Source organism: Piliocolobus tephrosceles, chromosome 7 (assembly GCF_002776525.5).
Source record: "Piliocolobus tephrosceles isolate RC106 chromosome 7, ASM277652v3, whole genome shotgun sequence".
Taxonomy (NCBI): domain Eukaryota; kingdom Metazoa; phylum Chordata; class Mammalia; order Primates; family Cercopithecidae; genus Piliocolobus; species Piliocolobus tephrosceles.
In genome coordinates this window covers 107,899,649-108,043,827 of record NC_045440.1, presented here as the reverse complement: position 1 = coordinate 108,043,827, position 144,179 = coordinate 107,899,649, and the positions used below count along the sequence as shown (strand labels likewise).

Genomic DNA, 144,179 nt, shown 5'->3' with positions numbered 1-144,179 from the left:
TCTAAATGCTTGACTGTTCCATGGTTTCTGTTTTTTAAGGAGAGCTGACCATGTGACCTTACTACTCTGACCACAGTTAACTGGACCAGGGATGGGTGCTTGACTCAAGGCTGGCCAGTAACCTGTGAAATGGCATGAGACCTCTGCCAACAGGGCTACTGTACTTGGGAAAGTGACCAACTAAGCAAATTAGGTTATCTTTCTTGGAGAGTTTAAATGCAGGACATAGGTACCATTAGAGGAAGGTAGGAGAAAAATAAGGAAAACATAGAATATGTTGTTTTTAACTATATAATTTGAGATATATAAAACACAGTTTTATCTCTTCTATAATCCTGAAAATATTAAAGTTATTCATGAGGATAGAAATCAAAATCATATAAAAACCATGAGCATTATCTTGTGCAAAGATCTACTAATCTGTGGTTTAAAACCAACTTATGCTCTAACTTCTACCCAGACAACAGCAAACCCATCTGCTGGGTGGAAAAGCCAAGCGGTCAGAAATCCAGAAAAAGGCAGGAGGCCCAAGCCATGAGGCAGGAGAATCTGCAAGGTGAGAGAAACCACAATACGCAGAAATCAGGACGTAGCAAGTAGGAGAGTAGACTATGGTAGTTTCATGAGTTCAAAGGTTGTGACTGAAAATTAAAAAGCAGTGTCATTACACTGATCGCATATTAAGATAAGTAACAACAGCATTAAAGAGATAAAACCCATTGCCAGAAACACTGAATCACAAAGTCCTTAAGTTTTCTGTGAGACCAGCTTGTTTGGCTGTTGTGTTTCTTAGTCTTCCTCACAATAAACATTTGGTATAGATAACAATCACCTAGGATGTGAATTAAAAATCTACTACCTGAAGCCCTGAAGAGGTTCTGATCCAGAGGATGTGGGCCATGACCCAGGAATCTTCATTTTACATATCTGAGCCTGATAGTCCAATAAATCAGCCCTTAAGAAACACAAATCTAAGCTATCCTGAGGTTGTATATATTCCTTGAAACCAGAAAGAAAAAAATCTATCTAATATCTAATCTAAATATCTAATATAGAAAAAAATCTATCTAATCCATCTATGATTTCAATTTTGCAGGCGTAGCCCAGAGTTGGAGCATCTAGGACACATCGCTGTATTGGTTTTATAATTATCTTTGCATTAAATAAAAGTCACTTCTAGAAATGCTACATTTTAAGTATTTTAAAATAAAAGGTTCTCCCTGTCTTCATCCCAAAGGACTGTACAAGGCTTGTATTCCTCTCTTCCCCTGAAGAACTCTGCTCTACCCAAACTCATTGATTCCCAAACATGGGCCAAATTCTGTTCATGTCTGAGCCAATGCATATACTCACCCACCCCATCCCTACTTAGAGAATAGTGAGGAGGGAGCTCACAAGCTCAACTAAGGTTAACTTGTGTAGAATATTGGGTGAGGACACTGTTGAGTCCTACAGGACCGGGTCTGGGTGTTGGAATGGAAACTAGAATTTCCCCCTACAGATAATCCAGCTGGGAATCAAGACAATAGTCAAGACAAAGTCCACTAGTGAACACCAAGTTTTAAGACTGAAGACACTAGGTTCAAAGACCAATGCAAAAGCTGGAGGCAGGGTCAGGTGCAGTGGCTCACGCCTGTATTCCCAGCACTTTGGGAGGCCGAGGCGCGCAGATCACGAGGTCAGGAGATTGAGACTATCCTGGCTAACATGGTGAAACCCCATCTTTTACCAAAAATACAAAAAATTAGAGGCAGGAGAATGGCGTGAACCCAGGAGGCAGAGCTTGCAGTGAGCCGAGATAGCGCCATTGCAGTCTGGCCTGGGCGAAAGAGCGAGACTCTGCCAAAAAAAAAAAAAAAAGAAAAGCTGGATGCAGGAATCAAGGCAGAGGTCTCAGAGCTCGAAGGACAGAGCAGGCAGAAATAGAGTCCACATAAAGTCTACCACTCTAGACTATCTAGACTAAGTGGTACCAATGCCACTGAATGGTTGCAGCTGAAATTCATGAGTTGATGGAGATGTATACCGGCTTAAAGCCCTTGTGAATCAACCTGTCTTCTAACAACTCTTCTTCAATTCTCAGGACTAAAAGTTTGCCAAGACAGCCTTTGCCCAGATGCTGGTACCATTTGTGGGCACAACTTTCTTACGCTTTTTGACAGGTTAGTACCATCTATTTGTGGACTGATGTCTCAATATTCTTATCTATAAAATGGGAATTATAATAGTACCTAACCTATAAATTCTTCTTAGTTAGAAGAATTAATACATGAAATAAGAAAATATATAAATGCCTGGCACTTAGAAAACACTAAAAAATTGTTGATTGGGGATGAAGGTGAACAAAATGATATAAATGTATTTATTGCCACTGAACTGTACACTTAAAAATGGTAAAGATGGTAAATTAAAAAAAAAAAATACTTCTTCATTGCTGCTGCCACCATTGTTGCTGCTGTTTGCCAGTGTTACTATAATTAACAATTTCTTATGAACAACCAATTATTTTGACACCTTTCTCCTTTATGTTGGTTTTTTTTTTTTTTTTTTTTTTTGAGACAAGGTCTTATTCTATCACCCAGGTTGGAGTGCAGTGGCATGATCACGGCTCACCACAGTCTTAAACTCCCAGACTCAAACAATCCTCCCACCTCAGCCTCCTGAGTAGCTGGGACCACAGGCATATGCCACCATACAGCTAATTTGTTTGTAGAGATGGGGTCTCACTATGTTGCCTGGGCTGGTCTCAAACATGGGCTCAAGCAGTCCTCCTACCTCAGCCTCCCAAAGTGCTGGATTATAGGAATGAGCTACCATGCAGCAAACTGTATGCTGAATCTCTTGATACTGACTTCTTGCCTAGGTCATGACACATGTTGTTGGCTGTTTGTTTCCTTCTAGGTACTATATTTCAGACAGAATTCCCTCCTGAAAATTAGTCTGTTTGATACCACCGCCTACCACTTCCTGATAGTGTTACCTATCTTACCAGGTAACAGGTCATTTCCATCATGCCCGCAAATAACACAAATTTCTTCTTCCTTACCAGATATTCCTGAAGACCTATCTCAAATACTTTCTTCTTCATAAACTTTACGTAACCTGAAGGGTTCTCCCAGCTCTCTGGAGTGCCTACTATATGTTAAGTTGAATAATTAATCTACCAATTAATCATTTGCTGCTTCATAAAATCTTTTCTGTAAGTCCCTCAAATTGTTATTTAAATCATGTATTATTATTTAACTTATCATACATCCGTCTTGTGCACCCAGTAAGATAATACCCTCCTCAATGATAGCAACTGTTATTCATCTTTGTATGCCCCACAGCTAAGCACCATGCTTTTCACAGAGATCAACAAATATGAGATTTGATTTGAAATGCTTAGTTAGAATACCATAAAAGACTACCCATTCCACATTCACAGGAAGTCATTAAGATTTAAAGAGGCCATTAAGGACGAATCCAGTAACTTAGAAGAGAGTAAATAGCTTACTTTCAGGCAGATGTGCTAACTTTCTAGGCCACTAAGGTTCTATTTAAGCAATGTACTATGAGTAAATTATCAAATGGATCCAGGTAGCTCAAAAAGGCTAATACCTGCTACTTCCTACCAAGAGGTAAGCTATGCCTTCTTTGCCCGCTCTGAGCAATGCTAGCCAAAACCATCTATTGCTTATAATGTACTGAGAATTATATTTAAACAGAGTAACCATTTGGACTGAACTTACATAGCTGAAGAAAGCAGTTCTGTAAACTGTAAGATTACACTGCACTGCTGGTACCCAGATGCTACTGACTTGCCCTAATATTGACATCACTCTTCTCTTCTTCCTACCCCATATTCTAAAATGCTCATATGTAACATGAAAAAAAAGGAAGAATAATTAATTCAGTTGCATTCACTGTTTTGTTTGTTTGTTTTAGAGATGAGGTCTTGCTCTGTCACCTAGGCTGGAGTGCAGTGGCACAATCTCAGCTCACTGAAACCTCTGCCTTCCGGGTTCAAGCGATTCTCCTGCCTCAGCCTCCCAAGTAGCTGGGATTACAGGCGTGTGCCACCATGCCTAGCTAATTTTTGTATTTTTAGTAGAGACGGGGTTTCACCATGTTGGCCAACCTGGTCTCGAACTCCTGACCTCAGGCGATCCACCCACCTCAGCCTCCCAAAGTGCTGGGACTACAGGCGTGAGCCACAGTGCCTGCCTGTATTCACTGTTAATTGTTGCAGAAATTGCACTCAATAGTAAAGATACAAAGGGATTTAAAACCTGAAAACATGATATCTGTTTCACAAAACTGCCATTCTAGTTGGAAGTAAAGTGGTGGAAAGGGAAGTGAGATAGGAAACACATAAACAATCATGAAACAATGTGGTGCATACTACAATAATGATATCTGCAAAGTGTTCTGGTGAGGAGTGGGGAGTCCTAACAGCTTTGGGGGAGGAGTTAAGAGAAGCAGATGTTGAGCTGTGCCTTAAGGGGGCATCAGGAGTTCTCCAAGGGAGACAAGAGGAGAAAAGGCAAACACAGAGAGATCCATGAACAAAGAAATGGTTTTGGCAAAAAGCAATCTTAGAGGTACTTTTGTCCAAGCCCTGAATATTATAGACCAAAGAAAACCAAAAATAAGACCGAGGGATGTGAGGTGACACATAGTCACAACTGGAAATGAAAAAACAAACCTTGAACCTGCATCCGTCTGACCTATGTCAAATCTGGTGCTTAGCCTGATTTGATAAATTGCATATTTAATGGAATTTCAATGTAAAAAGGAGTCTTGGTAAGTAAATCCTGCTCAATTGGAAGTTCATTTTTACACTCACTCATTCAATCACTCAACAAGTACTTACTGGCATCAGCTAGGTGCCAGGTACTCTATTAAGAGATAGGAAACTAAGATGCAAAAATAACCAAGACAGACATAAATCATGATCTCACAGAACTAACAAATTAGTAGAGGATATGAATAAATAAGTTGGCAGTTAGAGATGAGTGTAAGGGTTGTGACGGGAAAGTACAGAGTGCCATGGGGGCAGGCTTGGGAGAAGCTTTACTGCATAGAGAAGCATCACCCTGCAGGCTAAAACCTGAGGAATAAGAAGGAGTTAGCAAGGTGTTGCATGAAGGGATAACAGCACCTGTAAAGGCACCAAGGAACAAAGATCCAAAAATAAGAGAGTGCATTATGTATAAGAATTCAAATTTCAGTGTGAGTGGTGGTCTTCCTCCCTATGCTATCCCTTAGCCAGCTCCTACTTATCATTTAAATTGCAAATGGCATATAATAGCCTCCCTTTCAAAACACTCTAAAAATCAGGTTCCCTTAATGTCTTTGTTGTGAAATGCAATTACTGATTTATCATCTGGCTTCCCCACCAAACAGTAAGCTCTTTGAGGGCAGGTATGATGTCCTTGATTCTAATCTCTTGAACTGCAAATGTTACCTTATTGGGGGAAAAGGGTTCTCTGTAGATGTGATTCAGTTAAGGATCTTGAGATGGGAAGATTATCCTGGATTATCCAGATGGACCCTAAATGCAATTACAAGCATCCTTCTAAGAGAGAAGTAGGGGGAGACTTGACTACAGGCAGAACAGAAGAAAACCACAAGACCACAGAGGTAGAGATTGGAATGATGCAGCCACAAGCCAGAGAATACCAGGAGCCACCAGAAGTTGGAAGATTCTAGATTCTCCCCACTGCAGACTCCAGAGGGACCAAAGCCCTGCCAAACCTTGATTTTAGCCCAGCGATATTGATTTCTTTCTTCTTTTCTTTTCTTTTTTTTTTTTTGAATTGGAGTCTCTCTCTGTCACCCAGGCTGAAGTACAGTGATGCGATCTCAGTTCACTGCAAACTCCACCCACCAGGTTCAAGATATTCTTGTGCCCCAGCCTCCCGAGTAGCTGGGATTGCAGGCGCGTGCCATCATGCCCTGCTAATTTTTGTACTTTTAGTAGAGATAGGCTTTTGCCATGTTGGCCAGGCTGGTCTCAAACTCCTGACCTCAAATGATTCGCCAACCTTGGCCTCCCAAAGTGCTGGGATTAGAAGACGTGAGCCACCACGCCTGGCCCCAGTGTTACTGATTTTGGATTTTTTGACCCCAAAATTGTGAGAGAATAAATTTCTGTTGTTTTAAGCCACCAAGTTTATGATAATTCATTACAGTGGCCACAGAAAACCAATACAAACACTGATACACATCTTTTCCCATAATAATTATTTTGGTGTTTTAGCGTTAATTCCTTTGGACAGATTCTTAAAAGTAGAGTTGTGAATCAAAGTGTATGACCCTTATTTTAGGTATAATGAAGATTACTAAATAAGTTTCATAAAACAATTTCTATAAACACCAATAATGTAAGAGTGTTTCTATTCACCACACCATCTTCATCACTAAATATTTTCATTAATTTGAATGTGTGCTATTTTGATATGCAAAAATAGTTTTTCAATATTGTTTTAATTTATATTTCTTTGCTTGCTAATGAAAATATTTTCCCATGTTTACTTATTAGCCTTATTTCTTTTGTATATGTGCAAAGTTTTTTTTTTTTTTTTTTTTGAGACGGAGTCTGGCTCTGTCGCCCAGGGGGAGTGCAGTGGCCAGATCTCAGCTCACTACAAGCTCCGCCTCCCAGATTTACGCCATTCTCCTGCCTCAGCCTCCCAAGTAGCTGGGACTACAGGCGCCCGCCACCTCACCCGGCTAGTTTTTTGTATTTTTTAGTAGAGACGGGGTTTCACCGTGTTGGCCAGAATGGTCTCGATCTCCTGACCTCGTGATCCGCCCGTTTCGGCCTCCCAAAGTGCTGGGATTACAGGCTTGAGCCACGGCGCCCGGCCTAAGTTTTTTTTTTTAGAGAGAGTTGTATGTATTTCCCCTGGAGCAACGACATCACACTTTTGTTTCTTAAATTTGCTTAAAATGCTTTATCTTACTCTATTGTTTGCCAGTTTATTTAGGTTGGATTTAGGTTTCTGTCTTTTTAAAGGGGCTGTGCAAAACTTTCATCTATACAAATAAGACAAAGTACTGATCCTTTCCTTGGTGCTCCTTTTGTTTCTAAACTTAGAAAGCCTCCCACTCCCCTTCCAGAAGAACACTATAAAGAGTAAATTCTAGCTTCTTTTAGATTATTTGTGGCTTGACTTTATATATAACCCTTTTCTATCTGAAATGTACTTTTGCTGTGTATAGGGCAAGCTGAAGAACAAACTGTTTTCATAATGCAACAATACCAATTGTTGCACCATTTATTGAATAATCAATTTTTTCTCCACTGCTTTATAACACTTCTTTCATTATGTATTAAATTCTCATATACAATGGTATCTGTCTCTATATACTGTGTTTCTCTAATCCAGTTGCCTATGATATGTAAGTATTATATAGTTTTCAATATTGCATTTTAAAATTTGTTTCCAAATATGGTAGGCTTGCCTCATCACCATTTATATTACTTTTTTGAAGTGTCTCTTTGTATTTTTAATGCTTCCGTAAGTTTGCAAAAGTCGTTTAAAATTTTGTATGCTTTTATGGGAAATTTATCTAGTTCCCTCCACAACAGAAGGTATAGTGGCAGATCTATGATAAGCACTTATAAATTGTAGTGATTATTGCTAAATAATAACTTCTAAAAACACATTTTTTTGTCTAGTTGATTTCTGAGCGATGTGATTTTTCATTTTACCAATTATGAAACAACCAAGTCCAGGAATTTTAGCCAATCATCTTTTTTGTTATTGTTTTTCAAATTTTATTATAGGTTCAGAGGGCACATGTGCAGGTTTGTTACAAAGGCATACTGCAGAATACCGAGGTTTGGAGTACGAATGAATCTGTCTCCCAAGCAGTGAGGATAGTACACAATAGTTTTGTTTTTGAGCCCTTCTCTCACTCCTTCCTTTCCCTCTCTTGTATTCCCCAGCGTCTATTATTCTCATCTTTATGTCCCTGTGTACTCGAGGTTTAGCTTCCTTTATTTATTTATTTATTTATTTATTTATTTATTTATTTATTTATTGAGATGGAGTCTCTCTCTGTTGCCCAGGCTGGAGAGCAGTGGCACAATCTTGGCTCACTATAAACTCCGCCTCCCGGCTTCAAGTGATTCTCCTGCATCAGCCTCCCAAGTAACTGGAACTACAAGTGTGTGCCACCATACCTGGCTAATTTTTGTATTTTTAATAGAGATAGGGTTTCACTATGTTTGCCAAGCTGGTTTCGAACTCCTGAACTCAGGTGATCCGCCCCCCTCGCCCTCCCAAAGTGCTGGGATTACAGGTGTGAGCCTCCATGCCCAGCTAGCTTTCATTTATAAGTGAGAACATGCAATATTTGATTTTCTGTTTCTGCGTTAGTTTGCTTAGGACAATGGTCTCCAGCATCCATGTTGCTGCAAAGGACAATATTTTATTCTTTTTTATGACTGTATAGTATAACCCCACAAAAAGATGGGCAACGGACATGAACAGACACTTCTCAAAAGAAGACATACAAGCAGCCAAATATAAAATGATTCTAGGTTTCTTACTATCCTCCTTTTTTTTAATCACACATTTATCTCCTTTATATGTTGTAAATAATTTTATAAACAATATAACATTGCCAATTTCTTCTCGCATACCCTCATCATTTCTTGCTTTTATTGTGACCAGTATTATTAGTCAATTTATATAGTTCCCAGTTCGGTCAACATTTTTTGCGTGTTTATATGAAAAAATGCTCATCATCACTAATCATCAGAGAAATATACATCAAAACCACAATCAGATACCAGCTCATAACAGTCATGAAGACCTTTGTTTTAAAAAGTCCAAAACATCTAAAAACAGCAGATGTTAGTGAGGCTGTAGATAAAGGCAAATTCTTATACAGTGTTTGTGAGAATTTAAATTAGTCCAGCCACTGTTGGAAGCAGTTTGGAGATTTCCCAAAGAGATAAGAGTTGAACTACCATTCAATCCAGCAATCCCATTACTAGATATATACCCAAAGGAAAATAAGTCATTCTACCAAAAGACACATGAACCCATTTGTTCATCACAGTGCAATTCTCAGTAGCAGAGACATGGAATCAATCCAGGTGCCCATCAGTTCTGAAATGGATAAAGAAAATATGGTGCATATACACCAGGAATACTACACAGCCAGTCTTCTTTTGGTGAATAAAAGCTTTGCTAAAATTCAGCCCTCACCAACACACACACACGCACACACATACACACACATTTTAAGTGGTATCTGTTTTAAAAGACCTTAAAACATATGATTAAGAGAATGATTATTCCCATGGTAAGCTGAACAGACACAGTCTTTTACAGGACTCTTCTTCAAGTCTTTAAAACTGCTGAGCTATATTTGACTCATGAGCCCTAAAACCACACGTGCTCTTCAGCAAAACTAGGTCAATAGTGAAATTTGCCTAGTGTGAGAAACCATCACTTCCCCATATTATTAGACACCTTGTTGTATCTTTCAGAATACAACTGCACAACAATGCTTATTAGAATTCATTGATCTACTTGCCTCCTTTTTATCCCTTGCCATGCACGAACAAAGCTAATCTTTAGGGATCACCTATGTATTCATTTAAATGTTATTTATTCTACATCTATTTGTGTCTTCTATGAGCTAAGTACTGGGAATACAAAAACTAATAAAACACTGACCCTGCCATTAAGAAGCTCAGATATATATTGCAAGGGAAGTATACAAATAAACAACTGCAATGGGACCCTGAGATAATGACTTGCTTCCTTCAAATGGGGTTAGCAAAGTTTTTATCTTAAGAGTAAGGCAGAGTAGAAACCACAGGAATCCCTCCCCCAACCCTGTTTTTCTTACTTTAAAATAGCAACTGGTATCTCCCGTAATGACAACACAACCAGATGAAAATTGCAACAATATACTATGGGAGATGTCAACTGCACCCTAAAGAATAAGATGGAAAAATGATGGAGGGCATTTCAGGAAAAGGTAACATGAGGGTGTGAGAAAACATAAAATGTTCTGGGAAAAAAAACTACTCCAGCATAGCAAAAGTATAGAATTTCAGCTATATACAAATATAGAAAATTTAAGATACAGAGCAGGGAATCAAGTCTTGAAAAATAAATTGGAGATAGAGTATAAAACTAAAATGCATTTGGTCTCTATATCAGGTTCTAAAGACGTAGAATAAGACAATTCACCAACCCAGTCCTTGTGGCTCTCATTGCTACCACTTCACTAAAACTATACTTGTCAAGGTCAAACATAGTCTCCATGTTGCACATTAGTGTTTTTAAAACATAACGTTGGTGACTATATAGAAAGCTGATTGGAGAGGGTTAAGACTTGTGGTAGTAGTACGAGTTGGGAGATTGCTGCCACAATTAAAGCAAGAAATCATGAGGGTATAAAAGAAGAAATTGGCAATGTTATATTGCTTTATTGAATTATTTACAACAGAGAAAGGGAGAAACCTGTGATTTGTAATAAGCAGAGCACAGTGAGAAATCTAGGATCATTTTCTAGTTCCTAGTTTGGTCAATTGCATGAGAAAGATGAGCAATTGGGGGAATCACATAATAATTTCCATGGTAGACTGTGTTGAATTGGAGTTGATTCTGGGTCATTCAGGCAGGGGGTTCAAGGTAGAAGTATGGGTCTGATACATCTAAGAGTAAGGGCTAGAGATATGGATTTCAATATCTTCTGAATTCACCCATACTAATCTTACATTCTACTTCTGTTCTCATGGAAACTTATATTTTAATCTGTATGTTCAAAGGGAAGATCACTCTACTTGATTTGTTATCACCAGCCAATATTATTAGTCAATTTAATTAAATCATTCATAAAATGTAACTAGTACTGAATTTGAATTTAGTGAAAAAGTTGAGAGCTAGTTGTAGTCAGAGAAGAGATCTATGTGAAAACCACAAGGACATTATTAGCTCCTAGGAATATTCCTAAAACAGTAAAATCATGTGTTTACATATTTGCGAGTTAGCTCTCATCATGATCTTTGAAAAGATAAATAAAATCTAAAATAAGGGTTATAGTGTTTATCAACCTACTCCAATATGGCTTCCATATTCCATGGAAACTATTTTTGTCAAGTTCATCAACAATCTTTGTGTTGAAAATTCAGTGGACATTTTCTGTCCTCATCTTAAGCAACTTCTCTTACCTTTCCACATAGAAAGGTACTTCTTTTTCTTGACACACTCTTCTTGCATGGCTTTGGCTTCGGTTCCTCCTGTCTCACTGACTATTTCTTTTCAGTCACCATCAGTATCTCCTTCTCCAATACTTGACCTCTAAATGTCCCAGAGCTTCTCTTCTCTTTTTTTATACAATTTCCCCCCAAGTCATTCCTGTGCCTTCAAATACTTTCTATTTTTTGTGACATCCAAATTTATATTTAAAAGGTCTAGGAACCAAACATATATATCCAACTGCTTATTTGATATCTCCATTTGGATGTTTTATAGGTATCTCAGATATAACAAATCCAGGACAAATCTTTTGCTTCTTCCCCATCTGCACCTCCCAAAAGTGTTCTTTTCCTGGTGTTCCCAATCATGGTAAAGGGCATTCAGTTTCACAAGCCAGAAACATACAAGTCAATCCTGATCCTTTCCTTACCCACATTCACAATCCTGCCTTCAGTCCATCAGTCAGTTCTACCTCCCAAATATACTTAGAATACTCTCCACTGTCTCTATCTCCTCTGCCACTACCCTGGTTTGAGCCACCATCATCTCTCACCTGGACTAATCCATTCCATATCTGACTGATCTCTCTGCTTCTTATGTGTCCCTCTCCAGTCTACTCTTCATCCAGCAGTCAAGTACTCTTTTTAAAGTATATGTAGATTTATATAACGTCCTATGTAAGAAAAAAATAATAATTTACTTCCCAGAGCATTTGGAATATAACCCAAAACTCTGCAAGGCCCTACAAAACCTTTTCTCTTAGCCTATTCAACCCCTTGCTCCCTGGGATGCAGCCACACTGGCCTCTCTATAATTCCTAGATCCGGCCAGACTTGTTCCCTTTTCTAAGAACACTCTTTCGTTATTCTTTGCATAGTTGCTTCTTCATCTTCTGTTTGGATAGTAAATGTTCCTTAGAGAAATATCCCCTGGCCACCTTATCTAAAGAAGCCTGACCCCTTACACATACCTCATTCTCTACCACAGAATTATCTTTATTTATTTTACAGCACTTTACAACACAAATTATAATCACTGTGTTTATATTTTGGGGTACTTATTTATTCTCCATCTCCTCCACTGGAATACAAGCTCCAAAAGGAACATGGCCATGTCTGGTGTTCCATTGCTATGTTTCCAGGGCCTGGTGCATGGTGGCACGGAATAAAATGCTGGGAGGAAGGAAGAAAAGTACGAGATGCAGGTAGGAAGGGAGAGAAAGAGGGAGAGAGGCAGGAAAGAAAGGAGAGACAGGCTGTAGGTAACCAGAAACTAAAGGTATTATTTTCAGGGAAACTTCAGAGGATATTACATAAGGAAAGTAGCTTCAGTTTTTGCAGTTCTTAAACACTGTGTCAGAAGAACTTCCATAAGCAAACATTTAGAATTTGCCTTGTGACATCAACATTCACACAACCGAGAGAATTAAAGCTGGTAATTAAGGCTGGCAATCAGGGTTTTTCAGCTCTTATGGATTTAATAACTCTTAATTTGCAAAGGCTTGTACCAGAAAGACTGCATCTTCAAAAAAATTAAAAACATGAAAACACAACTAATAAACAAGCACCCATGTTTGATTAAATATCAGAGGAAGAATGAAAACCTGAAGAAAACATTCAAATGATTTCATCTATCCTAATAAAACATAAGGAAGAGAATGTCTGAAGGATGTTTTTGGGGCATGCTTGGCAGAACTGTGGTTATGCCAAATGTCACCTCCTTCCACCAAGTTTCAAAGAAGTATCTTTCTTGTTCTAAGCTAGCCTCTCCCCCTGGGTTCCTGAATCCATTTCCTCCCATATCCTCAAATACTTTGCTTCAAATGTTATTTCTTCTTTCTCCTGTATTTCAACATCTTGCCCTCTCCATAGGCTCCTTCTCAAAAGTTTAAACAAGCTCAGTTTCCTATTTCAAAATACACACTCATTGGCTTTTAATTCTCCACTAGCTATCTCCATCTCTTCTCAGCAAGCTCCTCCAAAGACTAGTTTTTCTTCCGTTATTGCCTCTTCAGTGAACTGCCATCAAGATTCTGCTCTTGCCACTCTTGTGATACTGCTCTGGTAAAAGCCATCTTTGGCATCCTAATTTACCACTCTCTTTTTATTCAGAATCTTGGCTTCTCTGCATCAACTGACCATACTGTTATCTCTCTGCTTGGAATAATTCTTCCTTTGGCTAACAGAGAATGACTCTCTTCAGTCCCATGCTATTAACATTGCCACTCCTTCTACTTGCCAGATTCCCCTCCTCCCTAGTCCTTTAATGTTGGTAATTGCCAGGGATACTGTCTTTATTTCCAATATTAACATTCTCTGATGTTATCTTATCCATTTCTATATCTTCAGTTAATGCCTACATATCAGTATCACTCAAATTCATGACCCTAGGTCAGACCTCTCCTGTAATCTCAAAGTACCTATATTACTGCCTGGATTAAACACAGACATTTCAAACCCATCTCCAATCTCTACTCTATGTTTGCTCCTCTTCTGAACTTTCCTCATCTGAGTGAATGGCCCACTATCTACCCAGTTATCCCAGCTGAGAATCTGGGTATCATCTTAGACTCCTCCCTCTTCTTCATTCCAACTTACAACCAAGTCCTATTAACGCTGCCTTTTCAAAATAATTTTTCCAATTGATCTCCTTGTTTTCAACCTTGTGGCTATTGCCTCATTCAGTCTCATAGAAATCAGACTCTCAGGCTCTCTCCGCCTCCAGTCTAACATTCTTTTCATCCATCCACCATATTGTAAGAGTTCTTCTTTTTTCTCAAATTGCAGTTTTTTCTCTGTGCCCCATTTCTTATATTTTTGTGTCTGTTCATCTGCATTCTTTGGCCTGGAGTGTCTCAGTCCTTGTTTACTCAGACATTTACTCACTTTCCAGGCACATTTCAAGAATAACCTTCTCTGTGGAGATTTCTTAACCCTCCCAACCCCATAAAATCAATGAGTCATCCTTTAATCCCATGACATTCAGTACTGACATGCGTCATGCCATCCTAACAGTGTATTGCATCTAAAGATAATTCTACTATATTCTAAGTTCTGTTTGCTCTATTTTAGGGTTTCTTGATGTCAGGAACTGAAACTTACTTATCTTTCTCCTCCCAGCACAAACACAGTGTGCAGCACTTATGTGACAATAATGTCACTTGCTGAATGAGTGAATAGCCCTTACATTGTCAAAAGAATAAAAACACTATCATGAAAGACAGTCCTCTTGTCTAAAAATAATAATAGAGCACATTAAAAATTAACTACATCAACACTCATCTCTACATCAAAATCTGGTTCTGCCTTCAAACTGAAATCCTAACTATAACAATAATGAAGTATTAAATGTTCATTGAATAATATTTTCCAAGGCACATAGAAAGCATGGGTTTTCATGATTGCCTGGAGATTTGCTGTACAATCTAGTAAGACCATTCCATTAACCTCAGCTCCTCTGCTCCTGCCCCACATAGAAGCACTGTGCCTCTGCAGACTTCTGAATGTTTCTTCTGGCTACCGTTACACACCTGTGGATCCTGAGCCCTCTATATGCTACTGATGCATAAGAGTGCAGAGGTCAAAGAACAGGAACTGTGTTATTTTACATCTACACTCTGTACTTTAAATGATATCCTTGGTCTGGGACCAAGCACATGCTGGGCTCCTACTGAAGATGTTATCCAACACTCCTGACCTTGCCTTACTTAACTTTCTCTTCCTTCCTGAATTATCTGACTACCTGGATCTGACCCATTTTTTAAAATCGAACCTTTAGTTCCTTCTCATCATTAGTTCCTGGAGGACATGGAACACATCCTAGAAGCAATGGGAGACAGTACCTAGGTAAGAGGAAATTCACTAAAATTTAGTGAGAATAACAAGAACAGAGCCAGAACTGGGGTCCCCAGTACCAGAGGTCAGAGATCAAGATTTACAAGGAGCTATTTGTTGATGAGGTCCACTCTCAGATCTGGTTCCTTGAAATAAAAGATTACCTGATCCAAGGAGGTATATGCTGAGTAAAGCTTCAGAAGTAGAGATGGGAGAGTAGACCTGTCAGAATCAGAGGCAAGACATATCAAGATCTGGCCTAGCCCCCAAGAACAGGCAGTGGTGGAGTCACAACAATAACCCAGCTGTCAGACTCCAAAACTCTGTGCTTATGGACCGAGCACCCTGAACCTTCAAGAGTGTCAGTAAAGATTAGAGCTAAGGGGCATTAAACACCTGGCTCAGTGCCTGGCACACAGGATGTGGTTACTATTCATGCTACTATTATTATCTTACACTTGACCCTACAAAGTCATCAGCCACTTTTTTCTTTCCAGATATATTTTCACTGGTTCAACATTTCACCACTTGGAGAAGCTCTGTGTACTCTTCAAACTCAACAACTCCATTATGCTCACCTTCCTCAATACTTTTTTTAAAGATATTGGTGGATTACTGTTATGATTTTTTTTCCTAGGGAATTTCTTCCACTATGAATACTTCTCTGTGCAGAAGAGTTGCGGTATAATAATATCTCATCAGAGGTCTTAAATGTTATTATTTCTCTAATCACTAAATATCCAGAATGGACCAATTCCAACACCTTTCCTACTAACATGCCAATGCAATAGTAGCTAAGCTTTGTTTCCTATAAATGTACAACAAAAATCACTCATAAAATGTATGTTATCAGTGTATGCGAAAAAGAGGTGCATTTATAGGAGGAATAATCTTACTAAAAATTAATGTCCTGGGATAAGAAGCACATAAGGAAATAAAACATCTTTTGTATAAGTATAACAACATTATTTTGTTTTGTTTTTGAGACAGGGTCTCACTCGGTTGCTCAGGCTGAATACAGTGATGCTATCACGGCACACTGTAGCCTCAATCTCCTGGGCTCAGGCAATCCTCCTGCCTCAGTCTCCCAAGTAGCTACAACTACAGACATGTGCCATCATGCCCAGCTAATGTTTTAATTTTTTGTAGAGACAGTATCTCTCTATGGTGCCCAGGATGGTCTCAAACTCCTTGCCTCAAGTGATCCTCTGACTTGAGCCTCCCAAGGTGTTGGAATTAAAGTGTGAGCCACCATGCCTGGCTGACAGAACCTTAAAAGATATTTTTAAACACACCACTTAAAAGATATTTTAAAAGACATCAAGTTTGGAAAAGATCAACAGGAGGAATTTTGTTCATTTTTGTCATGTTTGTATTTTGAGTTCTAAATAATTGACTCCACACAGAAATTGAAGGATCAGAGATTTTTAAACATACTCCAGGCAGGGCAAGATGGCGGACTTGAAGCAGCTAATGTGCACCACTGTCATGGAGAGGAAACAAAAGGGCTAGTGATCACTGACCCCACAGGCCGATCATCTAAGAAACCACATAGATTCATCAAGGCAGCCAGGGGACATGCAGAGCAGAGAGGAATGAAACTGGGCACCAGCCTGTCTGGGCTCAGTGTGGAGCCAGGTGAACCTCTCCAACATGGGAAAGAGTGACTGAGTGACAGGCCCCAGGGAGATTCATTCTCTCCACAGGAACTATGCAAGACTGGGAATGGAAAAATTCCCTTGATCCCTCATGCACCATCCTACCATGCTTCTAGACTGACGCAGAAAGCCACCCGGACATTTTACAGGGGCACCTCTCAAGTTCAAGGGGACCTGTACAAGCCTTGGGTCCCTTAGCAGATCAGCATTGCCACCATGGCCCCAACAGAGGCTTTAGTTACAGTGCCTGGGAATAGTAAGTTTGCTCCACACCCCCTTGCTGGATGGGGCTTGGTGCCAGCTCCTTGGCCCAGGAGTCCCACCTTGTCCCAAATTCAGCTGGCCCCTGCACCCACCCCCACCACTGGTACAAACAATGCCTGCTAGAGCTTCTGGCCCAAAGGTATTGCTTCTCTGGCAATTCAATCAGTGGACGCAGCCTCCTGTTATCCTAAGAAGCATCTGGATGGCAGGGCAGATGTCCCCACTGACCCCCACTACTGATAGCCAGGAAAGCCATGCCTGCTAGAGCAGGGGTCCCCACGCCCGGGCCACTGACCAGTACTGGTTCATGGCCTGTTAGGAACCAGGCCATACAGCATGAGGTGAGCAGTAGGTGAGCGAACAGTTTCATCTGTATTTACAGCCAATCCCCATCACTCGCATTACTGCCTGAGCTCTGCCTCCTGTCTCCTGGATAAAAAGGCAGCATTAGACTCTCACAGGAGCACAACCCTATTGTGAACTGCACATGTGAGGGATCTAGGCTGTGTTCTCCTTATGAGAATCAAATGCCTGATGATCTGTCACTGTCTCCCATCATCCCCAGAAGGGACCATCTAGTTACAGGAAAAAAATCTCAGGATTCCCCCTGATTCTAAATTATGGTGAGTGTTACAATTATTTCATTATATGTTACAATGTAATAATAATAGAAATAAAGTGCACAATAAATGTAATGTGCTTTAAGCATCCTGTAACCATGCCCTGCCCTCCCCATTCCAATCTGTGCAAAACTTATCTTCCATGAAACTGGTCCCTGGTTCCAAAAAGGTTGGGGACTGCTGTGCTAGAGCTTCCAGATCAGTGGTCCTACTTCTGCCTGAATTTGCTGAGGGGCATATCCTCCTGTTGCCCTGGAAACACCCAAGTGGCAAGGTGGGCAACTGCACCTCCCCACCTCTCATAACCAGATGGGCCACACCCAGAGAGCTTCCAACCCAGTGGTCCTACTTCCACCTGAATTCTGCAGGCAGGTGCAACCCCAGGTTTCCCCAGGAAGCACAAGGACAGCAGACTAGGGTCAACCTGGCCAGGGTACAGCTTGTCTGCCAACTACAGCTCCTGCCTGAGGGAGCCCCACGGACCAGAACACCCAACAAAAGAAATGCAGGCATGGATATAGTATACAGACTCCTCCAAGACCCAATAGCTGACTAGAATTGAAGTCAGTCAATTGAACCCATCTAATATAATAATCAAGCCAAAAGGCATCAGAGAAGAAAAAAGAAAAAAAAATCATCCAAAGAAGAGCAACTGCAAAGACTGAAGGAACCCCACGCAAATGAGACAGAACTAGCGCAAGACATCTGGCAACTCAAAAGGCCAGAATGCCTTCTCTCCTCCAAATGACTGTACTAATTATTCAGCAAAGTTTCTTAACCAGGCTGAAATTGCTGAAATGACAGAACTGGAATTCAGAATATGGACAAGAACAAAGATCATCGAGATTCAGGAGAATGTTGAAACCCAATCCAAGGAAGCCAAGAATCAAAATAAAATAATACAAGAGTTGATAGATGAAATAGCCATTATAAAAGAGAACCAAACTGATCTGATAGAGCTGAAATACACACAATGAAAACTGCATAATGCAATTGCAAGTATTAACAGTAGAATAGACCAAACTGAGGAAAGAATATCCAAGCTCAAAGACCAGCTCTCTGAAATAAATCAGACAAAAATAAAGAAGAAAGAATGAAGAAAGCTTCCAAGAAATATGGGATTATGTAAAGAGGCCAAATCTATGACTCTCTGGTGTCCATGAAAGAGACAGGGAGAAAGCACGTAACTTGGAAAACATATATTAGGATGCTGTCCATGAGAACTTCCCCAACCTCACTAGAGAGGCCAACATTCAAATCCAGGAAATGCAGAGAATCCCTGTGAGATACTACACAAAAAGACCATCCCCAAGATACATAATAAACAGACTATCCAAGGTTGAAATGAAAGAGAAAAATGTTAAAGCCAACTAGTGAGAAGGGGCAGGTCACCTACAAAGAGAACCCCATCAGGCTAATAGCAGTTTTTCAACAGAAACCCTAAAAGCTAGAATAGATTTGGAGTCTGTATTCAGCATTCTTAAAGGAAAAAGTTTCCAAACAAGAATTTCATACCCAGCCAAACTAAGATTAACAAGTGAAGCAGAAATAAGATCCTTTTCAGACTAACAAATACTGAAGGAATTTATTACCATCTGACCTGTCTTACAAGAAGTCCTGAAAGGAGTGATAAATATGGAAAGGAAATACCATTATCAGCCACTACAAAAGCACACTTAAGCCCACAGACAAGTGACACTATAAGGAAACACACAAACAAGTCTGCATGATAGCCACACAATGAAAAGATCAAATCTGCACATATCAATACTAACCTTGAATGCAAACAGGCTAAATGCCCCAATTAAAAGACACGGAGTGGCAAGCTAGATAAAGAACCAATACCCAATAGTATGCTATCTTCAAGAGACTCATCTCATATGCAGTGGCATCCATAGGCTCAAAATATAGGGATGGAGAAAATCTACCAAGCAAAGGGAAAACAGAAAAAAGCAGGGGTTGTAATCCTTATTCCAGACAAAATGAACTTTAAACCAACAAAGATCATAAAGGACAAGAAAGGGCATGGTAAAGGGTTCAATTCAACAAGAAGATCTAACTGTCCTAACCATTTATGCACCCAACACAGGAGCACCCAGATTCATAAAGCAAGTTCTTAAGAGACCTACAAAGACACTTAGATTGTCACACAATAATAGTGGGAGATTTCAACATCCCACTGACAGTATTAGATTATTGAGGCAGAAAATTAACAAAGATATTCAGGACCTGAGCTCAGCACTTGACCAAATGGACTTAATAGACATCTACAGAACTCCCCACCCCAAAACAACAGAATATATATCCTTCTCGTCACATTGCAGTACTCCAAAATTGACCATATAATTCAAAATTTTAAAAATACTCAGAAAATTCCAAAAAACCCAAAATCATACCAACCACATTCTTGGACCACAGCACAATAAAAATAGAAATCAAGACTAGGAAAATCACTCAAAACCATACAATTGCATGAAAAATAAATGACCTGCTGCTCCTGAATGACTTTTGGGTAACAATAAAATTGAGGCAGAAATCAAGAAATTATTTGAACAAAGATATGTCATACCAGGATGTCTGGGATACAGCTAAGGCAGTAAGAGGGAAGTCTATCACACTAAATGTCCACATCCAAAAGTTAGAAAGATCTCAAATTAATAACCTAATATCACAACTAAAAGAACTAGAGAACCAAGAGCAAACCAATCCCAAACTAGCAGAAGACAAGTGATAACCAAAATCAGAGCTGAACTGAATGAAATTGAGGCATGAAAAGTAACACACACAAAAAAATCAGTGAATCCAGGACTTGGTTCTTTGAAAACATTAAAACGATAGATAGACTGCTAGCTAGACTAATAAAGAAAAGAAGAGAAAGAAGATGCAAATAAACACAATCAGAAATTATAAAGGGGACATTACCACTGACCTCACAGAAATTTAAAAAAAAAAAAAAACCATTAGAGACTATTTATGAACACCTCTATGAACCAAACTAGAAAATTTAGAAGAAATGGATAAATTCCTGGATGCATATGCTCTCCCAAGACTGAACTAGGAAGAAATTGAATCCCTGAACAGACCATAATGGAACATTTGGAATGCAATGAATTCCAAAATTGAGTCCATATTAAAAGCCTACCAACCAAAAAACAGCTCAGGACCAGATGAATTCAAAGCCTAATTCTACCAGATGTATAAGGAAGAACTGATGTCATTTCGATTGAAAGTATTCCAAAAAATTGAGGAGGAAGGACTCCTCCCCAACTCACTCTATGAGGCCACTTTATCCTGATACCAAAACCTGGCAGAAACACAACAAAAAAGGAAAATTTCAGGCCAATATTGCCTTGATGAACATAGATGCAAAAATCCTCAACAAAATACTAGCAAATCAAATCCAACAGCACATAAAAAGCTAATCCACCATAATCAAGTAGGCTTTATCCCTGGGATGTAAAATTAGTTCAACATACACAAATCAATAAATGTAACTCATCACATAAACAAAACCAAAAACAAAAACCACATGACAATCTAAATAAATGTGAAAAGGTTTTCAATAAAATTCTACATTCCTTCACGTAAAAAAAAAATCCTCCGTAAACTAGACACTGAAGAAACATACTTCAAAATAATAAGACCCATCCATGACAAACCCAGAGCCAACATCATAATCAATGGGCAAAAGCTGGAATCATTCCCCATTTAAAACTAGCACAAGACAAGGATGCCCTTTCTCACCACTCCTATTCATCACAGTATTGGACATCCTGGCCAGAGGAATCAGGCAAGAGGAAACAAAACAAAAAGAATCCTATTCACAATTGCCACAAAAAGAATAAAATACCCAGGAATACAGCTAACCAGGGAGGTGAAAGAGCTCTACAGCAAGAATTACAAAACACCACTCAAAGAAATCAGAAATGACACTTGTAACAAATGGTAAAACAGTTCATTTTAATGGATACAAATAATCAATATTGTTAAAATGGCCATACTGCCTGCCCAAAGCAATTTACAAATTTGATGCTTTTCCTATCAAACTACTGATGACATTCTTTACAGATTTAGAAAAATAAAAGTATTTAAAAATTTATATGGAGCCAAAAAAGAGCCCAAATAGCCAAGGCAATCCTAAGCAAAAAGAACAAAGCTGGAGGCATCACATTACCCAACTTCAAACTATACTATAGGGTTATACTAATTAAAACAGCATGGTACAGGTACAAAAACAGACACATAGACCAACTGAACATAATAGAGAGCCCAGAAATAAGGCTGCACACCCAACACCATCTGATCTTTGACAAAAAATTAATAGAAACAAGCAATGGAGAAAGGATTCAATAAATGGTGCTAGAATGACTGGGTAGCCATATACAGAAGATTGAAACTGGACTCATACCTTACACCACATACAAAATTCAACTCAAGATGGACTAAAGACCTAAATGTAAAACCTAAAACTATAAGAACCCTGGAAGATAACCTAGGAAACACCATTCTTAACACAGGAATTGGCAAAAATTTCATAATGAAGACACCAAAACCAACTGTAACAAAAGCAACAACTGACAAATGGGATCTAATTAAACTAAAGAGCTTCTGCAAAGCTCTTTAGTTTCAAGAAGGAAACTATCAACAGAGTAAACAGACAATATACAGGGTGAGAGAAAATACTTGCAATCTACACATCTGACAAAGACCTAATATCCAGACTATATAAGGAACTTAAACAAATTTACAACAAAAACCAAAAAACTTCATTAAAAAGTGGGCAAAGGGCCAAGTGCAGGGGCTCATGCCTGTAATCCCAGCACTTTGGGAGGCTGGAGGCTGAGGCAGGCAGATCACCTGAGCTCAGGAGTTCAAGGCCAGCCTGGGCAACAAACCAGTTGCCCAGTCTCGACAAAAAATAAAAAAATTAGCTGGGCACAGTGGCATGAGCCTGTAGTTCTAGCTACTTGGGAGGCTGAGGAAGGAAAATCTCTTAAGCCAGGGAGGCAGAGGTTGCAGTAAACCATGGTTGTGCCACTACACTCCAGGCTGTACGACAGAGCCAGACCCTGTCTCAAAAAAAAAGGGGGTAGGGGGCAAAGAGTATCAACAGACACATTTCAAGAAAGACATACAAGCAGAAACAAGCATATTTTAAGATGCTCAATATCATTAATCATTAGAGAAATGCAAATAAAAACCACAACGAGATATCACCTCTTACCAGTCAGGTGGCTATTACTAAAAAGTCAAAAGATAATAGATGCTGGTGAGGTTGCAAAGAAAAGCGAATGCTTATACATGCTGGTGGGATTGTAAATTAGCTCAGCTATTGTGGAAAGCAATGTGGCAATTCTTTGAAGAACTTAAAACAGAAATACCCTTCAACCCAGCAATCCCATTATTGGATATATACCCAAAGGAATATAAATTATTCTACCATAAAGACACATACATGTGTATGTTCATTGCAGCACTATTCACAATAGCAAAGACATAGAACCAATCTAAAGCCCGTCAACAGTAGACTGGATAAAGAAAATGTGGTACATATACCCCACAAATGCTGTGTAGCCATAAAGAAAGAACAAGATCATGTCCTTTGCAGCAACATGGATGGAGCTGAAGGCCATTATCCTAAGCAAAAAACACAGGAACAGAAAACCAAACATCATATGTTCTTATTGATAGGTGAGAACATATGGATTCTAGGAGGGGAACAACAAGCACTGGAGCCTACTTGAGGGTGGAAGGTTGAAGGAGGAAGAAGATCAGAAAAAATACCTATCGAGTACTATACTTATTACTCATTTGACAAAATTATCTGTACACCAGACCTACATGACATGCAGTTTACCTATGTATTAGTCTGTTCTCACACAGCTATAAGGACATACCCAAGACTGGGTAATTTATAAAGGAAAGAGATTTAATGGGCTCACAGTTCCACTTGACTGGGGAAGCCTTACAATGGTGGCGGAAGGTGAAGGAGCAGCAAAGGCACGTCTTACATGGCAGGAGGCAAGAGACCATGTGCAGGGGAACTGCCCTGTATAAAACCATCAAATCTCATGAGACTTATTCACCATCATGAGGACAGCATGGGAAAAATCCATCCCCATGATTCAATTACCACAATATGTGGGAATTATGGGAGCTATAATTCAAGATGAAATTTAGGTGGAGACACAGCCAAACCACATCATTCTGTCTCTGGCCCCTCCCAAATATCATGCCCTCACATTTCAAAACCATCCCTTCCCAACAGTCCCCCAAAGTCTTAACTCATTTCAGCATTAACTCAAAAGTCCACAGTCCAAAGTTTCATCTGAGACAAGGCAGGTCCCTCCTGCCTATGAGCCTGTAAAATCAAAAGCAAGTTAGTTACTTCCTAGATACGGTGGGGGTACAGGCATTGGGTAAACACACCCATTCCAAACGGGAGAAATTGGCCAAAATGAAGGGCTACAGGCCCCATGCAAGTTCAAAATCCAGTGGGGCAGTCAAATCTTAAAGCTCCAAAATGATCTCCTTTGATGCCATGTCTCACATCCAGGTCATGCTGATGCAAGAGGTGGGTTCCCATGGTCTTGGGCAGCTCTGCCCCTGTGGCTTTGCAGGATATAGCCCCCCTTCAGGCTGCTTTCACACTCTAGCACTGAGTGTCTGCAGCTGTACTAGGCACATGGTGCAAGCTACCAATCTGGGATCTGGAGGACAGTGACCTTCTTCTCACAGCTCCACTAGGTGGTGCCCCAGTAGGGACTCTGTGTGGGGCACTGACCCCATATTTCCTTCTGCCCTAGCATAGGTTCTCCATGAGGGCTCCACCCCTGCAGCAAACTTCTGCCTGGAAATCCAGGTGTTTCCATACATCCTCTGAATTCTGGGGAGAGGTTCCCACACCTCAATTTGCTTCTTCTCTGCACCTGCAGGACCAAACCATGTGGAAGCTGCCAAGGCTTGGGGCTTGTACCGTCTGAAGCCATGGCCCACTTGGGCCCCTCTGCCACAGCTGGAGCAGCTAGGACACAGGGCACCAAGTCCTAAGACTGCACACATCGGCAGGGGGGCCTGGACCCAGCCCAGGAAACCATTTTTCCCTCCTAGGCATCTGGGACTGTGATGGGAGGGGCTGCCGTGAAGGTCTATAACATACCCTGGAGACATTTTCCCCATTGTCTTGATGACAAATGTTCTGCTCCTCATTACTTATACAAATTTCTGCAGCTGGCTTGAATTTCCCCCTGGAAGATGGGGTTTTCTTTTCTATCACATCATCAGGCTGCAAATTTTCCAAATTTTTATGCTCTGCTTCCTCTTTAACACTTTGCTGCTTAGAGATTCCTTCTGCCAGATACCCCAAATCATCTCTCTCAAGTTCAAGATTCCACAGATCTCTAGGATAGAGGCAAAATGTTGCCAGTCTCTTTGCATAGCAAGAGTGACCTTTACTCCAGTTCCCAACAAGTTCCTCATCTCCATATGAGACCATCTCAGTCTGGACTTTACTGTCCATATCACTATCAGCATTTTGGTCAAAGTCATTCAACAAGTCTCTAGGAAGTGCAAACGTTCCCACATCTTCCCATCATCTTCTGAGCCCTCCAAACTGTTCTGACTTCTGCCTGTTACCCAGGTCCAAAGTCACTTCCACATTTTCATGTATCTTTACAGCAGCGCCCCACTCTCTGCAGTACCAATTTACTGAATTAGTCCATTTTCATACTGCTATGAAGAAACACTTGAGACTGGGTAATTTATAAAGAAAAAGAGGTTTAATGAACTCACAGTTCCATATGGCTGTGGAGGCCTTACAATCAAGGCGGAAGGTGAAGGAGAAGCAAAGGCACATCTTACATGGCAGCAGGCAAGAGACCATGTGCAGGGAAACTGCCCTTTATAAAACCATCAGATCTCATAATACTTACTATCATGAGAACAGCATGGGAAAAACCTGCCCCCATGATTCAGTTACCTCCAACCAGGTCCTTCCCATGACATGTGAGGATTATGGTAGCTACAATTCAAGATGAGATTTAGGCGGGGACATAGCCAAACCATATCAACCTATATGACAAAACCTGCACATATGCTTCTGAACCTCAAATAAAAATTTAAAAAATACACTCCATGCCACATAGAGTGATTCAGTAATGATATAAATTTAGTAACACAGATTCCTTCAGATGGGTAATTGCATTGTTTCACCTAACCTCCACTAGACTCATAATCCCCTCCATTTTATTGTTTATAATATTTAAAGTATTTTAAAATTAAAATATGACTTCCTATATGAGTATAAATTTCTGTGTTATTATTGTTCCTTTGTCTCAAATTTTGTTGTTGTTGTCCCATAGGACATGTGATTAAATGAGTGCAGAGTTTACCAGGCTGGAAAGTTTGACAAGTTTGCCATGACTACTAGAGATCGTAGCACATTACTCAGATAATCAGAACTGAGAACAAGTTCTGCCTAAATGAAAATTCATTTACTGCTGATACTTATTGATGGTAGTAAATAGTTATACTCACTCCTTAAAAGATAGGAGCGAGGAGGAATTTGGAGTATAGAAATTGATTCTTTCAGGGTCTCAAGTTTTGTTTTACAAACTTCACAGCATTATACTGATGAAGCCATGATTGCTTGCATTTCAAATGTTGAAAGAAGTGACCAAAGTTATTTGGCTATTAAACATGGTGAAAAGGGAAAAGAAAGATGTTGAGTTAAATGGTTATCCTTAATGCATAGATTTAAAAATATCTTTACAATTGCTAGTTACATCTGTTTCCGAAGAGTAATCTAATTTCTGATTTCTGCATGCTTGGTGGGGCTGTCTTTTATTACTTTTTCTCAATGACCCACAGTTATCCTTCATGGTGTGAAAGGGTTATTTAGTGCTTTTAGTGTGTTTCCTCTGTATTCCTAACTTGCGTTCACTTCATTTAAGATTTATGTACAGCAAATGCTTACAGTTCTCATTAAACAGCTCTTATATGTTTCAATATCCATTAAAAACTCTATTTTTAAAAAAAAATTTTTATACTACCCTTGTTAAAGCCATGAAATTTGGAACCAGAAGAGCAACAAGACTCAATTTTGCCACTTACCAGCTTTGTAAACATGAATCACTCATTGATCTCTCTGAATCTGTCTCTTCTTCTGTAAAATGGGAATCATAATGACTCTCCTTTACTTACCCAACCTCCACCAGTAACTAGTTATCTGATTTTGGCACGTTACTTATTCTTCCTGTGCCTCAATTTCTTCTTTTACAAAGGAAAGATAAGAGTCCCTACCTTGTAAGGCTATTTAAGGATTAAAGACATAATATATGTCAAATGTGTAAAACAGGTACATATTAAGTGTTCAAAAAATGTCAGCACTTGTTATTGCTAAAAAGACAAAATGAGCTACTGTATGCAGCATGACACAGTGGAAAGAAGAAGAACTTCAGAGTCTTAACAGACAGGTTCAAATCATTCCCTGCCATTTATTAGTTGTGACATCTTACATAAGTTACTCCATCTCTCTAAGCTTTGGTTACCTCAATTGTCAAAATCATGGATATTAACAATATTCACATGCATAAAGAGCAGTGTGGGTATTCAATAAATGGTGGTTATTATGAGTATTAGGCAAAAGTAACTTTGGTAAAAAATCACTGCTCAAATAATATTTATAAGGGAGTAGTAATCAAAGAAGCTCCTATCTCAAACCTGAGCAGGAGAAGCAAGAAGAAAGCATATTCGAAAGAAACAGGAAAACAACAAAAACAACAGTGAAATAGAACAAATATATGACCATAACAAAATCCTTTACTGATGAATTTGTCAGAAATTTCACAAAATGAAGAGAAAAGTCTTTGGATTCACAGTTGTACATTTCTGCTTGGAAGGTTTGTCAAATAGCAACCTCTGTTTGGTAGGTTTCTCAAATAGCAACTGTGTAATAGGAAATACACATATTTCCTTCTAAGAAAACCAGACTTAGTCAATGGGTGGTCTTCACCATAATCATAACAAAAATATTCACATATCTGGAGCTAAAAATGGGTAATGTATATGTAGCATAATGTAACACTAAAAATTGGGATGGTAACTTCTTGTTGGACTAGTTTGATATGCTAGGCTAGCATATCACAGATTATATAATGACATATTTAGTCCTATTTGCCGTAGTGAAGTTGGTAGAATATTAACATTTCTAGGATCTCATGCCTAGAAATGACACATGAATGAGTCCTTGAATGATATTCATGGTGACATGAGAAGACAGTTCATAATCATTACCAATGTTGCTATTATTAAAGTCAAATGCCCAGTACTCATTATCACATGATATTCTAGAACCATTTTTATAGTTTAAAAACAGGAAGTAGGGAAAATATAAAAATATATATTGAGTAAACATAAGCATAGAGAATACTTCTATGTTCTAACACGTGACAAATATCTCATGTAGTGTTTTACATGTGGTATTAGGAAAACAGGCAAAGTGTTATAACAATTAAGCAAGTATATTCAACACATATGGCTACAATGTCAATGATCTGATCTATCGCGCCCTAACTTGCTCTAACAACTGAAGACGTGTTACACCTATCTGGTTACTTTGTTTCCTGATTCAGGAGCCAATCTCATTCCTGTGTAACAGGACAATAAAACTCTCTAGCTAAGTAGCAAATTGACCCAGCATTAAGTCAGAATGGATATGGAGTACATGTCCCCTTGTTTCCCATTACTGCTTCCACACCATTCTTCCTTCCTTCTCCTTTCCATTCCCACTTAAGTTTGATTCTCATTTCTTCACATAATGCTACTGTGATGGTTAATTTTATGTGTCAACTTGGCTGGGCCATGGAATCTAGATATTTCGTCAAACACCAATCTAGATGTTGCTAGATTTTTTGAAGGTATTTCTTAGATGAGATTAACATTTAAATCAGTAGACTCTGAGTAAAGCAAATTAGCCTCCATAATGTATGTGAGCCTAATTCAATCAGTGAAAGGCCTTCGGAGCAAAAACTGAAGTTCCCCCAGGTAAAGAGAATTTTGCCTCCAGACTACCTTTGAATTTGAGCTTCAATACCAACTCTTCCCTGAGTCTCCAGCCTGCCAACTTGGCCTTCAGATTTCAGACTTGCTGACCCCCACAACTGCATGAGCCAATTCATCAAAATTTTTTTTCTTTCTCTCTCTTTCGTTCTCTCTGTCTCCTTCTTATTAGGAAGACAATGCTATGAGATGAAGTCAAAGGGGTAACCGGGGTCATAGAAGGAAGTTGCAGCTCAAGGGGTGGCTTGTACAACTTGAAAGGACTTTGGTTTCTCTCAGAGTGAGTTAGGAAGTCCTTGGACATTTTTGAGTAGGTTGACATGATTTGACATGTTTACAAAACTTCATTCTGGCTGTTGGTTGAGAATAAATCACTACTCACAATCATTTAATTTTTCTGTACCCAATTTGCAAAACCAGTAAGTGAGAATTGGAGATCCTTTTAGGTTACATTCAACTATTAAGACGTCATAAAAATATGGATGGAAAGGGAATTTTTAAATCCCTAGTTTAATTAAATGTTTTGTAATTGATGGCAAACAACAAATCAGTTGCTCAACTTGATACCACTTTTAAAATAAATGCCTGGCATAATTCATGATGATCTAAGCTACTCATCAAAGTGCCCTTCAAATTATCAGATTTTTCTATTTGCCATGGCCTTACGGTTATTTTCACATGTTCCCACTAAAACTTGGCTTAAAGAACTCCTGAAAGGAAAAATGGCAGAGATTCAGTAGATGCAGGATGTATTGTGATTCAAATTTAGATGAAACCAATCAAGTCTTGGCATGGGAAATTGAAGTACAATGTATCGAGATGTGTTGTTTTCCTGATAACACTTAAAAAAGAAATCCAAATGCTTCTGGCCTAACCAGACAAAGCTATTATACTTGTGATGTTGAAGATTTTTTTGCATTTGACTGATTTCCAGTGTGAAAACAGGCCACGTGCATGAGCCAGGGTTTTCCAGAGAAACAGAATCAAAAGGATAGATAAATAGATGATAAATATATAGATAGAGATTGATTTTAAGAAATTGTCTCACGTGATTGTAAAGATTGTCAAGTCTGAAATTTGTAGGACAAATCAGCAGCTGGAATTTCAGGCAAGAGTTGATGTTGCAGTCTTGAGTCCAAATTCCACAGGGCAGCAGGATGGAGGCTCACACAGTTTCTATGTTGTAGTACTGAGAATTCCTTTTTCAGGAAACCTTGGTCTTTGTTCTTAAGGCCTTTATTGGAAGAGGCCCATTCACATCATGGAGGGTAATCTGCTTTACTCAAAGTCTACTGATTTAAATGTTAATTATATATTTTTTTAAAATCCTTATAGTAACATTTACACTAGTGTCTGACCAAACAACTGGATACCACACAGCCTAGTCAGGTTGACATATAATATTAACCATCACACCATGTTAACCTTCAGTCCAAAGCTCCTTCACAGGGTAGGGTCTAAGCAAATGCTGAACTGAATAACATTAATTTTCAAAGAACACAGATTATTCCACTTATCTGAAATCTGGTATAGCATTCTAATTACATTTTCATTGATCTTCACTTTTCTCTTTTTGCTGGAAATAAAAGCAAGAGGCACTATTCAAAGTTCTGTTATTAAATTCATGCATGAGAACAAATAATATTATTAATGAGGAATGAAAGAACAAGCTTTCTTCTACTTCTTTATTCCTATGTTGCTAATACAAGTTATATTTGAGAACTGCTACAGTAAAATCCCTAGATTAGGTTCATCTATTGTCTTAGACTGAATGTTTGTGTCTCCTTCCCAACACCCAAGATTAATATGTTAAATTCTAACAACCATGTGATGGTATTTGGAGGTGGGGCCTGTAGGAGGTAATTAGCTCTTGAGAGAAGAGACCTCATAAATGGGATTACTGTCCTTATAAAACAGACCCCAGAGACCTCCTTCACTTCCTCCCACCATGTGAAGTTGCAGCAAAAAGACTGTGAATCAGGAAGCAATCCCTCACCAGATACTGAATCTGCCAGCATCTTAATCTTGGGCTTTGCAGCCTTCAGAACTGTGAGAAATAATTGTTTACTAGCCATTTAGTCTACAGTATTTTTATAGCAAATTGAATGGACTAAGACATTTATTAAATGTGAAAAATAACCTCAAAATGCACAAAAATTGCCTTAAACTAAGTTGAGTCCGGGATGTTAGTAGTGTCTAAATGTATTTTCATGGGATTTGAAGCTCTATTCTCACAGCTGGAACCACTGAATTTCCACATACTAGGGTGTCTTAGAGAAATCCTTCTCTTAAGAAGAATGCAGGGGCTTCTACCCTAGCATCTTGGAACTCACCATTTTTCTACTTTGTTTCTGTGAGTTCTGACCCTGTGACCCAGTACTAGGAATGTCTCTTGCTCCAAAGCTGCAATACTCACCTTGAACATCCAGTCTAATGATGCTGATTATCTATTTTTAACCTAATTGGCATCCCAGTCTTTCTGGGATTGAATCCTTGTCTTGCTCTTGTTAGACTTCCCTTCTTTCTAGGGTCAAGACATCTGCCTCTGGATTGAAGATAAATAACTAAGTCCTTAGCTACTTGCTCAGGGTTCACTACCTATCTGGATGTACCCGTGCCAACAGATTGGCCTCCCAGTAACAGCTATGGGCTAGCCATGCATTGGAATACTCCTGCCTTCTCAGCCCTTGATGAGCCATGCTCTTCTTTTTTTGGAGACAGAGTCTCACTCTGTTGCCCAGGCTGGAGTGCAGTGATGTGATCTCAGTTCACTGCAACCTCCACCTCCTGGGTTCAAGCGATTCTCCTGAGTCAGCCTCCCAAGTAGCTGGAGCTACAGGTGCCTGTCACCACACCCTGCTAATTTTTTATATTTTTAGTAGAGACAGCATTTTGCTATGTTGCCCAGGCTGGTTTCGAACTCCTGAGCTCAGGCAATCTGCCTGCCTCAGCCTCTCAAAGTACTAGGATTACAGGCATGAGCCACACTGCACCTGGCTGTGTGCCATGCTCTTTCCGGGAGTTTGGGTTTCGTTTCTGAAAACCAGTCTGTCTTTCCTTCCCCCACCTCTGCCCAAGGTCTACTTCTAGGACCCCATTTCCCCAAGAATGCCTGCCCCTCAACAGAATTCACAGGTATTATTACCCTTATAAAAATGGGCCTGGGTTTTCTCACCTGTAAAATTAGAAGATTGGACTAAAGATGACCCTTTCAGTTCTGACAGTCTTATGATTCTATAAATGCTTCTTCTGCTTAATGGTCCTTGACAACACCTCACAGAAAATACAATCACACCAGGTCCTGAGTAGATTATTTCTATTCCTACATTTCTGTGCCTAGCTCTCTTTTCTGATAATAAATTTCCCATTATTCGTTTGGAGTAATGCTTCTATTTCTTAGAGAGTACTTTTCTTTAAATACTGTAGTCATTATCAGTTCACCCAATCTATTCTAGTGAGACTATTAAGGGACATACTAAAGATTTTCCTTTGCATTTATTGCACAACACAAATTAAACTTAAACGGAAAGCATTGCTAATCCACTGCTTCCTGCCCATGAGGAGTGTTAAGACTGAGCATTCTGGCCAGGATGAGCTCGCTGGTCCACACATGCCTCTGATAATGGGCCTTTGATGGTTAGGATATCTTTGGGCTTGTACACTTTCTCCTCTCTTTTGGTGAAAGAATATTTTTACACAAGCATTTATTAGTAAACTTGTTCCCTGAGGCTGAAACGTTAACAAAAGATTAAGAGCATAAATAATTTACATGAGATAGAAATATATCCATGAAAGTATAACACCTTTTAAATGATACACTGAACAAAAGTTAACAGAGTTTTCCACTGCATATCAGAATAGGCAAATCCTCTTGTTATTTACCTTTACATTTAAAAACGAAGTTCATAACAGTAAAATTTTTCACTCACGGAACTATTATTTTTTTCCAATCAGAGAACTTCGGCAAAGACTGTTTTAGGAAACATGGTATCTATACTAACTGCACACAAAAAATTAATCTTAAAAACGATTAATGAGATTGTTTTCCCTTTCTAAACAAATGAATTAAAGTAAAAGCATGATCAAACTACTTGGCTGTACAGAAATCAGTTGTTAATACTGCTTAAAAAATGTAATAGGGAACAGCTGATTCAGTAGACACAGATATATTTGGCCTCTGTAGAGCTGAACTCGTCTGTCCCACATCACATTTGAAGTTATTCCAATAGTGTCAAGCAAAATAGCGACAGAGTAATTGGCATTAAACAAGATAAAGGATACGTATTCTTTGGCTATTATGTTAGCCAAACTATTTAGACACTGAAATACTATCAGCCAACAATATAATTTCCAAAAAGAACATTACTGATATAATAAATGTTTGTGACCTTTAAGTCTCCTAAAGGTGTTGCATGGTTCTAGGAGAAATAATTAGGCATTCTTGCACCAACTTGTCTTCTACCTCAGGGAAGGATTGCTGTGCAGTAAGGGGTCACCTTAGAAGGGAATTGAGGAAACATCCCTGACCGCAAATCTCTCCACCCTGACACTTCCAATAATGACCAATTAAATTATAAATACTCTAGAGGAGTAACCGTACTTGGCTTCAACATGGATTTGTTTATAAAGTTGTTTTTGTTTGTTTTTTGTTTTTTGCCAGAAATAATTTCTGATAGAGGAAGGGAGAGGGTGAGAAAGCATCAACAAATTGAGAGCCTGAAGTCAAAGGAAGAGAATGCAAGCAAGGCTGGGGAGAACAGAGGAGTAATAAAAAAGGAACCACTGGGTGGTGAAGACAAACTACATACTTCAATGTTGTATCCAGGGTCCACGCCAAATTTAGAAATCCCTAAGTTTAACTTCGAAATGGATAATGCTGTAACCTAACAGGCTGAGGTGAAAAAAAGAAAAAGGACAAAATTCTTGATGAAATCAGAAAAATAAATAAATAAAGATCACCAAGAATTCAGCTCTGATCTAAATCAAAGGCCAAAGAAGTTTCTGTAGAGGCCTCTGGATAACAGCATTAGACTTTCTTGTAGGCAATTCTGTTAGTTCCTCTTCACCTCTTGACCTTTTATTACTTGAGCTTTCTCTGGCACAGACACACTTTATCTTTCCTCTTTTTGTAAAAATGTCTTTACTTGGTGTCTATGATACCAGACTTTTCTTCATCTCTTCCCACCCACTGGCCATACCTTCTCTCTCTCCTCTTATTGTCAGTTCCTTTTCCTCTACCATCTCTGACCCCTTCAATACTGATGTCTTCCATATTCTCTAAGGGAAACTTCATCCTCTCCTAGAAGCAATCTTATCAATGCCAATCATTTTCTACCTTGAGCCCATTTTTCTCCTCTGAAATACACAGTATACCCAACCGCCTGTTGAATTTCTCTACCTGTGCTGGTTCTAAGTCATATTCATTTTCTCTATCCTCTTCTCCCACTTCACTCCATCTAGTTGCTCAAACTAGAAAGCTGAGAGTCTTAAATTCTATCTGCTACACAACCATTGACTGTGTTCTCTACTCTCCATTCCTACTGCTCCTGGGCACTCCTCAGTCCATCTCATCTCTTCGCTGCTGTCTGTAACCTCCTCCAGACTGCTCTCCACCTTTCTACTTCCTCCCTTGCTGGGCTCTATCAAAATGGAGCCTGACTCCTCTGCTCAAAATTCTTTCAAGGCTCCCCAAATCCTGCATCATACAAAATAAAACTACACTTATTTGCATGTCACTTTTAATCCTTGGTGATGTAATTCCTGATTATAGTTTGATTTCTTCACCTTCTTCTACACCTATTGAATCAGCAATACCAAACTACTTTATATTCACAGAACACACCCTGTTCTCTTCTCCTATCTCTACTTGATGTTCCTCTGCCTTCAAGGCTTTTGTATTACCCCTCGCAAATCTCCTTCTTTACTGGCCGTCTCCTACTCATTCTTCATTTCTCAAATCAAGTGTTTTTCCTGTGTGAAAACTTCTCTAATTCTCCCCTGCAGTTCTGGCGTTATCTGACACATATGTATCTCTACTGTTACCATGTTTGTTCACTGAACAGTCCCAGCACCTGGAACAATCACCAGCACATAGTAGGTGCTCAATAAATATTTACTGAATGAATGAGTATTGTGTATATTTATGGATATATATGTTTCCCCCACTAGATTATAAGCTCTGTTGTATCTATAAGGACTAGCCTGACAGAGTAGAACCACCAAGGTTTGGTGATTGAGTCTGGTAATGTGAACATCTACACTGTCTACAATCTTGAGCATATTTCAAGTATTCAAAAATATAGAGTGGATTATGAGTAAAATCTCAATAACATTCTAGTTAATTTTTAGAGAAATGATTTTATTTTGCTGAACCATCAATTTTAGCAAATACACATTGATGGATAGAAGACAATATTGGTAATAGCAAATGATGAATAATAAAGATAATTTATTTTGGAGTTTCACCAAGTTGGAAAGGGCTCTTTAAACTTATCATTCTCATATGTTGGTGACTGATGACCCAGAAATTCATAATGCATTGAACACATCTTGAATTCACACTGCAAAGGTCTGGTTATCTGGGTTCCCTTCTCTGCTCCCCGATCCTGACTTCACACTGGGCATTAATTTCGTCACCTCTTAGACTAATTCTAAGGAACAGTCTAACTTGATAGACAACAGAATTGGAATCTGTCTGCACATCTGAAGTAAAGTGTTAGCTCACAGCTTTCTGCAGAATGTTTTGAAAAGACTTCTTTTCTAAGGGCTTCTGCTGAGTTACAGAACAAAAGTCCTATTTATTTTAATAGTCAACAAAATAAGTAGTATCCAACTTATAGGTCATATAAGGCCAGCTGAGGCTATAAAAAGCCCACAACCTAGTATAGAGGAAATATTAACATTGACAGTAAGATAATAGAAAACTATGGCTTCAACACCAGATTTGTGTTTTGAAAAAACCTCATTAGGCAGTATCTTGAGTATCAGCACAAATATGTGGGTCTCATCCTGCAGTGATATTTATTGGCTGTTCCTAAGACCAGGCCTCCAAGATTCACTCCCTTTGTGCCTGGGCTCCAAACCTAGCACTTTTCACTGGAAGGCCACTCGGGCACTAATGTCCAGATAAGTATCTGTCATCTTTCTCTCTCTCTCTCTCTTCACTGTATTACCCCTGCCTAATAGCTTTGCTTCTCATTTTCCCCAAGAATCTATTTTATTCTTGAGCTTCTTTATTCATTCACTGAATAAATATTTACTGAGCATCTATTTGGTGACAGACCTTCTTTCAGGTGCTTCCAGTGAACAAAACACGAAAGTCCCTGTTGATCTGGAGCTTTCTTTCCTCCTCCCTTTCCTTATTTCTCTTCCTCAATGAAGACAGGAGAATTCGAATATTCTGATTCTACTCCCCATATCTGCAAATGCACCAATCAATAAGCTATAGATGGGATTAGTGAATTCAGAGTACATCTCTCATCTTCAGAGAGAGATCCATGTCTCAATTCTTAACACTATTTATTCAGAGTTACAAGTAGTGTCCATGAAATGCCTTGCCAGCAGGAGGAGGCTTGTGGGGAAATTGGTTAACTATTCTAATGAGTGTGGCCAACGCTGTGAGAACAGACTTCTTGAGAGACACCATCCACTGAACAGGAAGATCGGATGTGAGTGGGGAAGAGTAAGTGTGCATGGCAGGCAGCCTGGGTGACTGCTTCTGCCTGTCTGAGGCAATGAAAAAGCGCAGAATGTCCAGAGGAGCCTGGTGCCTATATATCCCGGTCTCTGAAGTGCTGAAGGTTAGAACTGCTGAGAAGCTAATCCAGAAGGAACACAGTCAGCACAGCTGCTCTGGGACTTGCCCTTTCCTCCCCACTCACAGACCAGCTGAGGCAACCTTCAAATAACAGATCTCTACCAGTTCATTGCCATTAATTGCCTTTAAGTCATGCATTTAAAAGCTGAAAGCATTTTGTGAAATTGTGTATATACGGGTATTGATAAATTGGATTTACCATCTGAGGAGTGTCTGTACTTACACAGAGCTACTAATTACATAGGAAAAAACGTTGTAGTGACTGGAGTTACGTGCACCGGTGACTAGAGCCAGCCAACATAATGTTCTAAAGTGCTTAACTTTTTTCACTTAATTCGCTTTATTGAGTACAAGAATAAAATTTTTATATTGAAATGCTTTTGACACAATGTCTTTCATGTCCTGTGCTGTGCAAGTGAGGCAGTGGACTCTGGGAATCGAAAGGCTTAGACTGTTCTTTTCCATCACAGCTGGTATGATTCAAAATGCAAACCAGCCTGGGTATTTCCAAGGAGAATATTCTTTTCATGATGAAGCTGGAGTAATCTATTCTTTGGTAGAAATGACCTGTGTTTTCATGGCCTGATAACTGAGCAGTTTCATATGATTTGATGTATTCTTTGAGATCAGAAAAAATCTGTCATAGATCTTTTCTGAAGATTAGGGCAATAAGCAACCTAGGGTTCTCTGATCTTCAAAGGAAACTATAAATACTGACTCCAAGGTCAACAAAAAAAATACTATAGGCAGCAAAAAGCCAGACTTATGGTTCATCTAATTTATATTCACTTGTTACTTTCAAAAATTCGAGGAAATAAAACTTTAAAAAATAAATCTAAAAGAGGCTTATGTCTATTCAGCTTAAACAGAATTCGAGTTAGTATGGGTTATTTCTGGGAAACAGAATAAGACAGAAAAATAACTACATAGATTTTATTTTAAATTGTATGATATGAGAAAATAGGATCATTTTGCTTATGTCATTTATATGTTTAATAACAGTAGCTGCTATTTACTGAATACCTCATAGGTGCCTGGTGATATATTAAGTGCTTTACATACAACTTGGTAAAATGATTTAAGAGAGCATGCTCTAGGATCAAATTGCCTGAGTCTAAATGCTGTCCATTTACTGTGATCTTGAGATAATTGCTGAGTATCTCTGTGCCTGTTTGTTCTTTTGAAAAATGGGGATAATCATAGTATCAAAATCATAGGATTGTTTGAGGACTGAATACATAGCATACCATAGGCATTCAATATATTTTAGCAATTATTATCTCAAAGGTATGTAGACGATCAAAGAAGCCCCCACTTTTTTCCTATTTTATAGGAGGAAATATGAGGTACAAGAAGTTAGGTTCTTTACTAAGGTTGAACACCTAAATCAAACCCAGCATGGTTAAACTCTTGAGGCTTATACCTTGTAATAGCTTGTTCTTCCATTGCTATAAAGAACTACTTGAGACTGGGTAATTTACAAAGAAAAGAGGTTTAATTGACTCCCAGTTCCACAGGCTGTACAGGAAGCATGGCAGGGGAGGCCTCAGGAAACTAACAATCATGGCAGAAGGCAAAGGGGAAGCAGACACATCCTAAATGGCTGGAGCAGGAGGAAGAGAGTAAAGGTGGAGATACTAAATGCTTTTAAACAACCAGATCTCATGAGAACTCACTATTGCGAGGACAGCAAGGGGGAAATCCACCCCAATGATCCAATCACCTTCCTCCAGGCCTCTCCTCCAACACTGGGGATTACAACTGGACATAAGGTTTGGGCGGGGTCATGAATCCAAACCATGTCAGCCTTTATCCACTACAGTATACTATATAGTTGACCCTTGAACAACACAGGTTTGAAGTGCTTGGATCCACTTATGTGGATGTTTTTTTCAACCAAACATAGATCAAATATTGATGGTGTGAAACCTGCATATAGGAAGGCTGCTGTTATATAGGTGGGTTCTGGTCCCATAGAGTCCACTGGACTTAAGTAAATATGGATTTTGCTATATGGGAGGGGGAGGTGTCCTGGAACCAATCCCCTGCATATACTAAGGGGTAACTATATTTGCCAAATATACTGGGGAACCTCAAATCTTTTTTTGGATTTAGGAAGAACAAAAACGAATAAGTTATATATGCCTGAAATTAGCAGTATTTCCCCATAAAGAACCTTTGGATTGCCATCACAGCTGCCAATTCATTTCTGATGGGCTCATGGGGAGACATGGAATGAGAGTTCATCCTACATACATTTCTAGCTCATATCCTTAGTCAATCACGAGAACTTAAACACAAAGTTATGTGCATTTTGAAACTTAGCAGTTAAACGACAACAAAAAAGTTCAGAGTATCTCTTTATATATACCAATGTCTGTAGTTAATGCTCCCTTTACTTCTTTTTTCTTGTTGAGGGCAATTGTTTTATATGTTTACAAGAGATAGATGTTATTACCACTGTAAGTTATTGCATGCTCTATGGTCTGGTTTTACAATTAAGTTGAGCTTGTGAGGGCAAAACTAAATCTATTTGGATTTGGATTATTTAATTTAGAGCCAGGATTACATCTTTGACTACTTGGTACAATGTTGGGTATGCTGTCACAGCCCAGAATATTTAACCACGATAAATGTGCTAGTGAACTGGCATAGAATTTACCTAGATTGATGGATCTCATTTGCTGGCCTATATTATTCAACTCCAGTGGAAATTAGAATTCATTTCTAAAGGGATCTCATTTATTTAACTTCAATCTTAAAAAACTGTCTTTCTTTTAGTTAGTTATATGTTTTTTTTCTCATTTTTCTTTTTTAAACACAATATTCCCTTGAGGGGGAGTTAACAGATTTAACTTTCTCTGGGAGCATGCCAAATAGAAAACCTACTATCATCAATTTTCTTTCCAATAAAAGATGATTCTCAGAGTGGGAGTGATAATGCTCCCCAGTCTAACCTCAGTGTTGATGAGATTTTCAAATGTTCCTAAATGAAGCAGAGTCTACATTGGGATGGAGCAAATTTTAATTGGTGACAAATAAAAATTAGACCACTATATGTGATGATAACCAAACAAGGAAAAAAGAGAAGTTTAAAATCAAACAAAAGGATTGATTATTTAAGGGCATGTTTCCATAAAGTGGACGATTGTAGCCCTTTTCAAAATATGTCAAGGGAAAAAGAAGCAGTCCCTGTACTGCTCCACTCCCAATTGCATGTACTTGAGGAGCTCCAGAACCACTTGGAAAAGGATCAAGCAGCAACTCAAACAGTTGCCTCATTCAGTTTTTCACAAACTTTTAAGAAAATGGTTGACACAATATTTTAAGAATGTGCTGAAAATAATGTCTTCTCTCTATAAAAGTAAATGAACATAAAATCTTCATGTAATTTCAGAAGGCTTAAGATTCACTGAAGCCCATCTGTGGATCCAGGGGACTCAGATTAAGAATGATATGGGTCTCAGGGACATGATTTATGCTTTAAATCATGCAGTCCAGAACACTGGCCAAGCAAAATCAACTAGTAGTACAACTGCAATGGAATTGTTACCAATATTAACCACCGCATAGCTATAGTTTTCTGGATTTCAAAGTGCTTTCTCACAGATGAACAATTTGAAGTATCAGCCCAGAGGGCCAGCTAGGTAGATCAGGTGAGAAAAAGGGAGTAACATTGAGTACCTATTCTGTGCTGTGATGCTTATTAACATCTGATATCCTACTAGAATTGTTTTCAATAAATAAAAATGTTCCATCATAAAATATAAATACCCTTCACTGGTGAATATTGAATACTTATTAGAGCCCTTCTAATAAAAACCAAAATACTTAGGTTTTGAAGGCATTAAGAAAGACACCTAGATCTACATTTCTGCAAGTTTTTCTGGTGGTGGTGGGGGTTAGTGGGGGTGTCACTAAGACTATTTCAGGAAAGTACATGAGGTTCTCCCTTTGCAAATTTATACATTGCATGAGTCTCGATTTTCTTCATATATTTCAACCAAAACAACATATTGCAACAGATTGGATGCAGAAGCAGATATGAGAATCCAGCTGTCTTCTATTAAACCAGCCATTAGGGAGATTTATAAAAGTGCAAAAACAATGCCACTTTTCTTACTAATTTTTTGTGTTTATTTTGGAAAGCAGAGTTATGTAAACTTGTAATGCATGTTTTATTTTAAATGAATTTACTTTTTTTCTATTTTAATTTCTAAATGGTAAATATCAATAGATATGACCCACATAAATAAAAGTTCTTTGGTGTCCTCACCAAATTGTGTTATGGGCGTCCAGATACCCAAAAGTTTGATAACCTGGCAAGTCTGAGAAGACATATTGGGGTGGATGAGCAAGGGTAGGGGTGGGAGGGGTGTGACAGGAACTGATGAGCGCACTGTGTGTCTCGTCTTTGGGACAGGGTTCCTTGAAAGGTACTAAAGGTGGACAGGGGAGGATGCAGTCCAGTCTACTTCATCACTTTGCTTGTGGCCTGTTCTTAACGCAGCTCTCATGGAAGCGCAATTTATACAAAGCGATCTTAAGAAACAAGAAAGTGGAGTTTAGACTCCTAAAATTAGGAAAGACAACTGCAATTTGTTTAGTGAAAAACACTGAAGTTGCCTCTTTCCAGAATGGAAAACATTTTCGGAGTGCTGGTCGCTTTTTTTGCCAGATGAGATTTTTGTAATACTTATTAATACATTTTTCTCTTATCTTTCGGGTTTTTTTTAAAAAAAAAAACTTAAAAGGGGGTAAACTGGCAGGAGATACAGGGAAAGCCTAAATGTATTCCCCAGAAAGTACGTTTTAAGTTTTAACATTTACTTACTGAGAGGTGAGACCAGCTGAACTTCCCGGGTTGAGCGCCCACTTGAGGAACTTTCCATCTTACAAGAGGATTTTAAAACACACCAATCAGTGCTCTGTGAAATGCACCAATCAGCGCTCTGTAAAACGCACCAATCAGCAGAATCCTAAAAGTAACCAATCGTGGGGAGGATTAAAAAAAGGGCACTCTGATAGGACAGAAACGGGCAACACGGGCAGGGACAACAAGGGAATAAAAGCTGGCCACCACCAAGCAGCAGCTGGGGTCCTCTTCCACATTATGGAAGCTTAGCCCTTTTGCTCCTCACAATAAACCTTGCTACCGCTTACTGTTTGGGTCCCTGCCATCTTTCAGAGCTGTAACACTCACCGGAAGGTCTGCAGCTTCATTCTTGAAGTCAGGGAGACCACGAACTCCCTGGCAGGCACCAATTCCGGACACATTACTAGACACTAAGCATTGTGCTAGAGAGTGTGCTGTGGTATAGGGGAAACATTCTTGACTTTGGAATGAGAAAAACTGTTTCAAACAACTTACTTGCCATGGGTAATTTATTCTCTCTTTTAGATAAAACATGGATAATATTTATCTCACAAGGATGTTTGGGATTAAAAAGTGATAACCTATGTCAATAGGACAGCATGGTGCAGTGTAGGTCTTCAATGAATAGCATGGAGAGTGCTTGCAAAGGCCAACGATAAAATCTAATAGAAATAAGACGTTGTAGACAAACACTTTAAAAACACGTGGCGTAAGGTATGATGTGCCAGCGTCACTACAGACGTACTTAGAAAAATGTTCTGGGGATCTATGTAAAGGAGGACTCCCATTTGTTGGGAGTGGGAGAAGTGCTTTAGGGAAACTACAGCGTGATGGGCGAACCCTCCTCTCAATATATCTACCCCGAAAGTCGGCTCCAGCACTGCTGAGCATCCTGGCCCAGCTGCACCCGACCCAGCGTGAGATGTTAAACGACCTCTTCGGGCTTCCACGCCAGACTGGAGGGGCTCTGCACAAGCCTTGCTCGACTCTTTCCGGGCACCTTGAGCGTGGGAGTCCACACTGCCCCCTGACCGACCAGCTGCCGGGTTGGCCGCACTAATTTGCGTCCGCCCGCACTCCAAGCTCGGCGCCGACCGCAAGTGCAGACGTGGGGGTACGAGACAGAGGAAGGAACTCATAAGTTCTCAGCTTCAGACCATCCACGCCTCCCCCAACATGGAAGCACCTTCAGCCTCCCAACTTGTAGCCACCCTACCCGCTGGGCCAGAGCCCAGGCCTCGGACAGCGACCGAGCTCCTCCACCCACCCCGCGCTCCAGCTCCTGCGCATCCAGCGGTCGGCGTTCGCACGCTCTCTCATCGATTGGCGCTGCCTTGCTCCTTGGGCTCCAGTCGCGGGGAAATCGGCCCCAGACTTGGAAAGTCCAGGGTAGCGCGGGGCGGGAACCGAGGCAGGCGGGCCAGGGGATTGCCGATCGCACGGATGGGCGCGCGCTCCGTCTGGCGAGTGGCGGCGCCGGCTAGCCCGAGCGGCGCGAAGCGAAAGTCCCGCGTCCGCCACCCCCTCGCCTCGCGCCGGCGCGCGAGCTCCTTGCCCTTGCCCCCAGGAAGTTCGCCCCGCGTGGGGCTCTCGCACCGTCCGGGGTGGGAGCAGGCGAGCCGGAGGGAGGAGGGAGAAGGGAGCGCGCGCGGGCGGCGGCGGCCCCTCCCCTCCCCCTCCCGCCGCCGCGGAGAGCGCAGGGAGCAGCCGGGGGCTCGGCGGCGGCGGCGGCGTCTACCCCCAGCTCCTCCTCCCTCCTCCTCCATCTCCTCCTCTCTCTCTCCATCTGCCGTGGTTATGGCCCGTCGCTGGAGCACAAAAGAGTCTCTGCGGTGGAGGTCTGCGTTGCTGTTGCTTTTCCTCGCTGGGGTGTACGGTAAGTGTCCGCGTCCCCGCGCCCCCGCGCCCCGCTGACCGAACAAAGCTGAGGCGACCGGGGCCCTCGAGGCCTCCAGGACGGGGGTTCCCCTGGAGACTTCAGCGGAGAGCCGGGCTGCCGACGGGACAAAGACCGGCGAGGGGGTGGATGTGGCGGAACGGGTGTCCCCACACGGAGATGCTTTCCTCCACTCGCCCACCTTCAGACTCTCGGGTGGTGGAGAGGGGCTGGGGTTCCCGGCCGGGAGGGCCCCGGCGGAGCGAGGGGGTGGCGGGAGGACTTCCCGACCTGCGCTGGAGGGCCCCCGCGGCCAGCTGCTCGAGGACCCGTAGCCCGGCACAATCCACACACAAAGATGTACGACTGTGAGAAAGCAGAGAAGGTCGCCCCCGCCGCTGCCGGGACGGTCCGCCCCCCACCCCGGGGTTAGGAAGTTCTCTTACCGGTGAGATTCCCACCGCACCAGCCCTTTTTCTACCCGAGTCCCTGAGAAGGCTCCCCGCTGACTTCTCCCCACCCCTCCACCTCGCGGGCAAGGGCTCTGCCGAATCCGGGCGTGCAGGATCCTGTTGGTTTCCCGGGAGCAGCACGCGGGAGAAGGCCAGAAAATAGTTTCCAGCCCCACCTCAGTCTCTCGCTCTTAGGGTGTCCTGGCTCCCAGTTCAATTGTAATTTCATCCATCATCGTCCGCCGCTGTGGTCACTATTACTTTATTCCAGTCGATGGATAGGGTTAAGAGAAGGCTGAAGACTGTGTGAGGACAGCTTTGTATTGCGTTGGGATCTGAGCAAGAGCTGAATGGAATTAACTGCAAAGAACATTTATCTCTTAAGATAATTGAGTTCCACTTCTGACTTCACCGTTCTTAGTTCATCAGTTAAACACATTGAATAGGTATTTCAGAGAGCTTAGTTTTAACCTTTCATTTTTGGAGTGTTGCTTTGATTTCTTCAGAAAAAGAATTAGAAGTTATCATTACTTCGGTAAATTTTACTTATAAAAAGTCAAAGTCATTTGCCACAAACACTAATTTGACTGGTATAATGGTGGTGGTGGTGAGGTTTAGTCAACAGCCAATTTGTCAGCAAGTATTATCTTTTGAACGCATTTATCTACGGAATTGAATGTGATGGTGGCTTTTGAAACCTGGCAAGTGACGCTAAATGAAGAATTAATGAACGTAATTGGGCATTTACTGACAGCCAAGAAATAGTAGTCTTTTTGGTACAATTCAGGATGCGTTCCTCCCGTACCTGATTAGCAGCATTTTTGTTTGTTTTGGTGAGGAGAGTGGTTTGGTCCATTTTTTATGTAGAGGTAATTGCCAAAAGTGTGCTTGTGTGGGACCAAAAACCCAGTGCACGACTTTTGATAGTTAGCTGCTTCAAGTGGCTGTGATCCCTGCTTGCCTGATGACTTGTGGGTTTGGGTCTACACCAGAGATCAATAAGCTATTATGTTATTTCTTCTGGCCTGAAGGTGGGTATAGTTCTGCTCTAGGTTTGGTGTAATGGCCCAGGAGAGAGAAGAAATTAAGAGGTATCTTTAATTTGGGGTGATTAGGATTGTCCAGCTTTGTCCTCTGCTATAAAAAGAATTGAATTTCTGTAATGTCTGATCAGAATAGATAAATAAATGGGCTCTTCTTTCATTAAAACCTGTGTCATCAGTGTTTGAACTACAAGTCTTTTGCCTCAAGGGATAAGAGGCTGTGAACCCCTTAATTTGTTTTGGTGCATTCTTTAGTACTTGTACACAAAGTGACTTTCTGGTGGGTGCTTATCAAAGCTTTATCTTTTTGGAATTTGTGTTCAGTGAGGAATTGTTAGTAAGCAAAGACTGAAACTCCTTTTTCCAACAGTATGGGCCCAGATTATAAAACCAGCAGGTGATTATGCCAAAGGTGGTTGTCTCAAGCCACAGCAAGTTTCAAAGTGTAAAAAAAAAAAAAAGAGGTAGTGAACCAGGCAGAACATTAAACTGTATCAGCAGAGATTAAAGGGAACCCTTCACCCTGGAACTGAGGAATCCTCTTTATAGCTGCATGTTTTTTGTCCTCTTCTGTCTCTGACCATATGTGGGTTTATAGTAGTGAAAAAGGGCTATAACAATTGTATGGGGGGATGTGGTTCTGTAACAATAGCGGGAAATGGGTAACTTAGAATATATAGTAGTTGTAATGGGTAGTGGATGCATCCTGAGAAATAGCTATCGTCTTGAACCTCTTAAAACAGATACTAATTCTAATTTGTGAAACTGTCCCCTATACAGTAAAAAGTGTGTGTGTGTGTTTTAAATGGCTTCAGAAACAATTAGCTCTATTAATGAAACTGAATATTCAGAATCGCTGTTAACAAAGAAAAGCAGGTTGATTGACCAATATATAGGGAATTCCAATATTAATTCTTCACAGAGTGACTCTTGAAAATGAAATGACTCTAAGGTGTGCTTCAGATTTTTGAAACATTTCACATACATAAAAACTTTTTTTTGTTGTTTATTTTGGTACTACTCTCCAGATGACGATTTTTATGGGCTGTGATATGTGGCTGTTATACTTCCAAATTAACTTGTCTGAATGCCACAGTCTTAACTCTAAATTGTAATCTAGAATATAATGTTTTCCAGAAGGAGTTGTTCAACGACCTGTAATTATCTTTCAGGGGCTACTGTATCTTAACTGCATTCAATGTGCCTAAGAGTAAGCAGGAGAGAGTAAAGGTTGACCTCTGCCACCTTTGGAAGTTTGAAGGGATAAAAACATCAGTGGTGACAACCACAAGCTTTGCTACACATTGTTCTAGGCTTACTGTAAGAGGAAAAAGTGCTTTGTCATTTTTCACATAGGGATGTCTGGCTTTTACAAATCTATGGGAGTTTCCAAAACCTCTGTCTCCTAGTCAGTAGAAGCTGTTAGTCTTGCTCACGTCCTAAACCACAAGTTGTTAATTCTGACAGTTCCATTGCTTTATCCTTTCCACTTCTGTTTGTCTCCCAGATTAGTGTTTCCTAACTTTTACTCAAACCCACCCTTAAAGTACACATTGCTTAGGGTACTATGACGTAGAGAAAAAAGTTAATGAAACCGTACTCTTACTACCTGTACACTCAGATGTTTTCTATTTATTCCTCCTCTTTCTCACCCTTCCCTTCTTCATTTACTGGTCTGGACTCATTATATTAATTTTGGATCCACTAATAAATTGCAGTCCTTAGCTTGAAAAACACTACCCAAGATGAAACCTTAAAATGTAGTTTAGAGGCCAGGCGTAGTGGCTCAGGCCTGTAATCCCAGCACTTGGGAGGCCGAGGCAGGTAGATCTCCTGAAGTCAGGAGTTTGAGACCAGCCTGGCCAACATGGCGAAACCGTCTCTATTAAAAATATAAAAATAAGCCAGGTGTGCTGGCGCATGCCTGTAATCCCAGCTACCCGGGAGGCTGAGGCAGGAGAACCTCTTGAACCCGGGAGGCGGAGGTTGCAGTGAGCGGAGGTTGCACGATTGTACTCCTGCCTGGGTGATGAGTGAAACTGTGTCTCAAAAAAAAAAAAAAAAAGTAATTTAGAGTGTTTGTTGTTTGTATGTCATTTTACAATAACCTTGAAGAGTTACAGATGGTTATTTTTTGGTTACTTGCTGCCAGAGCATTTGATAGCTGTAGAACTGTTCCTAGCATATACTGATTGACTTGTGATAAAATTCATTTTTAAACTGGTTTTCAGCTTATTACAGTAAATAGTCTTTACTGTTCTCAGTAGTATTCTAGATGTTGTGGTAGCCTAAAATAATCTTTTTACTCTTGCATATATGTAATGGATGAATCTTTTCCCATGAATTTTATGGAACATTCAGTAGCACTTAATAACTAGTTTAAGGGTAAACAAGAAATTCCAATTTTAGAAAGGTTATAGAAGTAACTGAAACATGAGGGAAAAATCTAAACCAGATACCAATTACTTCTTACAAAGTCAAGTTTGATTACATAAAATATGTTGAATAAAATTGAATTAATTGCTTAACATAAACCCTTCCTTGAGTTCAGAATCTAAATTATATCCATATCCTTGGGAGAATATGAAGGTAGGCAGCACATTCTACAAAATTTTAGGTGGTTATCAGGCAGAAAGTGTTAAACAAGCACTGTTAGCTGTATTCCAGATACAGTATGGAGGAGATTTGAATGATATATGGTAAATGATTTATAAGGTTCCTAGAAAGTAAAATTTCTTTTGAAGAACATAAAAGGGATTTTAGCCTGAAAAGTGAGCAGCAGTTAAAGAAAACATTAAGATTTACTTTTGTAGTTAGAAAATTTAAAGCTTATTAAATTATTAAGGGAGCAAGAGGGCCTTTTTGTGTTTCTGATATGAGATGTCTTTTTTTTTTTAATTTTTTCTCTACACTTTACCAGTGATACCACAATTTAAGGGGTGAAAGTTCAGTAAAAATATACGTGAGAATTATATAGATTTAAGTCAACATAGAATATTTTTATTTTAGGTGTTAATCCCGTTCTTGCTGCAAGTCTTTATAAGAAGAGGAAGGTTGTTCTAAATTTAGGAATTGGAAGTTGATGATCTCTAATTTCTAAGGTTACCTTTCTTTTCTGTTTTTCTTTTCTCCTTATCACTCCCCCTTTTGGAGAGAGTTAAGTGATAGTTGCACATTATTTAATTTCCATTTTCTAAAATTTAGGATTAGATCCTACAAATACAAATTACCAATGTATCTATTCAAATACATGTCATCAGAGTCTCTTCTTTTTAAGTATATATAAATATATTACTTCAATCCTGTATTAGCTTGGGGATTCTCACTGTCTTAAGTTATAGAAGGGAAGGAAGGAAACTAACATTTATTAAATTAACTTTGATAGCATTTATTTACTTACAAGTACTTAATACTTATATTGAAAGAGTCGTGATTAGTCTATTTATTGCAGTAGGCCTTATTTGGCAATCCTATCAGATACATACTCTTTCTTTTATTTTATGAAAGAGAACATTGAAACACAGAGATATTGTGACTTAACTGAAGTCAAACCACTATGAAGTAGTAGAGTCAGGATTGTAGCCTAACCCTGGCTGTCGCTTCACTCAGTTCATTTAGCAAATATTTATTGAGCCCTTGCTTATGTCTAGCACTGTGTTAGATAAAACCTGATGCACATAGTTTCTGCCCTCATGGAGCTTATAGTCTAATGAATAAGTTGTTGTAATAAGTGCTCTCACAGAAACAAACAAGGGGCAGAGATAGTGAGTAACAGGCACAGAGTAATTAGGGGAAGACTTTTTGATGAAGGGACATTTATGAGACCTAAAGGATAGCTGTAGTTAACTGTGTTATGGTTGGGTAAGAGAGCTTTGCATATGAGAACAGTGCACGAAAGGCCCGGGATCAGGAAAGAGCTGGTATGTTGCAGATAAATTAATAAAATTACTGTAACTGGAACATAATGGTTATAAGGGAGAGCGACAGGGTGAGATTAGAGCAACACTTAGAAACTCTGGGCTTTAGAATCCATGGTAAAGGGTTTAGGTTTTATTTTAAGTTTAACTATTCAAAGGATTTAAGTGACATCATGTGATTTATGTTTTGAAACAGTCACTTTTGCTACTATGTGGAGTATTGTTGTGAAGTGGGAAACAGTAGTAGAGATGGGATGATCAGTTAGAATTTGACTGTAATCCAAGTGAGAGATAACAGGAGCTTGGACCAAGGTAGTAGTAGTGGAGATAAAGGCGTATAGATCGCCCTTTTGATAGAGAAAAGGAGATTTTTCCCCTCTTGCCCTAAGAAGGAAAGAAGAAAATACTGGTGCAAGTGTGTTTAGGTCTGTAGGTTTTGGGGTGGGAAAGTGGACATTACATCTGATTGTTCTTATTTTTCAAAGTAATGTGACATGAGATCATCAGTGAAGAGGAGGAATGAGAATTTGAGGGTGATTTTTGTTCCCTTAATTCAGTAGAACAGTTTGGACCCTTAGCAAGTTAGATTTCTGTTACTTAATCTAGAATAGAGAAAGCTATGAACACTATGCATTAAGATATATTGCGAATAGTTGTACCACAGATGACAGAAAGAGATGGACTTAAATTACAAGGGGAGGAACCTTAAGAAGGTTACTGTGGAGAACTCAGTTCTGAGGGCAGTCATTTTGTCAGTGAAATAAGTATAGAACATAACTTTTTACAGTGTTTTAAGTGTATTTCAGACAAGAAGCAAAGGGTGGGGCAAAAGCTGGATTTCCAATACCTTTTTGCTTAAGTTAAGTGCTTTCTGCTAAGCTATCAATAAAGATTGCTTTAGAAATCAGATTGTCTTTGGTAGAGTTAAGAATGTATTAAAAGATAGGTGAATTTCAGAGCAGATTTGGAAAAACTGAGCTTTTATCTCTTTTTTTTTTTTGATCATGTAGCTTTACAGAAGATATAACTTTAGTAGGTACCAAAACTTCAGAGTAAATAAAAGTGACAGAACAGTTTTCTAATTTTCCTCTTAAATAGTTAATAACTCATTTACCTGCTGGTATCAGTTTGGTGAAGATGTGAAATTGTTTTATGCTCATGTGTTGTCATTGAACGAGACTAACTTGATACCTACCTTTAATTCACTTACATTTCATTTTTTAGAGAAATTAAAAATGGTGCTAATCTTTTAATATTAGGATTAAATGGAGCACAATAGGATGTTTAGTAGTTGGAATTTACCTTTTCAAATATAAGGAGTAAAGCTTTCATAATGTGACTTAATTTCATTAATAGTTAAGGCATCTTTATACATATATTGGAAAAAACATAAGAATAATCTTTGTATCTGATATATATTGAAGTAGAATTGTTTCTTGAAATTATTATTGCTTGTAAAAGTTTTGCCAAGAGAATACAGAACACCTATACAAAAAATGCCATGATTAATTCTCAAAATTACTGTGTGAGGTAGGTATTATTAGAAGAAACTGAAGCTTTGAAAATAGTAGTTTTGCCTAAGGTTCGTGTCTGTCTACTGCTGTGCTCTTCGTGTAGAGGCCCACTTTTTTTTGGTCTACATTATTGTAACAGCCCCCAACTAGTTTTGGCTCTAGTCTTGTCCTGATTGAATCATATCACACCTAGCAGTAGCCAGAGTGACTTATCTAAAGTACAGATCTGGTAATGTAACTTTCTTGCTTAAAACCCGACAGCAGTTCCCTGTTCTTAAAATGTAAATTTAACTCACTAGAGCTTTCATGATCTGGCTAGTTTCTTTTTTTTCACTTTTAAGTTCAGGAGTACACGTGCAGGTTTGTTATATAAGTAAACTTGTGTCATGGGGGTTTGTTGTACACAATTATTACGTGGGGGTTTGTTGTACTCAATTATTAAACAATTTGTTGTACAGATTATTTCATCACCTAGTGATATGTTACATCATATCTAATGATATCTGTACAGCATTTCACACCTAGTACACAGTAGTTATTTTTTCTGATCCTCTCCTTTGTCCCACCCTCCACCTTCTGATAGGGCCCAGTATGTGTTGTTCCCCTCCCTCTATGTGTCCATGTGTTCTTTCTCATCATTTAGCTCCCACTTATAAGTGACAACATGCAGTATTTGGTTTTCTGTTCCTGCATTTGTTTGCTAAGGATAATGGCCTCCAGCTCCATCCATGTTCCTGTAAAGGACATTATCTTGTTCTTTTTTATGGCTACATAGTATTCTATGGGATATATGTGCCACATTTTCTTTATCCAGTCTGTGATTGGTGGGCATTTAATTCCATGTCTTTGCTATTGTGAATCAGTGCTACAATGAACATAACACATGCATGTGTCTTTATAATACAATTTATATTCCTTTGGGTATATTTCCAGTAATAGGATTGCCGGGTCAATGGTATTTCTGTTTTTAGGTCTTTGAGGAGTTGCCACATTGTCTTCCACAGTGGTTGAACTAATTTAGACTTCTGCCAACAGCATACAAGCATTGCTTTTTCACCACAACCTCGCAAGCATCTGTTATTTTTTGAATTTTTAATAATTAGCCATTCTGAGTGGTGTGAGATGGTATCTCATTGTGGTTTTGATTTGCATTTCTCTGATGATTGGTGATGTTGAGCTGTTTTTCATGATTGTTGGCTGTATGTATGTCTTTTTTTTGAAAAGTGTTCATATCCTTTACCCAGTTTTTAATGTTTTTTTCTTGTAAATTTGTTTTAAGTTCTTTGTAGATGCTGAATTGTTGTTTGTTTGTTTTGTTTTGTTTTGTTTTTTGAGACGGAGTCTTGCTCTGTCGCCCAGCCTGGAGTGCAGTGGTACAATCTCGGCTCGCCGCAAGCTCCACCTCCTGGGTTCATGCCTTTCTCCTGCCTCAGCCTCCCGAGTAGCTGGGACTACAGGCACCCACCACAACGCCCGGCTAATTTTTGTTTTTTGTATGTTTAGTAGAGATGGGGTTTCACCGTATTAGCCATGATGGTCTCGATCTCCTGACCTCGTGATCCGCCCGCCTCGGCCTCCCAAAGTGCTGGGATTACAGGCGTGAGCCACCGCGCCCAGCCTAGATTAGTTCTTTATAGATGCTGGATATTTTGCAAACTATGCATCTTTGTCAGATGCATAGTTTGCGAAAATTTTCTCCCATTCTGTAGGTAGCCTATTCACTCTGTTGACCGTTTCCTTTGCTGGACAGAAGCTCTTCAGTTTAATTGGATTCCATTTGTCAATTTTTGCGTTTGTTGCAATTGCTTTTGGCATCTTTGTCCTGAGATCTTTGCCGATTTCTGTGTCTAAAATGGTATTGCCTAGCTTGTCTTCCAGGCTTTTTATAGTTTTGGGTTTTACATTTAATAAGTCTTCAATTCATCATGAGTTAATTTTTGTATATGGTGTAAGGAAGAGGTCCAGTTTCAGTCCTCTGCATGTGACTAGCTGGTTACCCCAGCACTATTTACTGAATAAAGAATCCTTTTCCCATGGCTCATTTTTGTCAAGTTTGTTGAAGATCAGATAGTTGTTGGTGTGCTGCCTTATTTCTGGGTTCTCTATTGTGTTCCATTGGTCTGTGTGTCTGTTTCTGTACTAGTACCATGCAGTTTTGGTTACTGTAGACCTGTAGTGTAGTTTGAAGTTGGGTAGCATGATGTCTCCAGCTTTGTTCTGTTTGCTTAGGATTATCTTGGCTATTTGGGCTCTTTTTTGGTCCTGTATGAATTTTAAAATAGTTTATTCTAGTTCTGTGAAGAATGTCAATGGTAGTTTAATAGGAATAGCATTGAATCTGTAAATTGCTTTGGGCAGTATGGCCATTTTAACAATATTGATTCTTCCTACCCATGAACATAGAATGTTTTTCCATTTGTTTGTGTCATCTCTGATTTCTTTAAGCATAGTTTTATAGTTCTCCTTCTAGAGATCTTTTACCTCCCTGGTTAGCTGTGTTTTGGGGCATTTTATTCTTTTTGTTGCAGTTGTGAATGGAATTGCATTCCTAATTTGGCTTCAGCTTGATTGTTGTTGGTGTATAGGAATTTAGTGATATTTGCACATTGATTTTATATCCTGTGACTTTGCTGGAGTAGTTACCAGCTTAAGAAGCTTTTGGGCTGAAACTATGGGGTTTTCTAGATATAGGATCATGTCATTTGCAAACAGGAATAATTTGACATCCTCTCTTCCTATTTGGATGCCCTTTATTTATTTATTTTGCTCGATTACCCTGACTGGGACTTCTAATACTATGTTGAATAGCAGTGGTGAGAGAGGGCGGCATCCTTGTCTTGTGTCGGTTTTCAAGGGTAATGCTTCCAGCTTTTGTCCATTCATTATGATGTTGGTTGTGGGTTTGTTTGTCATAGATGGCGCTTATTATTTTGAGGTATATTTCTTAGTACCTAGTTTACTGAGAGTTTTTAATATGAACAGGTGTTGACTTTTAGCAAAAGCCCCTTCTGCATCTGTCAAGATAATCATATGGTTTTTATCTTTAACTCTCTTTATGTGATGAATCACATTTATTGATTTGCACATGTTGAATCAACCCTGCATCCCAAAGCCTACTTGATCACAGTGGATAAGCTTTTTGATCCACTGTGATAAGCTACTGGATTCAGTTTGCCAGTATTTTTTGAGAATTTTTGCATCAGTGTTCATCAAGAATATTTGCCTGATGTTTTCTTTTGTTGCCAATAAGTTTTTTGTTTTTGTGTTTTCGTTTGTTTGTTTGTTTTTTTAATACTAAAACCTCCATCAGGTTTTGGTGTCAGGATGATGCTGGCCTCATAGAATGAGGAGCAATTTTTTTGAATAGTTATAGCAGGAACAGTACCAGCCCTTCTTTGTACATCTGGTAGAATTCAGCTGTGAATCCATCTGGGCTTTTTTTTGGTTGGTAGGCTATTTATTACTGACTTACTTTCAGAGTTTGTTATTAGCCTGTTTAGGGATTCAGCACTTTTTTTCCTGGTTTAGTCTTAGGAGGGTGTATGTGTCCAATAATTTATCCATTTCTTCTAGATTTGTCTAGTTTATGTGCGTACAGGTGTTTGCAACATTCTCTAATGATTGTTTGTATTTCTGTGGGGTCTGTGGTAGTATCACCTTTGTTGTTTCTGATTGTGCTCATTGGAATTTTCTCTCTTCTTTATTAGTCTAGTTAGTGGTCTATTTTATTAATTTTTTCAAAGAAACAGCTCCTGGATTTGTTGATCTTTTGAATCGTTTTTTGCATCTCAGTCTCCTTCAGTTCATCTCTCATTTTGGCTATTTCTTGTCTTTACTAGCTTTGGGGTTTGTTTGTTCCTGGTTCTCTAGTTCTTTTAGTTGTAATGTTAAGTTGTTAATTTGTGATCTTTCTAACTTTTTGATGTGGGCATTTAATGCCATAAATTTCCCTTTTAATACTGCCTTAGCTGTATCCCAGAGATTCTGGTATGTTGTGTTGTTGTTCCATTGGTTTCTAAGAACAACTTTTTTTTTTTTTTTTTTTTTTTTTTGAGACGGAGTCTCACTGTTGCCCAGGCTGGAGCACAGTGGCATGATCTCTGCTCACTGCAGGCTCTGCCTCCCGGGTTGGTGCCATTCCCCTGCCTCAGCCTCCCAAGTAGCTGGGACTACAGACACCCGCCACCACGCCTGGCTAATTTTTTTGTATTTTCAGTAGAAATGGGGTTTCACCATGTTAGCTACGATGGTCTCGATCTCCTGACTTCGTGATCTGCCTGCCTCGGCCTCGCAGAGTGCTGGGATTCCAGGCACGTGCCACCGTGCCCGTCCTGTTTCCAAGAACTTCTTGATTTCTGCCTGAATTTTATTATTTACCCAAAAGTCATTCAGGAGCAGATTATTCAATTTTCATGTCATTGTATGGTTTGTAGTGAGTCTCTTAGTCTTGATTCCTAATTTGATTGCACTGTGGTTCAAGAGATTGTTTTTTATGATTTCATTTCTTTTGTATTTGCTGAGGAATCTTTTGCTTTGGATTATGTAATCAAGTTTTAGATTATGTGCCATCTGGCAATGAGAAGAATGTATATTCTGTTGTTTTAGGGCGGAGAATTCTGTAGGTATCTGTCAGGTCCGTTTGATCTAGTGCTGAATTCAGGTCCTGAATATCTTTGTTAATTTTCTGTTTCGATGATCTAATACTGTCAGTGAGGTGTTAAAGTCTCCCACTATTATTACGTGGGAGTCTAAGTCTCTTTGAAGATCTCTAAGAACTTGCTTTATGAATCTGGGTGTTCCTGTGTTGAGTGCATATATATTTAAAATAGATGTTGTTGAATCGAACCCATTACCATTATGTAATGCTCTTCTTTGTCTTTTTTTATCTGTGTTTTAAAGTCCGTTTTGTCTGAAACTAGGATTGCTTTTTTCTCTTTTCCATTTGCTTGGTACATTTTTCTCTTTTATTTTAAACCTATGTGTGTCATTGGATGCGAGATGAGTCTCTTGAAGATACCATACCAATGGGTCTTTGTTCTTTATCCAGTTTGCCATTCTGTGTCTTTTACTTGGGGCATTTATCCCATTTACATTCAGGCTTAGTATTGATATGTGTGGATTTGATCCTGTCATCATGATGTTTCCTGGTTATTTTGCAGACTTGTTTATGCAGTTGCTTTATAGTGTCATTGGTCTGTACACTTCAATGCGTTTTTGTAGTGTCTAGTAATGGTCCTTCCTTCCCATGTTCAGTGCTTCATTCAGGAGGTCTTGTATAGCAGGTCTGGTGGTAACGAATTCCTTCAGCATTTGTATGTCTGAAAAGCATCTTATTTCTCCTTTGCTTATGACGCTTTGGCAAGATATGAAATTCTGGGTTGGAATTTAAGAATTTTGAATATTGGCCCCCGGCTCTTCTGGCTTGTAGAGTTCCTGCTGAGAGGTGTGCTGTTAGTCTGATGGACTTCCCTTTGTAGGTGACCTACTCTTTCTCTCTAGCTACCTTTACCATTTTTTCTTTCATGTTGACCTTGGAGAATCTGATGATTATGCGTCTTGGGGATGATCTTCTTGTGAAATATCTTACTTGAGTTCTCTGCATTTTCTGAATTCGAATGTTGGCTTCTCTAGCTAGGTTGAGGAAGTTCTCATGGATGATATCCTGAAGTATGTTTTCCAAGTTGGTTCCATTTCCCCCATCTCTTTCAGAGACACCAATGAGTTGTAGATTTGATCTCTTTACATAATCCCTTATTTCTCAGAGGTTTTGTTTCTTCCTATTCATTCCTTTTTCTCTATTCTTGTCTGACTGTCTTGTTTCAGAACGCCAGTCTTCAAGCTCTGAGATTCTTTCATCTGCTTGGTCTCTTCTGCTTGTGATTGCATTATGATACTTGTGATTGCATTACTTGTGATTGCATTATAATAGTTGTGATTGCATTATGAAATTCTTAAAGTGTGTTTTTCAGCTCTGTCAGGTCGGTTACATTCTATTCTGTAGTGGCTGTTTTGTCTGTCAGCTCCTGCATTGTTTTCTTGTGATTTTTAGCCTCTTTGGATTGGGTTTCTGAGTACTCCTGTAGCCCAGTGATCTTTGTTACTATTCATATTCTGATTTCTGTTTCTGTCATTCAGTCATCTTAGCCCAGTTCAGAACCCTTGCTGGAGAGGCGATGTGGTCATTTGGAGGGAAAAAGGCACTCTGGTTTTTTGAGTTTTCAGAGTTCTTGTGCTGGTTCTTACTCATCTTGTGGGCCTGTCTACCTTCAATCTTTGAGGTTTCTGATCTTTGGATTTTTTTCCCCTTTTATCCTATTTGATAACTTTGAGTGTTTGTGGTGTAAGGTGGATTCAGCTGACTGGCTTCATTTCTGGAAGATTTTAGGGGGCCAGTGCTCAGTTCCCAACTCCTGGACTGCATGCTGTAATTCTGGGATACTTGTATTGGGCCCCGACTTTGTTCTCTGGCTCTTCAAGGCTTCAAAATCCACTACGTTAGATTGAGGGGACCAACTTGCAGCACCTGTGGCAGAGTGCTAGCAATGCCAGAGTGCCTGCCTTCCTGTGGGTGTTCACCACAGTGGTGGAGACAATACAGCTGGGCAGGGTGTCAGGGACCCCCTGCTGGTAAACTGAAGGTGATGTTGGCTTGGGGCTCTAGTCACACTGGAGGTGATGGCTTGTGGGCAGGGCACTGGTGGATCTGGATTCCTTCTCTGTGCGCTGCAAGCAGGAATAATCACTCAGGGGCAGGGGATCTGGCTAGTTTTTATCTTTCTGCCTCATCTTGGTCATTCCCCTTAACCCCTGCCCTTCCCCCTCTCCCACGCCATGTTCCTGCCATACTTGTGACTTCCAGCCTTTATACGCACTGCTCCCTCTGCCTGCCTTATTTCTTCCTCCACCACTTTCTTCTCTAGGCTAACTCCTGCTGTCCTTCAGTTTTCTTCCCATTGCTGCCTCTTTTGGGGAGTTTTCCTGGTTCCTCAAAACTAAGTGCCCTTCTTAGAAGCATCTCAAATATATAATGTGAGCCTCAAATGTAAATCATATATGTAGTTTTGAATATTCTATTAACCACATTAAAAAAAAACAGGTGAAATTAATGTTAATATTTTAAAACTAATATATCTAAAATACTATCATTTCAACACGTAAACAATAGAAAGTAATTATTAATGAGAAGCTCTGCATTATGTTTTTCATGCTCAGTCTTCAAAATCCAGTGCAAATTTTATACTTACAGCCCATCTCAATTCAACTAACCACATTTTAAATGCTGAAAGCCACTTGGAAAACAGTGTCTATTAAAGCTGTATGTAAACATGTCCTGTGGCCCAGCAATTCTGCCCCTAAATATGAACTCAACAGGTACATAATGTATGCCAAAATACATGTACAAGAATATTCATAGCATCCTTATTTGTTATAGTCTCAGACTAGAAACAACCCCTATGTCCATCAGCAATAGACTAGATGAATAAATTATGGTATATTAGCATATGGTAATTCTGTTTAGCAGCAGTTTCCAAATTTTCGGGTCACAGGACTCCACAGTTATTGAGGAATCCAAAGAATGGTTTTTATATAGGAGCTATATATGTTTTTAAGAATATTAAGAATTAAAATTGAGTAATTATTAAAATATTTATTTAAAATGACAATAAGAAACCTATTACATATTACTGTAAATAACATGTAAAATAAAAATATGTGAAATGACAAATAACTATATTTTCCAACACAAACAAAAATTATTTTGAGAACAGTGGCATTGTCTTAATGTTTTTGCAATTACTATAGAGTCAGAGTTATATGTAAAACATATTTAGTATAATGCCAGACAATACTTGTTGAATAAATGAATTAATTTATCTATAAATGGAGTAAATTACATTTATGTGATTCCTAATGTTGAATCATTTTTGCATTCATTCATAGGCCATACCAGCTTGCTAATGATAAATTTTAATCTGCTAGAATACATTTACTGATTTTTTTATACTTTGCATTTATATTTATGATATCAGTCTATTGTCAGTCTTAGCTTTCTTCTGCCCTCTACCTCTTTTCTTCCTTCCTGTAACCTAACCTCCCTCTCTTCTGCTTGATTTTCATATGTTAATCCATTCTTTTAGATGCACTTACAATCTTTTTTTTTGTTGATTTCAGTGTTTAGAAGTAGTATAAAAGATTCTAGTGTTCCAGTTATTATTATTTTACCTTGTAAGATTAGAAAAGGAGAGGTGATTGTTTATGAACTGTATAGGTACTGTAATAGGATAGCAAAAATTAACAGTTTTGTACTAATAAATGCTGAGGGGAGAAATGTTTTCATTCCTAGTATGTTTAAACTTTATTCCACTAGGCAAGATAATACAGATGAGCCTGTAAGAAGTAGATCCCTTCTTATGCATGGGCTTTGGGACTAATTAAGCCAGTAAGAGACCTCAGTGGAGATGGATCAATTCCATGAGAAGTGGAACTCACATCTGAAGGCAGGAGCTGTGTGGGAGGTAAAATGGAGATGCTAAATGAGGATTGAGCTCAAGTCAGGGGGTAGGACTCCTGTATTCTGTCAGTTGGGTACATCCAGTTTGTGTGGATGATACTTTAAGACCAAACTAATTTGCTCAAAAAGTAGCAGACATAAAGTTAACCAGAATATGGCTCCAGTGCTGTCTAAACTATGATCTAGTAGTGTACTAACATGATTACTTGTATATAAAAGTATTTGCCCAGGTACAAAGGATGGGAGATTAAGGAGAACCTACTACTATCGGTGCTGCTGGAGTGGATCACTACACAGGGGCTAGGAGCCATATGAAAAATACAAAGGAATATTAAGAAATTGCATAAATTACATTTGTATAAGATTCAACTTCACATTATTTTTTCCACCATGTAAGAATAAGTCTGAGTGTTTGATTTGATTGCTGTATGTGGGTGGGTTAGAGAGAATTAGAATCAGAATACATGATTTATCTCTCGTCTTTATTTTATTATTTTATTTATTCTTTTATTCCCTCATCTAAGTAGAGGGCTAGCTACAATAAATAGAAATTATGTTTTTTAAAGGTTTATTAGAACTGTAAAAGCATATGTGCGTGATGCCTTTGGGGAAATAACTCTTTAATTTTTAATTCCTTCATCCTTGAGTCAGCTTTGCTAATTTATATTAAATTATATGATCTAGAACATTATTTTGCCCATATTTCCATATTTACTTTAAAGTTGTAAATAATATTCTTTTAAAAATATTTTCTACATCTGTGATTATATCACCATAGTCATTCCTGATACCCATCTGTCTCTCTTGTCTGTCATTCTTTTCTTGAACAGACTTGTCAAAGATTTCTTTATTTTAGACGTTCTTCTCAAAGAACCAACTCTTGGTTTCATGCTGTACTGCTTTCCTTGTTTTCTATTTTATTAATTTTTTTCACTATTTCTTTATTTTGTTGATTTTTGTAGCTGGTTGTTTACTTTTAAATTTTGTTTTAGACATTATACAGTAAAACTGACTCTCTTTTTTTCTGGTGCAAAGTTATATGACTGTTAACACATGTACACATTCATGTAACTACCACTAAAATCAGAATGTAGAACAGTTCAGCACCCCAGAAAACTCTTGCCTGTTCTTCCTTTATAGTCACAACCATGTCCTCACCACCCTTAATCTGTGATAGCCACTGAGATGTTCCTAACCATAGTTTTGTCTTTTTAAAATTGTCATATAGATGGAATTGTCCAACACATAACCATTCGAGACTGACTGCTTTTACTCAGCATAGTATCTTGGAGATTCATGCACATTGTTGCATCAATCAGTAGTTTTATTCCTTACCGTTGTATGGATATACCACAGTTTATCAGTTCACCTATTGAAGGACATTTCCATTGTTTTCCGTTTTTGGCTATTATAAATAAAGCTTCTACAAATATCTAGTACAGATTTCTGTGTGGACATAAGTTTTTATTTCTGTAGGGCAGTGGTAAACTGGGGACTTGACACCAGGGACCAGTTTTGTGGAAGACAATTTTTCTGCAGACCTGGTAGGGAGGGAGGATCGTTTTGGAATGAAGCTGTTCCACCTCAGATCATCAGGTATTAGATTCTCATGAGGAATGCCCAACCTAGATCCCTTGCACGTGCAGTTCACAATAGGGTTCGCAGTCTGCCACCAGGAGGTGGACCTCAGGTGGTGCATTAGTCTGTTTTCTCACTGTTGTAAATAACTGCCTGAGACCGGGTCATTTATAAAGGAAAGTGGTGTAGTTTCTCACAGTTCAGCATGGCTGAGGAGGCCTCAGGAAACTTACAGTCCTGGTGGAAAGTGAAAGGGAAGCAAGGCACCTTCTTCACAAGGTGACAGGAAGGAGAATGAACACAGGAGAAACTACCAAACAATTATAAATCATCAGATCTCATGAGAACTCGCTCACTATTACGAGAACAGCATGAGGGAAACCACCCCCATGATTCAGTTACCTCCACCTGATCTCTCCCTTAACACATGGGGATTATAAAGATTATGGGGATTACAATTCCATATGAGATTTTGGGTGGGGACATAGGCAGACCTTATCAGGTGGTAATGCTTGCTCACCCACCACTCACTTCCTGCTCTGCCGCCCAGTTCCTAATAGGCCACGGACCATTACCAGTCTGCAGCCTGGGGGTTAGGGACCCCTACTTTAGGGTAAATACTTAGGAGAAGAATTGCTGGGTCCTAAGTTACACATACGTGCTTAACTTTTTAAGAAACTACCAAACCATTTTCCAGAGTGACTGTATCAGTTTGCATTCTGACTAGCAGTGTGAGAGTGTTCCAGTTGCTCTGCATCTTTGTCAGTACTTGATATTGTTAATATTTTTGTTTTTGTCATTCTAGAAGGGATATGGTGGTAGCTCATCTGATTTGCATTTGTGTTTTTTAATGGCTAATGATATTGAACATGTCATATACTTCTTTGCCATCTTGTGTAAAATGTTTAAGTTTGTTACACATTTTTAATTGGGTTGGTGGTTTTTTTGCTGTTGAGTTTTGGGAGTTCTTATATATGTTTTTTCCCCTCTAAATCTGTAGCTTGTCTTTGTATTCTCTAGACAGTGCCATTGGCAAAGGAAAAGTTTTAAAATTTGATGAAGTTCAACTTGTCAGTTTTTTATGAGTTGTTTTTTGTGTCATTTCTGAAAGCTCTTTACCTAATCCCGGATCACAGAGGTTTTCTTCTGCTTTTTTTCTGAAAGTTTTAGAGTTTTATGTTATACATTTAGATCTAAAGTTCATTATAGTTTATCTTTTTAAAAGGTATGAAGTTTAAAAAAGAGGTTCAGTTTTTGCATATGGATAACCACCAATTGTTCCAACACCATTTGTTGAAAATATTATCCTTTCCCATTGAGCTGCCTTTGCACGTTTATCAAAGATCAGGTGGCTATATTTGCATGGGTCTATTTCTGGATTATATTCTGTTCCATTGTTCCGTGTATATCATTTTGTCATGATCACACTTTCTTAATTACTGTAGCTTTATCCTAAGTCTTAAAATTGGGTAGTGTATGCAATCCTTTCAGTTTTAGTCTTTGTAAAAATTAACTATTCTAATTCCTTTTCTCTTCCATAAACATTTTAGAATCAGCTTGCTTTTATCTACAAAGTGTCCTGCAGGGATTTTGATTGATATGTTAAATTTACAGATTACTTTAGGAAGAACTGACATCTTTACTATGTTCAGTTTCTAATCCATGAATGCAGAGTTGCTCTGTTAATTTAGGTCTTTGATTTCTTTCATTAGTGTTTCATAGTTCTCAACACACAAATCCTTTGTATGTTTTGTTAGATTATACATATTTTATATGGGGGGAGCTATAGAAAATAATATTGCTTTTAAAGTTTGATTTTTAATTGTTTTTTGCATGTATATGAAATGTAATTGGTTTTTGTGTTGACCTTGTGTCTAAATTAACTTGTTAGTTCTAGGAGTATTTGTGTAGATTTCTCTCAAATTTTCTGCATAATTATGTCATCTGTGAATATGGACAGTATTATTTTTGCCTTTCCCAACTATACACCTTTTTAAAATTTATTTATTTTCTTGCCTTATTGCATTGGCTAAGACTTTTAGTATGTTGAATAGGAGTGGTGAGAGTGCTTGCCTTGTTTTCCATCGTAGGTGGAAAGTATTTCAGATTCCACCATTCAGTATGTTAGCTGTAAGGTTTTTGTAGATGCCTTTTTACCAAGTTGAGGATATTCTTTTGTATTCCTAGTTTGCTAAGAGTTTTATTATGAATCTTTATTATGAACATCATTATGTTGTATTTTGAAAAATTCCTTTTCTGTATCTACTCATGTCATTATGTGATTTTTCTTTTTTGACTGTTAGTATAATGGATTACATTGATTGACCTTTTTCAAATATGTAACTAACCTTTCATTCTGAGGATAAACCACTGGGTTGTAGTGTATTATGCTTTTTTAAAAATAACAATGTTATGTGATGAACTTCAACTTTTTAAAGTGTACAGTTCAGTTTTGAGCATATTCACAAAGTTACACAACTGTCACCACTATCTAATTCCAAAATATTTGCATTGGCCCAAAAGGAAACTCTGTATCTATTAACAATCACTACCCATTCTTCCTACCCTCTAGCCCCTGGAAATTACAAATCAACTTTCTGTCACTATGGATTTGCCTATTCTGGGCATTCATATAAATGAAATCATACGATATTTGGTCTTTTATGTCTGGCTTCTTTCACCTAGCATAATGTTTTCATGGCTTATTCATGTCATAGTATGACTGTAACATGGCTCAGTACTTTATTCCCAAATATTCCTTTGTATGGATATTCCACTTTGTGTATCTGTTCATCAGTTGACAGACATTTGAGTAATTTGCACTTTGGGACTATTATGAATAATGCTATGAATATTTCTGTGGAAGTTTTTGTGGGCACATAGTTTCAGTTCTCTTGGGTATATACAAAGGAGTAGAATTACTGACTCATATAGTAATTCTATGTTTACCTTTTTGAGGAACTCCAAACTGTTTTCCAAAGGGCAGCACTATTTTACATTCCCACTAGCAGTATGTGAGGGTTCCAGTGTCTCCACATCCTTGCCAACACTTTATTGTCTGTCTGTTTCATTACAGCTGTTTTAATTGGTGTGAAGTTGTATGTCAAGGTGGTTTTGATTTTCATCTCCCTAATGGATAATGATGTTGAGGTTCTTCTCATATGTTTATTGATCTTTTGGGTTTATACTCTGAAGAAATATCTATTCAAATCTTTTGCCCATTTCTTAATTCGTTAGAGTATCTGTCTTTGTTGTTGAATTATAAGAGTTCTTTAAACATTGTGGTTATTAACCCTGTTTTCTGATATATGATTTTTCAAATATTTTATCCTGTTTTGTAGTTTGTTCTTTTACTTTCTTAATGGTGTTCTTTGAGGCACAAGTGTTTTCAATTTTGAGACAGTCCAGTTGACCTAGTTTTTGTTACTTGTGCCTTTGATATTATATCTAAGAATCCATTTGCTAACCCAAGGTCATAGGGGTTTACTCTGGTGTGGTTTCTTTTATTCCCCTAAGAGTTTTATAATTTTGCTGTTGTATATAGGTTTCTGATCCATTTTGACCTGTTTTTTGCATATGATATGAGGTGGGGGTCAAATTCATTCTTTTGCACATGGCTTCCTTTGTTCCAGCATTATTTGTTGAAAAGACTAGTCTTTCTCCCATTTAATCTTCCTGGCACCCTTGTTGAAAATCAACTGACTGAAATTATGATCTGTATTTTATGACCTATATTGTCTATCCCTATGCCAGTACCACACTGTCTTCATTAGTGTCGCTTTGTAGTAAGTTTTGAAATCAGAAAGTGTGAGTATTCCAATTTGTTTTCATTTTTCAAGATCCTTTTTGCTATTCTGGATTTCTTGAATTTTCATATGAATTTTAGGATTAGTTTATCAATTTCTAGGCTCAGGGGAAGGTAGCTAGGATTTTGATAGAGATTGCATGGAATCTGTAGAGCTTATTTGTCAAGAATTGTTGTCTTACTAATCTTAGTCCTTCTGATTGATGAACATGGGATATGTCTTTTCATTCATATAGATTTTAATCTCTTTCAATAATATTTTGTAGTTTCAGAAACTATTTTATTCCTTTTCATGCTATTGTAAGTGGAATTGTTTTCTTAGTTTTCATATTATCATTGTTGGTGCATATGAATATACTTTTTCTTGTATCCTGTGACCTTGTTGAACTTATTAGCTCTAATAAGTTTTTGTTTCTGTGAATACATTAGAATTTTTCATATACAAAATTTTATCATATGCAAATAGAGATGAACTTCTTCCCTTCTGATTTGGTTTGGCTGCGTCCCCACCAAATCTCAACTTGAATTGTATCTCCCACAATTCCCCGGTGTTATGGGAGGGATCCAGGGGAGGTAATTGAATCATGGGGGCCAGTCTTTCCCGTGCTATTCTCGTGATAGTAAATAAGTCTCATGAGATCTGATGTGTTTTTCAGGGGTTTCCTCTTTTGGTTCTTCCTCATTTTTTCTTGCCGCTGCCATGTAAGAATTGCCTTTTGCCTCCCGCCATGATTCTGAGATCTCCGCAGCCATGTGGAACTAAGTCCAGTTAAACCTCTTTTTCTTCCCAGTCTCGGGTGTGTCTTTATTAGCAGCGTGAAAACAGACTAGTACACCTTCCAATCTAAATGGCTTTTTTTCCTTACCTAATTGTCCTGTCCAAAACCTGTAGTACAGGGTTGAATGAAAGTGGCAAGAGTGGATATCCTTGTTTTTATTTGTAATCACCTTTAATTTTCCTGCTCTTTTACTGCTTTTTTTTTTGTCCTGTCATTTGCTTTTTTTAAATAAAATTACACTTATTATGGATTTTGTAATCATTATGTAATTATATATTTCAGTTTTGCTTTACATACATAAAGATCACAGCCAAGGAGGTTACCCATAATTTCAAATTTTATCACCAGCCCCTTGTGGTATTTTATATTTGAAAATATTCACTCTTACTATTTACTTCAAACAGGGATCAATAACTTTGTTTAAACAATAATAATTAAGGGCCTTTTCTTCTTTGGGACAATAAAAAGTTAAATGATGTATTGAAGATACTACTAAAGAAACTCTACTTTTTGATTATGGCCTCTGCATTGAAGAGCTGTAGGAATTTTTCTAAATGTCGGATCTTCCCACAACCTCTGTTCAAAGAAATAACATCTTTGAAATAATTCGCGCACTTTGCAAATCAGAATTTGATTCACAACACCATATTACCATAATCACTAATTTTAAAAAGCCACCTATATATCTTATAATACATTTTATAATCAAGAAAAATGATACACAAAATATTTAGGAGGCACAATCTCGGCTCACTGCAAGCTCCTGCCTCCCAGGTTCACGCCATTCTCCTGCTTCAGCCTCCGGAGTAGCTGAGACTACAGGCCACCACACTCGGCTAATTTTTTTGTGTTTTTAGTAGAGACGGGGTTGCACTGTGTTAGCCAGGATGGTCTCAATCTTCTGACCTTGTGATCCAGCCGCCTCGGCCTCCCAAAGTGCTGGGATTACAGGCATGAGCCACCACGCCTGGCCTGGGTTGTATATATATTTTGCGGGTACACAGCTAAAACTGTTTTTTAATTTTGCCCTCACACTTGAGTAATGGTTTGGCTGGATATGGAATTCCAGGCTTCAGTATTTTCTTTCAGAATTCTGTGTATGTTATTTTATCATTTTGTAACTTTTAAGTTACCATTTTGGTTCTCATACCAAAGAGTTGTCCTTTTAGAAGTTTGTGATTTCCTTTTCCTATTTGGAGTTTACAGTTTTCACAAGTATGTGTCTGTGTGTGTATCTCCAGTCATTATTATTGTTTGCTATTTGGCAGACCATTTTATCTGAGCATATTGATATTCTTCCAAAATACTTACATGTGTATATGTCTAGTTGTATGAATATATGCACACATACGTATTTATTACGGGTGGTGCACATATATATGTCTACACCTGTATATGTGTTTTAAATCCCTTTTATCCTGTAAGTTTCCTCCATTTAGAACTTCTATTAAGTGTAATATAATATTCATAATACCTAGCTTTTTTTTTTGTCTCTTAGGTTTTTATATTGTTTTTATTCTATAATTTAAAGATTCTTCAGTTTAGTCTTCTAAATTATAATTTGTCTGTAATACGTCTATTTATGAATAATTTTTTTTTGTTTCAACAGAGTCTCGCTCTGTTACCCAGGCTGGAGTGTAGTGGTGCGATGTAGGCTCACTGCAATCTTGACCTCCCATGTTCAAGCGATTCTTCTGCCTCAGCCTCTCTAGTAGCTGGGACTACAGGTGTGCACCTGGCTAATTTTTGGATATTTTGGTAGAGATAGGGTTTCACCATGTTGGCAAGGCTGGCCTCAAACTCCTGACCTCAAGTGATCTGCCTGCCTTGGCCTCCGGGATTACAGGTGTGAGCCACCACACCCAGCCTAATTTTCTTTTTTTTCGTAACAGTAGTTTTGTTTTTTTCAGTTAGCTATGAGGAGCTGATTTGTATCTTTCTCATCTTCCCTGATTACTCCCTCCCTGCCCTGTCCCCTACTCTCATCCCTACACCTGAGAATATAAGAATTGTGGGTCCTTTCCTGAGAAAATAATCTCCCTGTGTGCATTCACAGAAAATTTTGTACATAATGCATGATTCTAGAATGTCTAAAAGCTCATTTATGACCTCTAGATCCTTGCTATTCAAAGTGCTGTTGTAGAAACAGCTACATTGGTCCTGTCTGGTAGCTGGTTAGAAATGCAGAATCTCAGGGCCTGTGCCAGATACCAAATTGGAATCTTCGTTTTAACAAGATCCCTTGTGATTTATTTTATATTCAAGTTTGAGAAGCACTGTGGTAAGAGGTTAGAAACCTCTGTGGTGTATGTGATATATATGATTTTCCTGTTGTATTACCGTTTACATATCTGGAATATCATCTACAGCACTTAAAAAAAAAAATCATGACTCGATCACCAAAATTGTAAAGCAGAAATATTTTGAAGTAGTTACAACATAGTATAGTATTTGAATAGCAAGCTATGCTATATGAAGTAGCAGGACTCAAGCAGGGACTGATGTATACACTCATTCTTGTCCAAACACCTACATAGTGGTTACTATGAGCGAGGCAGCATTCTAATCACTGTGTGTTTGTTTATGTATATGTGTGTCTTAGTCCATTTGGAGTGCTATAACAAAATACCATAGACTGAGTGGCTTATAAAGAACAGAAATTTCTCACAGTTCTGGTGGCTGGAAAGTCCAGCATTGAGGCACTGGCAGATTTGGTGTCTGGTAAGGGATCACTTTCTGATTCATAGACAGTATCTTTTTGCTGTGTCCTCACATGGCAAAAGAGGCTTGCTAGTTCTTTGGGGTCTCTTTTATAAGGACACTAATCCCATTCTTGAGGGCAGAGCCCTCATGACCTAATCACCTCATGAGGTACAGAGACTCCACTTCCTAATACTATAACCTTAGGAGTTAGGATTTCAACCATATGAATTTGGGGAGGGATACAGATATTCAGACTCTGTGAATGTATGAATGTATATGTATTTACACAGATTCATTTGCTTAGCAAATGATAAACATATGAATCTGTGTAAATAAATACATATACATAAATCAGCTTCGATACTGTTTCCATTTTACAAATAAGGAAGCCGAGGAACAAAAAGGTTAACTATCTTAGCTGAAGTCACATAATTAGTAAATGGAAGATCTAGGATTTGAACCAAGATAGCATAACCTAGAATCTGTGCTCTTAACCATTACATTGTATTGCTCTTTTATAGTTGTACTTGGAGATCTCCGTAAATAAAATGCAACCCAAAAGCAAACTGATTAATTCCTTATACATTCACCTTTTAAAATTTATTACTAGAACTCATCTGCTTGTGGTGCTGATAGATGAGCCAAACATGCTGGATCATTAATTCTTTCTGAATTACTTTTGGTTTGCTATTAACTGAGATTTCTACATGGCAAGAAGCTAGATTATTGGATTTTACACTACCTATCCTCAAGGTTTGATATAAGATTATTAAGTAATTTATGCAAATACTTTCTACATTAAATGTTAATTTTCTTCCATCTCCAGTAGATGGACAAAAGACAATTTATAGAAACTGTAATTGGATGGCTAATAAAATTAGAACAAAGATTAACTTCAAAAGCAGTCAGAGAAATACAAATAAATACCACCTGTTAATTTAGTAAATATATAAAAATGAAACTATTTTATCAAATGTTCAATAAAGACATAAAGATAAAAATGTGATTAGTGTTTAATGAAATGAGCATTCATACTTGATAAGTAGAAATGTTCGTCTTTGCTGATGGGTTTGTTGGTATTATTTGACATATCATGGTCTTCTTTTCCTTATCGCTTTTTTCCATAAACTGTTTCCTAATTTTGAACATTAAATTGTTTACAGTTTTGTTCACATAATGCTGTAATTAACATGCTTTTATCTTTGTTTGAATTTTTATTATTTATGGTTTATGAAAGTAGAATTACTAGGTCAAAGTAATTTTTCAAGTGTTTTCCAAGCTCTCATTAAAAATAGCATCTAATTTGTATTGAATGCTTACCGTATGCAGTCATTGCTCTAAATGCTTTACATATATATGAACTCATTTAATCTTTACATCAAAAATACAAGATGGACCCTGTTTTAACTCTGTTTTACAGGAAATTGAGCCACAGTGGAATTAAAATAATTTTAAAGTCACATAGAGCCAGGATTTGTTTTCCAGAAGATTATACTACTTTAAGCTTCTGCTTATAGAATTTGAGATTATCTACCCTCTTATGACCTCCCCAGTAAAATGTTCTGATAATTGCACAATAGCAGTGAGCACAACTAGAACCTCTAAATTATGGTCTCTAAATACCATTCCTCACTGAAAGAATCCAAGGGTCATTGGATGAATGACTGATTTCCATTCTAGGGCAGAAAATACAAGAGAAACCAGGGATATTCTGTTGTATCAGAAGGCAAGGAAGCGACCAAAGACTACTAGTTCCAGCCAAAAGGACACAATGGCCAATAAAAAGGGGGCTCCCAGTGACCAAAAGATGAGAGAACTTGAACATGATAAAAGAATATAATGAAGTCAGTTGGTTGAAATGCACTGAATTTATAAAAACTCCTTGGTGTATAACAATAGATGTGTAATAAGGAACACACACACACACACCCCACTACAACAGTCAATTACTGGATACAGTAAAAATAAATAAGCACTAACTCCATACTCTGATAACAAGCAATTGTGAAGAAAGAATTAAACATTTATCCTTTTTCTCTGTATGAACTCTGGTTATAGGTTAAGCAAATAACCTTATTTGTTGAGGGAAACTTCTTTGCAGAATTTTAGTTAATGAATGTGGAAGTAATGACAGGATTAGAATATTGGTTTGCCAACCCTAATGAAATAATTTATTCAGGCTATGATCATCAGTGGATAAAAGCATTAGACATACGATCACGTGAGAACTTCTCAATGGAGGAATCAGTCTGCCGTACCTGGACCTATTGCTTAATCTCAGTTTTATGAAAAGTAGGGTAAGGAGATAGAGTATGACTTCTGTCACACGTATGAAACATACAGCATAAGCTCTGAAGTTTTCCAGCCAAAAATGTTGAGCCTGTGTCAAATTAAGATCAAGTTTCTGTAGCAAGGTTTGACAAAACATGGCCTTTCAGTCAAATTCTACCTAATGACTGTTTTAATAACATTGTTTTGTTTTGTTTTTTTTAAACACAGCCACTCTGAATCATTTACATATTGTCTAGCTGCTTTTGTGCCGCAGTGACAGAGTTAAGTAGTTGCGACAGAAACTGTGTGGCCCACAGAGCCTAAAATATTTACTAGTTCGGCCTTTCACAGAAAAGGCTTCCTCATCCTTGAGCTGGATGAACCAAAGTTAAGTGACATCAGAAAGAAGCAACACCACAGAATATGGACCTTTTACAGGACAGCTGATCTAGCTTCTTTAACTAGTCAGTGGTATGGAAAATGAGAGAGTATCCCTCTAGGCTAAGAGAGACTTAAACACAGCAACCAAATGCAATCTTGAGGCTGTTTTGATCCTGCTTCAAATAAGCAAACTGAAAAAAAACAGGAGACAATCAGGAAAATCTGATTATTGCCTGGCTATACTGAATGACATCAAGATTTATTATGAATTTTAAGTAGTACCATTATAGATAGGTGGTTAATGTATTTTGAGAGAGATGTATGTTGAAGTATATAGAGGTAAAATGATATGTGGCATTTACTTCAACATACTTCACAAAAACAAAAACATAGCAAAGACACATTGATCTCAAGATTCTTTAATGTCAAGACTTACATACTTTATACTGTATCATCATGCCATCATTACTATCTATAGTAGGTTTTAGTGTTGCCTCCTAGATTGCTGTGCAAGACAGCTACCAACCACTCTTTTAAATGCCCTAATTCCTTGGTTACTTAACACACTTGTGTGCTTACTCCTATTTCCACAATATCTAAGCAAGACTGACAGAGGGACATCCATCAAGACTGGATCTATATCTTCTGGTCTTGATGGTAGAAGAGCGTTGTATTTGATACTTGATTCTGCTCTTCAGTAACTATGAGATTTCGTCCTGACAGGTTAATTTTTTAGTCTCAACTTCTTGGGCCTTAGAAGGGGGAATATCAGTTACTCCTGGAATTGTTTCAAAATTAAAGGATACGTTTGTTCTGTAAATAATGAAATTATTAACCCAAATGAGACCCGTATATATTTTGGAAGTTATAGTGAGGGAGTTGATGCGTGATCTTTATAATAAGACAGACTTAAGTTTGGATATTAATTGTATGTGTTAGTCATGTCCTTGAGCAAGTTATTTACTATATCTGAAGTTTAGTTTCTTCATTTGTAAACTGGAAACAATATTACTTCAAGTATTTGTTCTAATAACTAAGTGAATTAAAATTTGCGAAAGCACATAGTATAGCAACAGATACATGCTAATTAAATATTTTTTTTTCATTTGGGGAAATATATAGTATAGCTAGATATATTTACATTGGATAACTTAAACTTTTTTTGAACATCAGATGGTGTGATTAATAAGAATTATGTAGAACTTACATAAAGAAAATTTCTCTAACATAAGGAGAATACTAAATGGAGAGATATCCTTTGTTTTTGGATAGGCACATACAATGTTGTTAAGAGGTCCTTTCTCTCTAAACTTTTTTTTTTTTAAGTAAAAAAAATTTATTTCAACAGGTTTTTGGGGAGCAGGTGGTGGTTGGTTACATGAATAAGTTATTTAGTGGTGATTTCTGGAATTTTAGTACACCCATCCCAAGCAGTGTATGCTGTGCCCAATTACCCAATGTGTAGTCTTTTATCGCTCACCCCCCCCACCCTTTCCCCCAAGTCCCCAAAGTCCATTGTATCAATCTTATGCCTTTGAGCCCTCATAGCTGATCTCCCATTTATGAGTGAGAATATAAAATATTTGATTTTTTCCATTCCTGAGTTACTTCCCATGGAATAATGGTCTCTAGTTCCATCCAGGTTGCTGCAAATGCCATTATTTTGTTCTTTTTTATGGCTGAATAGTATTCTGTGGTATATGTATACCACATTTTCTTTATCCACTTGTTGATTGATGGGACTTTGCACTGGTTCCTTATTTTTGCAATTGTGAACTGTACTGCTATAACTATGCATGTGCAAGTATCTTTTTCATATAATGACTTCTTTTCCTCTGGGTCAATACCTAGTAGTGGGATTGCTGTATCAAGTGGTAGATCTACTTTTAGTTCTTTAAGGAATCTCCACACAGTTTTCCATAGTGGTTGTACTAGTTTACATTCCCACTGGCAGTGTTAAAGTGTTCCCTGTTCACCACATTCCATGCCAACATCTGTTATTTTATGATTTCTTGATTATGGCCATTCTTGCAGGAGTAAGGTGGTATTGCATTGTAGTTTTGATTTGCATTTCCCTGATCATTAGTGATGTTGAGCCATTTTTTTCATGTTTATTGGCCACTTGTATGTCTTCCTTTAAGAACTGTCTATTCATGTCCTTAGCACATGTTTTGATAGGATTGTTTTTTTTTTCTGCTGATTAGAGTTCCTTGTAGATTCTGGATATTAGTCTTTGTTGGATGCATAGTTTGGGAAGATTTTGTCCCACTCTGTAGGTTGTCTGTCTACTCTGCTGATTATTTATTTTGCTTTGCAGAAGCTTTTTAGTTTAATTAAGTCCCATCTATTTGTTTTTGGGACATTTGCTTTTGGGTTCTTTGCCATGATGAAGTCTTTGCCTAAGCCAGTGTCTGGAAGGGTTTTCCAAATGTTATCTTCTAGAAATTTTATGGTTTCAGGTCTTAGATTTAAGTCTTTGATCCATGTTGAGTTGATTTTTGCATAAAGTAAAAGATGAGGATCCATTTTCATTCTTCTACATGTGACCTCCCAGTTGTCCCAGCACCATTTGTTGAATAGGGTGTCCTTTCCCCGCTTCATGCATGTTTTTGTTTGCTTTGTCAAAGATTGGTTAACTGTAAGTATTGGGCTTTATTTCTGGGTTCTTTATTGTGTTCCATTGGTCTACGTGCCTTTTTGTTGTTGTTGTTGTTGTTGTTGCTGTTGTTGTCATTTTTTGAGATGAAGTCTTGCTCTGTCGCACAGGCTGGAGTGCAGTGGCGTGATCTCAGTTCACTGCAACCTCCGCCTTTAGGGTTCAAACAATTCTGCTGCCTCAACCTCCTGAGTAGCTGGGACTACAGGTGTGCACCTCCACGCCCGGCTAATTTTTAAATATTTAGTAGAGACAGGGTTTCACTATGTTGGCCAGGCTAGTCTCGAACTTCTGACCTCAAGTGATCTTCCCGCATTGGCCTCCCAAAGTGATGGGATTACAGGAGTGAACCACTGCGCTAGGCCTACATGCCTACTTTTATACCAGTATCATGCTGTTTTGGTGACTGTAGCCTTATAGTATAGTTTGAAGTCAGGTCATGTGATGCCTTTAGATTTGTTCTTTTTGCTTAGTCTTGCTTTGGCTATGTGGGCTGTTTTTTGGTTTCATATGAATTTTAGGATTGTTTTTTCTAGTTCTGTGAAAAATGATGATGGTATTTTAATGGGAATTGCTTTGAATTTTTAGACTGCTTTTGGCAGTATGGTCATTTTTACAATATTGATTCTACCTATCCATGAGCATTGGATGTGTTTCCTTTTGTTTGTGTAGTTTGTGATGTCTTTCAGCAGTGTATTGTAGTTTTCCTTGTAGAGGTATTCACTTCCTTGGTTATGAGGTATATTCCTAAGGTTTTCTTTTCTATTTTTTTTTTCCAGCTATTGCAGAATGGTTGGGTTCTTGATTTAATTATCAGCCTGGTTACTGTTGGTGTATAGTGGTGCTACTGATTTGTGTAGATTAAATTTGTATCCTGAAACTTTCCTGAATTCATTTATCAGTTCTAAGAGCTTTCAGGATGAATATTTAGGGTTTTCTGGGTATAGAATTGTATCATTGGCAAACAGCGACAGTTTGACTTCCTCTTTACTAATTCGGATGCCCTTTGTCTCTTGTCTGATTGCTCTGGCTAGGACTTCCAGTACTATGTTGGTAGAATGGTGAAAGTGGACATCCTTGAATAGAAGTAGTGAAAGTGAGCAATCTTGTTCCTGTTCTAATGGGAAATGCTTTCAACTTTCCCCATTCAGTATAATGTTGGCTATGGGTTTGTCATAGATGGCTTTTATTGCCTTAATGTATGTACCTTCTATGTTGATTTTGCTGAGGGTTTTAATCATAAAGGGATGCTGGATTTTGTCAAATGCTTTTTCTGTGTCTATTGAGATGATTGTGATTTTTGTTTTTAATTTTTGTTTATGTGGTATCATATATTGACTTGTGTATGTTAAACCATTTCTGCATTTCTGATATGAAACCCACTTGATCATGGTGGGTTATCTTTTTGATATGCTGTTGGATTTGGTTAGCTGGTATTTTGTTGGGGGTTTTTGTATCTGTGGTCCTCAGGGATATTGGCCTGTAGTTTTCTTTGTTATGTCCTTCCCTGGTTTTGTTATTAGGGTGATGCTGGTGGCTTCATAGAATGATGTAGGGAAGATTCCCTCTTTCTCTATCTTTGGAATAGTGTTAATGATATTGATACCAATTCTTTGAATGTGTGATAGAATTCAGCTGTGAATTCGTCTGTCCTGGACTTGTTTTTGTGGACAGTTTTTAAATTATTTCCGCCTTGCTGCTTGTTATTGGTCTCTTTAGGGTTTCTGTTTCCTCCTATTTTTCAGGAATTTATTCATCTTCTCTAGGTTTTCTCACTTGTGTGCATAAAGGTGTTTGTAGAAGCTTTGAATGATCTTTTGTATTTCTGTGGTATCAGTTGTAATATCTCCCATTTCATTTCTAATTAAGCTTATTTGTATCATCTCTCTTCTTGCTTAATCTCACTAATGGTCTGTTAATTTTATTTATTTTTTCAAAGAACCAGCTTTTTGTTTTATTTAAATTTTGTGTGTTTATTTGTTTCAAATTCATTTAGTTCTGCTCTGATCTTTATTTCTTTTCTTCTGCTGGGTTTGATTTGTTCTTACTTCTCTAGTTCCTTGAGATGTGACCTTAAATTGTCTATTTGTGCTTTTTCAGACTTTTTGATGTAGGCTGTTAATGTTATGAATTTTCCTCATAGCACTACTTTTGCTGTATCGCAGAGGTTTTGATAGGTTGTGTCGCTATTATCGTGCCGTTCAAATAATGTTTGAATTTCCATCTTGATTTCATTGTTGACCCAACTATCATTCAGGAGCAGGTTATTTAATTTCCATCTGTTTGCGTGGTTTTGAGAATTCCTTTTGGAGTTGATTTCCAATTTTATTCCACTATAGTCTGAAAGAGTACTGGATATAATTTTTATTTTCTTAAATTTATTGAGACTCATTTTGTGGCCTGTCATTTGATCTATCTTGGAGACTGTTCGTGTGCTGATGAATGAATGTATATTCTATAGTTGTTGGGTGGAATATTCTGTAAATATCTGTTAAGTCCATTTGTTTTAGGGTATAGTTGAAGTCCATTGTTTCTTTGTTGACTTCCCATCTTGATGACCTATGTAATGCTGTCAGTAGAGTATTGAAGTCCCCCACTAATATTGTGTTGCTGTCTATCTCATTTCTTAAAGTCTAGTAGTAATTGTTTTATAAATTTGAGAGCTCCGGTGTTAGGTGCATATATGTTTAGGATTGTGATATTTTCCTTTGGACTAGTCCTTTTATCATTATATAATGTCCCTCTTTGTCTTTTTTTTTTTTTTTTTTTAACTGTTGTTGATTTCAAGTTTATTTTGTCTGATATAAGAGTAGCCATTTCTGCTCACTTTTGGTGTCCATTTGCATGGAATATCTTTGTGAGTGTTTATGTGTCAAATGAGTCTCTTGCAGACAGCAGATACTTGGTTGGTGAATTATCTATTCTGGCATTTTATGTCTTTTAAGTGGAGCATTTAGGCCATTTACCTTCAATGTTAGTACTGAAATGTGAGGTACTATTCTTCTCATCATGCTGTTTGTTGCCTGAATACCTTGTTTGTTTGTTTGTTTTCATTGTGTTATTGTTTTATAGGTCCTTTGAGATTTATGGTTTAAGGAGGTTTTATTTTGGTATATTTCAAGGATTTGTTTCAAGATTTAGAGCTCCTTTTAGCAGTTCATGTAGTGTTCACTTGGTAGTGGTGAATTCTCTCAGCATTTATCTAAAAAAAGGCTGTATCTTTCTTTCATTTATGAAACTTAAGCTTTGCTGGATACAGAATTCTTGGCTGATAGTTGAATTCTTGGCTAAAGATAAGACCCCAATCCCTTCTAGCTTGTAAGGTTTTGGCTGAGAAATCTGCTGTTAATCTGATAGGTTTTACTTTATAGGTTATGTGATGCTTTTGTCTCACAGCCCTTAGGATTCTTTCCTTCATCTTGACTTTGGATAACCTGATGACTGTGTGCCTAGGTGATGATCTTTTTACGATGAATCACCTGGGTGTTCTTTGAGCTTTATATTTCAACGTCTAGCTCTAGCAAAGGCAGAGAGGTTTTCTTTGATTATTCCCTCAGATGTGTTTTCCAAACTTTCAGATTTCTCTTCTTCCTCAGGAACACCAGTTATCCTTAGGTTTGGTCGTTTAATGTAATCCCAAACTTCTTGGAGGCTTTGTTCATTATTTTTTTTAATTCTTTTTTCCTTGTCTATATCAGATTGGATTAATTTGAAAGCCTTGTCTTCAAGCTATGAAGCTTTTTCTTCTACTTATTCTATTCTGTTGTTTAGATTTTCCAATGTATTTTGCATTTCTCTAAGTGTACCCTTCATCTCCAGAAGTTGTGATTGGTTTTTATTTATGCTATCTATTTCTCTGGAGATTTTTCTGGCCATATCCTGTAACATTTAAAAAAAAAAATCTTAAAGTTGGTATTCACCTTTCTCTGATGCCTCCTTGAGTAGCTTAATAATCGACCATCTGAATTATTTTTCTGGCAAGTAAGAGATTTCTTCTTTGTTTAGCTCCATTGCTAGTGAGCTAGTGTAATCTTTTGGGGGTATCAAAGAACCTGGTTTTGTCATAGCGCCAGAATTGTTTTTCTGGTTCTTTCTAATTTGGATAGACTATGTCAGAGGGAAGATCTGGGGCTCAAGGGCTGCTGCTCAGAGTCCTTTTTTCCACGGGGTGCTCCCTTGATGTGGTGTTCTCTGCCTTCCCGTAGGTATTCGTGAGAGCTGAACTGCAGTGATTGTTGTTTCACTTGTGGGTCTAGTCACCCAGCAGAGCTACCAGGCTCTGGCCTGGTACTGGGAAGTGTCTGCAAAAAGTCCTGAGATGTGATCCATCTTCAGGTGTCTCAGCCATGGATACCAGCATCTTTCCAGTGGACATACAGGGGAGTGAAGTGGACTCTGTGAGGGTCCTTGGTTGTATTTTTGTTTATTGCACTGGTTTTGTGTAGGTTGGCCTCCAGCCAGTAGGTGGCACTTTCAAGAGAGCATCAGCTGTGGTAGTGTAGGGAGGATACAAGCTTGCCCTAGGTTCACCTGGATAAGGTTTCTCAGGCAGTGGGTGGGACCAGAGAGCCCCCAAGAGATTATGTCCTTTGTTTTTGGCTACCAGGCAGGTAGAAAAAGATCATGAGGTGGGGGCAGGGTTAGGTGTGGCCGAGCTCAAACTCTCCTTGGGCAAGGCTTGCTGCAGCTGCTGTGGGGGAATGGGGGTGTAGTTCTTAGGCCAATAGAGTCATGTTCCCAGGAGGATTATGGCTGCCTCTGCTGTATCATACAGGTCACCAGGGAAGTGGGGGAAGGCCGGCAATGACAGGTCTTACCCAGCTCCCATGTAGCCTGAAAGGCCGGTTTCACTCCCACCGTGCTTCTCCAATGGCACCAAGTTTATTTCCAGGCAGCCGGTAAACAAGGCTGAGAACTTAGCCCAGTCTACAAACCTCCCCGCTGAGAAAGCAAGCAGGGCTTTCAGGTTTCATGCCTTCCCCTTTGCCAAGGCTTTTGTGGGCGTATCTGCAGTCCCCATTTGCCCGCTCCCCCGGATTCTGTCGAGTAAACTTCACATTCTGTCGAAATTGTTACAAAGTTCAATTGGAAGTTTCCTTCTCCCTGTGGTTTTTTGTCAGTTCCATTGGCAGGCCTCCCCAAGTACCCCTGGGAGACAGTCAGAAATGGCTTCCCGTGGACCTAGAGTGCCCACCAGGCTCTTCCCACTGCTTCCTGTACCCCTGTATTTCACTCAGCTGTCTAAATTCATCTCAGCTCCAGGTAAGGTCAAGTTCTTTTCCCATGATCTGTGTCATGCGCGTCCGTGTGAAGAGACCACCAAACAGGCTTTGTGTGAGCAACATGGCTGTTTATTTCACCTGGGTGCAGGGGGGCTGAGTCTGAAAAGAGAGTCAGCGAAGGGAGATAAGGGTGGCACCGTTTTATAGGATTTGTGTAGGTAAAGGAAAATTACAGTCAAAGGGGAGTTGCTCTCTGGCGGGCAGGAGTGGGGGGGTCACAAGGTGCTCAGTGGGGAAACTTTTTGAGCCAGGATGAGCCAGGAAAAGGAATTTCACAAGATAGTATCATCACTTAAGGCAAGGACCGGCCATTTTCACGCCTTTTGTGGTGGAATGTCATCCATTAAGGCGAGGCAGGGTATTTGCACTTCTTTTGTGATTCTTCAGTTACTTCAGGCCATCTGGGCGTATACGTGCAAGTTACAGGGGATGCAATGGCTTGGCTTGGGCTCAGAGGCCTGACAATCTGGACCTTCAGGTTTCCCAGTGAGGATGTGCGTTCAGGGGCATACGTTCCCCCCTCACACTTTGGGCACTCACAGTTTTTGGCTGTCTCACAGAGCCTGCAGCAGCAAGCAGCTTCATTCAAAGGATCTGTGGATTCTCTAGGCTTTCCTACTATGTTTCTGTGGTAGTTCTTGGAGCAAAAGTTCATGATGTGGGTCTCCACACACTGCTCTGTCTGTCTGAGTGGGAGCTGCAAGTTAGTCCTGCCTCCTGTACGCCATTTTTTTTCTTACATTGGGTAACTTTTATCAATTATGTGAAAAAGGATAATTCTGCTTCACATGTGATACTTCTAGAGAAAAATGCCGTGCTGACGGGTTAACTGGAAGATAGTACTTTAAGGTTCCATGAAAGAGTAGATAAGCTATGAGATGACTTCAGTAGAAGTAAGTGAAAAGCTAGCTATTTGCTGAGAGAAAAAAAAATTGTATTTTTCGTGGAGACGGGGTTTCCCCATGTTGGTCAGGCTGGTCTCGAACTCCCAACCTCAAGTGATCTGCCCGCCTTGACCTCCCAAAGTGCTGGGATTACAGGCGTGAGCCACCGTGCGTGCCAAAAAAAACCCAAAAAACAAAAAAACATGGATTTATACATTTATTAGATTAATGGGCTGTAAGTTCTTAAGAACCCAGGCGTCACTGAAGATCAAAAATGGTAAATTAAAAAACATGCCATTTTCTTGGTATCCTCCTCCCCAACAAGTTCTAAAGCTAATGCAGAGCAAAATCCCTTACAATCTAAAGACTGAAGCTGCTCAAAATGTAAAATACTTGGTAATCATTTACCAAACATTTTGAAAGACAGTGATAATAAATTTCTCTCTAATTCAAGGGAACAGTTGGATTTGAAATCTTTCACTTGTGGCTTTCTGACTTAGTTCACTCATAGAAGAATGCCTGGCTTTCTCTTTATACATTCTTTCTCCTTTTCCTTCTCTCTTCTTTCCCTCCTAACAGTAACATATGAAACCAAATTGTTAATTATGCAGAGGATGTTTCATGCCTAATTCCAAAATCTGATAATTTGTATTCATTAAATCAGCAAACATTTACTGAGATCTCACTGTGTCAACAATTGGGAGATGGTTGCTGGGGAATAGCAAGGCAGGGAAAAAGAGTAAGAAAGAAAAGGAAGGAGAGAAGGAAGAAGAGGAGAAGGACTTTCTTTGCCCTGAGGTAGTCAACATTTGGTGTGGAAGACTAGCAGTTAAAATGTGGTACATATATATGTGGAATACTACACAGCCATAAAGAACAGAATCATGTCTTGCAGCAGCATGAATGCAGCTGGAGGCCATAATCATAAGTGAATTAGCACAGAAACAGAAAACCAAATACCACATATTCTCACGTTTAAGTGGGAGCTAAACATTCACGGACATAAAGATGGGAACAGTAGACACTGGGGACTACTAGAGGTAGAAGGGAGAGGGATGTGGGTTAAAAAACTACCTATTGGGTACTATGCTCACTATCTGGGTGATAGGATCCATACCCCAAACCTCAGCATTACACAATCTACCCATGTAATAAACCTGCACATATACCCCCAGTATCTAAAAGTTGAAATTATTTTTTAAAATTAATAAACCCCAAATATGATAAAGATTGTGGTAGTAATTTGCTCATAACACAATACATACTAATACAGTGTACTATGTGAACATCAAGAAGGACCCGTAACTCATCCTAAGGTAGACAGAAATGTATTTCCTGAACTGGGTTGAAGGAATTAGAGAGTAACCAGTGGCAATACACTCGACTTTTCCACGCAAAGGGTACATCATGTTCAACAATGGCAAAATTTCAGAATCTGTTTGTATTTTAGCAGTGCTGAATCCAGAATATATAAGTACAACGTAAAGGCAGAAAAGGAGTAGCAAAATGTAAAGGATGGAGGGATAGAAGAGCCAGATTATGGTGAGCCTTAGAGACTCTTAACACATAGAAGGAATTGAACTAGTTACAGTTTTATAAGCTGAAGATTAATGTCAGATGTGCCTTTTTAAGATCTCTGGTAGCATTGCAAAGAATGATAGAGGATTCATGAGAGAGTAGTGCAAAAAGGATCAAAGAGTTGTGAGACCAAAAGTAGGAAAACCAGTTTGCAAGCTAATTCATTTATTTATACATTCAGCAAATATTCATTGATTGTCTGATATGAACCAGGCACTATTCAAGTGCTCTGCCCCTTTGAAGCTTATATTTAATGCAGTAAGACAGGAAAGAAATATCAAAGACATGGAATAAGGAAATAGCAGGAGGGTTGGAAAGAACTGAGAACTTAATATATAGTGCATGAAGGGAAGGAAGGAAGGAACGATAAGGAAGAAACTGAAATGACTTCCAGGTTCCTACTTGGACAACAGGGAGATGCTAGTGTCATTCACCAAGGTAAGGAATATAAGAGAAAGAGCAGACTGAGGGTAGATAAGAGTTTAGTCTCACACCTACCTAGTTTGAGGTACCTAGGATATTAAGACAAAACTGTACAATAGAAAGTTAAAAACAATATTTATTGTAGAAATTGGACTAACAGCTCCTTCATAAGGTGATTGTGAAATTAAATGTACTGAAACATGGAAATTCCTTACACCATCATTTGGTACATAGTACGTACTTACGTTAGCTGCTATTGTTTTTTATTTGAAGATTATGGGCTTTGAGCTAGACGCATTTGCCTAAATACTGGCAGCAGCACTTGCCAGTTTTGTGACCTTGAACAAGTCTCTTAACTTCGAGTCTTTTTTCTGCATGTAAAACTGGAATAGTATCTATTTTAGAGGGGTGCTGTAAGAATTAGTAATGATGTATGAAAAGTACTGACTACAGTGACTGGCACAGTATAAGTGCCCAGTGACTACTGGGAGTCGAATAAAAATTTGCAGCTTAGGAGAAAGTTCAGATTAGGGGTTGAAATTTGGGACCTATTAACATGGAGTACTTGAACCTTTAAACATGTATGCTGAGAATAGACTTTCTAGAAAGGGAGAGGATAATATGCCTAAAGATCCCTGAATAGTTGGAAAGAGAGGCGATTTACTAAGAATAGTGGTTGAGGAATTTGTTGGAAGCTTGAAGCAAATAATGAAGGGCTGATGGAGTTTTCAAGGGCATTGGAGATAGAACTGAGTCAATTATTTAAAGGTTATTCAACAGCATTGAGTATCCAGATGAACTGAAACCATGAATTTGTAGTGATACTATTCTTTATAGTTATATGGTTTTCTCCAACTGTAAGAAAAGTGGAGGCCGGGCACGGGGGCTCACGCCTGTAATGCCAACACTTTGGGAGGCTGAGGCGGGCGGATCATGAGGGCAGGAGATGGAGACCATCCTAGCTAACACAGTGAAACCCCATCTCTACTAAAAATGCAAAAAATTAGCCAGGCATAGTGGCAGGTGCCTGTAGTCCCAGCTACTCGGGAGGCTGAGGCAGGAGAATAGCATGAACCCAGGAGGCAGAGTTTGCAGTGAGCCGAGATCGCGCCACTGCACGCCAGCCTGGGTGACAGAGCGAGACTCCATCTCAAAAAACAAAAAACAAAAAAACGTGGATTCAGAGTTGATGTTTTTTAGGATAAAGTGTTTTCTAAGTAGGCCATTGGTATCCGTTTCCACATGAGCTTCAGAAACGTGCTAGGAGTCAAAGCTAGATTGAGGAGGGTTCAGGAGCATATGATAGGTAAGGAAGCTCCATTAGTCAGTATAGATTCTTCTTTCAAAAATGTTGGCTGAGAAAGACCAAAATAGGAAAATGTAAGGAAGGAGGTGCACTGGCAAGAAAGTAGTGGTTTTGCTTTTGTTGTTTAATGGACAGGAATTACTTGAATGTATATTCAAGAGGAAACAAGGGAACCAAAAGAGAGGAAAGGTCTGAAGTTGAAGCAAAGAGATGGGCTAATGAATGACTCCAGGATCTAGAGTAACCTTAGACCTAGTATGTCCTTGGCACTCATTATAAAGTCTCTGATAAATTTGAAAACCACCTTTATTTATTTATTTATTTATTTATTTATTTATTTATTTATTTATTTATTTATTTATTGAGTTGGAATTTTGCTCTTGTTGTCCAGGCTGGAGTGCAATGGTGCAGTATCAGCTCTCTACAGCCTCTGCTTCCTGGATTCAAGCGATTCTCCTGCCTCAGCCTCCCGAGTAGCCGGGATTACAGGCATGCACCACCACACCCAGCTAACTTTGCATTTTTAGTAGAGACGGGGTTTCTCCATGTCCATGTTGGTCAGACTGGTCTTGAACTCCTAACCTCAGGTGATCCGCCCACGTCCCAAAGTGCAGGGATTACAGGCATGAGCCACTGCGCCCAGCCGAGAACCACCTTTATTATCAGTGAAATACCATGTGTAACTTCATGTTCTCTGGTCATAAGTAGTGCTAGAAGTAGAAACAAACTACTTGCTTTCTCATCTTTTATACATAATAAAGATAGGAAAAAGACAATACTAGGGTGTTTGATGCAAAAAAAGAAAACAGCGTTAAGGTTAAGAAAAATTTAGATCTACAAATACTATTGACTGATTTTAACAATTCAGTAATTTCTTTTAATGTTATTAAAAGTATAGTTTAAACACACTCATTTTTAAATTTTGCTTTCTTTATAATTCTACCTGTAAAGGCGTTTCTTTCTGCAGTATAATACATTTAATTATCTTTGTTATTACAAAAGTAAACACCGTTTCTGTATGTTTCTGTTAGTCTGTACATAGACTACATAGTGCTAGTAGTGATGTCAGCAAGAATAGCAATGTGGTATCTACATACTCATCTTCTCATCACTGAGTCTCATGTATAAGAACATTTTTTTAAAGTGACCTGTTGCTATAGAAGAGGAAAATTTATATTAAATGATAGTTCTTATACTGTTTTGACAATAATATTAAGAAAAAAGACATCACCTGTAGTCATGTTTTTATTATAATGGTATAAGGAAAAGCTTGAAACTGTATAGCTGTAGAATTTTATGTTGTCTTTTTTCAGAAGTTAGCATGCCAGTACATATTCAGTACACATTAATTACAGAAGTAATATATACTTTTAAAATTCAAACATTATAGAAATGTATCAGCAACAAGAGTTAATTATTTCTGCCCTTCTCCCTATCTTGGGAGTGAGTAAACAGTGCTAGCAGTTACATATATATATTATATGTATATAATGAAATATATAATAATCATATATTATACATTTAACATATAATATATACAAATAATTATGTAATATATAAATATATTATATATTTATATATTATGATAGTTATATGATATATAATGTATTATAATAATTATAAATATATGTAATAATTATAAATATAATTGTTATATATTAATACATTATATATAATGTAATACATAATGATAATTATATATAGCACATATATATCTGCCACATATTTTTCTACATATGTAACTTGACTATTTTGTGTACTTTCTGATTTTTAATTTTTAAAAATTAGTCTCACAAAATAACACGTGGGGTCACAAGTTCAAGTGCCGACAAAGACCAGGAAGGTAACACAAGTGAATGAAGAGGGCCTAGTATCGGTCTCAGAATGACAGGGGAAGGTAGTGGGCACTGGACACCTAAAAATGGCATGCTTCTTCTAAAAGAGGTCAGCCACAGATCCAGCTCAGTAGGTATGTATGCAGAAATAGATATACACAGATACTAAATTTTTTTCAAAGGAAGCCCAGAAATTCAGTTTTTTTAGGTGAATACTCTCAATTTTTAATGTTGGAATTGGGTAAATCTGGATTTGAGTCTGTCTCTACCACTTACTAGCTATAGAATTGTGGGGATGATGGAATCTAACAACTTTAGGAGGAAGATTTAATAATGCATCGTGAATTCATACAATGTGTAATTCTTATTAAATGTTGACTGTGATTAGTGGTTTTAAAGGTGTAGAAACAGGATTGATTACAAGGGAGCATCAGAGAGCTATTTTGGGTGATGGAAATGGTCTGTGTCTTGATTGTAGTGTTGGTTGCTTGACTGGACATATTTGTTAGTACTTATCAAACCCTTGAAGTTGATGGATTTTTTGCATATAAATTATACCTCAACAAAGCTGATTTTATAAAGATAACTGCCTTTCCCTTTTCTGTGTACTCCAGTTACATCAACTGTTAATAAAATAGAGTTGATACTAAAGGTTTCTAACATTTTTATCACTAGTCTCTTACTGTCCCCTCTGAGCCTCAGTCACAAGCCCCACAGTGTGAAAGATTTCGCCCGCTGGGAAACAAGAAAGAAAGAAAAAACTACCTTTATTAGTTCAGGATACTCTTCTCCTATACTGTGCGAACCATGTACTGGATTTATCAATTTGGATACTGTGCTTGATACATAATATGAGTAAAGCAGGCCACTTAGTTACTTTGCAAAAATGTTATAATGTAATCTACAAGCTAATTACCTACTGTTTAGTAATAAGCTATAAAGCTTAATAAACCAAGAAGAAAAATTAGAAGCAAAAGTAATATACAGGCGTACCTCAGAGATACGGTTTGGTTCCAGACCTCCACAATAAAGTGAATGTCACAATAAAGTGAGTCACATGAATTTTTTGGTTTCCCAGTGCATGTAAAAGTTATGTTTATACTATAGTCTGTTAAGTATGAAATGACATATCTAAAAACAGTATGCCTTAATTTAAAAATATTTTATTGCTTCAGAATGCTAATGATCATCTGAACCTTTAGCAAGTTATAATTCCTCTCCTGGTGAAAGGTCTTGCCTCAGTGTTGATGGCTGCTGACGGTCAGGGTAGTGGTTGTTGAAGGTTGCAGTAGCTGTAGCAATTTCTTAAAATAAGGCAACAATAAAGTTTGTCACATCAGTGAACTCTTCCCTTCATGAAAGCTTTCTCTGTAGCATGTGATGTTGTTTGATAGCCTTTTGCCCACAGTAGAATGTCTTTCAAAATAGGGGTCAGTCTTTTCAAACCCTGCTGTTGCTTTAGCAGAGCAGAGTAGATTTAGCTTAATTCCTAAGGGCCCTGGGATTTTTGGAATGGTAAATAATCATTAGCTTCAACTTAAAGTCACATGCTGCATTAGCCTATAACAGGAGAGTCAGACCTCTTTATCTTGGAAAAATGGTACTGATAGACTTGATCCATGTAGGGATGCCACAAACCTCCAATTTGGTAAACAAAACAACAGAAAAACAACACTATCTGCAGAGTATCATAAAGCAAAGTGCAATAAGAAGAGGTGTGCCTGTACTTAAGCATATAAAAGTTTAATTCCTTAAATGAGAATAAATTACCTGAGTAACAGCACTCATTGTCTTTGTGCATACTTCTTTAGGTATACGTGTATATGTGTGTGTGTGTATATATATATATTTATGTGCATTCTGTAAACACACGCATATATGTATCTTTCACAAACTTCTCCTAACTTCATTCTACCTCTGCCACTCTTGAGATTGCAAGTGGTAGTTAGAAGACTAACTCCTTCTCTACCACTTCCTCCTCCTCCTCTGCCTACTCACCATGAAAACAGTAATTCACTTCCACTTAATGAACAGTAAATACATTTTCTATTCCTTGTGATTTGCTTAATGACATGTTCTTTTCTCTAGCTAACTTTATTGTAAGAATACAGTCTGTAATACATGTAACATAGAAAATATGTGTTAATCAACTGTTTATGTTATTGTTAAGGCCTCCAGTCAGCAATAGGCTTCTTGAAGTTATGTTTTGGGGGGATCAAAAGTTATATGCAGATGTTTGACTATGCAGAAGGGTTAGCACCCCCAACCCCTGTGTTGTTCAAGGGTCAACTCTATAATTACAAACTGTGACCAAAGCACAAGCATCAAAAGAAGAAATACGTAAATTAGGCTGTTCTGAAAATTAAAAACACTTATGCTTCAAAGGACACTATCAAGAAAGTGAAAAGTCAGCTTATAGAATGGGAGAAAATATTTGCAAATTATGTATCTAACCAAGAGATCAATATCTACAATGTCTAAAGAACTCTTACAACTCAGCAATAACAGAAAGACAATCCAACCAATTAAGAAATGGGCAAAGGATTTGAATGGACATTTCTCCAAAGAACAGCATAAATGGCCAGTAAGCACATGAAAAGAGCCACATTATTACTCATTAGGGAAGTGCAGATCAAAACCATAATGACATAGGATAGCTAAATTGAAAAAGATGGACAATAATAAATGTGGTCAAGGATGTGGAGAAATGGACCCTTACATGTTGCTGATGGGAATGTCAAATGGCATTGCCATTTGGAATATAGTTTGGCAGTTCCTCAGAAAGGAAAACATAGGGATACCATATGACCCACTAGTTCCACTCTCTCTATATACTAAAGAGAATTGAAAACGTGTCTATATAAAAACTTGTATACAAATATTCATAGCAATGCTATTCACAAAAAGTAGAAACTACCTAAATGTGTGTCACCTAGTGAATATGTAAATAAAATGTGATATATCCAGATAATGGAATATTATTCAGCCACAAAAACGAAGTACTGAGTCATGGATGAATCATGAAAATATAAGGCTAGGTGAAAGAAGCCACATGCAAAAGACCACATATTGTATGATTCCATTTAGTTGAAATGACCAGAGTAGGCAAATCCATACAGACAGAAAAACTAGATTACCTGTTGCTAGGGGATGTGGGGATGAGAAAAGGGGGAATAACTGCTGATAGGTACAAGGTTTTTTGAGGGGGTGATGAAAATGTTCAGGCATTAAATGGTGGTGATGATGGTTGCACAACTTCCTGAATGTACTAAAAACCACCCATTGTGCACTTGAAAAAAGATGAAGTTTGTGATATAAAATATCTTTCAATAAAGCTGTTACTGTAAGAAATGTAGGTGTGTAATTTTTTTTTCCTGGAGTTCTGAATTCTTTCAAACTCATATTCATTCTTGTGAACCACAGTCATAGGTAGGAATCTTTGAACTTAGTAGTCCTAAAATTCCTTTTCCAGTTTATGTTGTGAGCTCTTCTATCAGTAGCTCAAGCTAATTTTAGAATAGAGAAGATGATTTTCATCTGTATGAACACTCACTGAGGTGCTCAGCAGTAGGATGCATAAGATCTCTGCATGTTCTTTAAGGGACCTGATTCATTCTTTGAATACTAGGAGCTTGTGTTTGTTTAGTATTTGTACTTTAAACAACATAGTAGTTCGTTGTCATTATATGCTTATTTCCAAGACATTTCAAACATAAAATCTTACTGACATAATACTACAGGAAGTCTAAACATGAAAACACTGAACTCCCAAAGGTCCATTAAGAATATGGTTTGGCCGGGCGCGGTGGCTCACGCCTGTAATCCAGGACTTTGGGAGGCCAAGGCGGGCGGAACATGAGGTCAGGAGATTGAGACCATCCTGGCCAACATGGTGAAACCCCGTCTCTACTAAAAATACAAAAATTAGCTGGGCATGGTGGCATATGCCTGTAATCCCAGTTATCGCAAGGCTGAGGCAGGAGAATTGCTTTATTTAACCAGGGAGTTGGAGGTTGCAATGAGCTGAGATCGCGCCACAGCACTCCAGCCTAGCGACAGAGGAAGACTCCATCTTAACAACAACAAAAGAATGGGGTTTAAAAATTATAATGTATATTTTCATTAAAAGTAATGTTATAAATAATTATTACTATTGTTTTAAGTGGGAAATATGTTCAAGGCTAGTTCATATAAATACATAATGGATGGCCCAATTAAAAAGTTAAAGAAATAATAATTTTAGGATACCAGTAATTAAATTAATCAGGAAAATATCTTTTTTCTCAGGGATTTCTTAACCTTTTTGACAAAATTAAACATCTCATTGTAGGTATTTGTTAGACATTATGGAGCCTTTCCTTAGAAGAATGTACTGAATTCATCATACACTTGAAAGGAATTCACAAAAATCTTCATCTAGACCTACATGGGGAAGGTAGGTGTGTGAGTCTGTTTGGGCTACCATAACAGAATACCACAGACTGGGTGGCTTAAACAACAGAAATTTGTTTTCTCTTAGTTCTGGAGGCTAGAAGTTCGAGATTTAGGTGTTGTCAGGGTTGGTTTCTGGTGTGGCCTCTTTTCCTGGCATGCAGTGTCCTCCTTACTGTGTCCTCACATGGTCTCACATAGCATGTGTGGACAGAGATCTCTGGTATCTCTTCTTCTTATAAGAGGACACCAGCCTTCTTGGATAGAACCCCCACCCTTACCTTATTTAGCAGAGGGCCAAAATTCACTGAAAATGTTCTCAATCAATGAGAAAGGGACCACTCTGCACACTTTGATTCTAGATTTTAGGCCTGCCGACATGTAACACCGGCAAAATGAGGCCTCCACTATCAAGCCTGCCTTTTTGGCAAACTATCTTAGGGTTTGGCCTGACAGGTAGTAAAAAAGAAATATTTATTTGCCTGGCTTAGTTTTCTGCATATATATCTTCACAAATAAAAAGTGATGATCAGGCTACAACATACCAGGTTTGAGGATTCTGGGACCTGGATTTTGAGCCCTCCTCCCTCATTTTCTTTATCTTCTTACATAATTTGACATGAATTATCTATAAGTTTCCTTACAATGCTGTCTTCCCATAAAAGTAAATAAGAAAGTTCACACTATAATTATTGGAAATATTTATTTTGCATAATTTGCATATGTGATACTAGATTAAGATACTGAAGGGGAATAAAACAATGCTTATGATATTAACCCTGATCTTAATTCACCTACATGTTTTAAGATTCATAAGTCATTTGTACAAATCTCAAATCCAGAATATTTTGTGTGTTGTATAATATGCTATCAGAGGGTTTTATTTTTTTGTTTAAAAAATGTCTTATGGATAATTTCAAATATTTGTGAAAATAGATAGGACAGGATAATGAACCCCTATGTACCCAAAACCTAGGCCCTAACAGCAGTTATTAACCCAGAGCCAATCTGCCTCCTTGCTAGCCTGTTAAATTCTTCTGCATATTTTGAAGAAATACCAGACCTCATTTCATCCGCTAATATTTTAGAATGCATCTCTAAAAGAACAAGTATGCTTTCTTTTTAAATCAATTTAAGTGCCATGCCATTATCTTAGGAATGATTGTTAATTTTTCCTCGGTTTTATAAAACCAAAGTGGTTTGTGTTTACAGTTGTCTCATTAATGTCCTGTTTGTTTATGAATCAGAATGTAAATGAGGTCCACAGTTTGTAATTATTCAATACTTCCTTTAAGCCTCTTTCAATCTGTGGACTTCCTCCACAACTTTAAAAATATATATATTTGTTGAAACAATTTAGAGTTTTTCATTCTGGAGTTTGTTGAGTGTTCCTCTGTAATATGATTTAAAATGGTCCTCTGTTGTTTGCTTTTTCAGTAAACTGGTAAATGTATTTAGAGCTATAAAGCCTAACACAGTAGCCGTCAGCCACATTAACTATTTTAAATTTAAGGTTAAATTAATTAAAATTAAATAAGATAAAAAATTTAGTTGCTAAAGTACAAAGCTCATTTTAAATGATTAATAGCTACATGTGGCCAGTGGCTACCATATTGGGCAGTGCCTTGATAGAACAGTTCCATCATGTGGGAAGTTCTGTTAGTCAGTGCCGCTTTAGATAGCGGCTTGATCAAATTCAAAGGTTTCTTCTCCTTTGTGTTCTTCCATTAGGAGGCCCATGATGTGTGATGTCTCATTGTCCTTTTTTCCTGATGTTAGCAGTTATTGATAGTCAATGCCTGAATCCATTCATTCATTAAAGGATGCAAAATGTTGACCATAGGAGTTTTAAAGAATTACTTCTGGTTGGGTTGATCTCCAGAAGCTTTATGGCTGAGGTAACATTTAGTTGAGCCTTGAAATTTCTCTAAAAGTTTGGTAAGTGAAGGTACAGGGAAAAGAGGAATTTTGTGGTTGTGGGTTGTGGTGGTTGTGTTTGTTTTTGTTTTTTAAACAGGGCAGAAGACTAATGTGTTTGGTGCACAAGAAGTATGGTAATTTAAAATTGAAAAGTATATTTAGAGCCTATACTATGTAGATCCTGAATGCAAGGACAAGGCATTGGATTTTATTTGAAAGGGAAATGCTATAGTAGCTATTTGTTGGTTGCCTACCATCCAGTTATCCTTTTTCTCTTTTTAACAATGCCCTTAAATGCTTCAGAAAATGTAATTCAACACCTCACTCTAGGCTTATGTCTATCATCGTATTCCATTTTGTTTTCCTTGACAGGGGTGGGCATGTGACCTAAGCTGTTCTAAACAGAATGAATATCAAGGCTTTTGGTTGTAAGTGATGAGATACAAATACTCTCTCTTCCCCTGGATGTGGTACCTGGAAGTGCTGTACTTATTTTGTCAGGCTGATGAGGAAGCCAGCACACAGCCGGACAAAATAACACAGAGAGATCAGGCAACCACTGAGCTCTCTGTCACTAGAGATTATTGTTTCCTGTTCTAGAACTTTATAGAATAGAATCATACAGAATGAATTCTTTTGTGTTTCTTCTTTTGCTCTATGTTTTTGGAATTCTTTTTTGTCTTTTTTATATGTTTTCGTTTCCCTTACCTAGGTGTGGGAATATATCTATATGTTAGGTCATATATCTATATGTTCATCTTGAAAGAACTGTTTTCCAAAGTGGTTGTACTATTTTATATTCCCACTGGCAATTTTTGAGAGTTCTAGTTGAAGCTTGTTTTAAAGCTTTGCTAGGATAATTACAGAGTAGCTTTTACTTGGCAGTTAAGTTAGCCCTGCTCCTAAGGTGTGGGTGGACTTCCTGGTCTAGTAATACCCATGCATTTATCAAGGTCTCTCCACTTCGGAGTTCTCTCTTGCTGGTCAGAACTTTAGCATCTTCCAGATTTGTGGGATGGAAGGGTTTATTTAAGCTTTCAGCAGCAATTCTTTGCGTATTCTTAATAGGTGACATCTGTTCTTAAGGTGTCACCTTACCCATGTGCAGCTTGACGTTCAGCCTAAGACTAGGACTGTGAGGCAAATTTTGGAGTTTTTCTTTGTTTTTGTGTGTGTGTTTCTTGTTGTTGTTTTAAAAAACTGATACTGGTACTCTGAATGTTTCTGTTGCCTGAGCCCCTCTAAACTCTCATCTCTGTCTCCTCAGTTTAGCAAGATCTCCCTCCTTTGCTTGGGTTCTCCCTCAATATGCCAGAATCCAGGAAGTCTCCAGATAGAAAGGGCAGTAATAGGACTCACTTTAATTTGTTTCCCTTTTCTCAGAGATCAGTCTTACACTATCTGTTGTCCAGTGTCTGCATTTTTTTTTACATATTTTTCTGTTTTTTAAATTGTTCACAGCAAAATTGCTGATCTGTTGCTACTTCCTCTTTTATAACCAGCAGCAGTTCCATGAGTTTTTTTCTTTAAATCTTTTTTCGTTGCAACTGAAAATGGGGTCTTCTGCCATGTCTTCCAACTGGCTGTCATTTGTATTTACAAATGCTTTGGATTTCTGTATGCTTATTTTATATCCTACTACTTTACTAAATTTTCCTGTTATTTATAGTTATTTTTCTATTGACTGTCTTGACTTTCCAACTAGATATAATCTGCACATGGACCCAGTTTTACTTTTTTTTTTTCTTTTTTTTTTTTTTTTTTAACAATTCTTGTCTAATTGCACTGTCTGATATTAGTAACTATAGTGGCCACTCCTGTCCTCATTCCTACTTTTAGTAGGAAAGCCTGTAGGCTTTCCCCTTGAATAGGAAGCTTGCTAATTATATTTTGTTTTATATTTTGTTTGCTTCTGTTTTATATATTTTCAATTATTTTGTCAACAGATTGCCAACTCTTCAGGAGCAGGACTCTGCATGCCTCTTACTTATATGGACTAAAGTATTCCTGCTATGTGTTATGTTTTGTGCTAGTCATTGGAGTTGCAAAACAAAACCCTGCTGTGTCCCATCAGAATACTCCCCCCACCCCAAAATTAAGATCTAGTAAGGAATATAGGCATTACACAGATAAAGCAAATGTGATAAAATTTCAGAAAGTGACAGTGTCAGACACTAAAGGAGCCTATAACAGAATGACCTAACCTAGTATGGGAGAATCAAGAGATATCTTCCCTAAAGAAATAATGTTTAATGAAAATCCAAAGGCAAGAGAGACAGTTGATACCTTTCTAAAAGACATCCATTATTACTGGAAAGAAGAGATAGAATGGGAAAGTGGGTCACAAGAGAAAAAGATTTAGAAGTAGTTAGGAAGAATCGGACTGTGGAGAGCTTGACAAGCCCTATTAAGATTGTGAACTTTTTCCTTAAGTATAATAAAATAGGAACCATCTTTGCTTTTTTGGTTTATATGTATATATATGTGTGTGTTTATGTTTGATAACTACTCTCACTGAGGAGTAGAAAAGAAATTGTAGGAAGCTGAGCATTTTCGTTTCTTATAGCTGCCAGTCATTTAACTTTTAAACCAATGTTTTTCTTACAAATTGGAATGCTGTGGCAGGTAGATTTTAATTCTGAGAGCTAAGCACTATTTCTTACATAAGCAAGAAATATATTCATGTCTGAATCCTTTAAAAAAAAAAAGCAAGGAACACAAACTTTTTAATGTCATGGGAATTAGTATTGAGCCTGAATTCTTTTTAAGAGGTGAGGAATACAGACTTTTTAATGACTATGTATTTGAATGTTGAATCCATCCAGTTACTAGCTCTTTGGGAAAAAAATTACTAAACTGCTAGAAGCTTTGGTTTTCTCATTTGTAAAATGAACTGTTGTTTTAAGGATTAGCTGGGTGAACTCTTGTAAGGCACTTAGGATTTGGCTGGTACATATATATCAAATCTTAGGTGTATTTATTAGCTATTCTTAAGAACTTTAGTTCTTAAATAAAAAGGACAGAAATATATAAAAGAAGACAGAAAGATAAAGCAACAGGGATGCAGAGACTATAAATTTAGACATTCTCTTACGATAACATCCCCATTATATAAGTGAGCAAACTGAATCTTAGAAGTCATTTGAAGTTCATGACTATATAAATAGTAGAGCTGGGGTTTTATTACAGGAGTCTGACTCGAGAACTCAAACTCCATATCACTGTTGTATAGTTTCTTTCCTAAAATAGCATCTGTTTTAGTCGATTCTCTCTCATATTGCAGTCAAAACTACAGAGCAATAAATGGGAATGGTTGATTACGTCTTGGTGTTTAGTGAGACCAAAAAATTGTCATAACAAACTATTTTCTGATTTAGGTGATAATGAAAGTTTTTCATAGTTGAAAAATCTTTTTTAGGGTTTATCTACTTAACCGTTTCATTACATAATTAGCTGTTAATGTGTAGTTAAGTAAGTAATGTTTCATCAGACTTTTTTTTAGTATTTGCCATCTCTAAAGGGTGATGTCTGAAAAAATATCTGAAATGACTGCATTTGAACACTGTAGTGTAAGATTGGTGGCGGGTGTTCATGTTCGTACATATGAAATATTCTTGGGGTTTGGGAGAGGGGCATTAAGGAGAATATAATTTGTATTAACAAAGCAATTTTCTTTGGGCTATCTACTGGAAACCTAGAAATGATTGAAAAATATTTTTGTAAAAAAATATTTTTTTTTTTATAAAAAAGACATCTTTGTAAAAATATTTTTTAGAATGGCAGTACACATAAATTAAGTAGCCCACTTCTTCAAGTGATGTTCAGAAGCGGAAACATCACTTTGATGTTAACAGAAGTTATCATTGATTTTTTTTTTTAACTTCTAAATAGGATTGTTTTTAAGCTAGAGTAAATGTATGGGAAATTAGTAGTATCATGTTTTCCGTTTTAAAGGGTTAACCAGTTTTTAAAATCATTAATACTTCAATGAAATTTTAATATAATTGGCACGATATTTATCACATTTCTGTTTATCCAGAATGATGGGAATGAACTATATTCTGTTCACCTGTTTATCTTTTTTTGTAACATAAATAAAATTTTTAAAGAAATCTGTGCCTGTTTGTAACAAATTTGCCCAATGCTAAAGTATACAATTCAGACTTCCTCTCTAATTCCAGTTCTAGAGGTTTTCCTCCACAGCTTGTATATACCCTTAGGCTCATCAGTGTTTATGTAAATGCATAGACACATATATGACATGTTTAATATCTGCATATTATAAACTATACATACATAATTTTAAAGTTAAAATTAAATCATACTTTACTGCTCATCTGAAACATTTTTAATTTAATATGTGTATCCAATTAGTACATATATAATTATTTGTTTATTGAATATTTTATTATAAGGCTGTATCAGTTTATTCATGTGCATGTTGATAATAGTTTTAGATGTTTTTTTTTTACTGTTAATAAAGACTTTCACTAAGCCAGCCCTATGATGTAGGTATTATCTCCATTTTAAAAGATGAAATTGAGGCACAAAGAGATTGGGTAACTTGCACACCAAGTAAGTAATGGAGCTGGTTTTAGAATCCTGGCAATATAGCTCAGAATCCACAATCTTCAATATTACATTATGCTGCTTCTTTGCCTTCTGTTTTTGCTCTGTTTACCCAACTGGAAAAATTTCATGTTTAAAATATATCTTAACTGGGACTACTCCTGTAGTCCCAGCTGCTCGGGAGGCTAAGGTAGGAGGATTGCTTGAGTCCAGGAGTTCTAGTCCAGCCTTGACAACATAGTCAGACCCTGTCTCTTTTTTAAAAAAGTAAAATCTGATATTAAAACTCTCCTGAGCCTAATATGCTATCTTACGGATATTGGAAACGTTGCTATCACAAATTACACAGTTATGGTTTGTAGCTGTGTATAATATAGAAATAGAAGGTTTAAGCCCAAACCTTACCAGTGCTTCTCAAACTTTAATGTGCATATAGATCACCGAGTGTGCAGGAGGATCTTGTTAAAATATAAATTCAGATTCCACAATCTGGAATGAGCCTGAGTCTCTGCATTTCTAACACACTCCCAAGGTGGCCAGTACTGCTAGTCTACTCGTGAGTGGCAAGGATTTAGGCAGTTTATACTGACCTTTGGCAAACCTTGTTAAGTGTTTTATTGAATCAGTTTCATGTTTTGTTTCTGCTGCCTGTTTTTATAAATTGTGTGTGGTAAAGAAATGGGTACAGTCTTTCTAGTCATTTCAATTCTATATGTGTGGCATTTAACAATAAATGAGAAAAATAAATTGTGCCTTTTTTTGCATCAATGCACGGTACTTAAAATGAATATAATCACTTATTTGTATACTTAATATGGTCCTCCCTCGTATCTCATCATTTCCACTGTTTCATTCTTAATTGAGGGAAACATAATGTATGTTTTCATTTTGAAGGGTATAGCTGTAGTTGAACCAAAAATATTGTTTTATCACTGTTATTTTTTCTTTAGTAATAAATAATATACTTTACACAGTTACAAAAATCAACACCTGTTCAATGCTATGTGCCAGGCCCTATATAAAGTGCTTAATGGGCATGATTTCATTTTAATCATCAGGACATCCCTCATTTATTCATCTATCAGCTATTTGTGCGCCTCTTCTGTATCAGAAACTGCCTACGGGGGGAGGCAAATAAACACAAATTCTGTTCTCCTACAGCTTAGTGCATTGGAGTGGGGGGTGCGATACAATATTCAAGCAATCATAGAAGTGTGATAGTTGTAAACAAAAAGTTGTTAATTATAATATTTGCTATTTTCTCCACTCAACCATGTAAGAAAATTCTGCTTTTGCCTTCTAAGCTTTTTCTGACTAGCTTCCTTCCCTACCTGACTCCAAGGAGAATTCTTTCTCTGCTCGGTTTCTGAGCTGTTGTGATGCCAGATCCAACTAATGGGTTAGAACTAATGATGTATGAAATACAAAATTTTAAGACAAATATCTGAAGAGACATTGTTTACATTAATTTGAGGGAATAAATATTCCCAGTACTTAAGATTGTTAGAATTGTTGGTGAGAAAAATTTGAAAGATTTTTTGAAGATTTAGAAGACAATGCAAGACTTTTCTTTTTTTTTTTTTTTTTTTTTTTGAAGTACCAACATGTGTGGCCCTGACAGAAATTACTACACCAACTTGTGGCTGATTTGGACATGCTTTTCGGGGAATGCTATTTTTAACAAGCTGTGTTCTGTTTTTTTCTTGTAGCAGTACTGACTTCCCTTTTGATTATTAATTGATAGAAAATTCTTTCTGGTATTGATCAGATCTATCTATTTGATCTTTATCTATAAACACTACATTGTTGAGATTTCCAAAATGTTTGTTTTCCCCATTCCACTTATGATTTTGAGCTTCCTGGGATTGTGTTGAAGATTATTATAAGAAACTTTAGCTTCTCAATATTAAAAGGAGCTCTATGTAATTGTTTCTCTTTTAAAGGGAGGATCTGAAAAATTTTATAAATTTATCTTGGATATTAGTTTATTCATTATGTTTAATTTTAGGAAATGGTGCTCTTGCAGAACATTCTGAAAATGTGCATATTTCAGGAGTGTCAACTGGTAAGTCATTTTTTGTAATGTTTAAATTTCATGCATGACTTATATGGTAAATATTGAAAGCCACCTGGTATCTTACGAAGTGATATTTGGCTATAAAAATTATTACTGCTTTTTGCAGCATGTAATAAGGAATGAAGTAACTGGAACATGGAAAAATTCTCATAAGATAAAACTGATACTTGCATGCCCATGGATTGATTATACTTTTCCAAACGGACTGCATAATTATTTTTTCATCCAAACATTGAACCTAGGGAAAAGTTAGCTCAAGTTGAATTAGTATTTTCTTTCCATACAAAGTTATGTGAAATGAAATTTACTGAAATGTGATTGTAAGGCTCTAATCCTATCCCTACATAAAACTATTGTAGTTGAGCACACAGTTTATTTGCTATTAAAAGCAACCCAATATGCTTGTGTCCATGAAATTCGGAAATTCATCATTGAGGTAAATGTATTTTTTGTACTCATCTAGGCTTTTATAACTTATAATTACTTTATAACTTTATAATTACTTAAAGACTTACAACTACTAAAATTTTTATTCTTAGGTCACTTCCACAACTCTGTTACCGTTTTTGCTGTATCAACCACAGTTACTAGGAGAACTAAAATATTTATTTTTGCATATATTGAAATAGATTTTTCTTACTGTTCATTTATTATTTCCCTATATTGGTAAGTTTTGTGTGGTTAAAACTGCACTTAGTGTATTTATCAATCCATTGATTAACTTCTTTGTGTCATCTTGTAATTCGTTTGGTTCTTTTTTCCTCACTTGAAGCAAATCTTGTTCTTTTGTTTTATGTCTCACTTTGTATTCAGAAAGTTTATAGACTTAAGAAATACTCTGAGGGTTAGTATGCTCTAGTCGAACACATCAACAAGCCTAGTTTCCTGAAAATGCAAAGCAAGTGCTTCAGTGCCTGCATTAATTTTTTTTCATAGTTTGTTTCACTTTTTAAAAAATATGTTCTCAAATGATACATAATTGTAAATATCAAATAACAATAAGGTTATTTTAAAGATGGCCTTCTCCTTTTTTCTTTGCATTTTGAATAATGAGAATTTTAATTACTTTTCCAGGTTGTAACTATAAAGTTGCTTGTTTACAAACATTTTAATTTATACAACCAAATGGTTACTATATAATTCAGTAGTTTTCAAAAGGTTTGGTCTCAAGACCCATTATAAACTTTTTAAAACTACTGAGGCCTGTTTTAGTCTACGTGCGCTGCTACAACAAAATACTACTGTGAATAGCTTAAATAACAGACATCAATTTTTCTCACAGTTCTGGAAGTCCAGGATCAAAGTGCTGGCACGATTGGTCCCTAGTGAGACCTCTTTTCCTGGCCACCTTCTCATTGTGTCTTCACATGGCCTTTTTACTATGAATGTTCCGAGAAAGCAAGAGGTCTCTTGTGCCTCTTCTTCTAACAAGAACATCAGTCCTATGGTATTAGGGCCCCATCCTTATGACCTCATTTAACCCCACTTACTTCCTTAAAGGCTGTATCTCCAAATACAGTCACATTGGTAGTTAGGGCTTCCACATATGGGCTTGATGGGGGACACAATTCAGTCTATAACAAGGACTTAAAAGAGTTTTTGTTTATGTGAGCTACAGCTACCAATATTTACTATGTTAGAAATTAAAACTGAGAATTTGTTTTAAAACTCATTAGTACAATTAAAAATAACAGTAACCTATTGCATGTTTACATCAATATGTAGTATAGTTTTATGAAAAATATATTTTTCAAAACAAAAAACACCCATAAGAACAGCTTTATTTTATAATTTTATAAAGTAATGATTGGCTTAAAAGAAGATAGCTAGATTCTCCTATCTGTTTCTGCACTCAGTCTTTTGCAACATCATGCTTTGTTTGACATACTAGGAGACAGGCCAGCCTCACAGTGATGTGTAATTGGAAAAGAGAGTAATATTTTAATAGCCTTTTTCAGATAATCATGAATATTCTGTGATAATAGACCAAAACTCAAAAAGAGGTAGTTTCTTTAAGGTTAGTTGCAATGTGGAGTCTGATACCATATCATTGAGCATTTTGTGCTCTGTTACATTAAAATCTAATTGGGTCTTTCTTACCCTTTGAATCAATTTTCTTACCATGTATGATTTTATAATGTTCTTTGATCACTTCCAAATGCAGATTTGCTGAGTTATGCAGATTAATGCAGAGTATGAGAAGTTATGAAAAGTTGGAAATTTGGACAGATACAGTACTATATTCTGAATTTTGTGTCAACTAATCAAGAGTTAGATTATACTTATTTTTAGCTGTTTTCTTGTGATTAGACCACTAGGCTATTGTTGAACATTGATAATACCCTTCAATAAATTTCTGTTTGAAGAAAGAAATCAGAAGTAAAGATATTTTACATTTTTTAATCTTTTTTTTCTTCTGAATTTCAGATATATATTTAGAAATATGTATTAGCTTGCTAGGGCTACCATAACAGAATGTCCCAGACTGGGTAACTTAAACAACAAGAATTTATTTTCTCACTGTTTTGCAGGCTAGAATTCTGAAATCCAGGTGTCAGCAGGGTTGGTTTCTTCTGAGTTCTTTCTCTTTGGCTTATAAATGGTGTCTTACTTTCTTCACAGTCTCCCCTCTGTGTGTGTTGTCCTGATCTCCTCCTCTTATAAGGACACCAGTCATATTGGATTAGGGCCACACATATGACCTCATTTTAACTTTAACTCTTTAACGACTGTCTCTCCAAATCCAGTTATGTTCTGATGTACTAGGGTTAGACTTTAAAATATGAGTTTTCGAGGCAACACAATTCAGGCCATAACAAAATGTGTGTTTTAATTAAATATATTTATATGTCAATAAAATACTCCATTTCAGAAGTGAGTAAAACCTTATTCATGGCTTATTTTTTCTAAGTCTCATCTTATAAAATCTTTCTAACATAGAATGGGAAGAATAATACATGAAATCTATTCCAATTATATTATTAAAAATAAATGGATGCTGTCTCCAAAGGTATGTCTGGGTACACAGAGTCATTGCTGCTTTTTTTTGTTTTGTTTTGTTTTTTTGTTTTTTGCTTTTTTTGTTTTTTTTTGAAATAGAGTCTCACTCACTCTGTTGCCCAGGCTGGAGTACAGTGGTGTGATCTCAGTTTACTTACAACCTCTGCCTCCCGGTTGAAGCGATTCTCCTGCCCCAGTCTCCCAAGTAGCTGGGACTACAGGCGTGCACCACCATGCCCAACTAATTTTTGTATTTTTAATAGAGACGTGGTTTCACCACGTTGGCCAGGCTGGTCTCAGACTCCTGACTTCAAGTGATCCGCCCACCTTGGCCTCCCAAAGTGCTGGCATTACAGGCATGAGCCACCATGCCTGGCCTCATTGCATTTTTTTCTGAGGCCAGTACGGAGCTATAGATGTAATGTTTAATGGAGTATAAGCTTTCTGAAATCCTTGCATCCCCAGTAGAAACTAGGGCCCCTTCAGTGCTGGTCTAAATGGAGAGCTAGCCTTTGGAAGAATCTCAAAACACAGGACTTGCTTTCTATTGAGATCAGCAAGCAACAGAAATGGCGAGATGCTTCAGTATTCTATGCTACCATCTATTTCTGCTCTTCCCCTGCTCTTTTCACCTCTGCTACTCTATTTTCCGGTGCTCAGTGCCCTGCTCGATTGTCGTTTGCACTTTGGAAAGTATATTGATGATTTTAGAAAGAATTTTAATTGTCTACACCGAGTGTTATCAGGTAATTTATTTTCCAAATCAGGACACTTTGAAAGCAAAATAATACATTATTTCTAATTATGCTGCACCAGTGACAAAACAAGAACTGTTCTGGACATATCAGGCTGTATAGTCACCCTGTTGGCAATGAATTCAATTCATTTAACATGTATCAAGCACCTGATAGGACCTTGTGCCAAGGAGGGTGGAAGTAAGTGGTGAGTAAAATATTCTGTCTCAAGGAACTTACCACTTAATAGCAGAAGTAAATGTGCAAACCGTACCTATAATATGGTCTTAATGTACTAAGGCACATTATGGCAAATAATGAACATATTAAGTTAGAATATGAATTTGTAAAAAGCCTAGTTATAATATCTGGTAAGTAGTAAATGACTTAATATTAACTTTTCTTATTTTATTAATTAGGCATAGTATTAAGTGCTTCATTCTGTTTACTCATGAATTTTTTGGGGAATTACTAATTTCTAATTAATAATATAGTTTTGGTTCTTGTGCTTGGAATAATTTGTTCTTTTTTTAATATTCTGTTTATTTCCATCTTCTTCCTGCTCAAATCCTTGCCAGGAAAGATAAATCTTTGCCTTTTTGCTTGTTCTTATGCTACAGGGTTGGCATAAGAAATTGTAGTTAAATTATCAAAAAGTATGTATCTAGTTGTTATATAATGGGAAAGAATATTGGATAAAATCTAATTTTTGTACTTTTTTAAAAATTTAGTACTTTTCTTGGTCCAGAATTTTAAATCTCCCTTCATATATTAAATAAAGGAGAAAAGACAAATGATATTTTTATAAATTTAATAACATATGAAAATTAGTATGAATTGTACCGCAGAAACTGCCAAGTAATTTAATTGCATACACAAGAGAGTAGGAAGGCTATTTTAATCACTTTTTTTTTTAAATGTCTAAATTATATGTTTCTTTTTGAAATGTTTAAAATTACCAAATTACTGCTCATCTGCTACATAGAATGAAATATATCTTAGGTCAAGTTGATTTACCACAAAGCCCTTGTACACATTAAACACATATATTTGATTTTTTAAAATATATCTGCTTTAACCTGAATTACTCTGTAATCTATGATATTGACTTTAATCAGGATATTCTAGAAATAATTTATGTTCTCCTTATTCTTGATTACTTCTAAATCAAGTTTTTTGTTTTCACAAATTCTATTTATTATACAAGTTTCATTAAACATTTAGAAAAAAGCATTAGAAAATCGCCCATTAACCCTACCTTCCTAGAATAATTAATAATAGTATATTAAATTTTTTATTTGTCCTTTTGTGTACATACCTTAAAAATAATTGTATATGCATTTGAATTATCCCTAATTTTATCTCCTGCTCTTTCTATTTAACACTATGTACATTTTTCCCTTAGTCTTCATATCCATTATTGTAATGCCTGCATAAAATTTCCATCACGTGACTTCATTATAATGGGTTGTTTCCAATGGATTTTGCCTAATTTGGATCTTGCTCAAGAGATATATTCTTATACAGTTGACTCTTGAACAAGATGGCAGTTAGGGCCACCCTGCATAGTCGAAAAACCATGTATAATTGTTGATTCTCCAAAAGTTTAAGTACTCAGTAGCATGCTGTTGACTGGAAATCTTAACAACAACATAAACATTCAATTAAATTAATATACGTTATATGTATTAAATGCTGTATTCTTTTTTTTTTTTTTTTTTTTTTTTTTGGAGACAGGATCTGGCTTTGTCACCCAGGCTGGAGTGCAGCGGCATGATCTCAGCCCACTGCAACCTCCACCTCCTGGGTTCAAGCCATCCTTCCACCTCAGCCTCTTGAGTAGCTGGGACTACAGGTGCTCACCACCATGCCCAACCAATTTTTGTTTTTGTAGAGATGGGGTTTTGCCATGTTGCCCAGGCTGGTCTTAAACTTGTGAGTACAAGTGATCTGCCCACCTCGGCCTCCCAGAATGCTGGTATTACAGGTGTGAGCTACCGTGCCCAGCCTTAAATGCTGTATTCTTAAAGTAAGCTGGAGAAAAGAAAATGTTATTAAGAAAATCATAAGAGAAAATCCATTTACAGTATGCTACTGTATTTATTGATACTGTAAGTTTACATTAGCTATTTACAGTTGAGTCATCTGTCTGATAAGGTGGGCAGCTGCAGTTGCAGACCTCAGTCTACAGTACATATCAAGCAATTCAGCTTTTTCTTGTGATGTCGTGACTTTTCTTTGCTTCTTGGGAGCACTTGTAACATTACTAGTAGCACTTCGTATGGATCCCATGGTGTTATTTGGGGTTTATGGTATTGCACTAAACAAATGAAAAATACATGAGAACCACCAGAGATCGCATTATACTGTGACACACAATTTACTGGAGATACCAACTGCTCACATGGAGGTGATCAGCATCACACAGTGGTTTAAGCAGATACTTGCAAATTGAGCTCACCAAAATAGCAATCGGAGGTGGCTACAGAATTATTAGTTGTATAGTATGTCCTATAATTAATTCTATTCAGTTATGATTTAGTATTCATCTTTATACTTCTCTTGAATGTAAATGGTGCTATGTGTGGTCTGCAAGTGTTTGTGTAAGTTTTGATAAATTCTAACTCTTTATAATAGGTTAGTGTATTTTTTATGGTAGTAAGTGATAAAATAGACTAGTATTTTACATACATATGCATTCATGATATACCTAATTTTTTTTCAAAATTTCCAGTCTCTGATTTGTCTGCAAGGTTTTTCAAATTGTCACAAATCTCCAAAACATTTTCCAGTGTATTTATTGAAAACAATCCATGTGTAAGTGAACTCACACAATTCAAACACATGTTGTTCAAGGGTCAAATGTATATCTAGCCTTTTGTATTTCTAAGAATATTTCCTTAGCATACATTTCTGAAAGTGAAATTACTGTATCACAGGTCATAAATAATTTAATGACTCTAGAAACTTTCTGACAGATTGCCTTCCAAAAAGGATGTACTAATTTACACAGTTGTCTGCATTTACTTTCAGTATAATCATGTTTTTCTTGCTTAACTTTTTTTCTTACTATGTTTCCATTAAAGTGTCAACCTTTTATTTTCTGTCAAACTGTTAAAAAAAAAAAAAAGTAACGTTTTCTTTTCTTTTTGATTCATGGCCTGGAGTTGTAACATTTCAAAGAATAAGAGAATGAGATTTGCTTCCTTTATAGTTAGGCAAAAACTAGCCTGAAGTTTATAAAATATTTTCTGTTTGCTAATAGGAACAGATGTTAAGGCTTGCTGCTTTCTCAGGCAGAAGCTTTTTTTTTTACATAGGAAGATTAACATGGTATTTCCAATTACCAGTGATACAACTTCCAAATATTCGTACTTTTTAATAATAGCTGAAGTCTGAAATTACCTTGATTTTGAGTCTACTCTACATTTGACTTGAAATCTTTTGTCAGGCAAAGCTGACATTTCTGTGAGCTGAGAGAGAGAATATTTACTTAGGAAGTTCCTTTCTTAATCCTTATTCATATTAACTAAATTAGCAGAGTATATAAAATAGACTTCAGATAGTTTTTAAGTATTGTTTATACTGTCAGAATTTTATTCTATCAAAATCATCAGCCTTTCTTGCTTTTATGTATTTGCATTTTATAGTTTCTAATATTTGAAGGCCTAGCACATTGCTAATCCTGTATGCCTTTTACAACTGTTAATTTAGTTGTGGCCTTTAAAATAGGGACATATTGTCTAAATTGCAGTAAATTTGCTTTCAGATTAGTTAACAACATTTTGTAATAATGGAGAGTACTAAATTAAAATGGCTTTTGTTTTTAACCACAGCTTTGGGCTTAAATATTTTAACATGGTATTTTGAAATTTTCCTGGAAGAACATCTAGTCTGATAAAGCTTTTATTATCCTAGAATGTTTAAGATCTTCCAAATAAAGAATTTGAAAGGAAATAAAGGTTAAATTATAATTATCTCTGATAGAAGTTTACAATTATTTTTTAAATATAGAAAAGTTACATGAATAAGTAGCAGGTCAAGTGGTCCTTTGCACCTTTCCTATGTAATTTTAATATTATTTTACAGTTATTTAATTAGGTACCTGGACCTCTTGCTAAAGTTACTAAGAAGAATTTCACTAGTTCTTTTGACCAGTGTTATAAAAATGTCTTTCATCCATGTTTCAAATGAAGAAAGAAGGCTTATTACATTTTAGTTGATTATTAATACATTAGGGTTTTTAGGATTTCAGAATATAGAAATAGAACGTAGTGTGAACCCAAGAAGCTATCCTTTATATAAAGAAAATGAGTGGGGAATATGAGACAGTACATTCTTTATATAAAAAAAATTACTATAGGATGCTAATAATTTTTAAAGTCATTGTCTACCTTCAGAGTTTACTTCTGAGACACTTAAAGTTTTAAAGTAGTGAACTCCCTTTAAGTTTTGGAAAGGCAACTAATGGTGCTATTATTATTTCTATATTATGTACTCTCTAATTTAATCTTATGGCCAATGTCTTATATGAAACATCTTTATGTTATATAATTATAACCTATTTTATATTACATATCAAGTATTTATTGAACAATTATGTATTTATAACAAAATAATTATGTTATATTTTTATGTTACATTACAGGTTGACTATCCCAAATCTGAAAATCCAAAAATCAAAATGCTCCAAAATCCAAAACATTTTGAGCAACGACATAACACTCAAAGGAAATGCTCATTGGAACATTTTACACTTCAGATTTTTGGTTTTGGGATGCTCAACTAGTAAGGATATATCTGCACATATTCCGTAATTTGAAAAAAAATCAGCATACTTCTGGTCCCAAGGATTTTGGATAAGGAATATTCATTGTATGTTGTAATAAACAATAACCCCAGCGTTAGAGCAGCACATGTGAGTACCAGAACTATAGACAAGACAGAACAGGTTGTATTGTGACAGAGTATGCAGTGCTTAGATGGTAGAAGTGAAGTTCATCTGGATGGATATATTTATTTCATTGAATGAGCCAAACCTAGTGAAGGTAAAAAGGCAAGTTCTGTTCAAGCATTTGACATTTTCTTTTCCAATCTGTAACTTTGGGAATGACTCTTCAAAGTGTGATAACGTGTTGGTTATCAGTAATTTTTGCCAAGGCATGAATTTGAATTGATTGTACTGTGAAACTATTGTGCAAAAGCCAGTCACTTGGTGAATAAGCAAACTGTACTTGGGTATTAGTTGACTAATAGCCTGTTATAAGTAAGGGGGTGATTTGATATTAAACTGCAGTAATGGAAGTACAGTATCCAGAACCAAGCAGATGATAGTTCTTCTTTACTATTCATGCAAACATACTCTGGTATTGTTTATTTCTGGGTACCACCCTTGACAAAGGACACAGTAACTGGTACACTCGTGGAAGATGTGAGTATACTAAAAACTTGTGTCAAAGCTGATAGAGATGGGTTACAAAACCATGAGCTCCAAGGCCAGTTAGTTAGTTTAAGTGATGATTTCTGCCTTACCTTTTTATGCTTCCAACCCAGAGTCACAGTAACCTTCAAAAATTAGTAATTTTTCCCCTTCTGGAAATAGTAGTCGTTTGCTTTAGCGTTTTAGTCTTCTGTAGTGCTTAAAATCGGAAAATGTAGGTACCATGTCAGTAATTTTTATACACTTGCAGGAAAAAAAAATTGCCCTCAGAAGCCCTTTAAAAATGGTGTAAAAGTATACATCTTCTCTATTCATCTGATGTTATGCATTGTTAGCAAAATCCTAAATTATTTTTACTAAGAAGTTTCAGGTGAAGCTGGCTAGTTAGTTCCATTTTAGGTGGGTATATTCAGTGTCTTTGCTCTCCTCATCTTCATTCATACTGTGTGCTATGACCCTGGTTTTTTTTTTTTTTTCTCCTTCTCTATCTATATTTTTGTCTCTTCTGACTTTATGTTTTATTTTATTGCCATATAACCCTTGATTATAGTTTGTTTGTTCTGAACATTAGTGACTTTCAAGATACCAAGAAATTACCTGCCTTGATTACAGCCGATAGCCAAGTAAAATATTTTGGTCCTTAAAGAATGTCACTTAGAATAATAAGAATAAATAGTGGCTGTATTCAGTTTTAAATGTCAGTACTAATGCAGAAGAATATTCATTTAAATTATAAACAGCTGGATATAAGATTTCCTAGTTGCCATGGCACTTGCAGTTTCTAATAATAAGTCTGAGACTAATGAGAGTCCTAAGTGAGAGTGATGGATTAATATCATTTTTTCTGCTTGCCTGATTCTTGACTTTCAAGTCATAATTAAAACCTTTCCCATCTTAGGCTAGTAAATATTGCTACAAGTTGGGCATCCCTAATCTAAAAATCTGAAATTTGAAATGCTCCGGAATCTTTTAGAGCACTAACATGATGCTCACAGGAAATACTCATTGAAGCATTTCAGATTTTGGATTAGGGATGTTCAACCAGTATATATGCACAAATATTCCAAATTTTGAAATCCAAAACACTTCTGGTCCCAAGCATTTTGGATTAGGGGTACTCAACCTATGTTCAAGTGCTAGTAATTATTCCCATACAGGGAGAAGTTCAGTTTTCTAACTTCTTTTTTAAAAAGAATGAAGTTTGGAGTAATTCTAAGAAAATCTTACTCATGTTCAATCTCTGTTCCCTTCCAGCTCTGTTCATCCTCAAAATGTTGACTGTTGTGACGTTTCGCATTATGACGCAGCTTGGCTCAGGTGCCAAGGAGTCAGAAAACCCCATTTAAAGAGTCTGGAGGGTTAGAGAAATCAAGACACTATTTAGGCAAGAAGCGCAGTCAAGATACAGGAAGAGGACTTTGGAATCAAAGTCATTTCTTTCTAGCTGTGGGTGTATGTTTCCGATTCAGGTTACAGGGCCTAGTTACGTTAATACATGACATTTCAACGGAGGGCAACTATAGTACTCTAACTTATTTTTCTTGCATATTCCAACAGTTGGTCACTTGCCATGTATTCTCAGTGGCCCATAGACTCTATGCTGAATATGCATGCTTTCCAAACTGTCCATTTTTAAGTGTCTGTCCATTGCTCTTCCTTTGAAATGTCTCCCTCAGCCTCCACTTCATGCCCTTATTGCTTCTGTTCTACTCCTTGCCCTAAGCATCTTACCCATAATTATATGTATATATGTTCTCTTATCATTAAAAGTAGGTTCTAGAATGCTGTTTATAACATTTTTAATTCCAAAGATACTAAGAAGCTGTACAGTCCTGCCTGTAGTTCTTAGATAATGGAATCAATCTTTAGAAATTTTAAAACTACTAACTGTACTTATGTTCTCTCTGTTATTATAGATTATCTACCCTTTTAATCCATGTTAATGTAGGACCAATAGTTCATTTTTCTAGAATAGACCACTTTTGTCATTTAAATGCTATTGAAGCGGCTCCCTTCCACCTCCCTGGTAATTTTTCCAGATGTCATAGGGAGTTCTTTAGTAGGCAGCAGTTTGCCTTAGTGGTTAAGAATACAGCTTGTATGAAGTCTCTTGCCTGAGTTCCATCCTAGCTCTGACACTTACAGCTTTTTTGTGATCTTAGGAAAATTACCAAATTTCTCTGTGCCTCCATTTTTTTCTTATCTGTTAAGTAGGGATAATAATAATAAACATTAAAGTACCTGACAGGTAGTAAGAGTTCAGTAAATGTTAGGTAATTTTATAACATTATCATCATCTCTGGATCCAGGGCCTGCATACGTGCTTCACTTTAATGATACTTACAGTCCTTGGACTTGGAAACCATGCATTTCTGAGTTGAAGCAGAAATCTCATCCTCAGCACTGTGTGTCATACTTAGCCTCTAAGTTTTCAAACTGCTATTATTTTCCTATATTAACAATAGTCCAGCAGGTATCTGATATCTGATGCTAATCATCTCACTACAAACTCTGGTTTTTCCATGTTTGGGTGCCTCTAGTTGTTTGCATAAGCATAGTATTTTCAATGTGTTGGATGATTCACTTGTTAACTTTCAGAATAATTTTTACTCTAATCCCATATGGCCATTCAACAGACACCCTTTGCTTACCAAATTTTTATTTTGGAGATGGTGGGGTTTTTTAGTACATTTATTTCCATTGGAATCAAATCCTTCTTACTAGTTTTCAACACTTGGAATTGCTTTTGTACTCATCAGCCATAATGGAATTAATATTCTTTATAATACACTCTATACAGTACTCTGAAAAATGAGATGGCCAAATGACAGTAACCACTGTTACCTATATATGCTATTATCCTTTGCTTATGAACAGAGTGAGCATGATTTTACTCTGTCGTGAAACTTTCATAAAGTAAAATTGTACAAAAAGATGAGTTTTTATAATTGCCTTTTAGGTGATCTCTTTGCCTCACTGGTTTCCCTTCCCTCAATAACCTTTACAAAATACTTGGATCACATTCCTTTTGTAGTAGGTCTGTCTTGGCTTGACTACTGTCTATAGAATTGAGTCATTAAATTCTTTTAACTAGTTTAGAGTTTGCTTTTCTGTGGCTCTACCACCTTCTCTTCTATGAAAGAAATCGTTTGTTCATAGTCAGGCAGAACCTTCCCTGTTCTATATTTGGCGTAATGCAGGTTTTTGGTCGGCCTTTGTTTCTGTTTAATAACACCGTGTGTTTAACTGAACATGTGACACTTTGCCTAAAATTACTTGTTATACATTATATCATGTAGTACTGTATTATCTGGTATGCTGTCATATTAACTGTTAAATACTTCTTGAGTTCAGTTAAGAAGTATATGTCATTGTTATAAAACTATAATTTCCATGAGAGCACGAGTTCTCTATTTCTTTTGTGCCCTTCATATGTGTCTTATGAAGTTAGGTGGTCAGTAAACATAAACAGACACTTACTTGCATTTCAGTTTTGTGATTTATTAAAATCAAAATCAAAAAGATTTCACATAACTTAGTCTCAACTACTTTTTGTCATAAAGTATCAATTCTTGTCAGTTTAAGAAAACCCAGTTCTTCATCTATGGAACAGGAAATTGTACTTTTTCTTTGACAGTAGTTCAGCTCTAATTATAAATATCTTTACTTAATGTTTTTTTCTGTGATTTTTTAGGTGTTTTGAAACTATGAAATCTCAAATTGCAAGACAGCTTGAAATTATTTTGAAGTGATCCTCCCTCTTTCATGTGTCCTGTTAATAGAGGTTGTTTGAGCACTTCCAATTTTTTAAATAATTTATTTAAAGATAATAAGTATGATGCATTAATCTAGTTTTAAAACGATAGTCCTGTGTTTTCTGTACGATTATTAAAATAGTGTAAGTATAAACATGAAGAAGTCTTCAGTGTTTCTTCATCAGTTAATCTTGCCCTGTTTTCTAAACTATACAATGAGATCTTTGTATTTTAAACGAGAAAACTAATACCAAAATCTTAAGAACTCCGTCAGAGAATCTCTACCTATTCATTCTTCAGTTAATTCTCCCTTTCTCAATTGACAGCATACATGATAAATTTTAAAAATATGTATTCAGTTAATCTTTTCATATAGCTTAACCATTAGCATTATAATAATGTCATTGTTTTTTTCCTATACACTAGATCAACTGTAAATTAAATAGGCTTTTGTGGGGGGCTAGTCACATAGCCTGTATGTTCCTACTAAGAAGATGCTATCCACGTTTGAAAGTTGCTATCTTTTGAATAAATATTTAGAACCTCTTTAATTTGGGGATTTCTATTTCTGGGGTTATAGGAAATTTATAAAAAGTAGAGAATGTAGATCGTCATTATTCAAAGTACTTGAATATTTGTTTATATCAAAAGATAACTGCCGAAAGTAAATTAGACAGATGATTTCTGTAGAACAAAAGTTGATACTGGCTGGATGTGGTGGCACACACCTGTAATCCCAGTACTCTGGGAGTCCAAGGAGAGTGGATTATTTGAGTTCAGGAGTTCAAGACCAGCCTGGGCAACATAGGGAGACCCCATCTCTATAAAAAAAAAAAATAGTAAATTTAAAAAGTTGATGCAAGTAATTAAGAGATGTATTAGGGAAGCAAAATGAACAAAGACTAACACAGCTTCTGAGAAAATAGTGTTGGCGTAGATCACTTACAACTACATACCTTTTAAGTATAACCCTAGCAAATAAAATATCAATCCAGATACTAGCACAGTCAGATACCTGTAGACATTTACAATTAGAATCAGTCTATATTCTGCAGCCATACATGCACAGGTTCATGCTCCCCTACTTAAAGGTATTTGCTTCTAATGGAGACTAATTTAATCAAAATTAAAAATACACGTCAGGCATATCCCTCATCAATTAAGTGGTTTTGTTTTCATAGTGGTGTGATGTCTTCACATTTCCATCTGCATTTTGCAACTTCCCAAGATAGTTTAATATAGACAAAAACCAAGCAGTTATTTTAGCCAAAAAAAGTAACATTTTGCAATAAAGGCAGTTTCTATAGGGTTTTCATATTTTTTCTTAAACTCTGAAAACTTCTACTTCTGGTTATTTCAAATCATTAGCATGCTGGGAATAAGATCTTACACAATTCTGCATAGTACTGACAAGATGTATTTATTTGCCAATTACATATAAACTAATTCTTAAGGAAGAATTAGGCATATCATAGCTGAAATAACTATGTTTAAGCAATAGAAAAGGTATGAATAGAATGAATGTAAGCAAAAGAAGGTCAAGTTTGATGTATTTTAATCTGGGAGGATAGTCAAAATGTAGAAAGATGAAGTTCAAGCCATGTAAAGATTTTGATTTCAAACAAAAAGAGATTTATTTCCTAAAGTAAAGTTTTGTGAGTATGTGTCCCAACCCTATCCTTCCCATGGCTTTTATCTGTGTCAGGTTAATCATGACGTATTTTCTCATTCTTTGCAGTGCATAACGGTGCCCAGCACTTACTCAGTAAACAATCCTACATCCTCTTTCAGTCACTGTCCTCTTTCTTAGCCTGAAAACAGCCTTAGTAGCCATCTCAATACAGCATTCCAGGCATTACTAGCAACCAATCTGATTTGGCATATCATGTAATATTGTTTACTGATAGTTTACTGTAATGCAAGCAGTGTGCTATGTCTTTTACCAAAATAATTGTATATAATCCTTGGAACACCGTGTGTATTAGTATTTTAATCTCCATTTACAAGTGAGGAAATGGAGACTGAAGTGGATTTTTTTGTTTTTGTTTTTGTTTTTTTTGTCTTTTTTTTGAGACAAAGTCTCACTCTGTTGCCTACGCTGGAGTCAGTGGCACGATCTCAGCTCACCGCAACCTCCGCCTCCCAGGTTCAAGCAATTCTCCTGCCTCAGCCTCCTGAGTAGCTGGGACTACAGGCGTGCACCACCACACCTGGCTAATTTTTTTTTTTTTTTTTTTTAAGTAGAGACAGGGTTTCAGTGTATTGGCCGGGCTGGTCTTGAACTCCTGATCTCATGATCCGCCCGCCTTGGCCCCCCAAAGTGCTGTGATTACACGCATGAACCACCACACCTGGCCCGAGACTTAAGTTTTATCTATTTTATCAGTATTATAATAATAAGCCATCTCAAATCTATAATGTACAATGAGTAACAGTAGTATAAATATAATAAGCTAGGAAAAAGGAAATTACAGATGGTAGTAGGTACTGGAGCTGAAATATTAATGATAAGTTTGGACTGGGAAACCATTTATAAAACTTATAAATAATGAAAAATAATGAAAAAATGGAAGACCCAAAGGAGATCCTTTGGAAGGTTGGGGCAGATTTGTAAGAGATAAAACAGGACTTGGTTCCCTAAGACGTGGCGAAGGCAGGCTCAATTTCTGACTGAAATTTCCAGTTTTAATCTCTGTGAGGCCTAACTTATTTCCTGTCCTTAAAAATTCTTGAAAACGCCTATGGTATTCTTCAGTTTCTTTTTCCTTAAGTACCTATTCCATCAACCAAATGCTGCCTAAGACAACATAGATTCAGAATATAGGATATTCTGAAGACGAATTTGGGAAACACACAGGTTTGATCATGTTGAATTTGAGGTTAGAATGTCCAGTGGGCATTTGACTGTGCAAAGCCTCTGGGTTAAAAATTTTAAACTCATGACCATAGTTGAAATTGTAAAAGCAGATGAAATCTTCCATTGAGAGTGAGAAGAGCAGAGGGCTTTAGAATTAACCATGAAACCAGTATCGGGGCTGGCTGTCTGACTGGCCAAGGACAGAGGATCTAGTGCTAGAAAATTAACACAGAATAGAGTTAGAAGGAGACTCAGTGGAGGTGATGTCCACAAAGTCTGGGTAGTACAGTTCCAAGTCTGGGTAGTCAGTGTCCAGTGCTCCAGAAAGATCAAGTACCTTGAGAATGTGTATCCATTGCATTTAGCAGTGAGGTCACTGATGACCTTTGCCTGCTAGCGTGGTTTCTGTGGAGATAAGGTCAGAATTGAAAGTCTATTTCAGTGGGTCAGAGAGAAAATGCAAAGGAAGAAAATGAAAAATTTATCATTGTATCCCAGTGAGCTGTCAGAAATACAGTGGGAAGAGATGCATGATTGAGGGCTGAAATAGACTTTAGAGGTATTCAAATAGCAACTCCTTATTTCAACACCTGAGGAAATTATTAATAGCACCCCCCAAAATTTAGTAGTTTACATTGTGATAGAACAGACATTGGCAGATAGAACAGACAGTGTCTAGGTCTTCTCATTCCAAATCTGCCAGTATACATAGGCAAACTCTTAACCCAAAAGGGAGTTAAAAATTGCTTTAATAGTTTCCTTTGACTTTTGAAATGTATTCTTTATTAGATATAGAAAGGAATACATTATGGCTGTGCTAGAGCGTATTTGTCTACATACTCAGTGTATTGTACATGCAAAAATAGGTTGATAAAAAGCCACTGGCTAGATCTGGAGCCAAATTCCAAAGTCAGTCATGTTGGAAATGTGCGTAACTAAATCATTATATATATTTATAATTAATTCAGTAAGAAACTTTAGGATACTGTGGTTTTGTTTTTGATTAGGAAGAATCATTAATATTTTAAAATAATGTTATAAAAGTACATATTGAATTAGAAATATAAATATTGAATCATATAATAACCATTCTTATTTAGGGGTGGTATGTCTTATCCTTGGGCAGTTGTATGAAAATAAAATATTCACAAAATGTATTTTTGAGTACCATACTAGAATCTTCGGTTTTTGGTATAAGAGCACCACCTATGGGTTTCTCATGTACTTGAAATTTTTTTCCTAAAACAAAACCTAATAAAATTCTTTCTAGTTTTTCCCTATCATTAGAATATCGATTTAGTCAAAGGTTAGGAATATTCTTTGTCATAGATTACTCCCACCTTGTTTTTGGCTGTATGTCACTGCTGTTAAACCATTTAATAAATAGTTGAGTACGTGGCATGCTAGTACAGTATTATAATTCTGAGTTGAATGTAATTTAACTCAAAATTGTATTCTCTTTAATGTAGGTGAATCTTTTAATACAAATGAACAATTTTCCATATTCTGGGGAAAGGGTAATGATTGTTTTTGGCTATTTATTTATATGTTTGTTTATATTTTCGTGAACTTGAGATTTCCTTTAGCTTATTACGACTCCAGAATGCTATGGTAGGAGATAATGAAGAGTCTCGCTCTGTCACCAGGCTGGAGTGCAGTGGCGCGATCTTAGCTTACTGCAGTTCCCGCCCCTCAGCTGTACTCCATTGAGTCTGGAGACAGAGCGAGACTCCATCTAAAAAAATATCACTCAGGTTCAAGCAATTCTCCTTCCTCAGCCTCCTGAGTAGCTGGGACTACAGGTGCACACCACCACACTCAGCTAATTTTTGTATTTTTAGTAGAGACAGGGTTTCACCGTGTCCAGGAGAAAAGAAGGTGTTATAAGTAACTTAGCTATCCTTTTATTAAATTATTGTAATAATAACTGAGAGCAAAGTGGAAGCAAACTGGCAGTTTATTATTAATAAACTCTTAAAAAAGAATTACATTTGGATACATTTAGTCTTTTTCTAAAACATTTATTAAAATTAAAAAGTTTTTGTCAGGGAGATTTACTAATGAAACAGCAGCAAAAAAAAAAAAAAAGGGAAGCTTTGACTATGCCTTGGCAATGAGATGAATGCTAAGCCCTTGATGTATCTGTGTGCTGTATGCTATCAATCTGTTCTGAAAGCGATTCAAAACAGATTCCCTTTGGCAGTGGACCCTGATTCCAGGGCAGATCCATTTTTAGATATGAACTTTTTTTCTGCAGTAGAATATACTTTTAAAGCTCTGATGGCATGTTTTCTTCAGGGAACAGGTTATTCTATAGAAATAAGGATTGACTTTAAGTAACATAGCTTGTTTCATTTTGATCATTATGTATAAAATTCTTTAAATTACATAGTATACTTCCTAGCATTCTTAACCTAAATTGAACAGAGTATAACCTTTGTTATGGGGAAAAAAAAAATTGCCGTGCATGGTGACATGCTCTTTGTTGTCCCAGTACCCAGGAAGCTGAGGCAAGAGGATCACCTGAGCCCAAGAATGCAAGGCTGTAGTGTTCTGTGCTAGTGCCTGGGAATAGCTACTGCACTCCAGCCTGGGCAACACAGTGAGATCTCATCTCTTAAAAAAAAAAAAAAAGCTGGGCACAGTGGCTCACGCCTGTAATCCTAGCACTTTGGGAGGCCAGGGCAGGCAAATCATGAGGTCAAGAGATCAAGACCATCCTGGCCAACCTGGTGAAACCTCTTCTCTACTAAAAATACAAAAATTAGCTGGGTATGGTGGCGCACGCCTGTAATCCCAGCTACTCGGGAGGCTGAGACAGGAGAATTGCTTGAACCCAGGAAGTGGAGGTTGTAGTGAGCCGAGTTTGCACCACTGTACCCCATCCAGCCTGGAGAGACAGCAAGACTCCGTCTCAAAAAAAAAAAAAAGTTATTTTTCCAAGTTAGAATTGTAATAGTGATATTTGGCCATCTCTTGGGTTACCTGATTTTTAAACTACAGCTGAACTTAAAAAGCATTGGAGTGCAGGCCATGTATTATACCAGTCATTTTGCCTATACCGATTCATTATTCACTTAACTCTTAGATCAGTATGAACATTAATTTATTATGACAATATACAACAGTCTTACCTTTTGAGAGACAGGCAATAATGTGTAAATTATGAGCTCATGGTTTTTGAGTTTAGTATGTAGTGTTTATTGTTTTTCTGAAAACTTACTCATCACTTCTGATACCTGTTTATGTAACCCTGGCAGCTACTCTCCCCACTTCTAATTTTCTGCTTCTAATCTGCTGTTACTTTAAAATCAAGTAATCTGATTTGTTGAAATTGTATTAAATAAGAGGTTCTAGGATTTTAAATTCTACTAAAGGCTTAAACATCACGTATGTAATCGAGAGAATAAATTGTCACATTATCAACTGAATTCTGGACAATGTTAACTATATTACAACGAGAGTTCCAGATAATGCAAGAATAATCCAGGAAAGTGTTGGTATTAGTTTTAATTTATTCTGTATGCATGAAGATTTTCCTCTGTGATATGCAGATATCTAATCACATGATGGTATTTTAAGCACTATTTCAAGATTTTACTTTTAAATAATGTAGGAATCATTAATAACACTGTAATAAATAGCTTGGAAGTATTAATGGAATAAATTGAAGAACTGCTTTGCAGTAATTTTGAATGTTTTACTATCTTTATTCAATCGTCCACTAACTTCTTAACAAAAATTACAATCCAGCATCTTATTGTTAGGCTTATTTAGAGTACCCTAAAAGCAGCATTATGCTCCTAAGGATCTAAACAAAGTAGGTGAGCAAATGTTGGAAAGGTAGTTTATGACAAAGAAAATAAACTTGAAAGATGAGTTTTGAAAAAAGAAAGGTAGGTGGATAGATCAGTCTCCGTGGCCAAAGCCAGTAATCTTGAACTCTTATTCAGTGTCCAGGTTGAAATTTCCTTGCCTGCCCAAAACATGTACAGTAGTCCCTCCTTATCTGTGGGGGACACCTTCAAGATCCCCAGTGAATGCCTGAAACTGCAGAGTACCAAACCTGATTGCTGTCCAATATAATGCCTTTTCCATCTTAACTAAGCACTTAGGCACTGTGGCCATTAAGTTTTGCAGTTTGAGGTATCACAGCAAAACTAGCGTAAATTTCTTTTTCCTTCTTCATAATTTCATGGATATAAGATTCATTCTTACTTTAGAGCTCAGACACCTCAGCATACGATTTTTTTTCTGTTGTTGAGAACTTTCACCTTTTCACTTAATGGAAGCACTTTACAGCTTCTCTTTGACATATCTGAATTACCAGCATCACTGCTTTTGTGCTTTGAGACCATTCATAATGGCAAAATAAGGGTGATGTGAACACAAGCACTTCAATACTGTGACAGTTGATCTCATAACTGAGATGGCTACTAAGTAACTAATGGGTGGGTAGCATACACAGCGTGGATACACTGGACAAAGGGGAGATTCATGTCCCAGGAGGGACAGAGCGGCACAGCAAGAGATGTCATCACTTCTCAGAACAGCACACAATTTAAAACTTAAGAGTTGTTTATTTCTGGAATTTTCCATTTAATATTTTCAGACCACTGTTGACTCCAAGTAACTGAACAATGGAAAGCAAAATGTCTGACAAGTGGGGCTACTATATTTAATTGGAATAAGAAATTTTATCTAAAAGGGAAAAAATTGAAATATCTCATTAGAATAATAGCTTTTTAAAGTTGATACTACCATATCTTATTGGATATTATTTGATGTGTAAAGTTTTTTGGTTTTTTAAAAATAAACACTGACTTACCTAGTACTGTTTTGAATGTGTAATAATAAGCAAAGATTGCTTTGGCTGTCTTCCAGCTTGTGGAGAGACTCCAGAGCAAATTCGAGCACCAAGTGGCATAATCACAAGCCCAGGCTGGCCTTCTGAATATCCTGCAAAAATCAACTGTAGCTGGTTCATAAGGGCAAACCCAGGCGAAATCATTACTATAAGGTAATTCTACCTTTCTGTATTACTACATAATTTATTATAAAACATAAATTCCATTTTCATTTATTATTACTTAACATGCAGTAATATAAAAAGAAGTCTTTTCAGGAGATGTGATAAAGAACAGCTATTGGTGTCATCTTAAGAGTAAGAATAACAGCCCATCTGGTATGTGTTTTGACTATTTTCTAAGGGTGGTAATATATTTGCATTGAATCATCTATATTCTTCTAAGCTGCTTTTTAACAAAAGATACACACATTTGCAAAATAGCCTATTAGGGTCAAGACTAATCTTTGGCAGTGGAACAAACAAATCAATAAAACTCAGTAATTCACTTGAATATCGAGCCCTTAACCGTTGTCTCATTAGTAGAGCCTTCTACCTAAATAAGTTAAAACACGATGGTCGTGCATGTCTGTATATGTGTATGTATGTATAAAACTTGAAACAAGCTGATAATGGAGAGTTACTGTATCTAGAAAAATCTTTTTTTGTAACTTCAAAACAAAAGAGCATTTGTTAAGAATACAAATGAAAGGCATTCGTAAGGGAAATAACCATAAGTTCAAGATTCTAAGAATAAATGTGACATATAAATAAGGAAGGTTAAGATTAAATTTTAAAACATTTAGCAAATTACTTGCAGAAAAAAACAGTACGGGAATAAGATTGTAAAGAATATATTTAGTAGAACTAGATACTGCTTGCTTAGGAAAATTCTCTCAAGGCCATTGGAAAAAAATAGTTATCTACGGGGGGTGGGAAAAAAATAGTGTGCCTGAATGAAGAACTGCAGTTGGAACAAAACACAAATAAGAATGTCATTTCCATCACAGAGACAGTGTAGCACAAAGGCACCTTCAACGTGCTTTCGCGTGTAACATTGTATGGGTAGGAGGCATAGAATTTTAGATTTAGAAGAGACTTTGGAGATCATAAACTCAAATTCCTTCATTTTGTGTTTTTAAAATAAGACTTACACATTTAGCCTACTTTCTCATCTTTTTTCGTCTTCCTTTTTTGTATATATTAACTAATGAGGAAACCAATCTCTCCTGAGAAGCATAACTGTCATCTATCTCCTTTTTTTGGTGGAAGCCATAAACAAGGGCAATAGTTTGCTTTCCTTTTATTTTCCTCTACCCTACATTACCTCTTCTGGAACCCTGGAGCTTGGCACATACAAAAGCTGTTATTCTCCTACAGGCAGTGTTTTTCTCTTGCCTGATTGAGTGGTAGAATATACCATTAAGGTTATCTTTCTGTAACAGTGTCAGTGTTGAAATGTAAATAACATACCTATTTTCTGTTACTTGTTGTATGACTAAGTATGTGTTTGAAAAATAACATTTTTACCACATATTGGGAGTTAGCATAAAACTAGAATTTATAGAGACCTTCACCTTTTAACCTAAAAATTAAACTTACAGCTTACAGTTCAGTTTTGTAAAACTTGAAAATCTTTTTTTTTTTTTTTTTTTTTTTTTTGTGAGACAGAGTCTCGCTCTGTCGCCCGGGCTGGAGTGCAGTGGCCAGATCTCAGCTCACTGCAAGCTCCGCCTCCCGGGTTCACGCCATTCTCCTGCCTCAGCCTCCCGAGTAGCTGGGACTAAGGTGCCCGCCACCTCGCCCGGCTAGTTTTTTGTATTTTTTAGTAGAGACGGGGTTTCACCGTGTTAGCCAGGATGGTCTCGATCTCCTGACCTCGTGATCCGCTCGTCTCGGCCTCCCAAAGTGCTGGGATTACAGGCTTGAGCCACCGCGCCCGGCCAAACTTGAAAATCTTATCAGCACAGAAGAGATTACATGAAATACTGCCATCTGATTTTGATAATGTATTGGATCTTTGAGATTTCATGAAGTAAAATACACTGAAAACCAAGCACAGTACTAAAATGCAGAATAAAATTGAAGTGAGCCCCACGGCTAAAGGAGAATTTCCTCAGTTCTGGAAGGGAGCAGTGAGTTTGGATGTATACAGACCAGAAGGTGATTTTAGTAATTGTTCAAATTCTTTACTGAAGTCATTATCTTGTTAATACCATAACTTTAAAAAGATGACACACATGCATATATACAAAGACAAGTTTTACATATGATTATCAATGCATAATCTTAAATGATTCAAAAGAATCATATGCATAATTAAACGTAGCTCTTTTAGATATACAAATGAGTCACTCTTAGGAAATATTAAATTACCATGTTAACAAGTCAATAGAAAAAGTATGTGATTATCTAGCGTACATAGATGCTTTAAAGCATCTTGGTAAAAAAGAAAATCAGCCTTCATTCCTGAATTTAACATAAAAATTTTAAATTCTTAGTAAAATGGAATTAGAAACACGATTTTTTCGATCTGGATAGAAGAGGGAAACTAAAGTTATGGAGTAAAAACAAACAATACTGAGAGCTATCTGTATAAAACTTGCTTAAGATGGTGAAATAAAGGCATTTTTACTTCATTCCTCTCTCTTGGAACCCACTACAATCAACAAAGGCCACCTTATCCACAGGGAAGAGAGGATTGAATACCAGTACCCTGCTTGAAGCCAAGGACTAAGGGACAGGCAATTTTGCTCAAGACAGGAGGCTGAAAAATCTTCCACCAACCATAGCCTGAATTTATATGGGGCTGAGAGCTTAGAGAGCTGAAAGGGCATAACCTAACAAACATGAATAACTATGTCACCTGCTGACTCCATGACAGGATCTTTAATACTCTGAACCATCATTTAAGACTTATTCTGGAATATAGACCCAAGCAGGGGAACATAGAGGAAGAGAGGGTTAAAAAAGAGAGAGAAAACCAAAAAACTTCCATAAGATAAACCTGTAAACCGAAATTCCAGAATGTGTGAAAAAATTGAATGCTGAGAAAAACAGCCAAGCAAAATTAAGTTGGAACTCAGATTTACTCCAGATGTTTTAAGATGTATTCTGTCAGGGATTATTTCTCAACTTTCTTTATGCCACAAACACCTAATAGTCTGGTAAAACCTATGTATTCTTTCCCAGAATAATATGTTTAAATTCATTTTAAAAAAATACATAGCATTACAAAGGGAACCAATTATATTAAAGTACAGCTATCAGATATTTTGTAATATTTGTAATGTAGTAATATATGCTTATTTATTAACATATTAACAAAATCAAGTGATGGTTAATTTCAAAGAAAAAAATGTAAGTGTAAATAGTATTTTTAGATACCTGTAAAAACTGAAATGTAACATAAAAATATCTCTAATTTTGAATAGTGGTGGAGTGGCCGGTGCTATAAATACTGTCATGGTTTGTTGTTCATAAGTGAAGGAAATGCTAAATTTTAGTAAAAGGTTAGTGAAAATAAAGGTGTAAATTGTTTCCAACCTATTTGTGATTTTTGAGGGGACAGGAGAAACATTGAGTACTCTTACTTGGCCTTTATTAGAAGAAAAGTGTGTTTTAGCATTTCAATTAAAGTATCAAAAGGTAGCCACTGATTAAAAATAGAAGTAATATTGAGCAGTTAATAGAGGAAAAGGAACTTTAAAAATATATTCAAAAAAAAGGCTAGATGTGATGGCTCATGCCCGTAATCCCAGCACTTTGGGAGGCTGAGGAGGGTGGATCACTTGAGGTCAGGATCACTTTGAGACCAGCCTGGCCAACATAACAAAACCTCATCTCTACTAAAAATACAAAAATTAGCTGGGCATGGTGGCAGACATCTGTAATCCTAGCTACTCAGGAGGTTGAGGTATGAGAATTGCTTGAACCCGGGAGGTGGAGGTTACAGAGCCAAGATCGTGCCACTGCACTCCAGTCTGGGTAACAGAGTGAAACCCTGTCTCAAAAAAAAAAGGAGGAAAAGAGGAAAATGAGAACTCTCTCCCAAGTAGAAAGTTTGTAACACACTGAAAACAAAACTAATACAGAATGTCTAAAAACAAGGAGATGGGGCAGACGGGCAGACGCTGTGGCTCGTGCCTGTAATCCTAGCACTTTGGGAGGCCAAGGTAGGCTCAGGAATTTGAGAACAGCCTGGACAACGTGATTGAAACCCTGTCTCTACAAAAAAATACAAAAAACTAGCTGGGCGTGATGGCACATTGCCTGTGGTCCCAGCTACTCAGGAGGCTGAGGTGGGAGGATCACCTGAGCCCAGGAGGTTGAGGCTGCAGTGAGCCATGAATGTACCACTGCACTGCAGCCTGGGCAGAAGAGTGAGACCTTGTCTCAAAAATAAACAAAAACAAAACAAGGAGATAGAAAAGGTTAGCTTTGGAGCTACTCATCAAGAGAAAGCTAGTCTAGGAAGATTAACATCCATTGTAATTGAGCTTAAGGCACAAAATACTAGTAACAATTGGTGTGATCTACCAGGAAAAAAAAAACAGCAGTATATTTCATGTACCTAACTACATCGCCTGAAACACATGCAAAGCAAAATGTGGAGAATTGCCCAGCAAATTTGACCAATCCACAATTCCAGTGGGAGATTTTTAACACACCTTTAATACTTATTTCAACAGAAAATACATTCTTTTCAAAGGCATGTGGAACATTTATAAAAATTGATTATGTTTTAAATCACAAAGGAACTCAATACATTTCAAAGACTACATCATTCAGATTGTGTTTTCTTACCACAGCGCAATTAAAATAAAGGAAAAAAAATAAAACCTGTATGTTTAGAAATATATTCTTAAATAACTCCTGAATTAAAGAGGAAATCACAATGGGACTAAATGTTTTTAAAATAACCATAGTGAAAGTAATATGTATTAAAGCTGTTAGAATACATTGAAAGAATACTTAGGAAAGTTTACTACTTTAATGCATTGATTTAAAAATTAAAAAATAAATAAGCTCAGCATTTAACTGAGGAAAGGAAAAGAATTACAGGGTAAATTTTAAAGTAGAAGTAAAGGCCAGGAAAATAATAAAATTCAATAAAACAAAAAGCTGACTTTCTGAAAAACTCAGGAAAATAGATAAAACTCAAAGCAAAACTGAAGAAAAAGAGAAGATAAAAAGAGCAAAAGTGTCTATAATTAAAAACATAAAAATTTTAATGTCATAAGAGAATATTATAAGCAGTTTTATGTTAATACTTTTATACAAGTAGATTAATTGGATTATTTTTAAGAAAATTTATATTACTAAAATTGATTCAAGAAGAATTAGAAAACTGATGAATCAGTAGCCATTGAAGAAATCGAATCAGCGTTCAAATTAAGACTCTAGAACTAGTTTTATAGGCAAAATTTACCAAATGAATAGAAAAGGAATTTCCTTAACCTGGTAAAGGATGTCTGTTAAAAAATTTAAAAAAGCAAATTTAATGTCAAAGTTAATTTTAGCACCAAGGACCAAGACGAAAATGTGTGCTTTTACTGGTTATAGTAGAATTCTTAGTCAATGCAGTAGTGCAATAGATAGAAATAGGTGATATTAAAAAAATGACAAGGAAGAGAAAACTTTTATTTGCTAATTATATGTTTGTTTTAAGCAGTTTAAAGCAAACTTAAAGATCACAGATAGGAAAAAATGTCTTTAAATTGTATGAAAGTACTGTGTACAGAGCTTTGTAGTAATAAAATTTACTATCAACATAAAATCAATTTATTTATTTATTTATTTATTTTTTGAGACGGAGTCTCGCTCTGTTGCCCAGGCTGGAGTACAGTGGCCAGATCTCAGCTCACTCACTGCAAGCTCCGCCTCCCAGGTTCACGCCATTCTCCTGCCTCAGCCTCCCGAGTAGCTGGGACTACAGGCACCCGCCACCTCGCCCGGCTAGTTTTTTGTTTTTTTTTAGTAGAGACGGGGTTTCACCGTGTTAGCCAGGATGGTCTCGATCTCCTGACCTCGTGATCCACCCGTCTTGGCCTCCCAAAGTGCTGGGATTACAGGCTTGAGCCCCCGCGCCCGGCCCATAAAATCAATTTCTAAGAAAATTTAAATTATCAAAAGTTTAAGAAACACTGATTAAACCAAAAAACATTAAGAAATTGAAACTCTCTCCCTGACTCAATATATTCTAAATAGGCACAGAGCACAAATACGTCAACAGTGCTTTTATTACAGAAATTTATTATGAAGCATTTAAAAAACCAAAAAGTAATTTTACTTATTCATTTAAAAATCTTAAATGAATTAGCAAACTAAATCAAATAGGGTATACATGAACAGATACTTATTATTTCTTTTTCTAGACAATGTTTCTGCTTTCATGAATCTTTTTTTTTTTTTTTTTTTTGGAGAGACAGGGTCTCACTTTGTCACCCAGGCTGGAGTGCAGTGGTGCTATCTCGGCTCACTGCAACCTCTGCCTCCTGGGTTCAAGCAATTCTCCTGCGTCAGCCTCCTGGGTAGCTGGGATTACAGGTGTGTTAAAACTAAAACTCTGAAATACTTAAAAAATAGTTGAACATCTTTGGAAACACCAGGGTATCTTAGAGAGGACACTAAATGCACTAAACATAAAGCAAAAATAAAAAATTAGACTTCATCAAGACTAAAATTAAAAACCACGCCCAATTAATTTTTGAATTTTAGTAGAGACGGGGTTTCACCATGTTGGCCAGGTCGGTCTCAAACTTCTGACCTCAGGTTATCCACCCACCTCGGCCTCCCAGAGTGCTGGGATTACAGGAATGAGCCACCTCTCCCAGCCTTTGTCTTCATGAATCTTAAATGTTTAGTGGACTAAAAGTTTATTAAGGGATTCCCTAGTTTGAATGGGACTAGACCTCCCATAAACAAGAGCTATAAAGTTTGGATAAAATATTTTAAAACCAACTATTTGAAGGATCTGGAGAGTAATAAGAAACCGGCAAAAACTGGAGAGTATTCCACCCCTGAAAGAAGGAACCACTCTTCATGAGATAGGCTTGTTTCCTACCAGTTCTCTGAAGATTCTTGCCAGTCCGTGCAACGTGGAGTGACTGGAACTCAAGCAGATCACCATAGTCTTGTTAGCTTGAGGTGTCAGGATGCAGTTGAGGCTGCGACAATAACTGGAAATTAATTAATAAGGTAACTCCTGGAAAGGAGAGAACCACAAACTGGAAAGTAACTGCATTTAAATTATTCTCAGATCCTTAGCTGACCCATGAATTGTGTGTGCATAAAGAAGACTCCGAGGAACCCGCTGGAGAGTAACAGCGGGAGGGCTGAAAAGATTTTATGATTTCAGCTGCTGTGCACCACAGCAGAGGCAGCATGTGGAGTTTGAATCCTGTCCATCACAGGCGAGACCCAGTATAGAGCTTCATAAATAAATGCCTTGAGATTTTTAATGAAACTCTGTGTGTCATACTTTACAAGTAAAGACAGTGTCCTTAAACTAAGAATTCTCCCTGAGACTAAGGGCAAAGCAGAAACAAACTCGCTTTAAACAAAGTATAAAAAAACCAAACCTCCTCAAGTTCATGGTCATCAGACTAATTTAACTGTGTGATAGAACAAAAATTAGCATCTTCTATGTTCTAGATAAATGTAAGAAAAAAAATCTCATTTTCTACTTGAAAACACACAAAAATTAATTTATATAAATCTCAGCTATAAATGTAAAAACTAAAACTGAAATACTTAAAAAGTAGTTGAACATTGTTGAGATATTTGGAAACACAAAGATATCTTAGGACACTGAACGCATTAAACATAAAGCGAAAATAATAATAATAAATGAGACTTCATCAAGACTAAAATTTTAAACTTCTGCTCATTAAAAGGTTCCATTAAGAAAATGAAAAGACAAAACCATAGACTGGAAGAAAATATTAGCAATACACATATCTAACAAAGGACTTGAATCCTTTTTTTTTTTTTTTGAGATAGAGTTTTGTTCTGTCACCCAGGCTGGCATGCAGTGGTGTGATCTGAGCTCACTACACCCTCCGCCTCCCAGGTTCAAGCAATTCTCCTGCCTCAGCCTCCCGAGTAGCTGGGATTACAAGCCTGCGCCACCACACTCAGCTAATTTTTGTATTTTCAGTAGAGACGGGGTTTCACCATGTTGTTTGGCCAGGCTGGTCTCGAACTCCTGACCTCAAGTGATCTGCCCACCTCAGCCTCCCACGGTGCTGGGATTACAGGCATGAGCTACCATGCCCGGCCAAGAATATAAAAGGGATTTTTATACCTTTTTTTTTTTTTAAATGGGCAAAAGACATGAACAGATTCTTCACAGAAGATATAAAAATGGCCAACAATCACATGCAAAGATGTTCAGCAAATTTGTCTTCAGAGAAGTATACATAAAACCACAATAAGAGATGCCGCCCATCAGTGACTAAAATGAAAAAGACTGACCACACTGACTGTTGGAGAGAAAGAATGTGGATGTAGGTGGATATGACATGTCTTACATAACAGACATGCCCCCAAATAAGCTCATGTTTATAACATGTAGAGTTCTTAAATAAGAAATATTAATGAATAAAGGAGGCAATTTGAAAAACAAGGCAATTTGGAGTAAAAGAAATAGAAATAACCAGTAAATTGGAAAAGCATTTCAATCTCAGTAAATAAAGACATGCAAAATAGAAGTGATAAATCTCTTTTGTCTACCTAATTGGCAAAACATTTTTAAAAATAGAATATGTCATTTTGCTAAATGTGTGGGATATACGGTACAGACTTGGTAGAATTGTAAGTTCATATAAACATGTTTTGCCAGGGTCTGTCAGATTTCAAGAGGAATTATTCTTCTGACCTAGCAATACTAGTTCTAGAACAGTTTGTCCTAGAGAATTTATTGTTCTTGTGTGTAAGAGAGATATGTACATGTATAAGGAGGTTTTGTTTTGTTTTGTTTTGAGACGGAGTCTCACTCTGTTGCCCAGGCTGGCGTGCAGTGGCGCGATCTCGGCTCACTGCAACCTCTGCCTCCCTGGTTCAAGAGATTCTCCTGCCTCAGCCTCCTGAGTAGCTGGCACTACAGGCACACACCACCATGCCTGGCTAATTTTTGTATTTTTAGTAGACATGGGGTTTCACCATGGCCAGGCTGGTCTCAAACTCCTGACTTCGTGATCCGCCCACCTCAGCCTCCCAAAGTTCTAGGTTTACAGGCGTGAGCCACCGTGCCTGGCCAGGAGTTTTTAAAGCATAGTTCATAATAGTGCAAACTTGGAAACAATCAAATTGTCTATCAGCTTTTGTTAGTTATTCAGAATATTTGAAGAAGAAACATTCTGATATAATAATCCTTGGGTAATTAACTTTACTATCACTTAGTTTAAGGCAAAGGCAAGAAGATAAAGTCAGATCTTTTTGCTGAGACATGTTCAGCTATTGTAAAACTATGTTTTGGTTTCTCTTTTTTTCATAAGCAATGACTAATTTTCTGTATGCTGTTATTTATTTGATGTTTTTGACCTATACTTATGCCCACATTTTATTAACTACAAGATAGTATTTGGCTATAAAGTGATTTATGTAAAAAAGTATTCCCAAACTCAGGGACTTTTCACCAAAAACACTTTTCATGTGTTCCTTTTTCAGTCTTTTACCTTGCTCAGATTTGTGCTAATTACTCTCCTAAGAGTGTCAGCTGCAAACTTTTTATTAAGCAAGTATTAATCTAAGAGAAGGCTGAGTTTCTCTGTGTTTACTTCAGTTCATCAGATTGGGGAGAGGTGATTCTGGTTGGAACACAGAACAATTCAGGATGTTCTGAGTTAGAAGTGGTCTTTCCCAACCATACACACAGAAAAGAAAAAAAAAAGGTGCCACCTGTCACCTGTTTTTTTAACATTATTTTGAAACTGGCATTACTTGTGAAGAAGTATTTTTCTACAATCTGGAGAAGAAATACATATATGAGGAACATAGAATTAGTATTATTATTTGCTAGTGATATGGTTGTATGCCTGGAAGACCCAGGAGAATCGGTCAGTATATGGAAGCTTACAATAATATCCTCAGTTACATTGTAATATGATTTTTTTTCCCCAAAATTGCCTTTTTAATAGACATTTCTGATTTTTTTTTTTCCCCCAGTTTTCAGGATTTTGATATTCAAGGATCCAGAAGGTGCAGTTTGGACTGGTTGACAATAGAAACATACAAGAATATTGAAAGTTACAGAGCTTGTGGTTCCACAATTCCACCTCCGTATATCTCTTCACAAGACCACATCTGGATTAGGTTTCATTCAGATGACAGCGTCTCTAGAAAGGGTTTCAGACTGGCATATTTTTCAGGTGTGTTTTTAAATAAGAAAGATTGAACTGAATTTTACGGTGTTAACTGCTCTGTCACTTTGGAGCTAATCTTCTAAATAATGTTCATTTAATTAGGAGTAGGCCCTCGAGGCAGCTGAGATTGAGGATTAGAAGCTAAAGTCAGATGCCCTAAGGCTGGGTCTCCAAAAAGTGTTTTGTATAATTCTAACAAAATGATTAACTTCATATACTAAGGTTAATTTTCTTTTTTAAACATCTTAAATACATTTATTCTAAGAATAGCCTTTTATCTCTCAAGTGCTTACTCATATCCAGAAAGTTCAGAATGTATTTTTGTGGTAATTATTGTTTTTATACCCCCAAAGAAAAGACCTAACAGATTTCACCTTCATAGTTTATAGTCTCAGAAAAAAAGACATCTTTTCTTAAACTGTGTCTAAAAAGCATGACCAGATCATACAAATGTGAATAATTCAGAATTAGTCCTCTCTTTTAGATCAAAATGCAAAGATCTTCATGGAATAACAATAAGCATTTAACAAGTTGAATTGTTGAGTAAGTGTGCCAGTACTAATTTGTCATTAGAACCCAATCTGTTAAATCATTCTGTTTATAAAGACACATACACACATATGTTGATTGCAGCACTGTTCACAATAGCAAAGACATGGAGTCAACCCAAATGCACACCAGTGATAGACTGAATAAAGAAAATGTTGGTACATATACACCATGGAATACTATGAAGCCATAAAAAGGAACGAGATCATGTCTTTTGCAGGAAGCTGGATGGATGAATGAAACTGGAAGCCATTATCCTCAGCAAACTAAAACAGGAACAGAAAACCAAACACTGCATGTTTTCACTTATAAGTGGGACCTAAACAATGAGAACACATAGACACAGGCCCCACATTTATTGTGGCCTTTTGGGGAGGGCGGGATGGGAGGGAGAGCATTAGGGAAAAGAGCTAAATGCATACTGGGCTTAATACCTAGGTGATGGGTGCAGCACACCACCATGGCACATGTTTACCCATGTAACAAACCTGCACATCCTGCACATGTACCCTGGAACTTTAAAAAATATATATATATATATATATATATATATATATATATATATACACACCCAACCTGTTTTTTAAAACTCGTAGCACTTGGGCTTTATGAACATTTATTATAAAAATACTGCTCTTGCTGTTTTATGTCTTTTAAAGATTATAATTTTTCTCCTTCTCTTTCCATCTCCTTTCTACTCACATCTTCACAGGGAAATCTGAGGAACCAAACTGTGCTTGTGATCAGTTTCGTTGTGGTAATGGGAAGTGTATACCAGAAGCCTGGAAGTGTAATAACATGGATGAATGTGGAGATAGCTCCGATGAAGAGATCTGTGCCAAAGAAGCTAATCCTCCAACTGCCGCTGCTTTTCAACCCTGTGCTTACAACCAGTTCCAGTGTTTATCTCGTTTTACCAAAGTTTACACTTGCCTCCCTGAATCTTTAAAATGTGATGGGAACATTGACTGCCTTGACCTAGGAGATGAGATAGACTGTGATGTGCCAACGTGTGGGCAGTGGCTAAAATATTTTTATGGTACTTTTAATTCTCCCAATTACCCAGACTTTTATCCTCCTGGAAGCAACTGTACCTGGTTAATCGACACTGGTGATCACCGTAAAGTCATTTTACGCTTTACTGACTTTAAACTTGATGGTACTGGTTATGGTGATTATGTCAAAATATATGATGGATTAGAGGAGAATCCACACAAGCTTTTGCGTGTGTTGACAGCTTTTGATTCTCATGCACCTCTTACAGTTGTTTCTTCTTCTGGACAGATAAGGGTACATTTTTGTGCTGATAAAGTGAATGCTGCGAGGGGATTTAATGCTACTTACCAAGTAGATGGGTTCTGTTTGCCATGGGAAATACCCTGTGGAGGTAACTGGGGGTGTTATACTGAGCAGCAGCGTTGTGATGGGTATTGGCATTGCCCAAATGGAAGGGATGAAATCAATTGTACCATGTGCCAGAAGGAAGAATTTCCATGTTCCCGAAACGGTGTCTGTTATCCTCGTTCTGATCGCTGCAACTACCAGAATCATTGCCCAAATGGCTCAGATGAAAAAAACTGCTTTTTTTGCCAACCAGGAAATTTCCATTGTAAAAACAATCGTTGCGTGTTTGAAAGTTGGGTATGTGATTCTCAAGATGACTGTGGTGATGGCAGCGATGAAGAGAATTGCCCGGTAATCGTGCCTACAAGAGTCATCACTGCTGCCGTCATAGGGAGCCTCATCTGTGGCCTGTTACTTGTCATTGCATTGGGATGTACTTGTAAGCTTTATTCTCTGAGAATGTTTGAAAGAAGGTCAGTATCAAGACAGAACTATAAGGTTATGCTCTCCACAATAAAAGCAGGCCCAAATATTTGAAATGAGTACTTTGAGGATTAGCAATGTATTTTTGTTTTATATTAGTTTAGAAATGGATAAAGATTGTTGATGATGTATAAAATTAGTGTGAAAAGCCCAAGACTCAAAAGGCCAAACACATTACAAACTAAATATTTAGAGTTATGAGAAAAAGCAGTCTTATTTACCAGCTCCTGTTTTCAGATTAATCCGTTTTATAGGAATATTGTAAGCTGCAGCTCTCAGTTTTAGTGTTTTAACCTGTATTTTTCTAAATACTGATTCAAAAATTCCAGATATGTGATAGCCTACTATGTTCAAAGCATACAGGTAAATAGAAAAATGAATAAGGCATAATATCACAAGCAGTTTACAGTTAGGAGGAAGGAATTGGGGCATGGAGTAAGATGACAAAAGTGTAATGCTATAAAGAGCTGTAAAACAAAATGGTATAAAGTGAAAAATACCTGATCTAATGAGGGAGAGAGGTGGAAAGGCTTTAATTGGAGAGGTACCACTTGAAATGTATAAGTAGAATATAGATAGGGGAAAAGGTGTTGTTAAAGCAATAACCTGGGAAAATATATAGAAGTAGGAATGTCCAGCATTGCTCAAAAGTAAGCACATGGTTCAGTTTATCTGGAGCCCAGGATGCATATGAAGGGCTAATAGGTACGATTGGAGCACAAGACTATTGTCCTGTTGTAGAGTTAAGTGACAGCAGCACTTCAGAGTTCTCAGTTTAGTAAGAAATGATTAACTGTTAAAGGGTGACCTTCAGAGTGAGTAGTTTTCAGTATGATCCAGGGTAAATGGGACCTGAGAGAAGTTAATGGCAGAGATGTCCCTGTGGAGACAATGACCTTCAGTCCCAGGAGAATTACAAATAATAGATTTAACAAAGAACTTTTTACATAACAGATGGCTAATAGATGGCACATAGATGCACAGTATTGTAATAACCATTACTGCATCTTTTCTTTTTTTTCCTTTTTTTGTTTGTTTGTTTGTTTTGAGACAGTCTTGCTCTGTCAGCCAGGCTGGAGTGCAGTGGTGCGATCTCAGCTGACTGCACTCCGTCTCCCAGGTTCAAGCGATTCTCCTGCCTCAGCCTCCCAAGTAGCTGGGATTACAAGTGCCTGCCACCACGCCTGCCTAATCTTTTGTATTTTTAGTAGAGACGGGGTTTCACTCTGTTGACCAGGCTGGTCCCAAACTCCTGACTTCGTGATCCGCCCGCCTTGGCCTCCCAAAGTACTGGGATTGCAGGCATGAGCCACCGCACCTGGCCTCTGCATCTTTTCTTTGGCCAAATGTAAATGGCAAGAAAACTTTTTACCACATTGCAACAAAAGAGCACAATGAAGAGTCAGAGATCCCAGCTAGGCGCGGTGGCTTCAACATATATTCAGTAAATACAGTGTTCTTAGGAGTTGTAAAATCTTGTATTATTTCTTCCTTTACCTTTTACAGGGATTTTCATTCATTAAAACTCGGTGATCCAGGCTTTTACTAGCTTAAAGCCCCATTGAAGACTGCTTGCTTCAACTTTGTATTCCTAGTGTAGGGATAATACATATGTTCAGTAAATGTTTGTCAAATGACTAAGCTTTAAAATGATCAAATATGCCAAGATTCAGATTGTTTTAATTACTGATAATGGAAATTTGTTCTTTTTCTTAGCTCCCCCTTTTAATCTTTTTTCTTTCCATCTACTCTCAAAGATCATTTGAAACACAGTTGTCGAGAGTGGAAGCAGAATTGTTAAGAAGAGAAGCTCCGCCCTCTTATGGACAATTGATTGCTCAGGGTTTAATTCCACCAGTTGAAGATTTTCCTGTTTGTTCACCTAATCAGGTATATTGCAATGTGTAGTTTCTATTACATTTCCTCTTAAAATGAAATCTGTGCCTGTATATATGATGAAGCAAAGACCCTTGACTGTCAGAATTTTTGCAATCAAGGATTTAAATGTATGGAAGATTTGAAGTCATAGTTTTCATTACATTTTAACACTACAAACTACAAAAGTTTATTTTTCATTCCACTGATGTGGTTTTGCAAGTCTGAAGCATTTTACTGTTTAGGATAATTTAGTGCATTATAATTCAAAAGTATTGAGCTTGGCAAATTATTTTTTACCTGACCTGAACATCTACAGGATTTAAGAATGAACACTAAAATTAATATGCTAGTAATATAACATGCTAGATTAACCAGTTATAAGTAAAAGTAATTGAAAGGAAGTTAACATTTCTACCTGAGGAAAAACATCTTCAAGCCTGATTTTACAGTGTTTAACAATTTATAGCATTTTGTTTATATAGTAATTCATTATATGTTTCTGAATTCTTTAAATTTCTCAGCAATTAAAAAAATTTTCTTGTCATGCTTAAAAATGTGCCAGCGTTCATTTTAGGCATAAGGATTTATACACTTAAATTGCAAATTCATTCAGAAACATTTATAAAAATTGTTGTTTCCAGTATTAGAATTAAAACTGGTAAACATTGTTTACCTAGTAATATAATTATTTTCAAAATAGAATACCATTTCCTTTTTGGTAAATGGGATTTCTGATTACAGTCTATCACCTTATTGGAGTCTTTTAGGAAATCTTTGGTGAGAATTTGTAGTTTCAAGACATTTCTCCATAAGTAACTGCCTAAGTAAATCACTCAGAAGTTCCACCAGTTGGAATTTTGTGTGCAGAGTAGGAAAAACCTAAGTTGTGGCTTCTTTCTATCAGCCCTGCTATGGGGAAAGTTTTTTTTTTTTTTAAGGTAAGAATCAGATCATGGTTAATTTTACACACCTACTTCATTCTCTACCACCCACCACCCCTAAACCCCATAAAGTTAGAGGGAACACAGTTCACACAATATTGTCCTCACTCCTGACACCAATTGCAAATTCAAGGAGTTCCCCAAATCCCCTTCAGGTTTGGTGATTTACTAGGAAGACTCAGAAAACTCACTGAAAGCAACTTACTTGCGGTTACAGTTTATTACAGGGAGAGGATACAAACATACAGATTAACCAAGGGAAAAGATGCACAGGACAAAGTTCAGAAGGGTACCAAACATGGACCTGCCAGTTGTCCTTTCCCCATAGAGACAGGAGGGCATTACTCTGTCAACACAGATGTGTGACAGTATGCATGGAGTGTTACCAACCAGGAAAGCTCACCCAGGCCTCAGTGTCTGGAGTTTGTACTAGTGCACTAGCACATAGGCAGGATTAATTGCACATGTGGCCAATCCCAGTTTCTAGCCTTATCCAGAGATTGATTGACCCAAAGCCCTCACCCTGCATCACACTGTTGGTGTGGTTCAGAGCTTCCACTCTAAATCAGTTTTACTATGTGCCTGGTCCAAGGTCCCCAGGCAAAGACACTGCTTTCAGACAAGACAGTAGAAGGGCTTGGAGACCCAGAAGCCAAGGACAGAGGCTTTGGGTGAGGTTAAATTCTTTATTACCTCACACTACCCCAGTGTCTCAAGTTATATTACCCTTGTGGAAGAATTCTACTTCAACATTTTAAAATAAAGTATGTTTTTGGGTGGTAAGTTAGATTTTATTCATTTAATGAAATTAAACTCTCAAGTTTGAAGCTTTTGGTAACAAATTATCAAATTTTTATAGCAGTTTTTGGAAAAAATAAGTAATGATGTAATTCACCATCTCACTCAAAGTAGAAATGCTTTTTGAGGAATGCTTTCTCCTTCATAAACTGAAGAAGTATATGAAATTATTCCTAGAACATTCATGAGATCCCCTCATAAAATGTTAGATTGCCAATCCTAATTAAACTGACTTTTAACTAAGTAGAGAGTTTCACCTCACTATGACAAACCAAATGTTAAAGTCAACATTAAAGTATGTTGAAGGCATTGTTGATCTTGATGGCTAATAGCAGCACAACAGAGAAGGATAACAGAAGAGCCTTTTTTTCATTGCTGGATATAATAGCATAGTGCGCAACACGAAGCCTTAAAACTTGCATGCTCACTGTTGAGGAGCAGATCTGTGGAGAAGTTCATTAGAAATGTGAACCACTTATTCTTTCTTTTTTTTTTTTTTAATTTGTAGTTAGGTACTTGTTAATTGGTGAAAAATCTTACTCATCTGTATAGCAAATCCATGTGTGCCGATATCCAAATTTCTTATTGACAATCTGTGCCTTACTAAAGTTAGACTATGAAATGTTCCTATGATAGTAACTTCTTAACTTATCATAAATTATGTTCATGGCACTATGGAAAGGCCTATATGGAAAGCATAAATAAATGCAATACCAGCCACAAAGAGATACAGAACATAAGAGGACATCTTCCTTATTTTCTACCTTCTTTCTTATGTGAGGGGAAAGGGAAGAGGTGTGAGTTTTGGCAGGAGATAGTATCATCATCTGAAGGAGAGTGTATCAACTTGAGATTGTTTCCTGGAAATAAAATTTTTAAATACTAAATGCCAGGTTGGTGAAAGTTATTTCAAATTTGAATACTTCTTTTTATAACCACTAGATGGAGCTTAAAGTCTATCTTATATAATGCTATATGCTTTTAAAAATAAACTCTAAACTCGTTCATCTAGAAAAAAGAATAGATTTTGGGCTACCTTTCATATACACTAATTACAGCTAACTAGCTTTCAGAGAATAATGATATAATTTATGCTTAATACTAAACTATAGAAAATAACACTTTAAAGATTGAGAAGGAATCTAAATGTCTAGATACCACTGAGTAGTGATATAAACAAGTTAACTTCTTTTGTTTCTTGTTGTCTTCTATGCTGTATTACAAATATAATTCCTTTATTTGTGACAATGTAATTAAATCCTCAGTATCCATTCACCAAATCCTTGAGAAGCAACTCTGTGAAATGCAATTTTCACATGTTTTGGAAAAGTTCAGCCTTGTAAATTAAATCTAATGTGTTCTTTTTTTAAAAAAAGAAAAAAGGTAAAAGGCCTGGTTTTCACAAACTCATTTTGGTCACTTCGTCAATTATGGTGGAGATTCTCCTATGTCCCTAGTTACAGAAGTATCAATTTTATTTTCTAGCTTTGGTACACTTTTCACATTGGGTTGTGATGTGAGATTTTGAAACAACTGTAACAGTTGACACTAAATATCATTTTTAAGTTGCATATATAAAATGGAATAGCAAGAAAATTTTAAGCACAGCAATGATTCAAGTTATATTAGCAGATTAGATTCTGTAGTAGGATGAACCCACATAGGTAAGAGAATTTAATTTTTCCTCCTTAGACCCAAGCAACAATGAGGAACAGAATTTTTAACCACAACACATTCTTAAGGGTATTTTTTATCTTAGGACCTTGTTGTTAACTATCTTAAGACCTTTTCTTATTCTTGTAGGCTTCTGTTTTGGAAAATCTGAGGCTAGCAGTACGATCTCAGCTTGGATTTACTTCAGTCAGGCTTCCTATGGCAGGCAGATCAAGCAACATTTGGAACCGTATTTTTAATTTTGCAAGATCACGTCATTCTGGGTCATTGGCTTTGGTCTCAGCAGATGGAGATGAGGTTGTCTCTAGTCAGAGTACCAGTAGAGAACCTGAGAGAAATCATACTCACAGAAGTTTGTTTTCCGTGGAGTCTGATGATACAGACACAGAAAATGAGAGAAGAGATACGGCAGGAGCATCTGGTGGGGTTGCAGCTCCTTTGCCTCAAAAAGTCCCTCCCACAACGGCAGTAGAAGCGACAGTAGGAGCGTGTGCAAGTTCCTCAACTCAGAGTACCCGAGGTGGTCATGCAGATAATGGAAGGGATGTGACAAGTGTGGAACCCCCAAGTGTGAGTCCAGCACGTCACCAGCTTACAAGTGCACTCAGTCGTATGACTCAGGGGCTACGTTGGGTACGTTTTACATTAGGACGATCAAGTTCCGTAAGTCAGAACCAGAGTCCTTTGAGACAACTTGATAATGGGGTAAGTGGAAGAGAAGATGATGATGATGTTGAAATGCTAATTCCAGTTTCTGATGGATCTTCAGACTTTGATGTGAATGACTGCTCCAGACCTCTTCTTGATCTTGCCTCAGATCAAGGACAAGGGCTTAGACAACCATATAGTGCAACAAACCCTGGAGTAAGGCCAAGTAATCGAGATGGCCCCTGTGAGCGCTGTGGTATTGTCCACACTGCCCAGATACCAGACACTTGCTTGGAAGTAACACTGAAAAACGAAACAAGTGATGATGAGGCTTTGTTACTTTGTTAGGTATGAATCACATAAGGGAGATTGTATACAAGTTGGAGCAATATCCATTTATTATTTTGTAACTTTACAGTTAAACTAGTTTTAGTTTAAAAAGAAAAAATGCAGGGTGATTTCTTATTATTATATGTTAGCCTGCATGGTTAAATTCGACAACTTGTAACTCTATGAACTTAGAGTTTACTATTTTAGCAGCTAAAAATGCATTACATATTCATATTGTTCAATAATGTCCTTTCGTTTGTTTCTGATTGTTTTCATCCTGATACTGTAGTTCACTGTAGAAATGTGACTGCTGAAACTCATTTGATTGTCATTTTTATCTATCCTATGTTAAATGGTTTGTTTGTACAAAATAATACCTTATTTTAATTGAAACGTTTATGCTTTTGTCAACACATCTTGTAACTTAATATACTAGATGTTAAGGTTGTTAATGTACAAAAAAAACACCCTTATACTCACCTGCGTTTTCGTTTGTTTAACATTTGTCCATTATCGGATTTCATTATCATATGAACTTGTCAAAGGGAAGCAAACTTTGTCTAAAAATTTTTCTCTTATGTTTAACATACAACGATGTGAAATTTAGGCAGAGTTAGATAAATTACTGGCAAAAACAAAACTCTTTTATAAAGATTTTCTAATGTTGACTTTAATACTCTAACATGGTACAAACCAAATGGTAAAATCCCAAGTCATTTCTTTTTTCATCTGTATTTAGCAACAGAATTAAGTGGATGAAGATATTCTACTATGCATTAAATCTTGAACTTTATAAAACATGTACAAAAATTGTACAAGATAAGTTCCAACTGGTAATGTCTTTCCCTAATACAGGGTTGCGCTTGTATTGGACCCTAGGGATTTGCACTAAAATTATATCAAGGTCTCAGATGAGCTTAGTGCACAAGCACTATCACTTTAAATACTATTATTTGCTACCACAGCGACTATATATTTCCATAGCTTTTGGCTGGGGGTGGGGGGCATTTTTATTACAACTTGAAATTGCTTTGCTGGTTTCATATTTATTTGTTGTATTTAAGAAATACATTGTTGTAAGAGTGATTTTTTTTCAATATATTTTATTCCTGGGGGGATCATGCTACACTCTCAAAGAAAAGAAAATTGAGAAATCATTCAGATCATCCCCCCTTTTTAAGTAGTGTGAATTGTAAAACCCGACTTTTTTTTATTGTCAGTTGCTGTTTATTTATTCTTTAGCTGTCTGTTTTAGTAGTTTAATGATTGAGTATGAAAAATGTATTTGTGTGTGATTATTGCTATTTATTAAATTTTAAGTACTTTGCTGAATGTCATTTTAAAGCATGTTTGAAGTCTTGTGTATTTGTCTGTGTTATGCTGTCAGGAGGAACTGACTAAGATGTTTTAATATGTATCAAAAATTAAAATGATGTTTTTTTTATTGCCTTGAGGTACTTTTTAAATCAAAGTTGTTCTTTATTCGTTGAATTTTGGTGCATATACAAATTCAGGCCATAAAATATGCAATATATCTAGAATAAAAATGACTAGAAGGAGATCATTCCTTAACTGCTTTATAGTAAAGTAGCAACTTTTACCAGTACTCGAGGGTAAAATTTTCTAAGGACTTGAATATTACTTTGCTTGAGACTGCCCTTCAATTGATGTATCTCACAAGATGAAAGAGTTTAATGGATTAACTGCGTTTTAGTTGACGTATCTCACAAGATGCAGTAACACAATCAGTTCTCTTTTTAAATTGTTTTCACATACATTTTAGACCCCTATAGTATATTCTACTGGCAGAATTCGGGTTACCAAATAATCTTTTACACCGTAGTACTAATATGCCATCAAGTATAGGGGTTTTGGTTTTGTTTTCTAGCATATGTTTTACTTTGTTATTCTAATGAACTAACACATCTTCCTGGTTCAAATAGTAAAATGTAAATTCCTCTTCTATCCCAACACCCATCTTTCACTTCCCTTGAAAAAGACACTTACCAATACCAGATCCTTGTATATCTCTCTAGAAATAACCATATATGTACATAGGCATATCAATGCCATATTATAGTATTGCAAATTGTAATATACTATGCATACATTTTCTGTACTTTTTCTCAAAGGGAAGAAATACATCATTAGAGTTTGAATATTAAAAGTAAAATCAAGCATTGCTATTCCTTGTGTTTTTACATTTAAATCATTGATCTCTTCTGAATTTAGGGCTTCACTTTTTTTTTTTCCCCCAGATGACTTCCTAGTTTTCACAAAACTATGTATTAAATAATAGATCCTTTCCTTACTAATTTGAAATGGAACTTATATAGTACCTTTCCGTATTATTTGGGTATGTTTCTAGACTCTATTCTCTTCTGTTGATCTGCTTTTCTCTTTTTATACCAATCCTTTATTGTTTTAATAACTGATTTTTAAATGTTTCAAATATTCTTATTTATATTCCCATTTGAATGACAGAATCAATTTGTTGAGTTCCACAGAACATCCATGGGTACTTTTTTTTTTAAGACAGTTTTAATTTTATAGATTAGGGGAATTTGACATCATTATCATGTTAAAGCTTTTTATCTAAACCATGGTGCACTATCTAAAAATCATGCCCATTCGTCTTTTTTTGTCAAATGAATTTTACACTTTACAGAGATCTCATACATTTTTAAGAGTTTATTTTTTAAATTTTTTACATTTTATTGCCTTTATTAATGAAATCCTATTAATAATTTTGCCTAATTTTAGTACATATAAAGGCTAATTATTTATGTTAATTTTCTGCCCAGCTAGCTGATTCTGATTTTTTGTTGTTTGTAATAGTATTTCACTTAATTACTTTTGTGTTTTCCAACTACACAGTCCTGTCATCAGCAAACACTGATAATGTAACCATTGTTACATTTTGCATTCCTCTTTGTATGTTAATTGCATTGTCTAGTACTTCTAAAATAATGTTCAGTAACTGGCTATAATGAATTGGGTTGAGATAGATTTAATCATATTAAGGAGTATCAACTAATCCCTATTTTTAAAACTGCATGTTTAATTTTATCACATGCCTTTTCAACATCTGCGGAGATGATCATGATTTTTTTCCTTTGATCCTTTAAGATGACTTTTACTAATATATTTTGTAATTTGGCACTATCATTACATTCTTTAAATAAATTCTTTTTGGCCATGTGTATTTTTTTAATCTATTGCTAGACTGCACTTCATATTTTATTTAGGATATTTGCACTTGTATTAATCAGTAGTCTATAGTTTGTGTGTGTGTGCATACACATGTGGTCACTTTGAGAAGCAGTATTTTATGCTTGTGGATTTGGAAACTTCCCTTCTTTAAATGCCCTAGAACACTTTCAATAGGATTGGAATTTTCTGTGTCTTAAAATTTTCTGTGAAATTATCTGGGTTTAGTGGATATTTGGCAAGCAGCTTTTTGACAACTTTGTTGGTATCATCTAAGTAATTAATCCATGTAGTTTTTTTTAATCCTATCTGGATCGGGAACCATCCATTTAATCCAAGTTTTCAAATTTATTTGCCTAGTTGAGGAAACTCTTCCCCTTGTTTGCGTGTGGATGTTGCCCCTTAGTTTTTATTATGCTTTCTCCCTTATTTTCTTTTCTTTTCTTTTTTTTTTTTTTTTTTTTTTTTTTTTGAGACAGAGTCTCACTGTCGCCCAGGTTGGAGGATAGTGGCACGATCTTTGCTCACTGCAAGCTCCACCTCCCGGGTTCACTCCATTCTCCTGCCTCAGTCTCCCGTGTAGCTGGGACTAGAGGCACCCGCCATCACGCCTGGCTAATTTTTTCGTATTTTTAGTAGAGACAGGGTTTCACCGTGTTAGCTAGGATGGTCTGGATCTCCTGACCGTGTGGTCCACCTGACTCTGCCTCCCAAAGTTCCTCCCTTATTTTCTTGATGAAGGTAGCTAACAGTTTACCTATTTTTTTAAATTACGTATTTTTTTATTTTTCCCAAACTGCTTGGATATCTCTGTTCTGTAATTTTTTTCTAATTAGTTTATTTCCACTTTCATAAGTTTTCTACATTTTGCTTTCCTTGGTTTATTTTGTTTTGTTTTTTTTTTTCTAACTCGTTGAGTTAGCATGTAACTTATTTATTTTTACTTCTTAAGAGATTAAGACACGGACTTCAGTGTGAGCACTGCTTACGGTGAATCATTTGGCTGCATTAATATCATTACTGTTATTTTCTAAATGTTCTTAAGTTTCAGTTTTGATACCTTCTTTAATCCAAAAGTTGTATAAAAGAGGATTTCTTTTCTTTGCTTTTTTTCCTAGACAATGAGAATTTTTTGGTGAGCGTGGTAGTTTTGTTTTCTGATTCTTTTCATTTTATGGCATCAAAAACAATGTTAAGAGTGTATGTGTTGGGGGGGGCGGTTATTGTCTTTCAGTTTTTAAATGCCCCAAGAGCACTTTTAAAAAGTGTGTTATTTCTTCATAGGATACAGATTTTAGTAGGAATTACTCAGATTTTAGGTCTTCTCAACAGGATATAGTCCTTTGTCTTGTCAGTCAGAGCACCAATATTAGTAGGGAAGAGAATGGAAACAAAAGGAGCTGTAGCAGAAGGGATCTATGGGCCAGACGCCCAGTTCTTGGCTCATGTCATACACTAGCACTAAGAACATATACGCACAGGATGAAGGGGTCTTTCGATAAGCTGTTGAGGTTTTAGTTCTTACTACTGCTTACCACCATCATCCACTGTTAATCTGGAAATAAGTGGGTAAGACAGACTAAATGGGATAAAGGAAGAACAAGTTCATTAAATTTTCTAAGTGTTAATTGAGCACCTACAACAGACCCAGCAACATTCACAGCAGTTTACAGCCCTCCTTTCACCTGCTCCACCATTTCCCTCACACCTTTTCCCCGAATTCCAAGGAAGAAGATGGCAGCAACTTGATAGGACCTGCTTTACTCAGGAAGGTCCCTGTTTAAAAACTGGTAGAAGCAGGCAGTAGAGAGAAAGGCCTTTTCTCTGACTACCTGAACTCTTGTTCAGGAATAGCATACAAATTGCAAATTGTATATAGTTACTGGCATAAGCTGATAGCTGGCTGTGATTGCATTTTTTTCCTAAGGTAATCAACATTCAAGGTAGTCAAAGGAGGCTAAGTAAAATTCACCGAATTTTAGAGCTGGGAGGAATCTTAAAATGAAGAAGTAACAGACATAGCTGTTTAGTCAGGAATTTTCTAGACTTCAAATAAATCTATTATATACCCATATTATACATACAGGTAAACATAGGCCATGTATACATACATGGTTTACCATCATGTGATGTCACAAGGTTTATTCCTATTATAAGTCAGGCCATTCTGACATTTCTGCACATGCCTACTCCTAAATGTGTCTATCCCATGTTCACACCATCAAATGCTATTCTGCGAGCCTTTTACTCGCAGAATGAAGGGGTCTTTCGATAAGCTGTTGAGGTTTTAGTTCTTACTACTGCTAAGAACTAGCTTAGCATGCTTCTGCATTATAGGAATTTTCAAAGCAATAATATTTGCCCATTATTAAGTGCCTATCACCTGCCAATTTCTTTATATGTGTCCTTGGAATCGTCACAGTCCTGTGAAGTAACAAACTTACCTTCTATTTATCCAAGGGCATATAGCCAATAAGGGCAGAACTAAGATTTAACCTTAGTCATGCCTGACTCAACAGCTGTGAATAGGATGGATCATAAAGTGAAGTAAGATTTATCAGGAGAAATACCTATCAAGTTGGAGTTGACAGACCTGGATTATTACGCCAACTCACTGAGCCTCAGCTTTGTCATCCTGAGGTAAGGATAATAGCTTCTTCATAAGATCATTGTGAGGAATAAAGATAACATTTGTAAAGGCCTCAGCACTTGTTCTGTCCATCTATTGCTGCATAAAAAACTACCCCCAAACTTTGTGCTGAAAGCAACCACAATCATTCCGTTTTCTCACAGATCACTGTGGGCAGAGCTCAGTGGTATTGGCTCATTCTGCTCCTCTTGGCCTCTGCTGGAGTTGGAGGATATATTCCCCAAAGAGCTCACCTCAGTGGCTGGCAAGTTTGTGCTGCCTGTTGGCTGGGTGCTCAGCCAGGAGCCTGGGATCCTCTTCATAAGAGTCTCCTCAAGGCTGCTTCTGTTTCCTTAGTGCATGGAAGCTGGACCCAAGAATGAATATTTCAGTACACCTCTGCAGAAGCTGCAAGGCTCTTATGACCGAGTCTCAGACATCCTAGAATGTTGTTAGGTTGGTGCAAAAGTAATTGCGAGTTTTAGCATTACTTTCAATGGCAAAACCGGCGATTAACTTTTGCACCAAAGTAATACTTCTGCCATATTCTATTTATCAAATCACTGGCCAACCCAGATTCAGTAGGAAAAGAAATAGACTCACCTCTAAATAAAAGGAATAGCAGATAAGTCATGCCATCTTTACCCCGGCACAGTACCTAATACATAGCAAGAAACATTAAGTTGCCATTATTAATATTTTAAGGAGAAAAAGTTTTACAGCCTTAGAAATTATATTTGCTAAAAGGATATAACATTAACTCACCTCCACTTCATGTCAGGCACATATGTGTATCTCATATCTGTTTATTACAAATACAAGGATAAAACGACTTGCCTTAGCATGTTCAGTCAGAAATCACAGAACTGATGCAATTTTAAATAAACATATTTAGGCAGTTGGTAAAATTTAAAGATTAGCAGTTATTTCTCTACATTTAAAATAATTTATATTAATATTTCAACATGTTATAACCTATAAAATTTTTATTTTTAAATTGCTTAGAGGCAACAGTATAGTGGGTAAAACTCTGGAGTCAGATTGCCTGGATTGTAATTTCTGTCCAACTCCTTACTGGCATGTGCCCTTCAGGAAGTCATTTAATCACCCTGTACTTCCATTCTTCATCTGTAAAATGGGGATAATAGGGCTACTGGAGGATCAAACAGATTAATATACATAATGCTCTTGGAACAGCATTGTAATATATATATAGCAGCTCTTGGCTCATAGTAGGTGCTGTGTAACTGTTTGCTATTATTGTCATTGTTTAAATGTTAAAACATCTTACGGTGGCTCATGCCTGTAATCCCAGCACTTTGATAAGCCAGGTGGGCAGATCACCTGAGGTCAAGAGTTTAAGACCAGCCTGGCCAACATGGTGAAACCCTGTCTCTCTTAAGAATACAAAAATTAGCCAGATGTGGTGGTACATGCCTGTAATCCCAGCTACTTGGGAGGCTGAGGTGGGAGGATTGCTTGAACCCAGGAGGTGGAGGTTGCAGTGATCCAAGATCACACCACTGCACTCCAGCCTGGGTGACACAGCGAGACTCTGTCTCA

At 37.1% G+C, this 144,179-nt stretch overlaps 1 protein-coding gene across 4 annotated transcripts; it reads left to right on the top strand.

The window, feature by feature from the left end:
* Window positions 1-42,794: 42,794 nt before the first annotated feature.
* LRP12 (LDL receptor related protein 12) lies at window positions 42,795-138,243 on the top strand. Of its 4 annotated transcripts, none has more exons than XM_023225148.2 (7): window positions 42,795-43,217; window positions 97,110-97,121; window positions 117,804-117,939; window positions 127,936-128,138; window positions 129,394-130,498; window positions 132,266-132,398; window positions 135,929-138,243. In XM_023225148.2, exons 1-7 carry the CDS (start codon window positions 43,139-43,141, stop codon window positions 136,793-136,795), a joined length of 2,535 nt encoding a protein of 844 aa, XP_023080916.2. In that variant the 5' UTR covers window positions 42,795-43,138; the 3' UTR covers window positions 136,796-138,243. The 4 variants fall into 4 exon arrangements, with proteins under 4 accessions (XP_023080916.2, XP_023080912.2, XP_023080909.2 ...); XM_023225144.2 differs by having other exon boundaries at window positions 97,083-97,121; XM_023225141.2 differs by having other exon boundaries at window positions 97,065-97,121.
* Window positions 138,244-144,179: the final 5,936 nt, after the last annotated feature.

Coding starts and splice junctions, on each gene's coding strand:
- LRP12 (XM_023225141.2), top strand. CDS start 43,139: ATGGCCCGTCGCTGGAGCACAAAAGAGTCTCTGCGGTGGAGGTCTGCG. Junction 117,940..127,935: donor GGCGAAATCATTACTATAAG/GTAATTCTACCT, acceptor TTTTTCCCCCAG/TTTTCAGGATTTTGATATTC. Junction 130,499..132,265: donor CTGAGAATGTTTGAAAGAAG/GTCAGTATCAAG, acceptor CTACTCTCAAAG/ATCATTTGAAACACAGTTGT.